This window comes from Camarhynchus parvulus, chromosome 1 (assembly GCF_901933205.1).
Source record: "Camarhynchus parvulus chromosome 1, STF_HiC, whole genome shotgun sequence".
Classification (NCBI taxonomy): Eukaryota; Metazoa; Chordata; class Aves; order Passeriformes; family Thraupidae; genus Camarhynchus; species Camarhynchus parvulus.
The window spans coordinates 112,440,991-112,585,169 of NC_044571.1; the positions used below are offsets into that span (position 1 = coordinate 112,440,991).

At 39.9% G+C, this 144,179-nt stretch overlaps 5 protein-coding genes across 9 annotated transcripts; 2 read left to right on the forward strand and 3 right to left on the reverse strand.

Moving 5' to 3' along the window:
• Nucleotides 1-48,253: 48,253 nt before the first annotated feature.
• Nucleotides 48,254-62,544, reverse strand: NSUN3 (NOP2/Sun RNA methyltransferase 3). The gene is made up of 7 exons (XM_030947798.1): nucleotides 62,461-62,544; nucleotides 61,654-61,763; nucleotides 60,761-60,811; nucleotides 59,709-60,001; nucleotides 58,274-58,428; nucleotides 57,643-57,764; nucleotides 48,254-48,876 (listed from the first exon to the last, which is right to left on the reverse strand). The coding sequence occupies exons 1-7, from the start codon at nucleotides 62,542-62,544 to the stop codon at nucleotides 48,606-48,608; spliced, it is 1,086 nt and encodes a 361-aa protein (XP_030803658.1). The 3' UTR covers nucleotides 48,254-48,605.
• Nucleotides 62,545-65,155: 2,611 nt separating this feature from the next.
• ARL13B (ADP ribosylation factor like GTPase 13B) lies at nucleotides 65,156-98,687 on the reverse strand. Of its 4 annotated transcripts, XR_004060870.1 has the most exons (12): nucleotides 98,441-98,687; nucleotides 95,913-96,085; nucleotides 94,367-94,437; nucleotides 92,283-92,532; nucleotides 76,070-76,175; nucleotides 73,598-73,800; nucleotides 72,522-72,615; nucleotides 71,192-71,408; nucleotides 70,689-70,805; nucleotides 69,410-69,453; nucleotides 67,956-67,984; nucleotides 67,168-67,214 (listed from the first exon to the last, which is right to left on the reverse strand). XR_004060870.1 is itself a non-coding variant. In XM_030951875.1 (11 exons), the coding sequence occupies exons 2-10, from the start codon at nucleotides 95,969-95,971 to the stop codon at nucleotides 69,446-69,448; spliced, it is 1,125 nt and encodes a 374-aa protein (XP_030807735.1). In that variant the 5' UTR covers nucleotides 95,972-96,085; nucleotides 98,441-98,687; the 3' UTR covers nucleotides 65,156-67,214; nucleotides 69,410-69,445. The 4 variants fall into 4 exon arrangements, 3 of the variants coding, with proteins under 3 accessions (XP_030807735.1, XP_030807717.1, XP_030807727.1); XM_030951875.1 differs by lacking the exon at nucleotides 67,956-67,984 and having other exon boundaries at nucleotides 65,156-67,214; XM_030951857.1 differs by lacking the exons at nucleotides 67,956-67,984; nucleotides 69,410-69,453 and adding an exon at nucleotides 70,171-70,239 and having other exon boundaries at nucleotides 65,156-67,214.
• On the forward strand, nucleotides 87,321-88,353 carry STX19 (syntaxin 19). The gene has a single exon (XM_030951895.1). The coding sequence runs from the start codon at nucleotides 87,394-87,396 to the stop codon at nucleotides 88,270-88,272; it is 879 nt and encodes a 292-aa protein (XP_030807755.1). The 5' UTR covers nucleotides 87,321-87,393; the 3' UTR covers nucleotides 88,273-88,353.
• Nucleotides 98,688-99,127: 440 nt separating the features above from the next.
• PROS1 (protein S) lies at nucleotides 99,128-120,781 on the forward strand. Of its 2 annotated transcripts, none has more exons than XM_030956960.1 (15): nucleotides 99,128-99,254; nucleotides 102,789-102,946; nucleotides 103,356-103,380; nucleotides 103,707-103,793; nucleotides 105,049-105,171; nucleotides 105,303-105,425; nucleotides 107,128-107,253; nucleotides 109,299-109,420; nucleotides 111,036-111,154; nucleotides 112,582-112,771; nucleotides 113,444-113,611; nucleotides 114,632-114,800; nucleotides 115,248-115,396; nucleotides 116,092-116,305; nucleotides 118,427-120,781. In XM_030956960.1, the coding sequence occupies exons 1-15, from the start codon at nucleotides 99,194-99,196 to the stop codon at nucleotides 118,570-118,572; spliced, it is 1,980 nt and encodes a 659-aa protein (XP_030812820.1). In that variant the 5' UTR covers nucleotides 99,128-99,193; the 3' UTR covers nucleotides 118,573-120,781. The 2 variants fall into 2 exon arrangements, with proteins under 2 accessions (XP_030812820.1, XP_030812828.1); XM_030956968.1 differs by lacking the exon at nucleotides 99,128-99,254 and adding an exon at nucleotides 99,339-99,737.
• A 7,003-nt stretch (nucleotides 120,782-127,784) lies between these two features.
• LOC115903366 lies at nucleotides 127,785-144,070 on the reverse strand. The gene is made up of 6 exons (XM_030947810.1): nucleotides 144,011-144,070; nucleotides 132,993-133,085; nucleotides 132,610-132,741; nucleotides 131,239-131,300; nucleotides 129,483-129,643; nucleotides 127,785-127,894 (listed from the first exon to the last, which is right to left on the reverse strand). The coding sequence occupies exons 1-6, from the start codon at nucleotides 144,068-144,070 to the stop codon at nucleotides 127,785-127,787; spliced, it is 618 nt and encodes a 205-aa protein (XP_030803670.1).
• Between the last annotated feature and the right edge of the window lie 109 nt (nucleotides 144,071-144,179).

The window sequence follows — 144,179 nt, forward strand, 5'->3', positions numbered from 1 at the left end:
AAACACATTGAATATTGGGCAGTAATGAAGAGGACAAAACGGTAAAACTCTTCAGTGAGCACAGGCACAACTTCCCTCCTGTTTTCTGCACTGCTTCAGAGTGCACACAGCTATTTGCATTCTCACCCAGCAAGCAACAGGCTAAAAATAGTGCTGAAAATCCACTCTGTGGATACTGAGCAGTGCTCCAGGAACTTTAAATTTAAGACCATTTTTTCCCTAGCAATTACAGGCAGTGTCACAGAAAAGGAACCCAGGGCTTATCACTCTTTGCAGAGGTGTTCCCGTTTGCAAGGGAAAGCATGTGCCTATAATACATATTAATGCAGCAGCATGCCTGTGCTTGCTCAATTCAGGTTCTTGGGAGCCTTCCTGCCTTGATGTCTATCCCTTTGCCACAGCTGGAAATAATAAGAAAGTGGAGCTGCCTTTGCCTTTCAGACACCCCCAGTGAAGACAGTCCCAGGCACTGCAAACTTTTAAATTTGATGCCTGGTACCACAACCCCTGCTCTGCAGGGCCCACCGTGCTAACTGTGCACTGAGAGGCCTGCTTTAGATATGCACTGAAAAACTGCAGACCTGAATGCAAGGTATAAATCACCAGAACACGAGACCAGATTGGCAAAATGCTGCTACTACTGAAAAATCTGTCAGCAAGGAAGATGACCACTAGTAAAAGCAACCAGAACAGAGGACTGCCCTGAAAATGAGCTTTTCAGAGAGCTGTTACTCATTCATAACATTTCTATTTCAATATGTAGGGTGAATGGTAGCCAGAGCACCCTGTGGCACACCAATTATTGCTGGGTTACCTGACAAAAACCAGAAATATTCCTTCATTCATGTTTCCTTTTCAGGGTGTCCCCCTGACCTCTGAAAATAAGGCTGGTCTCCCTACCAGGTTCTGAAGCAAGAGCACTTCCTAAGGAGACCAAATCCATGTCTCAAGAGGTCACTGGCACCTCCTATCACACAAAGAGAGGAACAAAACCCTGAAAATACCATCAATACATCTCTTCAGAGAGACAACTGCTTTTAAAAGCGTGGATCATGGAGAGACCTGGTTTCTTTCATCAACAGCTTTTGCTTCTAATTACTGAGAGGGAAGAAAATAAATGTTAGGAAAAACCAGTTTTTAAGGAAAGGTTCCCACTCAGTTATTCAAAAAGAAGCTGTCTTGTTGGAGGTTCTGGGGTACCCAGATTTTAATTTCCACAAAAAACATGCTCAGATCCCCAGCTATTGCTGTCTTTCCTAGAGAAAAAAGAAAAGCAGAAACTCCTCAACAAAGCAGGAGTTGTGCCAAAAAGTACACGAAAATGAAGTCTACAATACATGGGAGATGCCAACAACACATGAAATATCACTCCTTTGTTTTCTCCATGCTCCAAAGCTACACTTCCAGGATTTTTGTGACAGGCAGTCAGTTTGTTTCCTTTAATCTCCACTTGGATCTGTACCTTAGCATTTCCTCCAAAGTCTTGGCCTACTTTTAGCAGCAGCAGGGCAAAAACACACAGGGAGAATAAACAAGCTGTCTCTTGTTGAGAAGGAGTTGTGCCCCAGCTGGGATGGAGGTACACACGACTCAGAGAGGAAGGAGTTGGAGTTGAATAAAATACCATAAATAAATAGATAAAATAGAGTTAACAAAATACTATAAAAGGAAGATAAGGAGGGAGTTGAGCTCAAGAGATACAAAACCTGAAGTCAGTCTTTGTGAGATTGTGCCTATGTGCTATAGGCTGCTCCCAGAACCAGAAATCCTGATTGTGATGAAAAAACTAGGAATATCCGCAAACAGTGTGAGAGAGGGCATGGCTGTGCAAGTAAAGAGTGGCATAACTGATTTCCTCAAATGTGTGAAGTCCTGAAATATTCAGTCATAACTTACAGACTTGAGGTTCTGTAATTGTTTGTACTAAAATCACCATTCTAAGGGACCACACAGAGCACTTTTCTGAGCAGCATGTCTTATTTCATTGACTAAAACAATTAAAATCTTCATTAAGCCACAGGCACACAGCTACCCCTGCAAATCTGAGATTCTCAAAACTCTCTTTATCTTGTCTATCATAACTTGATGACCTTTAGAAAGGCAAATGTGCACCCTGCAATCATTTTGCTTTGCCTCTGTCTCACCAGAAACTGTTGCCACTCAACAATTTAACGTAAAATACAGTGCAATTTATTGTGACCTTTTATTCCTCTGTCCACATAGTTCACAAGTCACTTTTAAAGTGATCAGAAACACACTCTGCCTATGCTTTAATCAAAAAAGATACTAAGAAATGCCTTTCTTTTTTTTAAAGCAGGATAAGCATTCCCAACAGCAGTTCCTCTGAAAAATGACAAAAAGGAATGAAGAAGTGCAAACTATAAACACCCAAACTGGATGTATGACATTACTGCTTCCCTTTATCCTTTTAAAGATTTATTGTCTTTGAAGATGCTGCCTCTCTACAGCTCTCACAGCAAGGCTGCATCATGCTGACAGCCCAGCCAAGGCTCACAGGAGAAATAAATGAGAGTTCCTGAAACACAAATGGAGTTTCCTTTGACTTTGCAGTCCCTCCCTCCAAGCCCTTATTTCTCCACCAGGGAGAAGTGAGAGACTGGAACACGTTGTGGGAATTGTTATTTAAGAGCAAAATACTGCTGCAGTACCCCTCTTTTTAAAAGGATTATGTTAATTTTGATAGATATTCATGTTCCAAGCTATTAAAATTGTTGGAATTCAGATAGCTTGCAACATTGCTATAAAAATCACTTTCTGCTGAAAACACATTGGGAAGTTGGTCCCACTGGAACTGGACCAGCAGGGCATTTTTTTTCCCATTTAGGAAGTGGTATTTGCATTCCTTTTTCCAAAACATGCCAAAATCCAAACCGGACCTCCACAGGGGCTGTGGTGCATTGCTGGTGCTGCAAAATCCAGCTGACTTTGGCTTAAATAATCAATGTATCAGGGTAAGAAGTGGAAAATGAGGCAAAGAAAGACAGACATATTAAATCAGCCTCCATCCCACACATAGGACTTCCAGGCAAGATTTTTGCTCCTCCGGGGTTTTGGTTTTTTTTGCTTCATATGTTCCAGAAAAATCAGAATAGAAGAACTCCCTCTTAATAGAATAGAAATATTGGCTACAGTGTGATATCTCCCTGTTGCTTCATTGCTGCACAAAGAAAACCAGAATTGGGGATTTTGCTAGTAGTGAGGCAAGCAAAAAAATTAAAAACCAGCAAAGAATTCTCCATAAAGTGGAATAATTAAGGAGAACATTAATGAGGAGGAAAAACAATTTCCATGAATGCGACCTTGCTTACAACCACCTACGCGTGTTTTTGAAAACACTGTCCCCAGTTTAGCTTACTTTCATGTAAAAATAAGATGTTTTACACTTCCCACAAGCCAAAAATTAACACAGAATAGCTGCTGCCATTCTGGCTTACCTCTGAAGCCATCAGTTCATGTAGCCACATCCTTAAACACATTTCAGTATTACTGTCACCATCCAAGGCAGCACAGCATTGCAAAATTTCTCTGACTGTAATTAAACAGCTCATTTCCTTTTATTTAATCCTGCAAAGCAATAAGATGTTATTAGCAGGTGGAAGTTTTGATGCCAGTTTATTAGCAGCCCTGACTCGGTGCCTGCTGATAGTTACTGTGAAGGCCAAAAGGTTAACAAGGCTTGGCTGGGATGCAGCAGCTTGCCAGGTGTTTTCCTTGTGGCTGATGGAGCAAAGCCAATTGAAATTATCAGTTTTTAGCCACTAGCAACTCTTCCTTGCAATGTGGAAACTTGATTTTCCTTAACTACAAAATTTAAAAAAATAATAATAATTTTTTCCTCCTGTCTCTCAGTGCAACAACTGCCACATAATTTGTAATAATTAGATCCAGTAGCAGCCAGCTTTCTCTTTGATTTCAGCAGCTTCCTCATAAAATAGGAGTACAAAGATAGTGTAGCACTTTAAAGTAATAAGGATCTGTTCAACAAAATAAAGTTTCACAGCTTTCTGAACTGTGTAAACAATATTTAAGGCAAAGAACAGGTGTTAAAATTTTTCTGGAGGAGTTTTAATCAGCTAATTCATACCTGTAGAGTTGTAATAAAATAACAAAAATATGATTAAATGTGAGGCAAGCGGCATGCATGGATAATAAAAGAAATGCACACTGTGGTTTTGGACTGAATACACAGGTATTTGGTCCAAAATAAAGCAGATGGCAAACCAAACACATAAGCCTCCACTTCATCTTGCAGTTCCTGTGGTTCTCTGATTGCTTTTATTTATTTTGTGTATGTAAAATTAGGCAGATGAAAGACAGAGGTGAGAGATTCATGTTCCCCAAATTCATTGATAGAGGGGAAAAAAAATCAAAACAAATTATCTGATGCACAGCAGTGTCCTGAAAAACACATCCATCAAAACCAAGTAAATGATATTATTTGAGTTTACAGGTTGTTCCCTTGTACTTCTTCCTATTTAGGAATACATCCTAAGTAGAGAGTTCACCAAAGCATGATTCTGGTCTTTTAGGGTTGTCCTTTTGAACATGTTTTTGTCTCTACAAGTATTTCAGAGGGTTCCAAAGGCCAGAGTGAAGTTCTCACCACACTGATACCAAAAGCAGCCCTGGCAAAGCCAGGACTTTACAATAAAATAGCTAATTCCAAATAGAAGAATAACCACTGTGGGCAGGGAGAGCAGGGGGATTTCTGTGCAACAGAGACATTTGAAAATTATTTTCCAGATGAATTCTGCTTCCTGAGGAGTTTGTGTCTTTGGGGGCTCCAGAGTCACAGAACATTTCAGGCAATTTATTTGAAAATCGTTTTATTAAACTGTTCAGCCTCATTCCCTGCCTGTCCATTGTACTGGATCTCCTGTTCAGAGCTCTTATCATCCTCAGAGTGCTGCTAATGACAACAGAAATCTCTGTTTCCTGTAGAAATTTCAGAGAGATAAAGCTGATCCTATGAACACAGGAGGTACATTAGGACAAACCTTGAATTGTGACATGGAGACAACAACGACTCTGGGCAATTTTTTCCCAGCGTTTGTCCCTCTTCACGGTGAAAAAACACACCCAACCCTTAATAAGAAGTTTGAATTTTCAACATTCCAGCCTGTGTTTGTTGTCTCTCATCCTGTCACTGTGTCCCTCTGAAAAGAGCTCAGCTGTCCTGGCAGTTTCCATCCATTCCATATCTCACCAGCTGAGCTGCAGTCACCAGAGCACCAGAGACTGTGCCAAAAGCCAATCAGGTAAACAAAAAGCACTCATCTGATCCTAAAAGGCACCCAGGGGATGCCTTTTTTGCACTGGAGAAATCTGCACTGGCTCTTTCCACTGACCTTGCTCACGTGTATGGAGATGGAGGGTTTGCTCCATGACCTGCCCAGGGCCTGCAGTGAAGCTGAGCAGAGATAAATGCCTCCTAAATGCTCAACTCATCCTGAAATCAGGGAGGATTTTTGCAAGGTTTCCCTCTGGTTTGCAAATGTAAACAAGGCCCAGTTCATTGCCATCATAATTACCACCATCTAACAGTAATATAATATCATCTAATAGTAACAGTAATATCTATTATCGATAGATTATAGACAATTATCTTTTATCTACAGATATTATAGATATCTAGATAGATTATAGACAATAATTATCTATAGATATTATAGAAAATATATAGATATTATTATTAGATTATTATCTATAGATATTATCCTTCTTCTGGAGAAACCTCCAATATTCCTCAGTAAGCAACTTTTTGCTGTTAAATTGTTTGAAATCCAGCAGTAGCATTTTACAATGCATTTTTATTAGCACATTAGCCAGGAAATGATTCCAGAACATAACAGCTTTTCTGAAGTGGATTTAAACTATCATCAGTCATTCAGTAAACTCAAACAGAATTTCCCCTTTTTGCACATTCTGTCAAACAGCATGTTTTCCTGACTAAGGCTTATGCTGGCCAAAAGGCATCTCTGAGAAGACTAGGCTGTCAAACTTGGGCGTGGGGGATATGCTGTGTGCTTTAAAAGGCAAAATGGTTCTTGGAGTTTATGCCCCTCTGCTATTATTTCATTTTTCTTCAACACTGCAGTCTTCACAAGAATGGCATATCACCATTTTTCAAAATATATTTTGACATATCGATCAGGTAATCACAGCCACCAGTTTTAGCAATTTAGTGAAATATATATTTCTTTTTCTCAATGTTCTTCTGCTCAGTTTTTTTCCATGGTGTTTTGCTTTTCCCCTCAATGCAGTCCAGCCCTATAGCAGCCCTCTATTCATATACAAATAGTGTTTGAGCTGCCCAGAAATCCAGTTGGCTGTGCAGCAATCCTACAGGCACTTGGCAGAGACACAGCACTCTTTCCTAACTAATCCAGAAATATTTCTCACTCTGTGAAATCACCAGGGTCCAAAGCAGAGTGAAATGTGGATTGCAGCATCCTCACGGCAGGTAGATGCTAAAATGGCTGAGGCTGTACCTGTTCTGCAGCCGAGCAGTCCAAGTGTGAGGCCTCTGACAAACACCACACAGATTTAAATTAATTCCATCTGATCCTGATGAAATGTTAAGTCAGGACAAATGCAGTAATCCTGTACTCACTCCAATTATTGTGTCATTTCAGAGCAAGGTACAGCCTTGTTTCAGCCTCTTCCTGTGAAAATAAAATTAAATCATTTATCATTTGGAATCATCCACGGCCTTATCACAACTTGTAATTTACAGTATATTATATGCCTCACTTTTCCTCGGAAATTTAAATTTAGCACATGGATTTTTTTTATTAGACAATAATCACCCAATGCTTCCAGCTTAGTAAAAGCTCACAAAGTAACAGGAATTGTGTTAGATAATGTGGCACAAGTCATCTAGGCTAGAAGAATCCTTTCCAAAAAGTAATTATATATTTATATCCTTTGACTAAATGAAATCTAGCTTGTACTGTTAAGATTTATAACAGGACCTTGGTGTGTGGGATTCTGTGCCTAGGAGCCCAAATTTCCTTTTAACATATATGTTAGCACATTCATATACATGGGCATGTGTGCATAGAGCTTACCCGTGGGATTAAAAAGTATTTTTATTTAAAATATTTTATTAGGATGTGTTCCTTTGTCTCTCTCTCTTTTTTTTTCTTTTTTTTTTTTTGTAACATATCTCTAACACTGCGCAACCAGGGTGTGACTTTCAAAAACAGTCATGGGAATGTTCTATTCCTTCAGCAAGAATGGATGTGTTAAAAAATAAATAAATATATAAATATATATATTTGCAGAGCAGCCCAATTGCAAATTTGAAAATATTGCAAAGTGGGAAATGGGAGGGAATGTAACAGATTCAGCACAGTTGGATCTAAGCAAAAAATACCTGAAAATCTGACAGAGAGCTTCACAAACATTTTGCAGAGAAGAATTCACCCAAGTAAGCTTGAATATGGATGCCAAGGTACAGAAAGCCAACGAAAATTGTTTGGTCCAAAGGTAATAACAAAGTGTCACAGTGAATTTCCTGGACAGCTTCCTTTTCCCAATATTTTCCAAACTTTGCGAGGAAAAACCTGAACTTTAAGAGTTTATTTGACAGCACAGGTAAAGAAGATGAAAGTGGAAAGGATGAGCAAAGTCTAGAAACAACATGGCAGGTCAACCATGCAAGAAAATTCAGCAGCAGCCAGGTTTTGTGTGAAGATGCAACTGTCATTTATATCATTCTGCTCCTTGTCTTTTTTGTTTGTCTCCTTCCACAGGTACAGCTTGTCTTGTAGACAGCCTTGTCTCTGGAACAAGGCTTGTTATTTCACTGTGTGTTTTATTCAGTTTCCAGCAAAATCAGTCCCTGAATGGATGAGAATCCTCACGGTATTACTTCAATATAAATGTTAAACAACAATATTATTGTTATGCTATATAGCTGATTCACATCAAGGGATTTGGAGTTGATTCATTCATCATTGTCAGGCAGGCAGTTTAAATTCCATTCGAGCCTATATGCAACAGCCCAAGAATAATGTGATCACTTTTTAAGGATGTGAAAGGAAAAGGGGTCTAGGGAACAATTCAGGATGGAAGAAGCTCACTTAAAAGCTGCAGTCAAACTGGAGCTCTACAGCTTAATCTAAATTACTGTCCCACAGACTTGTCTGGAGGGCACTCCTCAGGCTGGTGTAGGAGTGAAACACTGAGAAAAGGCTGCTCTGTGCTGCCCTGGACCTTCTGCCACTGCCAAAGTCATGGTGCCATTTACTGGTTTCAGCTGAACAAGGTGAAAATTATTCCCCAAAGGGACACAGTGCTGTTGCAGTAAGGTAGAAAAACTATAAAATAAAGGCGTCATAAAATCAGGCCTGCTCTGTTAGATGAGTGGCTGATCATTTCTTCTAAGAGAAGTTAGCACTTGGCAAGTTCCCATGTCAAAACAATTCTGGTATGAACAGTTTGTTAACATAACAATCTACTCCTGGGTGAAAAACAACTAGCACCTACAGAAACATTAAATCTATCCCGTGAGAATCAGTGAAGAAAATATGTAAACAATTTAAGAATAGAGAGATCTGATGGACAAGTAAAATACCTTTCACTAACCACAGAGTAATTGGCAAGAAAGCTACTAACCAATCGGAGTCATACATGAGGTCTGTAAAACTGTACAGAAATGAGTTATGTGAATAGAGAAGAAGCTTTTTCCTGCATGAAGAAAATGGAATCTCACATGATTTATTCCAACACAATATGCCACAGCACTCAGTGACATTTTGTAGGCAGCTGGCACTAGGAGATGTCGGGCGCTGGATTTTGGGGTTCTTCCCAGCGTGGCGCTGAGACTTTCCTTGACTTGAACTCAGTAACAGCCAGCAGGGCAACCCAGCAAGAGAACTGCCTTGCTAGAGAGGACATCAGGAAACAACATCTAATCCAAGCATATTTGTCTGGGAAACAAAAATACTGAGCTCTCCAGTGGGTTCCCTTGTCCACTCAGCTATCCAGCAGATTCAGACTGAAAGGTTTCACAAGCATTTCCTAGAGACCACAGGATTTTTTTGGTGTATGGATGCTTCTTTGCACTCACATTAAAGCTTCAGTGCCTTTCTGCCCTCAGCACTCCACTTTCTCCCCTGCAAGACCATGTAGACCTAAACGTTTCTTCTGCTTGGTATCATTTCCAAATAACTTTCAGGAAGTCCTTCTGCTTTACCCAGTCACCACATTCCATCTGAAGCAGTATCCCTGCCATCAAAATCAAACTGCATTGGGCTCCAACACAACCACCAGGCCTAGAACTGAATTAAAGTTCACAGATATTCTGAAAACAAGAACACTGACCTTTATCTGGCTCCAGTTTCACTCAAGGCCTTACTTATTCTTACTTATCATGGCATGCAAGCCACACCATGCAAAGCTCAGAATATATTACCCAAAAAAACTTAATTCCTTTCCTTGACAGCAGACTTCAAAATGGGTACCAGATATAATCAATTTGGGAATTATCTTTTTTTTTTTTTGATACAAATTAGTGGAGTATCTTAGCATGGTAGTCAGGACCAAAGGCAATTTAATTGGATGAAATACAAAACCAAGGTCCTGACTCTCCATGTTCAGTGAAAAACTCAAGGGATTCTTGCAAGTTTGAGCATTCAGCCTGTGTTTTCTTTAAATGCCAAAGGAGATTAAATTCTGAATATCATGTTTCACCAGGGGAGGCTTAGATTGGGTATTAGGGAAAATTTCTTCATGGAAAGGGCTGTTAGGCACTCGAAGAAGCTGCCTGTGTGAGTCACCATCCATGGAGGTTTTAAAAAGATGTGCAGATGAGGAGTTCAGGGGTGTGATTTACTGGTGGACTTGGAAGTCTGGACTTGGTCTTAAAAGCCTTTTCCAACCTAAAAAATTTGTATTTAATTTGCACTGTACTTCTCATTTGGAAAATTCTGTATTCCAGCTAAAAAAAAAATCTGTGAAAGGCTGGTGGATTGCTTATGATTTTTTTCATGAGGAAAAGTAGGAAAAATATAGCTTAAGATATCACTAAGCATTAATAGTGACAGTGGGCTGTAGAAAATAAAATTAGGATAGGTAAATCTAAAAGCATGATTCTAAAATGAAGTGTTTTCTCTATGTAGTACAATGAATTTGATGTAGTAAAGCAGTTTTGCCCCTTTAAAAAAAAAAAAGAATTTTTCTCTCTGCAGCAACAGTTTAATTTTTTTTTTTTTTTCATTTTACCTAACAGATGTGAGGTCAAAAAAACATTCCCCACAGAAAAATATTTTCTTTTATTTCTAAATGCTGTACTTGCTCAGCACTTACCTTCACTTAGGTGAGAGCAGCAGGTGAGCACTCAGCAGTCCCTGAACTCCTGCATCTCTCCCATGGCTGCTGGGGTACCCAAGGGCAGGAAAACAACCCTCTCAAATGCCTGACTAATGCTCTCAGCTTGAAAGAGACACAGGATGTTGTCACTGGCCTCTAGAATGTTTGCCATTGATGGGGGCAGCAGGAGGAGAACAGAGAAAAGGGCAAGGAGAGGGAGGCAGAACAGGCTGTGCTGTTGCTGTGTCACGAGAAATGCAACTGTGCTGTGTTTGTTTGCTAACAGAGATGTCAAATGCTTGCTTGATGCTTGGCAATTTTCATATTCTGTTCAGGGATTTGGCTGCACTCTGTCTTACGGTTGAGGAGCTTCCTGAGGACTTCGGGGTACAGATGTTCATTTTTTCCTTTTCCTTTTTTTTTTCCCTTTAATTTTGCTGACTTGTGTCTAGAACCAGAAGTCTAGAACCCACAAAATTATTGTTAATAAAGGTACAATAATCTTTCAAAGTAGCTTGAGAGACTTCTCCTGAGAGCTACACACAACCTTTGCATGTTCTGATGGCAACAGAGAATACAAGATAGGTAGTGAGGCTGGGAATTTCATCCTTCCTCCCCATTGCAAGGAATGAACTGGAAGTGGTATCACTAAGCATTGATAGTGATAGTCGGCTATAAAAATCAAATTAGGATGGGTAAATCTAAGTGAAGTAGTTCAATCTTTCTGCTGAGGCACACATTTAGGGCACTGGATGAGGAAGGGAGGTGGACAATGCAGGATACAGGAACCACTGAGGTTTATGTACAATATATTTCGTTTATTACCACTGAAGATGTAATAAACTAAGTATAAATCTTGAAATAACTGCTGAGACTGATTTTTGTTAATCACTATTTGTAAAAATCAGTCTCCTCTCTACACATCTCACAAAGAAAATGCAGCACATGATGTTTTCAGCATTTAAAAGAGAAATAAAAAGGGTTTCCTGATTCCTGCAAGTTTACTGATCATTTGAAGGGAAACCCAAAACAAAACAGAGAAACAAAAGTTTTCTTCCGATTAGCCCTTTTTAAAGGACAACTTTTTTTTTTGCCAGATTCTTTTTGCTCCTGCTTCAGGCCTGATTTTTCTTCTAATATTTTTCTTTTCCAGTGTTTATTTTTTAAGCTTGTGTCTCAAACCCCACCCTGTCCCCCTCTGTGATCATGTCACTTGTGTATCCAAACAGCAGCGAGGAGGGATAAACCCTGAGGAGGAGCCTCAACTCCTCTCCATGCTCCCATCACAGTGATGCTCCCTTGACTGATTTGTGCCATCATGTGGCCACAGGCAGCAACGAACCAATTTTAAACAATTCTAAACGAGGTGAAAGTGGGACAGAAAGCCAGAAAGAGCAGTGGCTGCAGGAATGCAGCATTCAGCCCTCCCTCTTCAGCATGAGATCTGCAGGTGATGCTGCCCTACCTCTCCCTGTACAGAACCAGGGGTTATAACCTTTGTGCCCCTGCTAAATGTGTTGCTGCCACAAAAATCCAACCCTAATGCATCTCCAGAGAGTTCTGCATCTCTAGTAGGTGCCTTTATATCCTGGCAGATCAGAGAGGAGCTCCATCCTGCTGGCGAGGAGGTGCTGACAGAGCACCCCGCCAAATGAATCACACTGATGAGTTGTCTGCAGCAAACTGCCCGGGGCCCAGCACACTGGGGTCACCTTTACACACAGCAGCAGCAGCAGCACAGGGAAATTACCATTTCAAAGACAAGTTTTAGACTAAAACAGCAGATCCAGTCGTTTTCACAAGCAGCACTCACACAATTTCATGGCCTCGCAGCGTGGTTGAGAGGCATTTTCTGCTAGGGAGGGGGAATCAGGATGGAAGAGCTGATGCTCCAAACACCTGGGACTTGTGTGTGTGTGTGTTATAAAAAACTGATGGGCACAGGGCACTCAATCCCTGAGTGCCCACAAGCCAGGCCACAAACACAACTACAAACCACGAACGTAAACCACAAACACCAACCACAACCACAAACCACAAACACCAACCACAAGCATAAACCACGAACACAAAGACCAACCACAAACAAAAACCACAAACACAAATAAAACCATAAACCACAACCACAAACCACAAATACCAACCACAACCCACAAACACCAACACAAACCATGAACACCAACACAAAACATGAACACCAACCCCAAACACCAACCACAACCACACAATCAATCCCATGCCCAACAGCAGAGCTACCTCTCCTCCATCCCTGCACATAAATATTGGAGGGTGAACGTAAGGCTTGAGCCAGAGCACAAAATGCAATACAAACAGCCTGTTGAACTACACAAAATGAAGGAGCTGGGCTTTAATTAAATATTTGTTCATAGAGCTTAAAGGCAGACAAGCCCTTTACAATAGTGTTTCATGTCACTGTTTTCATCCTTGATAAGAGGAACCTTGCATCAGCCAGCCTGGGTGTTTACCTCTCAGAGACACTATTCAACATAATAATTAGTAATTCCCATGCATTTGCCATCTAACAGGCTAAAGATTATTAAGATATTATTTATTATTATTAACCTGCCTTCCTGAAGTAGAAAAATGCATCGTCTGGGTCCTGAGTGCAACACATGTGAGATACAAAAAAAAAAAAAAAAAAAGTTCTGGAATTTCAGAAATTCTAAGCCAATTTCACTGCTGGCTGCATGTCACAGTATTTGTCTGTATCTCTAGTCAGTATATGGATTCTAAAGATTTAGACTCTGAAGATTTTTTCCACCTGCGGGGATCTTGAGTTGTATGACCACTGGAAGATAAAGACCACACCACCACAGCAGAGAATTCCTCTCCCCTAGCACACAAGCCCCTTTTCTCACATATAAAAATTAAAATTTACACAAACTACTGACCAACAGAGATCTGAGCCATACAGCACTGGACACCAGACATAGGCTTGGTCAAAAAAAAAACAAACCTGTGAGTCAGAGAACATTAATTCCAGAACTGAAGATCTGTATCTTCCTGATTAAAATCCATGCACACCACAGCTCAGCTTAGCTGTTGAGCTTGGAAAACCACTTCTGCTCAGTGACAACCCAAGCTGTTTTGCAAAATATTGACTCTTGAATTTCTTGTAAAAGCAATTTGTAATTTGATGCTGTTGTCGGAGACAAGATGGTCCTTGGGATTAGCATTAACAAGCTGCTAAAATTTGGCAGAAAGTGCACGGCTTACATTATTTTCAAGAAATGTACTTCAACTACTTCAGGATAATAACAATTAATTCTGCAGATCAAATAGAAAAAAAAATTCAAATAAGCAACAGTCACTGAGTTATCAGGCACAATTAAAAATGAACAGCCAAACCAACAAATATGAATTTCATTAACCAGATCATGTTTCAAGAAGCAGCTGAAGAACAAAACACCTTTGAGTCACAAGCTCCTTAGTCAAGATGAGTGAAATTGCCTCACCTTTATCTTTGAACTATCTTATCCTTTCATTTGGCTGTCATTAACTTCAAACAAATCACTCACCTGTCCCCAAATTTAAACATTATTGAAATAGATTGATAAGAAGATGGCATAACTGAACTGATGGCATTGCTGTTCCAACAACCTTTACTGAAAGAAGCTCGGTCACAAAATCACAGAGACCCCTCCCAGAACCAGCTGAGCCATCAGCCATGACATAAATGCTGGATTTACATGGAGAGAACAGCATCAGCGTAAGGAAAAAAATCTGCCTAAACCATACCAAGTTTGGAAGTAGCACATAAAAATAAGAACTCACTAAGCAAGGAATATGCCTTGCCTGGGTTTCACTATAAATAACACTCCAACCATCCAGAAAGGGCTACAAAACTCAGGGACCATAATTCATTTATTGAAATGCTCCTGGAAAATGGCAGGTTACCACCAGATGAATATCCTGTGAAGGAATAAAAGGTGGCTTCACATGGGAGGGCTTGTTCTCTATGCTGTGAAGGCGCAAAATGTGCACCTTACCTGGAGATAAAAAACCCGGCAGCTAATTTGTGTCCAGCTCTGATGGTGGAGCATGTTTACAGAACTATAGAGTACAAGGGACCTTAAGAAGTGGTGACTCCATCCTGCCTCAGTCCCAACACCAGGACCATTATATCTGCTTAAGTTCAGTCCAAAATAAAAATGCTGTTGCAGCCTGGGCTTAGAGAGGCAAGCATCCAACTTCCACACAGAAGATCAAAACCAGAAATATCTCCAAAACTGGAAATATCTCCAAAACCAGAAGTATCTCCAAAATCCTCAGGGAATGAAGCATGAATGCCAGGAATATTATGTTTATTGCAGCACTGAGTCTGATTCGCCGTCACATATTTAACCAGGAAGTTGCCACTGCTCTTACCTTCCACACAAAGTCACAGAAGGTAATCTTCCAATCAGAAAAGTCTAACACATTGAAGCCTCATCCTGCACTTCATTTAATCAACTACCTGGAAACTTGTTCCAGACTGAATAAAAAAAATATTTTGCATTTCTGTTAAGCTTCAGCATAGCAGGTTACAATACTCACACATACACCCAATTCTGAGTGTGCGATTTGTCCATGAACTATCCTATATTTCTCATCTGTCACAGGTCATTTAGCTCAGACAGGATGATAATAATAGAAGGAAGATGCAGGAAAAAGAACACTTACTAGTTATCATGTTGACAGCGAAGGGCACAATGCATTTGGGTTTGTTTTATCTTTTACCATAAAATCCTTGTCCAGACTTTGTGCTTTGTGAAGTTTTGGGTATTTCAGTGCACCTTTCTTATGGATAGGGAAGATGGCACCACAGCCATTTCCACACCATATTCCTCTCAGGTTTATATCATATATAAATCTTATATAAGTATATATATAAATCATATATGCCTGACCACTGCATCTACATTAAACTTTTTAATAAAAATTATGGACAATTTTCTCCATGTTCTAATGTACTTTTAATCTTATAAAGATATACAGTTCAGATTGTTACATACAAATATTGAGTGTTTCATATGATTTATCAGGAAGCATTAGAACTTAAAGCAGTGAACTGTAAACAAAGAGTGTCCAAGAACACAACTCTGCAGCATTTGTGCTTTCTGTTTTCCTTTCCTGCAGCTATTTTTTAATCTCTAGATCCCCTTTCTGGGCAATCAATAAAAGGCTTTCACTTATGTTTTAATGTTTTATGTTGTTTCCCTCCAAACTTCATGGAGTGCAATATATTACAGTCGGCTGTTGTCTGCATTACTCTCATAACCTACTCTCTTTTAGTAAATGCAAATTATCCTTCAGTGCCTTCTGTGAAGAGTCGAAAGAACTCATCAACCACCAAGGAGCAGCCCACCTGTGGATGGGGAGGAATTTCCTACAAGTGGGAAGGAACAAGCAGCTTGTGCTGGGAGCCAAGCTACCGCAAAAGCATCTTTTGGCAGAAAATTGCTGGGATGCCCTAAAAATCCCCGGCTAGAAGGCAGCACACTCCCGCAGTCCTGAGGAGCGACAGCCTGCAGGATGTGGGCAGCCGCTCCGGCGCGGAGCCTGGCCCTGCAAGGCTGTCACCTAAGGGGTGACTCCCCACGGCCGATGGTGGGGAGCTTCACCGCCTTGACCCCCGGAAGATGGAAATCAGAGCTGGCCAAGGAGGCTGGTGAGGCGAGGGAAGCAGGCAGAGATTCTCTCATGCAAACAGTCGGAGTTTAATCCAACCTACAGAGTAACATGACCAACAGGGAGCAGGCAGTCACTGCCGAGAACTGCCGGCTGCTGCCAGCTTATAAAAGGGAAGAGAAGGGTTTAGGAGAACAGAACTCATTGGGGGACAGCCGTGAGGGGAAAAGCATGAAACAAATGAGGTTACAACGGAGGCAGGACTGCAGTGGGGCTGCAACTCCAGGCCCAATCAGTCTCCTGCCCCAAGAGAACTGTCTGGAAGCTGGGTGGAGGTAGGAGCTGACAGGCAGGCCAGGGGGAAGGCTAACTGCTTAACAGACATACAGCTTTGAACTGGGTTTGGTGGAGATCTGGGAGAAAGAATAATTGACATGAAACTAGGTTTGGGCCTGCTGGGAGGGGAAACTTGGGCAGAACCATTCACAACTTAGGGGGATGGGGCAGAACCAAACAGTATTACATAGGACTTAACTTATACAATCGAATTTGCAATTAAAACAACACACCACAACAGAAAATAACTGGGGGTCCTGCTGGACAGCACAGGGAACATGAGCCAAGCCTTCAGCAAGGAAAGCTGACAAGAAGGCTCAGGGGGAGAGCTGATACTGGAGATAAATACCTGAATCATAGAATCATTTGGGTTAGAAAATGTCTTTAAGATCTTAGAGTCCAACCCTTAACCTAACACTGCCGAGTCTGCTGCTAAACCATATCCTTTGAGCATCTCCAGAGATATCAAGTCAACCCCTTCCCTGGGCAGCCAGCTCCAGGGCTTGATGACCCTTTTGGTGAAGAAATTTTTCCTAATATCCAATCTAACCCTCCTCTGTGGCAGCTTGAGGCCATGTCCTCTCATACTTGTTGTTTCCACCAGCCTGAAGGGAGGGTGCAAAGAGGACTGAACCAGGCTCTTCTCAGCAGTGCCCAGTGCCAAATCAAGAGGAGATGGGCATGAGCTGAAACACAGGAGGTGCTGCCTGAACATCAGCAAACACTTTTTCACTGTGAGGGTGACCAAGCACTGGCACTGGTTGAGCAGAGAGGTTGCAGAGGGATTCATGGGCCTTGGAGATATATGGAAGGCATCTGGACATGGTCCTGGGCATCAGGACCATCTCCCAGTCCTATAAACCTGTGGGGAAATCTCTTCCCAAACACAGGTTATTGCAAATTGGCATGAGGGTTTAAATCCTTCATGGTCTCACCTCGCTGCCAACTGCTGCCCTTTCCATCAGGGATGAGGGCAGAATAAAGTGAATTAGCAGAGTCCCTCCATCTGGTTGTTATATTCATCTTGGAGTAGTTCTGGAAAATACAAAGATGAAGATCTTCATCAACTTTGCACATCTGGGGAAATGATTCTTTTCTGAAACAGGTGTAAGCAAAGAGAAGTAAAGCATTAGTTTACAATGTTTTACAACTGCCAGGAATCTCCTTTGTTTTGTGTACTACACACACACAACTGGGATCAACTCCCATGCATATTTCTATACATATATTTTATTACTTTTTCTCACTCAAAGATCAATAATGTTTTAAGAACTGCTTCAGTTAAGAGTGCAGCTACTTTGCCTGTTGTAAAGCCACTGAGATCTCTGGTTTGGTCAAAATTGGCCAGCTTTACAGGCTGCCTCATAGAGAGCATTTAGAGGTAAGGGTAAAAGCCACCCTCTATGAATCCCATAAGGTCTTACAGTAAGTCATATCTGACATCCCATTTGTCATCCTGAAATCCTGAGAACAGAAGACAAATAGTCCTCAAAGTTGAAGGGAATGCTTCAGACAGAACTCACTTAAAAAGTAATAAGTTAATAAAGTCATCGGGCTCATGGGCTGGGGTTTTGCTCAGACCTCTTTAAATAACCTCCTAGATAATGAAGAGAATTTAATTTTCCTCATAAAATTAGGCCAATTAATCAGACAGCACAGCAAAGGATATATTTCCCTTCTATAAGAGGACAACCAGCTATGTTATGATAAAGAATTTATTAGCAAGAAAAGTTCTCCTTTAGACTTCATTGGGAAATGAAGGGCAAGCCAATAGTAAAATATTTTAAAGTTCTTTGAGGGCTTTTGGAGCACTGGTGAAATGTGCACCATCTATCAAGATTATTAAGATGAAACTATTAACCCTCTGACAGTTTAATAACCATTCTTTATGTTATAATAACACAGGGCCCCTTTGGGATCAAAGTTCCAATTTTGGAGGCACTGTCCATCATTTGTCTGGGAAACTGAACCTTTGTGCTGGGCAAAACAGCAACAGGACCAGCCTAACCTATCTGTTGCTCCCAAAACTATAAAACCTTGCAGTTCAGATCCAGGTTCCTCTTTTTATAGACCTTTTAGGGTAAATAGTGCCACTGGGTCAGCACACTTGTTGGGAGATCACGAATCACTGGACCAAAGGAAGAAATATTAAAAAGGCATTAATGAAGTGTGGAATCACAGATCTCAGCACCTCTGCAGCTCATGGAGGTTTGGATCATTTCTAGAATTGACCTGTTGGGGTTCCAGACTAACATCCAGTCCAGCACAACCATCTTCAGAGTGACATGCCAATGCTGCCCAAAACACTGATGCCATAACAAAGATGAGAACCATTCCTGCAGACAGTGAGTAATTAGTTGACAGAATGTGAAGATTCCACTGAAATCTCTCCTACAAACTCATTAATGTCCTTACAGCTACCCCACACATAGTGTACTCCATATGTTTCGCTTTATCCTTGTGAATATTAAGGTTTACAATTCAACCAAGAACTCTGCTTCTCTAAGAAGTGGCAATACATGATCTCCCAGCAAAGGAGTCCTTTGCAGAAATGTCATTGCAGCCAGGTTAAAGTTTCAGCCAGATTGATTTCCCAGCTGTTTCTGTAGTAAAGCAAAGTGCTTTGTTGTCAGTTTGGTTTCCTTATCCAATCCATCCTCAGCTGCCACAGCTCAGCATTTGCCATAAAACCCCTTGAGGGACACTGTTCTGGTTTTGGATGGGACAAAGTTAACTTTCTTCCTAGCAGCAGGTGCAGTGCTGTGTTTTGGATTTAGGATGGAATGATATTGATAACACACTGCTTTCATTGCTGCTGAGCAGTGCTGGCTCCCCACCGTGCTGGGGACAGTGAGCAGGGAGCTCTACAGTTCTTTTTTGTCAGGGTTAAACCATGACAGCCAATGCTCAAGATTCTCCTTGGATTTGGATCTGAGCTTTACCTGAGCTCATAAGAAAGCCAGTGCTGTTTTGGAGGCTGTGCCGTACACCTTGCTTTTTCAAGAAGGAAACAGAAATAACAGCACCTATAATTTTGCTCAAAAATGATATCCCAGCATTTAGATCATAGCTTTTTTTTTTCTCTTACCTCTTCAGATTTAATTTTCTGCCTCTGTTGCATCAGGGGCTAGGTTTGTTTGTCCATTCAGTGTTCCAGAAATGTCTGTTCTTGAAACACTTCCTGGTCCATTTTGCAAACCAGCTGTGCCTGGACAGGCCATGCTTCAGGTGGTGTAAGAAAACACTGCCAGGCACTGAATCCAGTACAGCTATGGACAAAGTAAGGATACCCCTGTATTTTTTAATACAAAAGCAAACTCCAGGTGTTTTCCCAGCATAAATCACTTGCAAGATCTCAGCAAAGCCTGTGCTAGCAGTCAGGCAAAGAGCCCTGAACCCTATTCCCAGCAAATAGTGGGAATTAAAAGAAATCATACCTGCATACTTCTGAACACCAAAAATGCCAAGATGGAGAGAGAGGGAAGGAAATGGGGACACACACAGGGCAGGAAGGATGAAATTAGAAAAATTGGGCCCAAAAACAGAGGCCCAAATAAATAGAGGTGATTATACTCTCTGTCTGTAATCAACAGTCCTCAAGAGGTGCCTTTTTTCCTCCTGTAATTTCTGCTGACTTGGTTTATGTTTAAATGCAGAAATTACTCCAGCTTTCATAAACATTGTGCATACCAGCATTTCTAATGTGCACTTTTGGCCCTGTGCCTAATTTGATGTAGTTCACATCTGTAACCTTGCTACTTTTTGAGAATTCAACCCTGACCTTCATCTATTCCTTCTCCAAAGCAACTCAGTTTTCTATCCCACCCTACACTTGGCAAAGTAGCATCGTGCTCCTGACTGACAGTCCTACCAGATGTCTTTGGGCGACCCCAGTACCCTTCTGCAACTGTCAACTCTTCCCAAGTTTCTAATTGAAAACATCTCCCCCAAATCTCATCAGTGTTCTGTGTCAGCAGTCTAGGAAAAAAAAAATAGAAAATACACTCATTTACATAACCTTTCCTTTCTACAAGGATCTCAGTGCCTAATAAAACACTGAGGATCTTCCTAATGTCATCTTCTGTCCTTATGTTTAGGCAAGGTCAAGCTGGGCTGTCCCACTGAACTGGGATCATTTCAGAACAAGATGCTGATGTTTCCTCCTTTATTTTCCACCCCTGGGAATCAAATGCAGCTCCCCAAAACCCTCTCCCCCACCTCATCACACTAATTATACTCAGAGTTCCTTAGAATCCTTGCAAATGTAGGGACTTTCTTTTTGCTGTACTTACTGAAATCACCCGCAGAAAAATACTGCATCCCAAACTTGATGTCATGTGGGAAGTCACCTCCATCATCCAACTGGTTCATCAATGTGTTCAAATTTAATGTGAATATTCATTTTGTTCATCAGAGCTCTTGAGGACTGTTCTCTTTTGACCTAAATCTTTAGGCCTCAGACAAAAAATACCAACATAAAACGCATGCCATTGCATCCCCCATTGGATGATGGTGCTAAAAAATCTCCCTCTCTGTGCAGTCCACTCTCCTTGCATCAGAAGTGAAGAAATCTGCTGCAGTCAGTGCCTCTTTCTCCTCTTCCAATCCCTAAGAATGTCTGGAGTATTGCCCCTAGGATTAGAGTAAGGAAGGAGAGGAAGTTTTCTGGTATTTAAAGTTTTGATGGGTTAGTTGTTTTTGTCATTCTTTTCTCCAGCATGGTCTCCAAGAGTTTGTAATTTGTGCTACTCTAATTAACAAACTTGCTCTTAATTAAGCTGCATGAGAGCTTTGGCTGTCAGCAACACGGGCACTTATTTTAAGTTTCCTTTTTTTCCAAGCTTTTAAGAAGGTGTTTTTCAACTTCAGGCAGGCATTTAAATCACATGAAGCTCAATGGCTTTTAAGAATCTGTGTTCTTTGCTGAATACAAAAAGATTTGGAGGCATCTTTAAATTAGTCTGATGAAATTGGAGCTGGAAAGAACAGATTATGCTACTTTGTCTTATCTCTAAGTGTGTGCATTTTCCATAAGAGACACAAAAAACTGCAGAGCCCTTTTGCCCATTTGCTATCCTGGTACCTTTTAAACTCTCATGATTTATAAAGTATCCTTGGAACAGAAATCTAGATGTGGTTGTTAGAATGGGAATAAATGTTTTGCAGATTACAAAACATTAGGACACCAAGAAGCACACAGTAAAGACCTCACAGGCCAAAGACAAAAAAATTCACATCCCTTATTACCTAAATGCTGACCATGTCTATAGCTGAGCATCACAAAGTGGTAAAAAAAAAAAAAAAGAAAAGGAAAAAAAAACCCACAACAAATCAACTTAGAAATTTACTGTATATAGTTGATTAAAGCAAATAATAAAAGAGGCAAATTGGATAGAAGAGGCAGAGAACTGAAATTAGCAGTCTAAAAAGAGCACTATCAAAATTACCCTGGTTTTATAAAATAATGTTTTGCAGCAAACTCCAAAGCATTTAATTTCCTGTGAAAACTTTCAGAGAGCCTGAAGGCATTGTTTGACCAGCTGTACAATATATCAGCTAAATGTCCTCTGAGTGAATAGATTCTCCTAGCAGAGGCACCTGCAGGGTGTGTAACTTGTATTCCACAGATTCTTTCAAGGCAGCCATGCAGCTCCACTGGCTCATCATTTGCATTCACAATGGACAGCTGGCATCACCCAAATGAAACATTACATTTGTTTTTGCTGGCAAATAAAAAAAAAAAACCAAAAACACACACATCAGGAACAATAAAAACGGCAACAAAAAAAAAGGATGGGAATGTCTTGAAAGGTTCTTCTGGATTCTGAAATGTTTAACTGGACTTTCAACAAATCAAAATATGCAGCTTTTCATCTATAATGAGAACTAAGGAAACAAAAAAAACCCAAAAAACCACAAACCCGTGCAATAGCCCAGAATTCCAAATAGATGAGCTTGCCAAATCAGGAAGCTTGAAGAGGGAAGCATAATTATCTTAAGTGTCTGCTTCATTAGCAGCCCATGATGCAACAGGAAAGTTAACCATATGTTGCACTTTGCTGAGGGAGAGGAGAGAACAAAACAACAAAAAAGCCTGACACTGTCTCCTAAGCTTCTGCTGAGTTCTGCAGGGTGAGAATCCTCCCCTTGCTTGTGTGAGTGGAAACACATCTACTGATTTTTAGATGTGGTCATGGACTTGACACGACCCAAGTCCCAGTCTCCTGTCTAAGCTCACCCAACTGTGATGGTGCAGACACCACAGATCCTTGTTCTTTTTAAATCCTGTTAACCTGCAAGGCTGAGATTTGTTAGTAACACATGCACATTGCAAGTTTTTAATGTGGAGAATTAAATACAAGCAGGATGTAGGAAGCCCCACCAGTCCCAGTGTCATCATTTTCCAAGGCTCAATTTGCAATAAGCAAACTTGCAGCAGGAGAGATCTCAGCCAGCAGTTCTGACTTACCTCAAGTCCTTCTCACTCTGGCAAATGCTGCCTGAAAAATTTCAACTCCAAGCCTTCTGGACTCAGTTTGGTATTGTAGAATAGCTCTCAAATTCCTTCTTTACCTCTGTGCCAGCAAAAAGAATAAAAGTTCTCTCCAAGATCCTTTGGTGGAAGAAAGATTTATGGCTATAAAGAACAGGATTAACTGATTACACCAAGCCATGCAGCTTTCATACAGTGAAGGCATTTCCATCCTTTTGATGGAGAGAAACCATGAAACAACAAGAGATTTACAATCATGGAATGACTCAAGTGGACATCTATGCAAGAGAAAGCATCTTTAAACAGGCAGCCTGATAAAAAGCACAATTGCATCCACAGTGAACAGAAGACACAGTCCAACTACCTCTTATCCAGGTGTTTCAGTGCTTTTATTTTTCTTACCTTCCTACTGTAATACTTTAAATGCAAAAGTGTATTGATAACTTTATTTGAAGAAATATTAGTGAACATTTCTTGCATGCTCCCTTTGCCCTGCTCATTATTATTTGATAGCTCCTCACCAGGCCACCTTTTGTGATCTCATCTTGAATCCAGAACGTGGAGTTAAACACTGTTTCCTTCTCCAGCACTGATCCCTTGGACCTCATATTTACCCTTCTGACCTCAATCACATGAAAAACACTGGAGTGGGGTGATGAGGGAAACTAGATTGAAGCTAGACTGAGTCTAGCATTCAAGAATAAATGCTGCAGGCAAGCTTAGAAATGTGATGCTCTCAGAAAAATTAATATTTTTAAATTTAATTTTAAATTTTTTACTATATTTTTTAAAATAACTTTTTATTTTTTATTTTTGAATGTCTGACAAATTTACTTTTAAGCAGCACCTTTAAAATTAATGAAAAGCACATACTGGGAATATTTAACAGCCCAGTGAGAGTTATGCTTCTTTCCTCTGGATTTTCAATGGAGCATGGAAGCCAAAACCATTTTGTGCCTTGAATAAAACCTCAGTATTATTCAAAATGCTGAGATCTGTGGAAATCTTGGTGCCTTCTTCCTCTCACTTCTGATGGCCACATTTATCAGTGGGTAAAGAGACTTGTGGCTGCATGGATCCAGCAGTTCTCAGTCAGCTAATGCAGATGTAATTTCCTGATATTGTGAAGAACTGCTAATTGTTGTTATCTCTCCCTCTGGTGCTATTAAGAAAAGGTTTAAACTGCTTCAAACCTCTGGACTGGTGAATCTCTTTTAAAAGCCACTTATTTAATCCTGGAAACATCAGGGAAATGCTACCAATGATAAAGTCCTGCTGTTAAAATAAATATTGAATTCTGGTTTGCAGCTGTATTTATTTTTAATGCAAACTGCTAAGGATTTGTTCAGCAGTGGGAGTCTATTTATCTGCATAATGCATGCTCTTGTTTACACATTATCCCTTGTTAAGTGTTATGTCTGCATATAAACAGACAAAAGAAAAAGCTGGACTGAAACCACATGAATCTGACAGGGGAACACTCTCGACAGAACAGACAAGGTTATGGGTTCTTAGCACACCCTTTCATGAATTGCCAAGTGATGACAATAGCCAGAATTTTATTAAGGCTTATAAAAGGCTCTGCTGCACTCTGCTCTTAATCAATATGGTGCAAATGTTTGCATAAATAACATAAATTCCTACACAGGCTGATTCTCAGAACAAATCAGGCCAGAAGAGAGGGAGAAGAAATGGAGTTTCCACCCAGGAAGAGAGGAACCACTGCATTTGAGCAGGAATTGCTAAGCCCATGCCTAACCCTTTCTTGCCATGACATTTTTGGGATGAGATTTTCTGGCACATTTGTTATTGACATGACACTTGAAATCCATGTCTGACTTGACTGAGTCAACATTTCGCCCACATTTAAAACATAATTTTGAATTTTCCAGGAGGCCACTTATACCTGGATGCATGCCTTTCATCCATATGATACCAAATCATTCAACAGGCACCTCTCATGGCTGATTGTGACCACATCCAGTACCATGTAATTCCTCATTTCATACAAATTTTACAGGTGAAAGTATTAATTAGGATTAAAGACCTGCTCTTAGTCTCAATGGAAGAGATTTAATTGCTACTTCTGTAGCTGGAAAATAGACATTCTAATTTATACAAAATCATGACTTTTCATCATGTATTCTGCTAAGTTCTTTGCTGTTACTTTTTTATTTTGTTATTTATGGACAAACCACAAAGTATAGCACTGAATACTCTGTTAGGCTTTGCTGAGAATTCATTTTCATGCAGAGTTTTTTCCATCACCCCTACAACCCAACCCAAGTCTGAAACAAGCAGTAGTGAAATTTTCATTTGAATTACCTAACACTATTTCAAATTTTACATCAAGTACAGGCTTCTTTTCTTTTTATAGGTACCTTTTTTTAAGTCTAAAAAACAGTCTTCTGTTTACCAGGGAAAAATAAACATAATCTTGCTCCAAGGCAGAAACACATAGCCCAGTTCTGTGGAATACAATAAATAAAGCTTGAAGGAAGCATCTGAATGAATTTGTATAAATGGCCACCTCACCATGAACTGCAGTGTGACAGGGTTATGATCTCCAAATCTTGCATTTCCTTTCCTTCCAGCACTGCCAGCCTGAGCTCCTTGTCCTGGCTGAAGTGACAGAACCAGAAAACAGAATCAGTGCAATTTCTGTACCATCTATCCCATTTCATACGGAAAAAGACTCTCTTAAATGCAAAGGAAAGAAATGTGCATCAAATTTATGTCCTTCAGGTACTAGCTCAGTAAATAATTTCCAGTGGACTCTTTCTGTCTATTCAGGGAGGGCATTTACTATTTTAAGTCTGATAAACAGGAAATTTCTCACTTTTCTCTTGAAAATCATAATTTCTTTTTTGGTCACTTCTCAGGAAGCTTTATTAATAAGTAGATTTATTACTGTGTAGAAATCCTGTACTAAAAATTACATCATGTTAAGCACTTAAGTGCCTATTAAATACAACAACCAGCATCCTTTACAGCCTTCAGCTGTGTTAGTACAGAGCATTAACTGTAGAGCAGAACATTTCTGTGCAAGGCAGCAGATGGGAGCTCAGTGCTCTGTGTTTTCTGCTCTCAAAAGGAGTTTGTAAATCCACCTCCTCTCTGGGGGAAAACCACAAATCACCTGTAGGAATGCAAAGCCTGTAGCAAAATCTCAGTGCAAGAGGGGCTGATGTACCCCCCTCACCTCTGCAGCTCCCTGCAGGTGGGATGGCTCCTTCCAGTTGTCCCACATGGATGCTGGAGCCTTGGTGGGTGCTCTCCTGTCTTCTGGGAAAAAAAACAGGAGCTGAAGCCCAGACACTGCTGCCCTTCTCTCTCCTGTATTGGCTGGACTAGCTTTGGTCATCAGGGGAGAGAAATTATGGAGATCTGCTGTTTGCTACATTCCCAGACTGCCTGAGATGTTTTTACCATTTTCATTCTCTCCCCTCATAAACCAGGATAATCCTAATCTCTTTTAATGCTGGGCTGCCACAGAACAAAGGGCAGGGAAAGATCTCATAGATTCCATCTCACTTAATAACCACTTTCTCCCTAACATTAGGAACTGGTGAAACTGAGGTTGAAAAACCCAACATTCTTCTGGATTCATCCCACATTCCTGGATTCTTTGCCAGTTTTATTAATTGAACAGATTTTTATATAGATTAATTTGACAAGGTGTTTATTGTTTCTTCTGCCTCATTAGAATTTGAGAGACATTTGATGATAAAATCTTATTGTATCCATCACAGACATTGCAAAATCTGACATTTCCGGGATGATCAGATGGGAATTCACTTTGGAGTACATTGTGATAGGCAGCACGTTGTGATATCTGAAGCTGACATGCTTCACATATAGGAATCCTTTTCAAGGACAGATTTGCCCACCTCTGGTGACACCAGTGAATTTAGGCAGCCAAAATTTGGCCTTTACCTGATCCCTGGCTAAGGAGGCAAAAGGCCAAATTTTGAGCCTGGAAAGCAGAGCTCAGGCCAGCACCTCACAGCTCCCTGTGCTTTTTGTGTGCCATGGGGCACCTCCAGACCCCTGCCTTCCATGGGGCCCTGCAGGGAGAAGCCCCAGGCCCCAAGGAAGAGCCCAGCTGTGCAGAAGGCAGGGGTCTGAGCACCTTGCACAGCTGGGAATCCACACCATCCCCTCACCTTCCTGGGGAATGCATCTGTGGACATTTCAAACACTGATGCCACCTGCAACATCCTTGAACAGCCTCCCAAGCTGGAAGTGAAACCCATCTGCTTTGTGTTCCATCCTCTGCCCAAAGAATTGCCAGTGGACTTCACACCTGCCTCTTCTCTGTAAATATTTTATTCCCAGGAAAGCCAGGTTGTTTGTTTTTCTTCACTGTTTTAGAATGCTTTTGAGCAAAAATTCACAGAAAGAAAACCTGCTTTAGATGATCACAGCAACATAAATATGGTCAAGTCAGGAAAGCTGTGCAAGGAATCCTAGTGCATCACTATGCTGGATGACCCAAGTGTTTGCAGCTTTTATAATTTTCTAAGTTTATATCAGTTGTTTGTAGATTTATAATTTAAAACCACTATAGATAAGTCAGTGCAAACACATGAAAGCAGTTACAATAGCAGAGAACAATGGAAAAGCAAAAAAGCAATTACTGGGTTGTTGGTTTTGGCACGTGTTTGAGAAATGTCTAATGCCACCACATCTCAAAATTACACGTAGCTAACCCCTGCACTGAATGGAAACTCCAGAAATATCTAGCATCAGCTTCAATAACTGCTGCTGCTGCTGTGCAAACATATATATATACAGAAGCACACAAATTATTTAAGCAACATTACCTTAGAGTTTAATGTGTTTGCATTTCTTGCTGCAGGCACACCACAAGGCTGCTATCATAAAATATCCCACACCTACCAATTCCTTCCCACCAGCTGAGTAGTCCCTTGAATTCCAATTATGTAGGAAGCCTTCATGTTGAAGGTGCTACTCGTTTTTGCCTTATGATTCCATATTTCTGCTTGTGACATGAGCAGCAAAAAAATCTTCCACCATAAACTGTAGCTACTCCAGGCTGGATCAACACAGTACTTCTCTCTACTCCAGGTCAAAGTTTGCTTTGTTTTATTGTTTTGTGTGTACGCTGCTGTTAGTTTAAGGTAGTTTTAGTGCTGAAGTCATTCCTACAGTTAAAAATTATTACATGAGGACTAAAAACTAATGAAACATAAGCTACAGAATTGACTACAATGAATGCAGAAGCCAGTGGCACTTTAAAGTTATCTTGGTGAATTATCTAAATCTGTCATTGTACACACATTTGACATATTTTCATATTTTTGCCTCATTTACTATAGATCAATCATTCTGAAGTAAAAGCATCAGGAAAGACAGAGGCCCAAACATGAATGATCAACTTGAAAACTAACATGGGAAATCACACAAAATTATTATGTTTGTACAAATTTCAGTTAAAAATACATCCATGAACAAGTCAGAGTGGGCCACTATATGGTAGTCACTGTATCTATGGATCATTTAGGGGATTCTTCAAGCTTCTCATTTACCAGTGAGTAAAAAAGGAAATCTACCACATGAAATGCCAGGATGAATGTCATGATCCTTTCGTCACTCTTTTTCCAGAGCCTTAAACAGAAAACAAGGAGACCACCTCTCTTCTGTATATGGGGGGAAAAGGGGAAAAGGAACACGTGAGGAAAAGTGCTCCCAAAAGATGGAGAGTAATGGCAGCAGATTTGTTCATTTGGGGTGTGCCTGGGGATGGCACTGTAGGCTTATTTGAAATATTTGAATACATAGGTAGTGGAAAATATTGCAACTTATGAGCCTCTGATCAATGATACTTCTAAAGGACTTAAAATTCACTTTCAAGGACTTAAAGTCACAACCTTCACCAGCTAAGCTAGAGTTGCCTAGGACCCATAGTTTTCCCATGGATTGAGAAGTGTTTTCCAAATGCTGTGGACCTAAAACCAAATACCCAAAATATTCTGAAAGGTTCCCTGCTACATATAATTAAAAATGGATGTTAGATACAGCTTAAGGCCTTGCAGCTAAACACAAACCTTGGCCAAACCACTCTTTTTTTTCTCAATTTATTTAAGCAGCAAATAAGAATAAAGCCTCTCCTTCCACAACAGCTTAGCCAACAGGTTTGCAAAGTGTTTGGTGATCCCAGGGGATAAGTCAGCACATAAAAGCATAATATTCTGATTGCAAGGGGCAGATATATTTTACCACCTGCTGGATAAGTCAGAGCGCAGGGATCAGAAGAAAGGGCATCAAAGGAAAAAGTCTCTGTGTGTCTGTGAGACAGACACCTCCTCATTATTTTTTTTGTTTGTTTGTTTGTTTACCTTGAGGCAAGGAAGAACTCCCCCTCCAAGAAACAGCTAAACAACCTGGTGGTGAAAAAAGTGGAGCAAAAAAAGCTGGTAAGGATCTACACTTCAGTAGTGGTAGAAACTAGAAAGAGCAATGTAGCTTTGTGAAGCAGCTGTGAACAACAGGACAGGGATTTAGAATAACATTTTTAAATTTGCCAGAATTGAGCATGCAAAATTCACACAGTTTTCAGAATTACCCAGGAACTGAGGAGATCTGTATCCTGCTATCAGCAGCCTTTGTCCTCAGGTACACTGGAGTCCTTTCCAAGATGGGAGAAATTGTCTCTCTTCCCCCAACTCCACACAGCATCTTCAGAGACACCATAAAGGTTTGGGGCAATCTTTTTCCTTCCTCAACAAAAAATTAATTACAAAAGCTGTTGAAAGACTTTTTTAAGAAGTTGAAGCTTGATTCTGGTGACCTTGGGAAAGAATTCTAGAAATCACAGAAAGATTTGTTGGCCTGAGCAATTTTACCCGGATCCTTCTCTGGGCTTAACCTAAAGCAGCATCCAACTCTCTCACATATGGGAGCAGCAATTCATCCAGAAATAGTCATTTGTTGCTGACAGCCAAAAATACTATGCAATAAACAGGATTCTTTGAAATTCTTGAAAAAAAACCCCAGAATCTGCATTGGTTTTATACAACTCAAGTCACAAGCTCAGTGAAACAGCTTCTGATTTACAGCAGCTGGGAAGAGAACCAGGAGAAAACATCTTTACAGTAAACCCCTCAGACCACTAAGTGCAGCTAACAGAGCCATACAGGAGCAAAACAGGGATAAATCATGCTCATGTTGTGGATCTCAGTAAAAACAGTTCACTCCATGACTTCTCCCCACCAGGGGCAGACGCAGATGAATTCCACTGATAACCACTCCAATGCACTGCTCCATATGAAGGTAATGCCAATTCTCTGAGGGGTCTGGCTTTTTTTTTTTTTTTTGGCTTTCAGATCAGCTCCTTAGGCTTCCCTGTTTCTCTAAAGCAGCAGCTTAAGCAGTTCAGCCACCACTGCTAAGACAAAGTGGTTGTTGAGGAGAGCCTGAGGAAGAAATAGGTGCTTCCTGAAATGCAATCAGTTCTGGGGAATCAATACCACCAAAACAAAATAGGGACTTGTTAATAGACAGCCTTAATTCAGAATAGCACATCAAGTGATGATTACACTTTTTAGGTCCATTCTCTGGATAAGCAGACCATTTTAACTTGTGCCAGAGGTGAGTCTATACAGGCACTTACCTGCTAGAATTAGCTCAAACCAGATTGAAAACCCCTCATTATAAACAGTTGAACTCATACGTGCATTACAGTCTCCAGAAAGGAAGGAAAAGGGCTGGAAAGAGAAAACAATATCTGTTTCTGGGTACACCATGAGCTGTTGAAAACATAATAACCCTTCTCTTACACCACTGCATGCTGGAAGGATTTGGGGTTTCTATCATTCAGTCAAATTGGAATCACTCAACTCATTTTGATCAGAAACACAGTTCAGTGCTCCATTTGGTAAAAATTCAATATATAGAAAATGCAGTAAAACCACAGATGGATGAAGAGAAAGAAGCATCTCCTTCACAAGGTAAGTAAAGGGTGACAAAACAGATAAAATCTTGTGGACAGAGTAACTGGGACATACATTGGATTTATGTCAGCAAATCTTTACCAGTGTTAGTCCCACCCACCAGCTGATCATCAATTTATTTTAATTGTGAAGGGCAGAGGTGACAGATTCAGCTGTCACATTCTCAGAACAGACATCTTTCCTTAAAAATAGTTAGCAGAATCATCCACCAGTGCATATGGCCTTTCTTCAAGCAACATTTCCCTCTGTGGGTGAAACATGAGAGAAGCAACAGAATCTTTTGACTTACAGGACCCTGCAAAGAAAAAAATCCAGGGCTCTCAAATAGCAAAGATACTTTTGGAAAGCAACTATTCCACATTTTGTAAGTATTATTTTAAAAAAGGAAAAAAAGAAAGAAGGAATGCACTTAGCACCTTATCATAGGGAAATTATACATGTGCAACTTAAATGTGAGAGTGCAGAGACAGCAGAGAAAAGCATTGGGAAGTTTTCTGAAATCAGGGCAGATTTTGCAACAGAGTATAAATTCGTTAAAACAGAAACCAGAAATAGTAGGAGCCTCAGCATTATTGTCCCTACCAGTCACTTCCACAGGTGACAAAAGCCACACAACCTGCTTTTGCTGCTGAGTAAAAAGAGTCCAAGGGGTCAAAGAGCAGCCCTGCAGCTCCCAAAATATGCTCCGTGACCTCCCTGGTTGCTCCTGCAGATAAGGCCCAAGCGCTCAGTGAGAACACAGTGCCTTTTAATCTTTTTTTGCTGCTACAGTGTAAATGTCTGCACCCTCTGCTTTGCTGGTGTCCTGGAGATGAACCTGGCCAAGATAATTGACTCTCAATCTTCCTGATATAGTTACTGAAAATAACTTCATCTAATGTAATCCCTTTATTACTACTGTAAAACACTTTACTCCTCCTGCAGGTCACAGGCAGAAGGGTGAGCCCTTTGAATGCATAGCATGGTCTCAGGAACACAAAACTCCAGCAAGCACTAATAGAGCTTCATATATAATCAGCACTGCTCTCAGCTGCAAGGAAATCTGATTTACATCAGGCTACCACTGCAGCAAAGCCAAGAAAGGTCCTGCAGAGATGCAGAGCTCCAATAAATTCAGGCACCATTTCAGAAATTAAACTGAGGGTCACATTCTGCTCCTGGTAAGGCTGGAGAAATGGCCCTGCATTCAGTGGAGTTGTTCTTGATTTATGTCATACCTGGTAGCATAATCTGGCCATCAGTCTCCTGAACCAGGCTTCATTCTCTAGAGAACTTTGAAATATTTCTAAGGTTGTTATTTTTAAGCTTGCAGTAACAAACAATGGAATAAGAGCTTTTGGAAGCAAAATATTTCCTCCTCCCTAATGAGGGTGTTAAAAGCAGGTCTCCCTTGTGTGGCTCACAAACATGCAAAATCTTGCTGAAAGTAGGAAGTAAAAGCAAAATCAGCAAGAGTCCGATGGGCCATAAACCATAATTTTTCAGATGACTAGTCAACTTCCACCATTGATGTTAGGAAAAAGACCAAAAAAAACCACCCTACAAACAAAATCCCACCCACTTTCTATATCTATTTACCACCAACAGAGACACCTGGGAGTGGCTGTGAAGCATGCAGGGTCAAAGGAGTGGGAAGAGACTGAAAAGCTCGGTAGCAGAAATGCTGATCTAACCAGGAATGTTAATCCTTACACTCATTTTATGGTCTGAAGTTACAAAGGAGTAACAGCAGCAGTTGGTTGCCTTCTGTCCATTGATTACAATAGCTGGTACCTTATAAATGCATTGGTTAGATTCAGATAAACCACCAGGCAAGGCTATTTTAAAAAAACACAAAAAAAAACACAAAAAAGAAAGGAAAAATCCTTACTCTGCTGTACATCCTTGTGGAATATGAAAAGCAAGGAAGAAAAGCAGATTGCTGCCTGGAGAGCAGATATTAGAGCAGAAGTTTTTATGTCACCATCCCAGATGAGCCCTTGTTTTCCAGGAGAAGGGGGACAGGTCGGTGTCCTCTGCTGGTGCTGAGAACTGAAACAACCTCAGAGGGTCAGTCTGCAGCAAAATGAGGTCAAAGCTGCATTGGGATCAATCCAGACCATTTGGCTGTTACTCTGATAGGGCCTCATTTCCTGACCAGAGCCAAACTCAGAGCCATTAGAGTTGCTCTGGTTCCATCCATCCTTCCCTTGGAAGGCAAACTTCCTTGCCTCCAGCCACTTTCATCTGTAACACTCCACCCTCAGGACTCAGTCAGCCTTTGACACTTAGGGCTTGTGGCTGGGGCTTGGCTCTTCTAATCAGAGACAAAACAATTGGGAAGTCAAACAAACAGGCAAACAAACACCATCACCTCTTCAGAGGTCAGAGCTTATCCAGCACGCAGGGCAAAGGAAGCCACACAAAGTGCGTGACTCATTTGGTGTTTACTGTTCTAGTGCAGTGCCCATCTACAGGTGATGCTGAGCTGTATCTAATATTGATTTGTGCTGGATGTTTTGATCTTAACCCATTAGTCAGAGGGAGGAAAGCCTACATTTATATCAGACACAGCAGAGCAAGAGACCTCCACTCACTGTGTTACAAATCACAGTGCAATTAAAATGATTCATCATAAGTGATCCCCAGAAGAGGCAAAGGAAAAAATAGAAGTATTCCCACAGAGGCACTAGAAAACTGCTGTGCCAGGACACACATGCAATATGTTTTAATCAATATTTAATATTAATATTTTTATGGTATACCTGAACAGAAAGATATTAAATCCACTCAATACTACAGCAGGAGTTCAATCAGAAGGGCACAAAGCTCAAACTAAACTTTGTTCCTATCATAAGACACAGTGTAGTCTGAAATAATTGTCTGAGAAATATGATTCAGAAAAATCCTATTCTTACAATGACACTTTGGAAAGGAACAATTACACCTTAACAGAATAGTGCAAAGGCAGGGAGGGGAGCCCAAAGCATGCCTGGTCTTTAGGGTGGAAGGAGCAGGAAAAGTGATCAACCCCAGACTAATTTTAATGAGGAAACAGATATTTTTTCACATTCACAAACCAGATTTGAAAATGGGGAGAGATGGATGCTTTACCTGACCTTCAGTAAAATATGTCTTCTCAATTTTCTGAGCCCAGTTTCAAGGAAATTATCTCAAAAATAATATGGGTAAGCCTGAGCATGGCCAGGAATGCTGGCTGGTAAAAACAGAAAGATTATAGAAGCAAGATACCATGCTAGTAATTGTTCATTAACAAAACATAAAGGTGGAAAGAGGCTGCAGATGATAACAACACAAAAGAAGAAAGATCTATAAAAATCAGGAGGAAGAGAATCTCCAAAAGGAAACTTCACAGGAAAAGCTCGTTCAGGTACAAATCTTCCCTCATTTCAGCAACTGGGTTTCAAGGACCATCTGGCATCTACAAATGGCAACCTCTCCAGCCACAGAATTTCAAGGACAAAGTGCCACCATTCTGATGCCAATCCTGTCTTTTATTATCTTAATAATATCCAACATCTTAATCCATCTGAGGTAATCGGATATGAACACACAACCTTGTATTGATCCACACAAGGCTAAATTGATGTTTACTATATACCTGGCTGACAAGCAATTTTTTTCTGACCTTTTTGTTCATGGAAAAGTACAACTGTCTCTCACATTCAGTATTCCCTCATCCTGCAAATTACAGAGAGCCTACAGATAAATTGATTTAAGATGCCTAAAAGAGCTGCTGGTGGCTCTCAAACCACCACTTATAATCTTTTGCCTCCCCACTGAAAGAGTTAGGATTAAACATGGGGTGTCACTGATGCTAAATAAGTTTCTTTTTATCAGGTTGGAGGTAATAAACTGCATGGAACCCTTTCAAACCAATCTGTCAGAGTGCAATAGGCACAGGTTTTATTTCCCTCCGCCAAGTAAGTGCTTGCTGTACCTGCAGCCATCTGTCTTGCATTCCTTGCAGAAGCAATTTCCCCCTTCTACCTTTGAAAATAGCACAGAGAGCTCCTGTCAGCACTGGGATGACATTGGCCCATGGGCCTGAGACAGGCAGCTTTCCTGCAGCTCTGCTGTAAGCAGAAGGAAAAGTGAGGATGGAAAACCAGAGGATGTCAGTGGGAGGAGTTAAATAGAAGTGGTGGGGAGCAGGGGGTTTGGTAAAGGGGCAGTGAGTAATTTGGGAAGGACCAAAGGGATGTGAGGGATGTAACCACGAGCTCAGAGGAGAAGGTGAGTTTTCCACAGGCAGGATGCAGCCAGGGGAAGGAAGAGCCCCACTGGATGTGTGGGGCAGAAAGCCCACGGGAATTGCTCTATTTTGACTCCTGCCCTCGAGCATCTGTGTCAGAGGAGGGCTGCAACAAGCAGGAAGAGAGAAGGGCGATGCTGCTCCCTCCTCCCAGGCTCGGTGAGGCAATTACAGCTACTTGGAATTACAATTAGTACTAAAATGAACCCAGCTCAGTGCAGGTGAGGCTCCCACCTCTCAATCTGGATTTAGTCCAATGCTTCTAAGACAGAAGGCAGATGGTTTTTAGCTTAATTCTCTGACAAAAGCAGAACCTTTAAAAACGACGCTGTGTAAAAGCCCTGCAAGACATTTGTTTATAAGCACTTTCCTAAATAGCACTGCTTACTGTTTGGAGAAAACAGCATTTGTGAACTGTTCTCACCTTTCAAAGGCAGGGCACCTGCTGCAGTCAAGATTCTTCTTATTGTTGCTTCATTATTTCTGCAGACAGAGGACAGAACATTAAATTGTAAAAGATGAAGCAGCCTAAATAAAGATGAGCTAACACTGACAAAAAAGAGCAGCAGAATACCATTTACTCAAGCAGTAGCCACGCACAAAGTTCATTAGGGGACAAGTTTTTTTCACTCACCACTGCAAATTAGCAAAGACTTCTTGTTCTGATGAACGGCAACAAAGTCATTGATTACCAAAACAGAAAGGAACAGCTCTTCTTTCCAAAAGTGCCCAAATCCCTCACATTTACACATCAAAGTTGATGCCTAAAGTCAGTGTAGTTGTTTCCTTGATTCAGCCAGTTCTGGATCACACATGATGTGTTTGATTTTCTGAAAGGCAAAGCACATATGTTTAATCATTGATGGATATGAAGCACATACATTTGTATATTAAAAAAAAGGAAGTGAAGAGCTCCAGCTCAGATGGAAATCACATCTCAAACTGAAATCTGTATATTTGATTCTATACATTCAAAATACAGTTAATTATACAGAATAAATAGTTAGAAATAAAGATTTGGTCAGTAAGCTTCTTAAATTTGTATTGCAATTTCCTTTTTATAAGGTGGGACTTTGATTCCATATAGAAAATTTCATTCAATGTTTATGCTCCCGTGCTTTAAAAGCAGGACATGCACACTTATCTTTTTCTTAGACATACATGACTGCTTTCATTGTCTTTTGACTTCTTGACTTCAATTTACAAATTTTTGACAAGATTATTTAGTAATAAAACCCTATTCCAGTTTAGCAAATAAATTATCATTATCACACTTGAGTAGAGCAGACTGAGATCAAGAATACCTAAAGCCTGTGAGCAACTCTACCTCAAAGCAGTTCCTAATTTGATTTTACATGGTTGGTTCAGAATCCAGAAAAGAATTACATGAAAACAGATCCTGATAGGGGGAATAGCTGTGCACATCCATGCTCTCTGAAAAAAAAACCTTAACCAACCAAAAAAAAATCCCCAAACAACAAAACAAACCCCAAAAATTAATAGATGAAGGAGTAGAAGAGCCTCTCAGGCTCTGTTTGTGTCCATTCCCAAACAGGCCAGCTGTCCTTTACTGATAACCTGCCTAAGCATTGCTTTCTAGAGCAGGTGAAATAAGCTGCAAAATAAAGTGTATTTATCACACTGTTGCTAAACTTATTTGTTACCTATGTGAAATCAATTGTTCAGATCTTTAGGAGGTGTGTGTGGAGGCAAAAAAGGTTAGCTCTTTCTATGCCCTTACTTAGAAGGCTTCTGTATATTTAGAGAACAACCATTTAGCTAATTACTTACTCATCCTGAGCTTGAAGGATCAGAGACCCACAGAAACTAGTGAGGGAACAGCAAACTCAGTGAAAACTGTCAAACCTTACACAGCGGGAAAAGGACAAGGGTGTTTAATCAAAGCCAGGAATGTGCAGAACTGGGTACAGGACAATGTTCAGACTTTAAAGATAAATATTTCTTTGGCATGACAAATTGGACATCACTAGGCTGCGTTTTTCTGATTTTGGAATCATCATCTGAATTAGGTCATTCTCTCAAGATGAAAATTCTGCTTGGTCTCTGCTCTCTCAAATAGGAATTCTCATCTCATTGGATATCAGGATTTGATATGTTGGATTCTTAACTACAGCCAGAAAGTGGTTTTTTTTTCCATGCAATATGATTATTTGGGGGCATATCCAAGGAAAATTAAAAAAAAAAAGCAGCTTATTCCAGCAATGCTCACCCATTTCCGCATCAACAGGAATGTGTTTCACCAGGTGTGTATTTCCCAATAAATATTCAGATGTGGAGCTGTGGGTCAGAACCCAATAATGCCAGACCTTGTAGAAACACCAGAAAAGGAGGATAAAAGGTGGAAATTGCCCTATAAAGTCCCATACAGTGAATGGTTTGACCTCAAAATGTTGACCTTTTTTTCTGGTGTTTCTGTCCCAGCTCCAGATTTATTTGCAGCCCCTTCACTGCAAAATTCTTGGATGAAGGGAAATAAAGTAATGACTCAAAATATTCTCCCTAGCAATCTGCTATGGAAGAAATAAAACCCTGTGGATTTCCTGTAGTAAAGAGTAAGTACTAATAATGATTTTTTTATTTATTATTCATAACAGAATGCACAAGAATTTTAATAACTTTAGTGAACAGAAGTCAAAACCAGGCCCAGATGGAAGAGACTATGGAAATTCAGCACCTATAGCAATTTTGATACAACAATGAGCAGCACATCTCTGACCCTCATCTGAATCTGAAATGTTTCAGATTTCTCTAACTAATGCCATTTTGTACCAATCAATATATTTGTATTATCAGAAAAGTAGATCTGCTATAATTACAATTTAAAAATACCAAACGCCACTAAAATTAGTACATCACTGAATATCCATATGTGAGTGTAAATGCCAATTCAACCATTGCTTATTTTGTCAGTTCTGCAGGAATCTTTTTAAAGTCCCCTGTCAGTCACAGATTTGGTTTGTCCACATGAATCAGAATCACACAAAATTTCACCTGTTTGGAATATAAAAAAAAACACCAAACAAATAATGAAAATAAATTGATCTAGTAAATATACCTTAACCAACAGAAGAAATTTTTTCAATTAATAGGCACAAATAATCTTTTCAAGTAAGGAGCAATACTCAGTAAACACCATCCTTGTCAAAGTTTTTTGGTGGTTTTTTTTTTTTTGCATTTTATGCTACTGGTCATACCAGGATTTCAACAAACCACAAGAAGGAGATACTGTACTTCTTTGTGGAAGGTTTTGTGCAGCCTTAATAAAAGGGTAATTGGTAATTGGGACAATAAAATGCCATAGAAATGCCATGGATTTATGCTGAAATTATTGTGAAAAAATCTGGGGCATTTGTTAGCTAGACTCTTGCTTTAAAATTGTGTTAAAACATCCTACAGGAATGAACAGATAATATTACATATTAACATACATATATAACAGATAATATTTCTATTAAACACTACAGCATGGCTCAGTTTAAGATTGGAGCTTTTCCATTAATAAGAAGGAGTTAGCTGCAGTTGTCCTTGACCCTATGTGGGCCATATGCAATATTTCATAGGTTTTTAACCAATGTATTTCACATATATAATGTTATTTTTTATTAGTTATTCATATGTGTACTAAAAAATCTCTATATTTCTAGTTCCATATTTTGGGCTGTTTTACACCCAACAGCAACCACCAGGTGCAAACAGTTTTACATTAGAAGAAAAGAGGGAGTCAAAACTATTACCTACAGTGGCTGAAAGAGTATTTAACAATTATAAATTTTGGCTGATTCAAAGCATGCTTTAAAAAAACTAAAAAATTAAAAAAAGAGGTGGGATGAGCATCACCATCAATGGTAGACAACCAACAGCAATAGTAAAGCACTCAATTTTATCTGAAGCAATAAATCAAAACCTTCTAAATAGTAATGAACAAAAAAATACCCAAAAACCTCACAGAAATACAATACCAGAACTTAAACAAAGTAATTTATAGGAGAATATTTGTAGCATATTTCCAAAGCACTGCAGTAGGAAAATTCATGAATAATATTAGGAGCATTTATGTGATCCACTTTCCTCCTGTACAGTGTTTGTCCAACATAATGAGATCTGGATTGGCTGAATATAATACAAATTTGAGAGTGTTATACTTGAAACTGATTGTGCATGTTAGGAGGAGGGAAAAAAAGGCAAATGGAGCATTTTTAATGCATATAATGGCATGTGAGAATATTGACACTCAGCTGCACTAATATAGGTAATTGCTACTGAATTAACAATGCTCACAAATTAACAGCCAGAGAAATCCCATGGATTACACTTGCATCTTCTCTGTAAATATTTTTTTAACATTTGTTTCTATTCAGGTCAAGGCCATGACATTCTAATTTCATTGGAAAACATTCAAGTCCCATTCTCTGAGCAAGCAGTGTGGGAGAGCTATGACCCACAGAAGATGGGTTTGCTTTATTCTCCAAAATTGAAACGAAAATTGCATTTGTGTCATTATATTTTAATACAATCTCCCATGAATATACATACCAATATACATCTCCCTCTCTCTATATATTTATATTTATATATATATATATATAATTTATTACCATTCCAGGCACTAAAAGCTGAGGTTTACAGCTGCAGGAATTCAAATAGGATTAGACAGAAAACTTTTACTTGTTTGCAAGCCCTGCATAAATTTTGAAGAGCAGTTTTCACCAGGCAGAGAGCATAAAAGCCTCTTCCATTCTGAGAATAAAGCCAGAAAATATTAGGTGGGATAGGATGGGTAGGAAGGACTGCAAAATTTCATGTTTTCATGAAATCCATGCCCTTTCAGGCCTGATTGTGCTTCATTCATTATAGCAATAATCCATTAAATAATGTAAACCAGTGGCAGGAATTCCAGCAAAACTTTACTTTTGCTTTTCCCACACAAGTCTACCCAGTATTTTTATTAAAATCCCCCCACAGCAGATCAACAAGACTTTCCTCCACCAGCAGGTGTGTACCTGAGGAGCTGTCTTATGGAACTGAAACTTTGTCCATTTGGAGCATTAAGTTCAACATTTTCAAAGTGCTGAGATGATTTTGAAGGCCCAAGGAAGTGAAAAGGAAAAAAAAAAACCTTTTACAGGGTCACTTAGGCACTGTTAACCTTGCAAACAGACTAAAGGCAACATGGAAAGGGAATTCCCATTTTCCTTTTAATTCAAAAGAGGATGTGCTTTCCTGGGAAGTTTTTATATTATCCTTCTTTACTATTTCAGAAACAGCACATTTCTTGTTTTCTTTTCCTCAACAGAAAGAAAAAGAAGAAACTTTAGGTTTTAGAATTTTAAGATACTTCTCCCTAGCATAGGTTTGTTTCTTTCCAGATATTCCTCTTATTCAAAGTCTATGAAGAAAAGTCAATATTCAAACAGGTTCAATAAACCATACAAAACAAAACATACCCAAATTTTAATGGTAAAGAAGGTGCTGCTTGCATATTGTTAGAAGCTCCACAGGTACAAATTTATGCAAATCAGACCATGGAAAAGGGACAAACCCAGAAGTTCAGAGTTCTGTTCCCAATACTCTTAAGACTCTTTTTTCAAAGTTTTCTGCCACTTGAAAACACCTGGAAATAACTGAAAAATTGGTGTTCCAGCCATTACTATAATTACCTTAATTTTCTTTTTACTAGATCTGCTAGATAGCTGTTGTACTCTACAGTATTTTGGTTCCAGCATGGGAAATCTGGGCTCAAAATCCATTTTTCGTGTAATTTTCTATTTCATGGGTCAAGCATCAATAACTTTAAAAAGCAGCTTATATCTTAGACTAAAGCAAAGCTGAGTTCAGAAGCTAAAGCATTTTGTATTCTGCAAAAAATAATAATAAAAAAAAAGAGGTAGGCTTTTGTCAGAAAGCCAGGCATCTGTGCTTTGGGGTTTGTGGATTTTTTGCTTTGTGTTGGTTTTTTTTTTTTTTTTTTTGTCTAAGAAAGAACATTTTACACAATTTTTGTTTAACAACTTCCACATATTCTAATCTTTGTCATCTCTGGATGTCACAGTGTATTGCCAAGAGCCACTGTGACATCTGCTAGGGAGGGCAGAAATAATTTGCAGGTTACTGACAGCTGCTGTGGATTGCCAGACTGTCATTTGAGACTGTACATTGGAATAAAAATGTGTGGTAAAAAGCTTTCTTCATCCCCACCCTCTGCTATTAAAGTATTGTACATTCTCAGCAAAACCAGTGAATCCTCTTAGCACTAAATAGCCTTGTAACTTCGAAAATAAATTCCCAGATCAGCTGTCTTCTGAAAATTGGTGGAGTCGAGTCAGAACTTTACAAAAATGTGAATTGCAGCAGGGGAGGCTCAGGGTGGAAATCAGGAAGAATTTCTTTACTGAGAGGGTTTTCAAGCACCAGGACAGATTTTTCAGGGAGGTGGCAGAATCACCACCCCTAAAAGTGTCCAAGAAGTGACGGGATGTGACACTCAGTGCTATGGTTTAGTCAAAATTTGGAATTCATGATCTTGGAGGTCTTTTCCAGCTTCAGTGATCCTGGGATTCTGTGGAAATTAGCAAATGCTACTGGGGCAAGCCTGGTTTTGTTGGTCCAAGATCTGTATGGCTCACAGGTGTGTATAATTATCAAGAGAGATGAAAAAAAAAAAGAAATCCTGGAGTCTTTGAGGGCAAACCAGCAAATATGCTCCAATAAGTCTTAAATCTGTTTTTGGGTAAGGCAATGGGAAGATTTGATTTTTGATAGTGCTTAGGCCTACACTAATTGCTTTTAAAAATCACAGCAGAAGCAAATTACCAAAGGAAATCAATAGAAATAGAAAAAGGAGCCAGGAACTGAACTGTGACCTACCCTGAGCCTCTCCACAAAGCCTCTCTGGTGGTTTCCAGGTGCTGGAGAAGGAATGGTGCTGAGGTGCACAGCTGAGCACTTGGGATACAGCTCCACCTGAAACTGTTTCAGCACTGGAATTCAAGGTCTGCAATCTCCTGAGAACCGGGAGAGAAATATAAATCCCAGCCTGGCAGTTGTCAATTTTGTAGCTATAATTTTAAACAAACAAACAAACAATGCCTCCCAAGCAAAATAAAAACCAACAAAGCAAAATATCCTGCTACTTACATATTTTAAATAACACAACCAAACCTGAAAACATGAAGATGGTGAAAACCAGCCCACCAAAACCAGTGAATTCACAGGTGCTGGGTCAGTGCTGTTTTCCAGTAGCGCTGTAAGGGACTAGATAAAAGAGGGCTGCTTGTGCATTGAGATGAGGCTGCTCAATGGCTTTGTCACCCCCATGCAGCACAGCCACTTTACACCATCAGAAAGAAGGACTCTTCAATATCCTGGCACTGCCTGTGCTTCAGCAAAAGCTGGAAAAGCTTCTGTGTACACCCAGCCAAGGAAAGAGTTGACAAGTCTTTGCATAATCCAATTGCAGGAGCTGTGACTGCAGCCAGCACTAAGTGTAAGATGTTGTACAGCAAGGCCTGCTCAATTATGTACTCACAGCTACATCCTAAAAGTTTTAGTTACACTACAAACTTCTTGTTGGAGTCTTCTGTTAACCCTGCTCCTGCACTGAACTGGGAATGTGCTGCTCTCCAGCATCCTTTATGGTGAAGAAAGGAAGCTGAGTGAGAACATCAGCCTGGCAGCTCATCCCATTTCCACTGCGCACATGTTGAAAGCTGCTCTGAATCCAGAGCTTTCAATGCATAACCAACAAGGTTCACAGCCACTAAAATATGTCTCATGCATTGTGCATTTTCTCTAAAGAGGGTCAAGGATGATGGGTTCTGCAGGTAAAAGGCACCTTGCCTCCATTCAAAACATTTCCCAATTAGAACATGAGTTAATACACTCATCCAATTAATTATTTTGTTGTTTGTTGGTACCTTGCTGATTGAGTGAGCTGCTATCCAAACAGCTGCTTTTCAAAAGGGACCTTTCTTAGCCTCTGCTGCTGCAGACTGCTGTGTTATGTACTAACCCACTGATCCATACTGCCTTCAATTTTCTTTGATGCTTTCTAGTTTTTAAGTGCTGTAGCATAATGTTAACCTTGCAAGTGCAGCATCTATTTCTAAAACAGTTACCTCCTGCAATTTATCTGGGCAAATTTTTCAAAGGCAGTACTCTGCACACAGAGACATTCTGCATGCATCCTGTGCCCCTAACAAATTAAAAAACAGGTAGATAAACAAATGCCAACCTTTAAATCCTGTTTTGAAGGCAGATCACATTATCTCATCAGTTGCAGACTACATCAATGGTCGTGACTACACCACTTTATAAAACACTCTCTGAACCTCGGCTGAGGAGCACGTTACACACAAAAAATGGTGTGTGCAGGAAATATCCATTGTATATCTACAAAATGGGCCATATCCCAGTGCCATTAAAATTGATGGGAGTTTTGCCATTGCCTTCAATGGGATCAGCAGCAGTATATAAAGATGGATTGGCTCTGAGCGTGCACACTGGCGCTTTATGGGCGTGACAATATAAAAGCCCTGTTGAAGTAATGGTATGAATTATAACAGTGCTGGGGATGTCAATTTGCCTTCTTCTACCTTCACTTGCTGTACAAGGAACATTAAACATTTCCCTGGTTAGCTACAGAATCATAAAAATTACCAATAAAAAAGTACTATTAAGTCTACTTCCCACCAATACAAAATTACTCCTCCTTGTACCTTTCTAATCCTCTCTGCAGCCATGTTTTACACCACTCAAATGTTCTGGCATGTTTTCCTGCCTGTAAAGAATCATTCCATCAGCTACTTAATCACACATTTAGACAAGATAGATTTTTTCCTAGAGCAAATCAACAAAGCAAAATAAAAAGAAAAAAAATATATATATTGCTCTGAATTTGCTCTTCACATTTTATTCCACTTTGGGACAATTAGAAAATATTTTTTGAGAACTCTATCAGTGACATTTTTCCCTGCTTTTTAAGGCCCACCACATCCAAATGCAGGCAGGAGGAGCTGCTCATTTGTTAGTGGTGGGATGGTTCTCCATAAGGCTGAAATCATTAAAAAAGGAAGCCACCTTGCTGTTTCTACTCTCATTTGCTCCTCTCCCACCTTCTCCCTACTGCCTCATCACACTTGTGGGCTTTACCCTGATTTGTTTAGGGTAGAGAACACCCAGTGTCCTCTATTTTTTAGGGTAGGATGTTCAATAAGGACCCAGTACATTAAGGAGGAAAAAGTAGATCTAAAAGATGTGCTACTTTTTGAGGCACCCTCAGATCAAGGGACCTCGAGCAAGTTACAATAAATGTTACCATAGCACTTATTCTGAGACAGAAGTTTTGGCAAATGACATCAAAAGGTGGTTCGAAAGCCATTCCCAGGTTCTCACTGAAGATATGTGACTCTAAAGATCTCCCCAGCAGAAAGGAATTTACTGGAGACAGAGGAAGAATCAGCAGGAACTCTGTCAGGGCCCATCCCCAACACAGATGCTGGTGTACAAGAATTACCCCAGAGCAGCACAGGGGACTGAGACACAGCAGCATCAACCCAAATCTCTTGTGGATAGCTGCAAGATCTGCTCTGACACTGCATGCAAACAAGCCCGTTGTCTGTTCTGACTGCTTTATTTGATTTGCCTTGTCAGAGGTAAGGTCAGGCCAAATGCTTGTGGTCCTTAAAGATGAAAGCCTCATGTCAGGGAAGAATCATTTTGGAAAGAACAAGGCGAGAATGTCACTGACCAGCTGAAGTGCTGGCTCCATTCAAATTTGGATTGCTGTGCTGCCTCCTAGTGCCTTTATCATCTTTAAAAAAATAGTTCTGCAGCAACACTTATGGCACCTCTCACAAAAGGATTATTACCTGTTTAGGGTTTAGGGCAGCAGATCCATTTCTTTTTCCTCTGAGCCCACAAAGGGTCACATCACCATGACACCATGGTGACCATAGGGCATCTCAGAGAGAAACAGCAGAAAACATTGATGGGAAGAACCACTTTGGACACAGCTGTAGGGAGTAGAAATTCCTCAGTGAAGTACAAAAAACTGACCCAGGTTTATATTCCATCTCTTCCCCTCAAGAGCAGCTGTGACTTTTTGATCCATTTTGTTTTGATGGCACACGAAACATTTTTGAGATGGAGCTGTGGAAGGTGCATGATGCTTGACCCTGCTAAAAACTATGTATAACTAGTAAGAAAATAAAAACTTCCAAGGTCAGAAGACCTTGACCTCAAGTCATAGGATGCAGACACGAAGATCAGACAAGGAAAACATTTTCTGACAAGTCACAAACACCAATCTTTAGTCAGGAATCACGTGGTGGGGTGACATTTAAAAGCTGTGACCAGTAACTGTATGTGCCCTGTGTGCTCTGACCCAGGTTTGGCAACCAGAGAACTCCAAATTTCACCTTTCCCTGGAAGTTAAGAGACTACCAGCATGTGCTGGAACAAAGAATCTCATTTATAGCCAATGCTGCATAAAGTTACTTCAGCGTAGAAGTGAGCCAAATTCTACTACAGCCAGGCCTGAGTCTCAGATTTTTCTCCCACTCACCAAACAAACTTTTCTGATAGGAACATCTACCAATACAGCCATTTGTTTGGCAAGAAGCAGGTAGACATGTTTGATTTAAATGCTTATAGCTGGGTTAAAAACCCTGCAAATTTAAAGCAATCCCAGTGCAGTTTTTACAACTGATGTCCTCAATTCTCCTTCTAAGACAGTCAAATGAAGTGAGGGGATCCTCCCAGCCCAGTACAGGCACCTGTGGCTCTCCCACCACTCTCCCCCAGAGGAATTCTGCTCTCTCTACTCACAGAGCTTTTACTGAACAGGCTGCAGCCACTGCTGCTCTTCCATGCTAAAAGGCCACATTGTCTCTTCTCCAGTATTTCACATTTTCCACCCACTTCTGTAGTCCTGATCTTTTTATTTTGCCCCTCCTTCAACCTTCTCTTCCCACACCTTACTGAGACAGCCAAGAGTTCATTAGTCCCCTGGTCAGCTGCATCAGCCCACACACATTGTGTAATCTGTTTTTCCACTCCACTCCACAGTGGAGAATGCTTTTGACAAGCCATAATTGAACTGTGTCAGATGCCACTGAATAAAGGATAAAATTTGGAAAATACTGAAATTGCCTTTAGATAAGGCTTTCCAATTTCTTATTGTGCCAATCCCCCTGACACAGGGAAGTGACTTTTTGGATGTTGGAAAAGGGAATGGCAGAAAAGCACGGGGGCAGCTGAACTCCAGAGCTCTCTGATGCCACTGAGGTGCTGGCACTGGTGTGTGCTACACATACAACTGTGGGCAGTTTCATTAGAGATCACGAAGATTTCTCTGGGACTCCTCAGTCCAACAAAATTGGTCATTTTCCTGCCCTCAACTTGCTTGGGGCTGCAATTTCTTCAATGATAGAAAGGCTGACTTGTTTTCCACCCCATCTCCATCAGCACTGCTCAGGAAAAAAGGAGGAAGGACATGGCAAGGAATTAAATTACAATTACCTGTCTGGAAAAAAAAAGGTGTAAAAAGGAAAGATGTTGCAGCCTTGTAATGAAGGGAAGCAGAAGTCAGAAGTATCCAAGAGATACTTGAATGGACAAGAAGCCTTACAAAAAGTGCATTTGAGGGGACAGTACTTGCTACCATGTGCAAATTTTGCCCCTCACCTCTACAGGCCTGCCTCCATCCTTTCTCCTTTTCCCTTCTCACTCCACATGTGCTCACCAAATTCCTGTCACCAGCCAGAACTGATTAGAACAGAGGGAAAAAAAACAACTCCAGAGCACTTTGGAATAGAGTATAAACCAGAATTAATCAAGTACAAACAAAAATAAATATCACTTATTAATTAGCCTTGTTTTTACCTCTCTTGTCGGTGCATTCTTAGACTGGTTGGGACTGGAAAGGGACTCCAGGAGATCAGCAAAAGGTTATGCAGAACTCAGTGCAGCTTTTAGACACAGGTCTAAAACAGCTCACAGGAATTTGCCCATCTGCTGAGACTGAGTTCAGCTTTCAAGGGTCTCTTTGTTCTTCTGTGATTACCCAGTCCACGTCCTCCTGAACCATCCAATTCAAGCACATATTTCAATTCCATCCCTGAGCAAGTTACATTCTTACCTTTCCATTTCAATTTCCACAGGGCAAATGAAACTGATGGGAAGCATTCTGCCAAAGGTATGGTTATTTCACCCAGCAGCCTGACATGACTCCAAATCTGGATATTATATTTAATGTTGCTGGGACAGATGCTGTCAGGCCCCTTCACAGTGTCCTCTGCATACTCAAACTGCATCAACTTTACAGCCTCTCCGGTTTTCAGAGACATTGCTGACAATTTAACACTGCAGGGCCACCTCATTTTTCATCCCAAAGCAGGGGAAAGGATAACTGTGAAAGCTCACACAGCAAAGGGCGAGGTGTCAGAACCTCTGATGCATTTGTTTGCCTCAGCAGGTTAGTTCTGAGGGCAAACTGTGTGATATACACATGAAATATACTAAATGTTTGCAAACTGAAGCAAGGCAGATTTGGATTTGATGTTAAAAAGGAATTCTTTACAGTGAGGGCAATGAGACACTGGAAACGGCTGCCCAGAGAAGGTGTGGATGCTCCATCCCTGGAGGTGTTTAATTTAAGGTTGGATTGGACTTTGCAATCTGGTCTAGTGGAAGGTGTCCCTATCCACAGCAAGGAACTTGGAACTAGATAATCTTAAAGTCCCTGTCAACCCAAACCATTCTGTGATTCTGTGAAATTAATAAATGTACAATGCCACACACCCCCATTTCCACACGAGCAACTCTTCTACCTCTGTTCTTTAAAACAAAGTTTTTAAAAGCAGTGATTATCACCTTCCATCTGGGAAAGAACCCTTGGGGATGAAAGGGTTCCACTCTGCTCCAAGACAAGCATAGGCTGGAATATATGCACCATTACTCTTTCAATTCATATGTCTGCAAGCTCAAAATAGAAGACTATTAATAAATAAAAAAAAAAGTCGGTGTTGATCTAACTGCTGACCTTTTCATCTATAAACAAAAGACACCTTTAATTTTAAGCAAACAACTTAGCAAATATGAAACCTGTTCTGCCAGTATGCTTGAAGATGACACTGTCCATACAAATGAGTTCTTGCAGAAACAGATTTCTAGATGTGTTTAGAGAGAATGCAGGATTTCCATCACTTTAGACCACTGAAAACAATTTATTTAAAAACATACTGTATTAGAACCAAGCTAGTAAATAAAAAAACCAAAACCAGTGCAAAACTCTACCACATTAAGCCCCTATTCTAGAATACAAATCCCTTTAAAAGCATCACCTTGAAAACAATACAAATGTCCTAAGGGCTTCTCAGAAGCTCACAAGCCCATGCTGGAAGGCACAATCAGTATTTTAAGTTAAAATAAGTTAAATTTCTTGCTTCCTTTTGATGAGGAAACTGCAATGCTCTAAATTCAATTGCCTTGCATGTGTTCATATACACATAATGTATTTAAATCAATTTTATCATATACTGCTCATAACCAACAGGCATCAGCTGGAGGACACTTTCTTTAATTTAGCCACGTACATGGGACCCCACGCTCTCCCTTTCTCTGGGAGAACCAGCAGTTCATGCTGCTGCATTCCACTGAGAAGAGTGAATTCCTGGGAAACACCTCTGGCCATCCCACTTATATCCACAGGCATCACATTGCTGCAGGAGCTCAGGATGAGACTGATCACATCACTGTTTTCTGCCCTGGAGAGGGTGCACGTGGAATAGACCAAGGAGCCACCAGGACGCAGGGCTTGAACAGCAGACCTGCAGAGAACAACAGGAAAAAGGGGAAAAAATCAACATCAAAAGTGACATACTGCTAGTGGGAGAATGTGCAGACTTATAAATCCAGAGTATAAATAAATATGACAAAAATAACATTACAAAAATGTCTTAAGTTCAGGAAACCACCCACTACACAATTTTGCTTTTCATTTATTGTTGCATTCTCAGTTAGCTGAAGGTATTTTTTACACCACAGTGACAAGTACAAAGCAGCATCCATTCAGAATATACATCAAGCATTCCTCTGCTCAGCACTGCTGTGAAAATGCGGCAATTGCACATAGAATGGGTGACCCCACATCAAAATGGCCTCTTAGAGACTTGGCAAGATGCTTGTGTGAACCTGCAGTAACACCCTGAATTAATGACTGGGCTGTAATTTCAGAAACATCCCTGCTAATTCTGCAACTTATTTAGCAGGTGAGAGGATTTGGGGGTGTCACTGAGGCCTCAAAAACTTCATTTTTAGGGATCATATATTTATGTGCACTTCACTTATTAACCTGTTGACAAATTTTGACTAAACAAAGGCAAAATAGTGGCTTAAAGCCTGAAAGCTTCACAACTGCTGTTGGATGGAGGGAACAGAGGCTCTTTATCACTATACCACCAAAACAGAATTTAAATAAACTGCTTATTTCCCACTACAAGATCTGCCAAGTCCTTACTCAGACACATGAAATACAGCCTATGAGTATAGAAATGAGATATGCAAGTTGTATTCACCTACTCCAAATTAAAAGAATAAGGAGAAACTCAAAAACCTTGCACCACAGAAGTATTCTTCAAACCTAGTACCACCACATTTCTAAAAGAAGCTACACAAAGATTAATTTGCTATTAAAACACTGTCTGAATATAAACCCCATTAAATCATATGTTTTGAGCCATTTTTGGGTCAAAGACTGCATTGTAAGCTGGTATACAAACAGATACTACAGGAAAATAACACATTAAACACAACTGTTCCCTCAATAAGATTTCTTTTATTTAATACCAAGAAAACCAGAACATGTGAATGGTGTAAATGACACTGAATAATCAGAGACTTGTAGATATTACTGACAAAACCATGCTCACACAACCCCTCTACTCTAGGGGAAAAAAATATCCTGGGACAAATAAAAAGAAGAAAAGCAACAACTATTTCCTCAAACCACATGAGGTGAGCAGTCCCCAAATGCAGAGAGTCTGATTCCAAGTCTAGATAAACAAAGACAATGCCATGGAAATAGCAATTCCTCTAGAAACAAGCTGAGGACTTCCCAAGGGTGATAGCTGACCAAAAACAGTTGAGAAAAGTAAGAAGGAAGTACAAGGGGGGGAAAGATAAGCCATTTTAACAGAATTGTAACTTTTTGGGAAAATAATAAACAAAAGCTTCAGCACAAGGAGGATCAAAGCTGATCACAGCTTTCAAAGCTGCTCTGAAGGTCCTGTCCAAAATAATATGGGAACACCAGGACACTGCTTCAGACAGCGATAAGACCAGGTGAAAACTCCTGAGAGTGATACCAAACCTATTTCTCTTGGGAGCATACACATGACCTTGCTCAATTATTTTATGAGTCTTGATTATGATAACCAGTGAGCCAAGTATATATTAATAACCACAGTGCACCCACATAAATGGACTTACCTGTGACGGTGGTCACAAGGGTTTTTGGGTGAAGGAAGAGACGAGATCCTTGACTCCATGATCAGAAGGCTTGATTTATTATTTTATGATATATATATATACTACATTATAACTATACTACAAAGAAAAAGCAGGAGAGCTTTTCAGAAGCTTGCTAAGCTAAGAATAGAATAGAAAGAATGATAACAAGGCCACTCTCTCGGACTCTCTCTAAGAGACCTCAGTTCTGGATTGGCCATTATGTCTAAACATCCAAGCTGGGCCAATCCAGACAGACCTGTTGCATTCCACAGCAGCAGATAAATTATTGTTTACATTTGTTTCTGAGGCCACAGCTTCTCAGAAGGAAAAAATCCTAAAGAAAGTATTTTAGTGAAAAGGATGTCTGTGACACTTACCTGCTAAATTCAAGCAAAGCAGGGATGTGCAACTTTGCCTTCTCAGGGACACCAAACCAGCAAGAAAGCCTGATGCACTCTCTCTTGGCCTCACACCCATTTGGGGAAATTAAAAATCACTTCCCCCCAATATATTGGATTTTGCTTTTTATCTTTCACATTAGAACTCAAAGAGAACAGAGCTGAAGTCTAAATAGGCTCTCATGAAGTTGAGCTGATCTTGAGATTTTTATCAGAATCCACCCACATAACTCATTTTTGACAGACTTTCCCCTGCCAGCTACACCTTTTCCATGCACGCAGAAGTGCCAAGCCCTGAGGGCAGCCAGTGAGCTTGGGAACATTTCAATGTGACAATTGAGATGTACTTCCAGCAAACCTGAGAATTTTACTCACAGCAGATAATGGCAACAACTTTCCTTCCTCTAAGACAGCATTTAGTCAAGAGAAAAAAATCTTTTACCATGTAAAAGTGGGAAAGCTAAAAGATAAAAAAGTAGCTACAGGTTAGAAGGTTAAAATCCTGGACACTTCCCATATGGAAAGCAAGAACCATCAAGACATTTTCAAGGGCACCATGCTCCTCCATCAGAGGAAAGAGCAGCACAGGTCTCTGAAGGGAAACTTGAAAATCTCACCTCAAAACCCCTTGTGTCTAAACCTCAACTTGCGAATCTTCACTGGCCCATGACCCAAAAAGGTCAGCCTGCTCAGTGCAGCTCTCTTTATTTTGAACCTGCAGCAGGAATTAAAATATCTGAGGAGAATTACTTCAGGCAGCAAGGTTAATCAATGTATCTATCCATCTTGTCAAGTGCAGCAACAGTTGTTTCAGTGCCTGTGCTCAAAGTCAATGCCCCCAGCTCTGATTAAGCCGTGCCTGGATTCTGATAAACCTGCAGGGAGCTGCAAAATTCCAAGTGAGGAAGAGCTGGGCTCAAAGTCACACAGGGTGAGAACTGAGCTGGGCCAGCAGAGCCAGGGAGTTTGGTCCTCTCCTCATCAGCAGCACAGAGAATTCATTCAGGACAGGATCTGATCATCAGGGAATTTGTTCAAATGTATTTAATCAACTTCCTCTCTAACCACTGGAGGGAAACAAGATCATCCAAGGGCTAGGCTGGAGATGAAGCACAACTTAGTCCTACTGTAACTCCACCAGCTAGGAATTAAGATTTCTCTTTCATTGGGAATCTTAATTATCCACTCTTAGCTGAAGGAATTCAGTGCCTGTTACTTTCTGACTCCCAAAAATAGGAAGTCAAATCTAGAATGATTAAGATGCCAAAATATTTTTTCACCTTCCTCTTATTACAGTGTTTAAAAAAACCCACATTATTTAAAAGTAGTTAATCTGCACTTCTTTTTCTCTTGATGGCACACATTACATTTGTTTATTAAAGAGCTAAAACTTTCAGCTGCTATAAACATCTAGTTAATATCCTAATTCTATTTCAGGTACATATATTTCCTGTAATGAATTTTACAAGTTTACAGGCACTACTACTGCAAGGTTTCGTGCTTCACATGAAGAAACATGAGAACACACATTAAGAGCCCTGGAAACTTTTTCTGGAGCCTTTCTCTGTCCATCTCATTCCACAAGTTCTGTAAAACAAATTAACACATGTAGATTGCTCCCCTCCTCTTTCTAAATGAGACTTTACAGCACTAACAAAAAACAATTAAAGATATTACCTATTTATATTTAATATATATTATATACATAAATATTTTATATTTATATTTTTGTAGGGTGTGTCTCTGGGTACAGGTTCATATTGTACTGCGGAAGTCAGAGGTACAACAGATGCATTAATCTGTCCTAACTCCCTGTATTTACAGGTGTACCAAAAAAGACTTTTGAAAGAATATATTCTTTCAAATCTCGAGGTTTTTTTTAGTTTATTTCTCAAGATTTACTAAAACGGGGGGAAAAAAAGCATTATTGTTTTGTATCTCAGGGGGAAAAAAAAATGATCACGCTAGTGCCACACAACAAATTCAAAAAACTCTTCCATGCACCTAAATGTAGTTAGCTAGGACTTAAAAAGGATTTTTCCCACTGACAGAGAAAAGTCTTGGTGTCTCAAATATCCTTTTAAAACTGGGCAGACACAAAAATCTGTATTTCACACTATAGGTAGCACCTGCATGTCCAGCCTATCCTCTGGCACGTGGGTTTCTGCTGCCTGCCATGGAAAGGGGCAGCATTAATTATGTTAATAATTCGACCATTTTCCATATTAAAGTTTAAAGATGACACAACTTTAGGGCAATTTTAAACTAACAAAACACTTCAACAGTGCCATCTTTTGGCAACTACTATGTATTTCTGCTCAATAGGCAAGATAATGCCTCATCAGAATAAAAAATGCCAATTCTATTCTTTTTATTGACTTAAAACATCCACATTACCTTTTGCCTCTCACAAGAGTCCAGATACTTTGTGGCAATATGACCTGCATGTTAAAGGCTTTGCTTTTATTTCTTTGAACCTGGACAAAATGATAAAGGAAATCCTTCAGTGTCAAAATACCAATCTTTTTTAATACTTTGTGATGGGCAGTGACAGTAGTTCAAGCACTCCCTCTGCTCCTCTCTGAATAAAATTTGCTCCTGTGGAAAAACACTGCAGCTCAGAATAACAGAATCATGAAGATCAACTGCCTTTTTCAACATTAAATTGAATTATAAATAAAAGGAGATACAAGCATCAAACTCCCCTCACCTAAACAATGAAAACTCACAAATCCAAAAAAAACCAAGTCTGTTTTACCCTAGACAAAATTTGTTCCCAAAGTCCTGATAAGCAACATTTCTACTGCAAATAATTCTAAATTATTCTAAAGCAAAGACAAAAAAACAGCTAGAATTATTGATCTTTCTCCTTTATTGCATGGTGACTTCTGGAATATTCACCCTGTTAAAACAGGGATATGAGACAGCCCAGGAGGGAGAATGAAAAACCTTCGAAGCCCACTAAAGAGAACTTTAGTGGTTATCCTCACAGCCCATAAAACACACAGAGGAAGGACTGAAGGTGGAATTAAAGCAAAATTTGTGCCTGAATTCAAATACATGATCCCAAAAAGCTGCTGAGTAGCTTATTTGTTCAGTCATACAGTTATTTATATATTCAATAAACCTGTCTTTGCAACATATCCTAAGGGACTTGATCCATAAGTTATTCACAGTGTGCTTCCACACTTAAAATCAGAAACCAATTATTGTAAGATAAAACATGAGGGAACACCTGATGGAATACCGGGAGCCACAGCAGTGGCCACAGCATTCACTCTTGGTGAAGAAATTCCAAGCAACCATGTAAAACCTCCAACAACCCAATCAAAAGTGTTTTGGGGAATGGCACAGCACAAACAAACACAAAATATTCAGCTTTTGTAGGGTAGAAAGTGGGCTAAAGAATCCTATCATCCACACAACCCTCAGCAGATTTGCTGGTCCAATAGCTGGAATTCTCAAAAATTCCCAGTGGAGCTAATAGAGAAGATGGTTTTGGATAATAAAAGGATTAACTGGACAGCTACAGAGAAGCAGAAGGAAAAATTCCAGGGGAAAGAGCTGAAGATGTGATGAAGCAATTTCCAGCACACTTTACTCCACACAGCAGAAATGGTGCTAAATATATGATTTTATATTTATAAACACATAGTTCTGCATTCACTCTATGACCACAAAAAAGCCCAGCTTAGAGCACACAATTCCTCTCCTGTGGAAAACTCCAATTCAGTGAGAATACAGAGCTGTTTAATTACTCAGAGATGCTGTGTACAGAATAATTCCAGCAGTCTGAATGCCTTTGCTGAGTTTTCTAAATTGTATTCTGTTGGATTTCTGTTCTGCTGAGCCCTAACACAAGTTCCTTTCAGCTGCACAAACCAGTCTAAGAATAATTACAACATCCATAACAGTTTAACCACTATGTAATTGGGCATTCAAGCCTAGCCCAAAATTTACTTTCTCTCTGAGAACTGATAACATTGGTAAATTTGCTTTTGGGAACCACTGTATTTTGTGTTAGCATTTAGCATCAGGAAGTGAATATTTCTTTTTTTTTAACTTTGCAATTTGTTTTCCGCACGAACACTCCAAATACTAACAAGATTTGCAGTGTGTTCTTGGATTAGAGCACTCAGCAGGGATGCTTTGGTTTGGGTATGAACAATCATTACAATCTCAATTTCCTTCAAATCAGTGGTGCCCTCATTGCTTAGAACATTTGCTGTTCAGCATTTATATCACTTATTTACATTTCAGATTTTATGCAGGCTGCAGGAAGAAAATTGTTGCATCAGCTTCTTCCAGATCTTCATTCTCTGGAGCCTCTATGTACTTAATTAATTACATTGTATTGCAAACCCTACTTTTCCTTCCTTAACTTCCCTCTTTGATTACCCCAGCTTTCTCAGAAATAGATCCATAAAAACAAATTAGAGGTGAAGCATTTCCTTCATTAAGGAGGGAATCTCAAATTTTAGGCTGCTGCTTGACAGACATAAAAATAGAATTCCACTTTGCATTTCACTCTTCTCATTTTTATGTTACACTTCATCCTCCTGCTAAACTGAAATAATGCTTGGTCCCTCAAGCTTCACTTTCAAATCAGAGGATGGTTGGGGTTGGAAGGGACCTAATGATCATCTATTTCCAGTCCAATCCCCAAACTATCCCAAATTACTCCAAGTCCTGTCCAGCCTGGCCTTGCACACTGCCAGGGATCCAGGGGCAGCCATAGCTTCTCTGGACACCCTGTGCCAGGGCCTCAGCACTCTTGACAGTAAAGAATTTTTTTCCTGCTGTCGCATCTAAACCCACTCCCACTCAGTTTGAAGCCATTCCCCCTGTCCTGTCACTCCGTGCTCTTATAATGTATTTCTTACATTACTCTCAATAAAACTGCTGGGATTCAGCCTTACACTTGTTTTTGGTTACAGACAGAGGAACCAAGGTCAGGAACACCTGGGAGCATCAAGCACCAGGTAACCTGAATCAATGAACCAGAGAGAGCCCTGCAGGAGCTGGCTGTGTAAAAAGCAGTTAAGCTTTTCTTGTTTTGGTTTTCTTTTTTTTTTAACAGTAATATTCATGGAGGCTCAGCCCTCCTGAATATTACTGGAAATACTGGAAATACTGGAAAAGAGATTCAAACTCAACTTTTTATTTATAATTATGCACTCTAGTCATTAAACAGAGGCTTGAATAGGGAAGCATTCCAGAATTTTAGTTCTAATGCACCTGTCACAACCCATTCAGCCTTTTCTGATCTTGCATTATCATTTCATTTTTCATGTGGCATCTGAGATGTCTTAGGAACTGGGAATTTATTCTAAAGTGATCAGGTAAATAGAACAATAACCAGCTAGTAACCAATGACCAGCTATCCTTTAAATATTTTACCCAATAACCCAATCAATAACCTTTATATCCTTTAACAATAACCCTTTTATCCAATAACCCTTATAAACTCTAACTCTTGAAAGTAACCATCCTTTTACTACAATTTACATAGCAAAGGTATTTTACTAATTTATATAGCAAAGGTATTTTGTCTCTACAAATTCTGATTACTGTTGCTAAAGTAAAGAACATTTTCAACAGAAAGTTCTCTCTCTACACAGGAATAATTCAATTAAATCTGATTTGGGCTGAGAGGAATGTTTGGTTTTTTTTAAAAAAAACCAAGGTTTCTGCTGTCATGATTTCTCCAGGATTACAATGTGGAATGATTTATGCAAATTCTCAAAATTTCTCTGCATGATGTATGCTTCCTTTTGCTACGGGTTCACAAATTGGATTTTCCATGTCAGATATTGAAAAGGGAAAACTGGAACAGGTCAGTGTTTTAAATGTGATTGATTTCTTCAAAGGAAATGGATGACATGATGCATTACTGCAATAAGATCCTCATATTTCTGTTATAAATCACAGGCTTCTGCCAGGCCTTTTTCAACTGGAAGTCTTGCTAAACTATCTTGAACTGCAATGGGAGCTTTCCATAAAAATTTTCCTTTTTTTTTCTTATAATATGTTATTTTTCCCTCAATTTGCTTTGACAGATGGACTTCAGGCATGACTGTTACTCCACAAATAACATTCAAGGTTTTATTTTAGAAGGTTTTATTGAAAAGTCACTCTTTTTTTTTTCCCCATGAGAAAAACTGTGCAGTTTGAAATGTTTCACAAATACCAGCCCATAGCTGGTAGCATTAAAATGTGTAATACACAACAACCTGGCTTTGGATTACTGGGGGCATGTTCTCAAAAAAAAAAAAACCAATCCTCCCTTTCCTCCACCAAACCTCACTTTTTTTTTTTACTTTTTTACCCCGCCAGTTAGGACTGGGAGTCTTTCTGTGCTACAATCAATCAATATGGAACACATCTAAACCCATTTTAGCTGTGTACACCTAAAATATTTTGATTTTATACCAGGCTGTTGTGAGTCATCTGCAAACGGACATTGCTGTGAGTGAGTTAGGAGGACCAAGGCCTCACTACTGATATCACCCACCCAGATTTCCACATCCTCATTATCTCAGACCCACTGGTTATTCTAAACAGCATCCCAACCTATATTCCTGACATTACTGTCAGAGGGGGAATCCTGGGTTGGTTTATTTAATCTTGCTCCCATGAAATTTTTATTAATTAGAGGAAGTTCCTTTAACTTTCTGCACTTCTCACCTTAGAAGCTGGAATTGCAAGGAGGACAACTCCTTCCTTTGCATGAGCCTGAGCACAGCTTGCTGAGGGTCAGCAGAGAAGAGCCAACTTCTGTCATTTGAACAAGGAGCATCAACCAGAACCTAAACAATTAATAAAATTAAAATTGAAAAAAAATCTCAACAAAGATGGTCACTTTTTTGTGCCAAAATATATTCAATTTTCCTTTGCAAACATTAAGAAATTTTTATTTTCCATTTTGGGAGTGAAATGATCCCATTACTACTTTTAGATGATTTTATGGGGTTAGCAGGTGGGGAAATAAAAAATTAATGCTCTGAAAGTAAGATCTACCTGACCAGCTCCCTCTTGTTGTTCTCCCCTTCCTAATTACACATCATTCAAAAATAACAGCTACAAGGTATTCAGAATTCATTCCCAACATCATCTAACACAGGAATAACTGCACAGCAAGCTTCATGAAGTGTTTCCTGAGGCTCTACAAATCCTGTATATTACTTTATTCCCCTTGATAGGTCAGGTATTTTTGTGGGGGGACCAGAAAAAATTTTAAAAAAAGACAATTAGAAAGATGGCAACATAGTAAGAAGAATCAGAATGCAGAAATATAATTTGCCAATAATAATGTTACCTTGTCATAAAATTCAGGCTGAAGATCTCCAATCTGTCTACCATCCAGTTTAGAGACTGTTACCAAGTTAATGAAAGGATCTGGGATGAAGGACTCTATCGTCTGCTCCAACCATCTTGACCTCAAATCATCATATTCATTACAGTGAAAATGACCTTAGAAAATTAAGGAAAAACAAACAAGCAAAGAAAGAGAAGTAAACACCCAAAGATAAGTCTCTCTCGATATATATTTTTTTTTCCTGCAAATATGAGGAGTTAGACCCATTTTGGAAGTTCTACTGCACTGCCATGACTACTATGGAGTTTACACCTTACGTGCCTGGGTTATTTAGAATACTATTGTATTTTTATAAACCTAAATAAATTTCAACATGCTCCTACAGAGCAAACCCTAAACATTTACTAGCAAATCCTTCTGTAGCAATAGACTTCCACAGTAAAACAAACTTTAATCATGACCCACATCCAAAGAGTGAGTGCCTTCCTGGACTCCTTGAGCCACCATCTACATGAAGTGCATGCCCCATATTATTAAACTGCCTTTTAAATATATAAAGCATCAATTTTGTCTATCTTAAAGTACATCCTAGCATTCACTGAGGTATATTAAGAATCAAATTCTTCACATCTCCCATTCAGCGACAGTTTGGTCTCTTCAGAAGCAGACAGAAGGTAAAGTGTTGCGGTTTTTTCTCTAAACCTTCTGAAAGGACAATTCCTATTTAATTTACTTCATTAGCATCACCCCATTCCACTAGAAGAGGGAGGGAAACCAGCTGTTATCAGCTGCTGCAAGTGGTTATAGTAATGCTATCATCAGCAGGAGCACAAGGTGCTGTGAGCAGTTTGAAACAATTATTACCCAAGCCAGCAAATAAACTGGGAAACAGCAATCCCTGCTTACTTTAAGTCCTTGGCCCAAGCTGCTGCTTCCTGCTGCCTTCTAAACATTCTGATCATCTCAGAATCCTCCTCCAACCAATTCCTTACCATAAACCTTCTCCCTTTGCCCAGATCTTGCACATTTCAAGACTGCATCTTGCTTAACTTCTGAAGCTCTGCTTTACATCAGCACACTTAAATTTACCTGTAGTGTTTGCACAGTATTGTCAAAAGAGGCAACAGAGGAGAAGGAAAAAAAAAGTAAAAAAGGACAAGTATTCTAAGACTGCAGATTACTTACATCCCTGTGCCAGCAAATTGATATGGCTTTGAGCAACTTCTGGAGAGGTAATAGTTGAGAAAAAATCCACAGAGCTACCCCACTTTTGCCTGTCACTCTCCACTAACCTATGTTAAAGTAAGGACAGCATTTTTAATACTTAAAAGTCAAACAAAGATTTCATAAAATCCTTATGAAACAGCACAGAACTAGGTGGAACACAAACTGTTGTTTGGCTTTTTCCCCCTCCACCAGCACCTGGCTCCATTACCTGGACAGGCACACTGCAGGATAGCTACAGATTTGCCCCCTGGTGCAGCACAGAGATCCAGAACATCTTCCCCATCCTTCACCTCCAAGGCCAGCACGGGCAGCAGCGAGGCAGCATTGAGCAGGTAATATTCCTTCAGCCTGCCAGGCTGGTGCTTCTGGGCAGGGAATCTGCCAGGAGCTGCCCTGGTGTAACACCTGAAGGCTGCAGGGAGGTAGGGCAGGGCTGCTGGGAAGGCAGGATGGTATCCCTGCTCAGCCAGGCTGCTCTCCAGGCCAGGGCTCTGGCTGAACCTGTGAAAAATGACCAGATAATATTGTCTTTCACATTTATGCATTAGCTTATACACGTTATTAGTGATTAGTTAGTTATTCATATAAGTATTTAGAAATAGTATCAATTGTAACTCTTTTTAGCTGCTTTTAATATAATAGAATCTATCAGCTTAAGTACACACTATGTTGCTCGTAGAAATAGTAGTGTAATGAATATAGTATCTATGTATCACTTATGGAAACAATGGTGTGATTAATGTATTGTATTATAGACCTCAGCAAAACATAAGATGTGAAAAAGGCTTTTGTGTAACTAGAACTGCGCAAGGCCATCCACTGACCAACCTAAGTGATAAGATAACCCTGACACAAACCAGAGCACCAGAGGACAATTAGAGATACCGTGTTACATTTAAGGAGGATATACTAAATCCTTATCAGGGGATGTGAAACACCAGGATGGAGACACAAGAAGAAATAAAAGATATTGACCTGACACTCAGGATGTCATGCAGATAAGCCAGTGTGTGAAAAAGTCTAACAAAGGAGTTCCCAAAACATCAGAAAGTTAGCAAGAATGTTTGAATAATATATGAAACACATGAATATGCATGTACCTCAGTGATTTAACAGTATAAAGATAACACTGTTTGTATACACAGCAGTTTCTCTGGCTGATGGCCAGGAGCACCCCCGTGCTAGAAATATTATCTTTCTTTGTCCTATTATTATTAAACTTTAAAAAATTCTACAACCTGAATTCTGTTTTTCACAAACCTGTTCAGCAGCACGGCATACTGCCAGCACCATGGCGAGGTCAGCACGTCTCTAGGGTGAAAAAAAGGAAAAGCCATTCAATAACCCATCAAATAAAACAGCGTAGGAAACCTTTACCTACAATCTCACTATTGGATAATTCTGGTGTAATCAGGAATTCATCATTTTGAGAGTGAAATTAACCATTTTAGTTAGAAAAGTACACAGGAAAATAATTTTAATAGGAAATCAAGCCACTGTTTTTTCTAATTATTGCATTTAAAACACCAATTTCTTCTGAAACAAGACATTCTCCATTTTTTTTTATTTTATGTAAGAGATATAAATGATGAAGTATAATGGTTTTCCTGACTATAAAGTACTGCCCTGGGGACAAAGAATAACTGTAATATTAGCTGTAAACAACAAAAATAATCACACACACATTGGTTTTACAATGCTCATTCCAGCCAACACTAAAATGCCATTTTTACAAGTGTTCTTTTTTACATTTTACGTTCTGCAAACACTGCACCACTAAAACTTAAATCAACAGATATTTTTGGAAGACAGCAGTGGTATGTGATAGAACCATACTTGTTTGTATTTCAGTTTGCTCTTTCTTACATGGATTTCCCTCCTTTCTGTTTGAATTCCTACTAGCAATTTTTCATTTAATCTCAAAAAAAATATTCCTCAGGAGTATTCATTGCCTAAAGCAGAAAAACACATTGATCCAATCGAAGAGCTTTTAAGTTGACTCAATTAAACTAATGCTATGCACTGATACTTTTTGTTTTTTAATAATGAAGTGTGATCAAGACCCAAATTTAGTGACAGCCTTTGCCATATATGTCATTACTAATTCAATTCCTTATCTCTCCCTTTCCTTCCATGTCCCCAAAGCCACAGACCTGACACTGCTCCATGCATCTCCCAGCTCTGCCGTGTACTGCTTCTCGAAGTGATCCAGAACCACCTGGCAGATCTGCTTCTGGAGCTTCCCTTTTGCCTTCTTTTCCAGCTTCAGAGAAAGCAAGAAAAAAGAAAAGTAGTAAAGCCAAATTAAACCCTCTCTAGGTTCTCACTAGAATGAATAAAAACCATCTTACTTATTACATCAACTTAGTATCAGTGTTTTTGTAATGCTTAAATATCACATCTTTACGTGATGGAAGATGTAATAGACGTTTCAGAGAGCAAAGGAGTTAAGCTACAGCACACTCTTCCTCCCTGCTCGGCTGGTTAACAAACAGCCTCCATATCCACTGTGCTGATAACCCAGTGCTTCCTGGCACTCTGATGGAGTTTACCTTACCAAAGGACGGGAAAGAGCTTTTGGTTCCTAAACAAACCCCGAGGGCAAACGCTGAATTTCCCTCCCTCGGGGCACCCAGCAGCCGTCCCGTCCCGTCTCAGGGCGCTCCTTCCAGGAACAGCACCGGGACGGAGCTCGGGCACCAGGGAAAGCTGTGTCAGTGCCGGAGCAGTGGCCGGCAGCGGGTACAGAAACCCAAGGCACGGAGGAGGCTACAGAAACTCGGCACTGCGGAGGAGGGACACGGGAGCACAAACGGGACAGGCGCGCTCCTTCCCGTCCATCGCTCGCACGGCCCGCGCAGGAAGCGGCCAAGGCCCTCCCTCCGCGCTTCCGGCCGCAGCTCCGGCTCTCCCGGCCTGGCTCTGGCTCCAGCCCCAGCCCAGCCCCGGCCCCTTCTCACCTGCCCCGGGTCCTGCCCGGCCGCCCGGCCCAGCCCCAGCGCGGCCCCAGCACGGCGGGCGAGCGGCAGCGCCGGGCCCCGCATGGCCCCGGCTGCCCGGGGCGGGGCGGCCGCGGCCCGGCCCCCGCGCTCGGTGCGGCCGCTGCAGGGTGCGCGGCTGGGAATGAGAGCTCTTCACAGCGCCACGGAACGTGGAGGGGCCGGAACGGACCCCAGTGGTCAGCTGGACCTTAAAGCTCAGCTGGTTCCAACCCCTCGGCCAGGGGTGGGGACGCAACCTCCTGGAGGATGCTCAAGTCCCCATCGAGCCTGGCTTTGAACGCTGCCACGCTTGAGGCACCCTACAACTTCCCTGGGCACCTCGTTCCCGTGTCTCACTACTCTCACAGTAAAAAAAAAAAAAAAAAACCAACCAAAAAAACAAACCAAAAACCCCCAAGCTTCCTAATTTTTAGCTGCCTCTTTTTTTTTTTTTACCGTGGGAGCCTGACTTGCCCTCCCCACTCCTCTGCCTCAACAATAGCCAAACCAGGATTAGACAGCACACCTAATTAATTTACCAAACTGATCCTCATCCCAGTGCCTGCTGGAGGGTCTGATGGCATCCACACCCCCACATCCTCCCCCCAAACATCAGATCTCTGCTTGTGCCTCACCAGATCTATTTTCCTATCTGGCCCAAGGCTTTAGAAGTGCTACTCAGCTCATCTGAACCACACCGGAGATCAGCTCCAGTTTAACCCACTGCTACTGCCATGAAAAACTGCTGGAGGCTTGAGAATTAATTATTCACAGAAATTTCTGTCACACACTTTCAGATCAAACATTCTCTGGGGGCAGGAATCAGGAGGACCACTGTACCCCAGTTCAGCTGTACCTGGTTTAGCAGCACTAAAATCGGAGGCTGCTCTCCTATGATCCCTTCATCTGGACACAACTCCAGACCTGCAAACTGCTCCTCCAAGGAAGGGCATTCTGCAATCACCGTGTCCTAGCAAAACAAAACAAATCGCCACAAACACTTTTGTGCCCATTTGCCAACTCTCTTGCTAAGATCAAGCCCTGTGGAAGCAGCAAACTTGTTTAAAAGTGGTTTTAATTAAAGCTTCTGCAGGCTGAACCCAGCCTCTGAAATCCAGACTGGAAAGGGGTGCAAAGGTAAAGGCAGGAGTGCTGTTGTATGGATAAATATTTGAGTTTCAGGCACCAGCTAATGAAGACTAAGTGGTTTTGCTCACCGCATGCAGATTAGATTGAAAGCTGATTTAAAATGCTTCTGTCAGGGTTGTGACAAAGGGCCTGGAGGCAAAACAGAGACCTCTTACGTATCAAACGTGAAGGAAACCTGAAAAGCTTTTTGATAAGTGAGTTTTACTGACAGACACAGAACAAAACTGGTATAAAAAGTAGTTCTCTGTAGCTGTAATTCTGGCAAGGCCAATACCATACTAGAAAATGTACACAAGAATTGAATTTTACTGTAACAGCATAACAAAAAGGTCTGCTGAATGAATCACCTTCCCCTAAATCTATAGCTATATTCCACTATATGACAGACAGCGAGTGCCATGTGTCTGATACCAGATTTGCACCAAAGCAAAGAAAGGACTCCAGTTAATCAGCAACATCACAGCCAAACTGCAAACAGCAATAATGAATCTTGTATCACTCTCATATGCTACTGCAAATAAACTTACCTCAAATTACACTTACAACAGGCTCCATTAGTTATTCCATTTACAAATGAAATACTGGCGGGTACGTTCTATTCAAAATAGTAAAGTATTTCAAATGGAATGAATCCCAGGAGCCAAGAAGCTAACATGATAGCAAAGTTATTGGGTAGCATCCTGAAGTTACAGTACTCAACTTCCCACTAAAATACTGGAATACATTACTGAAAAAAATACTGCTTGTATCTTATTTAAAGGGGAAAAAAGAACCAATGTTGTTTACCTTGTTACGGTCCATCAATCCCTTCCAATCTCACACCAGAGACCTAATAGATACCAAATATGTCTATTTTTAATAATTTTGATTTTAAAACCTTTAAATCTATGAGTAAGGTCTTCCTCTGGATTCTAGGATGTAACTAAAAGGGAAAACAACAGAACAACCTGAAGCACTGAGTCTCTCACATTAATCCAGTTAATGAACATTACTATTCATTCTTAGAAGATACTTTTAACTTACCTTTCAAATATTTTGTGTAAATTGCATTCAAGATATTACACACAGATAACGCAAAACATTTTGCTTAAATAGTGAATTTCTGTGTTCTTACCACTCCTGTACTTAAATACAAATACTCTTAGCTGCATGCACTGATACAGCTCAAAAGTAATTATATGGATGACAAAAAGTCTGGCAAAATCTAATTGGTGCCCTCTATTTACAGCTGGACATCTTTTAGCTCTCAAATATTAAGTGCACTATCAAAGCTCTTTATAGGTATACATACATACATACTCAACTTATTGCTAATCTATCAGTATATTCTAAATGTGATCACATTTCTCCTGCAAAAATATGCAAAGATTCTGCCTATAAGGACTCTATTGCATACATTTTAGAATGTGAGACTTGCAGCCCTTAAATATTTCTAGGCTAGACTTACTTCCACAAAACTAAATACAGGAAACATGCTGATGCTTTGCATTAATTTTATTCTAGACATAAATGTCATCTTGAGCAAATAAAAAGTCATAGCAGTATAAATTACTGAAAAAAACCCCCAGCATAGTAAATAATTACAAAGCATATTAATAAAACAAAAACTTATAAAACATTTTTGAGTACATTGGTCACATACTGGTAAAATTTATTTTAAAAGCAAAAATCAAAAATGATACATGTGTCCACACACACAACACACAGTTCATATATAAGCATCAACATTTTAGTTTCTCAAATTTGTTACCACAGCAGTATTTAGCTTTATTTTTAATAAAAACTTCCATGATTTATTGTAGGAAAGAGGGAAAACAAAAGTGTAATACATTCCTAGAAATTGAAGCTGTAAAAAAGTAAGTCTGCAAAAGTAGAGCCTTTAAGCCAAAAACTTGAGTAGTAACAGAGCTAGTGTTAGTAAAGTGGAGATTGCACATAGACATTTTTGTGCAACCTCCCCTCCACTTAGTTTTGTGTTGACTGAAGGGAAAAGGACCAAATCCTGAGAATAATTCAACTGAACCATGTTCCAGTATTGGAATACAACAGAAGTATTCTCATGCTGGTAGTCACATAGAAATTGTTTCCTCCTTCCTCTAAACTAGGAAATGGAGAAATAAACCTCTCCACCTATTCCAAACTTAGTATCCTTAAGACTGATTCCACTTTACTCTTTAAAAATCTTAATTATTTCATTTTAATATGGCAGACGTTTGTGTAACGCCTTAGTGCAAGGGGTGCATGGCAAGGATTTCCAATGTCAAAGTGCTGAACACGTAACATACCACTTTGTTCCAACATCTAAACTCCTTTGGTAAAACCACATTATTGATGACAGACCATAATATAAAATTATCAAATACTGCTTCTCCAAAAAAAACCCTGAATGGGGGCTTCATCCTGTCTGTCATTAAGTGGAAGAACAATGAACCTTTACAAATACACCACTGCTTGTCTCCAATGTAACAGTAAAAACATTTAAAGATAAATACAACAAATTGTAACCCTTCTTGTTTAGGTATCACTGGTATGTGATTTTCAACACATTATATGGAAGTGTTAAAGAAATCCTTAAAAACCCAGGGTTTTTTCAGTTTGCAAGATGATATTTTAACATTTTTGAGATTAAAAACTGAGGGAGGTCATCTGCATACTGGTTGATTCAGTTTCCTATCAAAATTGATGATTTAATTAGTGCAAATTTCCCACTATGTGAATTTTCTTGTTTGTTGTAGTAGACAATACAGTATTCACTCTATTTTTTCCACAGAATTTATTACCTATGTCAAACTCAGTTAACAAAACAAATAAAACAACAGGTAAGAAAACTTCCAGATAGTTCAAATAGCATTATTTTGTATAAAATATATTTATTTTCATTTTTTTATCGTACCCTCTGCTTCAGATTGTCAGAAATATTAAATATGTAGTGTAATACCTAAGAAAAAGTATTGGTACTGTAAAAGAAATACAAGAGTCAAACACACTTTATTTTTATGCACTTAACTATCAGCTTTATAATGCTTCCTAGGTATCATTTCATTGGTAGTAGGTACACAGCTCCACTCAAACTTTCAACTTGTTTTATAAAAAGGTAGAAAAATATATTCAATATTTGTTTAACCTTTCTATATTCACCCTATCATACAGGAATCTTACAAAATGCTTTAGAATAATTTATTCCCTGAAAAAATACCAACACCTGCACAGCACCTGGAGAAAGGTCTCAGTGGGAATGTACAATTCAGTATTATGGGATCTTGAAGGTGTTTTTCTTCAGGTTTACAGCCATGTCTTTTCACAAGTAAACCAAATAAATCCTGAAGAAGAGCTGGTGATGTGAAAAGTAAATGATAACGTCTGACCATTAAGCACAACAGGATGAACTCCATGTTTAGTTGTCATATGCTGATAAAATGTCACATAAAAATTTTCCTTCAAGGGTAAAAAAAAAAAAAAGATAGGATTTTTAATTTATGTTATTTTAAAATTCTCTTTGTGCTCCAGTTAAGCAATGACATCATGGGTATCACTGTTGGGTCTTTGGCGTAAAGTCAGCGGGGGCAGAGGCTTTCCATAGAAATCTGTGGAAGAAATTCCAGAGCAGAAAAACACATGAATCTGTCACCTATCCCCTTTCTGGCTCAAAGAATGTTTACTAAATTACTTCCTTAATGAAAGCCAGGTATTCTATGAGTTTAGAGCTAATTCCTCCAAGCAAACTTTCAAACCTAGTGCTAATTAATGTCTAGAGATGGATTGGCCAAACAAGGGTTTAATTACATTTTGTTATACATGCACCGGCATTTGCAAGATCAAGCCCAAAGGGGATCTGTAAACATCCTTAAAAATAGGAAAGGAGAAATTCAAAGTGTACAATAACACTGAAAAAATGAAACACTGAACTTTGTATATTGCTGTATTCAAGACTGCACTACAATATAGTTTTAAATGACAGTAATACTGAGCAGAATCCAAAATTTTGGAACCATTTATGCATGGCATTTATCTTCTAAGCTAAAATAACTTTCTAAAAGAACTATTTCAGAATTTTTTGATAAAATTGCAGCATTTCTTTAGTCAATAAAGGAATTTAAAGTGGTAAAATTGTACAAGACAAAGTTAATAAGTACATCAGAAGAGAGTAACAAGCACTCTCAAACATTTGTAACGGATGTAAAGTAAAAAACCATGCAGACTGGAACATGCAAAGCACTTCACAAACAAAAATATATGGAAGATGGTAATAGGAAAGAGGTAGAAATCAAGACAAAAATAAAAGCAGCTTTTTGAAGCATTCAAATCTCAGTTCTGTTTATACAGACCACCTCTTCCCCAAGAAAGCCTTGATGGCCTGCCAACACAAAATTCAGCTTTAATCAATCATCATTTTCCAAGAAGAATATATTCCACTTGTCCTACAGATGCAATAACTTGTGTTAGAATTGCATTCCTGAGCAAAGACTAACAAAAGGAAAACTGGACTACACTACTTCAAGAATATGTGGAGCTGTCTGTAGGATTGAGGTTTTAATTATCTTTACATTTAGTCAGCAAAATGAGAACACTTATGTTATTGTCATAAATATTTTGATTTCAATAGCACTAATTACAGCAGCAAGAAAACTGCAACAAATGATTCAAAGGTCAATGAAAATCTGTCCACTGGATGGCTTTATTCATCCCTTTTTTTAAGGTCTGGCAGACCACTTTAGGACTGGCAAAGAATTTTGCCTCTTACCATGAAAGAGGTTTAACATTCTTGCAAATGTATCCTCTTCCACGACAATAAACAACCACTCATCACCTCATGTTGTGCCAAGATTATTAGAATGACTGGAAAAATTGCAGTCTTCAGTGAATAGAAGTGTGTAATTACAAAGTTTGAATGTCTGAAAAAGCTTTTAAACACACCTTTGAATTTTGGGCAAAGGTGGGGGAATGAAAGAACAAAAATCAACACTCATTTATTTCTCTGCTGAAGGGACAACCAAAAATGAGTTGATTTCCATAAAGATATAATTTAGGGATTATTATAAAAAAAGAATCCAAGGTAGGCTCCACTTGTCTTAGGGAAACTCTGAGTTTCCAGCGAGGAGCAGGTTCTCAGTGTGCAAAATATGTAAGAATTCATTGAAGAACACTGTTGAGTGAGAGAAAATGGGCAAGACCAGGTGGGAAATTAATTCAGTGCAAGATGGACCTGGCAGTGCTGGGTTAACAGTAGAACTCAAGGATCTTAAGGGTCCTTTCCAATCTCAATAATTCTCAGATTCTATGGATCTCAATTTGACAGAGTTAAAACTCCACAGCTGCTTTAAGCAAATGAAATAAATAAATGATGTTTTTGGAAATCAGGACCTAACTAAAGGTTTGCAAGTGCTGGGCTATGAATGTGAAGAACTTTTTTCATTTATAAATAGTGCCTTCCTAATAGCAGTTTTCTTGCTAGGATTTGCAAGTGTGAATCTTGTGAGTGGTTCAAAATTCCTGGAAATAAGAGTAAATCTCCCAAAGAGTAGGCAATGCCTTGAATTCAGCTATATATTCTGAGTGCTTCAAGTTTGCTCTTACACCTCTGGTCAAGAGATAATTTCCCTACCAACATATTAGCCATTTTCAGCTTCCAAAATTATTTAATAATTGTACTTATTTTACAAATTAACACCTAGCTTAGGCAGGTTTTTTTCCTCTTTGTCCCACCCATGCTCTTCCTACAGAATGCAACACCTCCATTAGGCACAGATAAAAATTGAGTTCCTTTTCTTCCTCTCCCTACCTCTTCATCTGGCTTTAATTTCTTGTCACCTTCTCTCTATTTGCCTTTAAAAAGAAAAGAGCAAGATGGGTTTAGGATCAACATTACAAATCACATTTTATGCACATGAATTTCCTTCCTGTGAGAAATAAATATTTTGGATTTAGAAATCTTATTTCGCCTTCTTCAGGCATCTTTTGGTTCTGTGGCAGAAAAGCTCCTTGTTCTTGTGTTCCAGATGTCTCCAAATTCACTTTTCAAAATTTGAAAAATAAAAATGTAAGAAAAAGGAAGAGGCTATCATGTCAAACTCAGGAAAAAATGTAATATCAACATAGGAAAAAGTCTTCCACAATCTTCCAAAAATAGAAAATAGTCATTATTGAAGCAAGAAATCAAGACTGCTTACTGCACCTGGATATTTCCAGTTAAAAATTTTCATTTTAAATGCAGTATGTATTTGGACTCAAGTAACTGGCCCCATTACTCTTTGCAAAGTGTCACTTTATAATTTTTAGGTGCAAATAACTTCAGATCATTAACAATTTCTGATATCCCATGCCACTTTAAACTTTATGAGGAAATTGGAGAGAACTCATTGTTTTTCCTAATAAAAAAATCAGACTTGAAAAAAATCAAAAAGATGCTTTCTACTACGCAAAAGGGAAAGCTTTTGGTCCATGAAAATTGGAATTTAGAAATGAAAAACAGACAAAGAATGAAGTGAATGGACAATGGAGAATGGTTTAAAAAGGTACAAAGCTCCAAATACTTTCAATTACCAGGATGATGTGTTTCGCCAAGAGGCTCAAGTTTTCCAAGTCTATTGAGTTTGGGAGTTCCCCATCCAACTACAGGAAAACAAAAACTGTCAGAGCATTCCATGACTGCACTGGATTATTCTGAGCTGTACAGACCCCACATGTCCTTGGGAGAAATCAAAACATTTAGAAATGCCCAAGCTATGCACTACATTGCATCCACAGTGAAGAATAATGAAATACTTCAAAAAATAAACTGATTAATCTTAAAAACATTGTTATTTTTAATTACTTCAGTGAGTAATCAAGTTTCTGGCTCTTTTTTTGGGAAACTGATGTTTTCCTCATGGAAGAGGTCAAATAAATACTGCTGGAAATTCATATCATGAAGTGGGAAACTCTATTAAAGATTTTCTAAACAGGAAGGTTTAGTAGCTCCTCTCTGTATGAAAACCAGACCCATTTCATCATTCACAAGTGAGACTTTTAAAGGATTACAAACTACAAATTGAGACATCAATTACTGTTTTTACACTTACCTGGTGGAAGGGCGGCTGGTGGTGTAGGATTCTTGGGAAGAGAGTCCTCTGCATTAACAGGTTCTACTCTGTGGCCCCTTTTTAATTTTGGTTTTTTACTTTTTTTCTTATTGTTGTCTACATCCAACAGAAAAAAAACAACATTATATATCCTACAGTTATATTCAGGTAATATCCTATATAAGATTCTAATACAATTGTTGGGGAGATACATCAGACCTTCCAAGTCCAAACTTAGACCTTCCAAGTCCAAACTTAAACATAAATTTATGGGAAATGGAAATCACACAACATTTTGCTATAGAAAATAAACTGTGGGCATAAAATATACGCTAACTCTATGAAGAAATTTCCATGAAGAAATTCAATTTATGTAACCTACTCCTGCATTCTTGCGTTCCCAATAGATGACACTGGTATGTGGTATCATGACAAATAACATGGACAGAAGGAAGAAGCATGTGAAAAATCACATGGAATGATTTAAAAGGCAGCAGTTTTACCTGAGTCAAGGCATTCTGAGGCTTGTTGGTCACTCTCTTCTGCATGCTGCAAAAGCTGGGCAGTTGTAGAGTTGCACCTTTCCAGCCTGCTGTCATTTGTGTTTTGGCTACTGCTACTTGATAAGTGGTCCTGCTCTGCTTGGGATTTCAAGACAATTGTAGCCTTCTCAGTCTCCAACTTTTGTCTCTTCTTTTCCTTTTCCAGCTGTTTTTCATTCTAACAAAAAGGACAAGAATTTTTTTAAAATGACTTCTAATGCTGTAAACTGACTAGTAAGACAGAAAGGTTATTAAAATGAAAATATTCCCCAAATATCCTAAATTTAACATAGAATTTATTTTCAAATAGATGAAGAAATGATATTTCCAATATCCTATCCAGAGAAAGGGCGAGGGAAAACAAAAGGATCTGTAGATTTATTGCCTGTTTTATTTTTGGTCCTATTAAAAAAAAACCTGAAACAACCTTCTACTTACTTTCTCCTCAATTACTTTTTTTAATGTGCGAGTTAAAAACACAGATGCACAGAGCCTAAGTCTCCAGAAAATGCTATCCCAGTTTGGATAAATACCTATTGTGGCATATAGCCTCAATAACTGGCTGCTTCACTATTCTGTGTCACTAAATCACCATCTCTGCAATATTCACAGCTGCACCTTTATTTTCTTGTTTTTGATGTTATTGCTTAATGGATTATTGTGCATGTAGCCGCCTTGACATGTTCTGTGGATATGGGTGCTTTTGTCTTGGAAAAAAGCAAATGTTTTAATTACTTAGTGGAAAAGTTTACATGTTTCTTTAGATTGTGTTATCTCTAGGCAACTGAATAAAAAAATATGAACTCAGAAATGCAGGTTAAGGAAACTTCAATATGAATGTGATTTTCATATTTAAAAATTAATAAAACATTTTCAAGAGTCTATTTTCAACTGAAAAGAGGTTATGCTCACAAATCTGAGTAACTGAAGAAGTCAGGAAGATTTGATATGACTCAACCACATCACTAAAACACCTCAGAAGAAACTAATAGACCTTGAATATTTTCCACTCCTGAATCCCAGGAGTTTAATTAGGAAATGTTTTCAGTCATGTGTTTACATTTATTTTACTGTGTCTACAAAACTTTTGTTCCCTAATCAATAATATGGGTTATCTTATCATGAAAACATTGACTCAATGCACAGAAAACAAGGCTGCCAAGATTAAAGTAAGAATTAAAGAAGTGCTGTGCAGACAGACTTAGAACAACTCTTTCCTTTTTCTCATTGCCTCTCAGACATTTGTTAGTGGTAGTTCTAAACAGTTCTAGATTTCCACATATTCTCCTACCTCAGAGATTACAGCAGATATAGGCTGGAAGGGGTTTCCACATTTCCCAGGCTCAGGGTCTTCCTCCTCAGGTGCACTTCCTTCTTCTTTTTCCCTTTGGCATTGTTGTTGGGTTTGTGTTGTTTCAGTGGTTTTGGTGTTTGGTTTTGGGGGTGTTTTTTGAGGGCAAGGGAAGGGAAAAGAGGGAGAATGAATAAATAATTATGAAGAAGTCATAAATTTTACAGAGAACAAATGTCAGCCCTCCCCACTACACCTCTCAATGTGGCATAAACCCAATATAATCCAACGTGGTGAGGAGGTTTTGTGTGTGCAGAGACATGTGGCAGATTAGGAGCAAACCAAGTTTTTAGAAATTTGTGAAATGTATATGAAGACCACGTCAAGTTGCAGCTGTTTAAAATATACTTTAGTACTTGCTTATTTAAGCCAAAACATCCAGAATATAGTCTAAGATACTTCCTAGCTACTTCTCATAGTAATTGAGACTCAAAGTTCTCTGCTTTTATAAGGCAGAGGAGAGGACAGGGGTGCTCAGCAAATATTTTAAGAATGCCCCAGTAAAATGATTCACATCAGCTCTTCACAGGCACCACAGCAGGCTGCTAAAGACCAGAAAGGGATTTGAAGGGGAGTAATAAATCAGTTATCCTGCTTTTCCTCACTGCATCAGCTTTAGTTCCTCCATGCCTCACCTGCTCGATATCCTGAAGTTTATTAAGCATAGTATTGAATAAATTTTCATATCTCACATATGGGTTAAAGAGTCTAACTTAATACTTTATTTTAGAAGGTAACTTCAGATTAAATCACAGGAATTTTTTAGGCCAGCCTTCTGTGAAATTATATTAGTAAGGTCAAATTTATCCCACAACTACCTTGCAATTCTCATTCAAAGTACAGTTCCAGCATGCAGCAAATCAAATAAAGGGGATGAAGAAGCAAAAACTTTAAGACTTTTGGGTTGTAAGCTTTAAATCCTGGATAGCCTGGTTCCCATAAAATCCACGCACAGGAATGACCCAAATATCTCAGAGAAGGGGGGAAGGGATGGAGCGGGGATCACAGGAAAACACCTCTGCTCCCGTATCCTCCTGACTCGCTCAGCTCGTTCCAGTTTCTTCTGCTCCTCGAGTGCCTTCTGCTCCGTAGTGTCTTTCTGGATGCGCTCACTTAAGGCATCAAAATCTTTTGCTATGATATGGAGAAGCCAAAATAATCCCTTTTTGATTGATTTGTCAATTTTTTTCCCACAGCCCATGATCGCTGAGCAAGGCTCCTGTAAATACATGGAAAAGGAGGGAAAAATTTGCAGTTCAGAACACATTCCTTGACTGGAAACAAGAAATTAGCTGAACAATTACTGTTGACTGTGAAGCTTGTAAAACACTGAGAATTATGGGTTATAAATAGTCCATGCTAGATTTATCAATCAAAATGGAAAAATCTGAGATGAAAGAGAATCAGCTTTGCTTCAGTTAATGAAGAAAAGTTCAACATGTTCATAAGCACCTCAGGGGTAAATAAAATCTCCTGTGAATGCGACAGAAAAGCTGTCAAACCAATTTTTCACATCAGAACAGGCACTGCAATTCAATTGGAGTAATACTTTTTGTCATTATACTCTCAGCAGCAAGTGAGAGAAACATGATCTAGGCAAATCTGTTGAAAGAGAAATGCAAACCTCATTGAGAAAACAGTTCTGAAATAGTTCTGAAAACACATCTGGTAAGAAAACATTGAAGGTCCAAGAGTGCCTTTCTTGAGATTAAAGCACTTCAGGGAGATAGGATAATAGCCTTCAAAAACATAAGATGAAACTGCAGATAGTAAAAGAATAATTTCCTCTTAATTTTTCATGTCAGGAGGACAAGTAAAATAGGCTTTAATTGGGAGAAAAGAGGCAGGGCTTGACTCAAGCTTGGAACATGGAAACAATATTCTCTCAGAATCTCCAGGGAACTGTTTTCCAGATTGTTTTGGAACACTGTATGTGTCTTTTAAAACATTATCTGAATAACAACCGAATAGATTCAGCTCTGTGTATGACTTGCAGAGATGATATTTCACACTGATCGTGTTCAGGATTTGTGTTTATGAAGATTAAAAGAGACTCTCCAATGCCGACATCTGAAAAACTCTCAGTGCTCTCTCATCTCACGTGGATTTATATGGCACCACAGTCAGATATGGAACGTCAAATTTGCAACAGAAAAAGAAAACAACTGACCAGTTATATTTAAATTAAGGTTCAAATATGAGTCCCTTTCACTATGGAACCCTGCAATACCTTCCAGCAGAACCTACTCAGGAAGGAGATGTATAGAAGATGTATACAACTTGTTTCTCTCAGAAAACTGAGATCAAACACTGGCCAGCACTGGGGCAATGCTCTTCTCAGTTTGCACCAAGATTATTGTTGCTGCAGTTTGGTTACAAAATATAAAAATTTAGAAAAATGGAATATACAGACATTAAATAAGAAAAAGAGGAAGGTCATTGTCACTGACTCTGTCCAACAGCAAGACACATTACTCCTCCATTTTGCTTTAATACTTTGTGGTGAAATGTAAAGATCTAGTGGAAAACTAACTACAAGAAGAAACAAAAGGTTTTGTGGTCATTGCCTGACTTTCCATCTTGTTTCACAACGCCTCTGTTTAAACTGACCCCAGGAGTCCTCCTACTGAAGGAATTTGGGACCAGGTTTATCTTGGAAGAGCCTGGTAAAGAAAGTGTCCATTAGAGCATGAAACAGTCTTAAGAGTGTGATCTGGTGTCTTTCTTAATTGCACACAAAATATAAATAAAGAACAAGAACAGCATGTCAGAAATTAAGCAATTCAGATGTATTGGAATACACTAGTATCCTTCAGGTAATTTTTTACTGAATGGTTTTCAAGAAAATATTTTTGGCACAGAAGCTCCTTGGGAAAAAAACCAAAGATGAACTTGCAAATTTAGCTTTTATGATTGCTATATGTGCATAGTGTAAAGTGCACTAACAGAAGAAAAACACTCAGATAATCATGACATAATAGAGCTATGCCCTGCTCTAACTCAGCTATTAGAGAAAATAATAGCAGTATGTAGTGCTCTATAAATTTTGCAAATCTCCCTAATGAATTAAAATTATTTTTTAATTTTAAAATCCAAAGCTTAAATGGTTTTGCAAAACTGCCTTCTTATCTTGGTTAATAACACCATAACCCTCATTATCTTTCAAAATGCTTTTTATTGCCATCAGGAAAAGATTGTGGAAGTAAAGCCCTATCTAAGGCACTGGGAGATTAAAACAAAGGCCTAAAGAAAAACTTCAGGGACTACTAATTTGGATATATTAGCTGAAATATTGACCAATATTAAGCAGATTTCATAAAGATTCCTGGTTTTGGCTCCTCCCACAATGACTTTCTGCTAGGTTTTTCCTTAACAGGACAACGAATACAACATCTAAATTTCAGTTTTATGCCATGTAGTCTAATTTCCTACCTTAATGAAAGCTTGACCCAGATATGAGAAAATACAGCATCTTAAAATCTACTTACAATTTGACAGAGACACTTGTGTTCATTAACCAGCCTTTCCAGAGATAAGGACTCAATCACATCTGCTTCTGACAGAGCTCCTTCTCTGTCCTGCTTATTTGCCAGCCTAGAAAGAAGATCAAAAGAAACACTCAGCATCCTGACACAAGAGAGGCTCTTACATCTCCAAAAGTGATTTGGTGACAAAACTAGGAAGAAGACTGAGAAAGAAAAGATTAAATTCCTTGTTTCAACTTTAATAATTTCTTCTACTCAATAAGCATGTTAGTCTATGCACCATTTTAATCAAATACTGTTAGATAATCACCAAGGTGTTTACTAATAAATTAATATTATTTCTAGAGAAAGTAATTATATTTACAGTTAAGAAAATGGACATAAGAGACCATACTGCTTTACGTCTTGGAGCCTCTGGAGGAAAGTTCACAGTTCTGCAACTTCCCAAACTGTGAGCATCTCCCTGTTTAAAAGTGCTTCAGGATCATCTCAGCTCTGCCTGCTACCCAGCATTTCTCTCTGATCCTTAACAATGTTTTGAACTTACTCTTCCTGAGTAAAGCTTGAAGTGTAGAGGGGAGAACTTGCATGAATGGCTCTAAAAACTATATTTTATTAAATAGAGCAAAGCAAAAGACTCCCACATAACTCACAAAGTAAGCATTCTCTAAGATGAAGATCATCGTCTTGTCACTTATATATGGTAGGAAACAGGACTAGAAGACAGACATTCATTTAGGAGTATAAAATTACAATCCAACCTTATTTTGCACTTTCTACAACATTAATAATCCAAGGTAAGTGCTGCACAGCATTAGAAAATATGAAATTTGTACTTGCTTCTCTCTAATAAAGGAATTCCACTAAAATAATGTTCCTCTGAAATTTAGCAACATTTCATGAGAACTCTGATTGAATTTTTTGGATAAGAAGACAAATATTTGGCATCCGTGAGCTCAGGGCAGAAGGTCTTGGAACCAGACATCATAGCCTTCCTCCTGAAATCTCAAGTCATTATCATTAACTCAAATGGCTTTTAGGGAACTTAGGCCAAAGCTTGTACTTTGAATTAATGTTAATTCCTTGCTGGGAAGTAACAGTGGTAAGAATTCACTCCATAGTTACCAGAACTTGTCAGCACTTTAATTTGATCAAAGACCTTACTTGTCCCTATTCTCCAGAATCCCAGTATGAGAGCTTCAATTCTTAATTATTTTACTCCCAAGAGATTTTTCAGCATCAAAAACATTAGAAGTAAAGCTATGGTGCATCTACAGCCCAAAACCCCACATTCCTTGTCACCATTACCCTCATGAGCTATGACTCATTATCTAATCTTTCATCTTCCTTTTCAAGAAGAATTTGTTTATGAAGGAGACCATAGAAAAGCAGCTTCTCAAATGTCCAGTCTCTCTCAATCTTCACCATTCTTAACTATTTGTGGTCCAAACCATTCACTTATTTATCATCATCATCATCCTGGGGATAAAAATCCCTACATCTTACTGATAATTAGAACTTTGCTGGCTTGGCCAGCAGAGCTGGTAAGAGCATAAAGCTCTTCCCTGCCCTTCCTTGATAATGAATTCCCATTTCTTAAAGAGAGAACTTCTGCGAGAACTTTGTATGATTAAGTGCCGGGATTCCCAAACTGCTGCTCAAAGCATAGACAGAACCTGTGATATTTGCAATATGTTTATAATACTCTGGCACTGCTTTTCACCAACCAACTAGAACAAGACCTGTCCTCTCAGTATTTAGCTATGAAACCAAAGCTAAACCAGAGAAAAACTGAGATGCAATGCGAAAAAGTTAATTAAAAGACTGGAAAAAAATTACCTCCACTTTTTCTCCCCCATGTAACCTATTTTGTTACAGTCTGAAAATCCTACTGTGCTGCCTCTTAGTCTCAAAAAGCATTCCTCAGCAGTGCTGTCAATTCATCTAGAGCTAATTGAAGGAAATATTTCTGAGCAGTGCTTGTTGCCACAGCCTATTTCTCTCTCACCTGAAGATTAAATAACTGCACTATTTGCACTATTTTTGCTCTGCACAGCCTACAAAGCACAGCTGAAGCAGAATGAAATGCTGGTAAGCTGCATAACTCAGTGGCAGTTTGACACTAACATCACACAGCTCACAGTAGCTGCTGATTTTTAACCTCTAACACCTTGAAAGGTGTCGTATTTGTCTTTCTGGTCAATTAGCTTCCACTTTCTCTGCAGCAATCCTGGCAAAAACATGGCTGAGGTGCTGTACCCAGAAAAGCAGCTCTCTGCCTATTCTCCCCAGGAACTGAAGTGGTTTTGCTGAGGTCCATCTACCACAGGACACCCCTGCCTGCTTCAGACTTTAGGTCAAACTTCTAATCAGACTTCAAGTATTTTCAAGATACTATAGTAAACCACATTATTCTACAGGGGCTATTTTTATCCCTATGAACAGATGCACCTGCCCTCAATAATTCCTTTTCCCTCCATGCTTTGGTGCAGAAGAAAGCAAAGGCTGCAGTTACACTTGAGCTTCCAAGGTGAGCAGTGCTCCACCACTTGCAGCTCCTAAAGGGAGCTGCTGCAAGGCACTTCCTGCTCCTGGCACTGCGAGGGATCCGCCTCCCAGCAGGGCTGGCTTTCAAACAGGCACAACCAGATTCCCCAGGCACAAAGTAATCAATTTGCCTGTCTCCTGCAGTTGCAAAAGGCAGTTTCTCTCTCACTCTACCTACCACTCCTGAGGATGATCACACTTGGACGGACGACAGAAGAATTAGAAGCAGGAGGAATGAAGGAAATACTTCATGGAATGTTATTCAAGACAAGTTGCCTAGGGAATATTCTGGAAAAATGTTTTTTGGGATTATACTGAAGCTTAACCTCAGGAGTTCCTGTATAAAGGGTAAAAGCCACCAGCACAGGATTCAGAGGTAAATACTCTTCTCTTACTTAATGTTTCTAAATTTGCAAATATCAGAAAAAGGCTTTGTAGTGGGATTTAGAATGGAAATGTGCCTAAGTGTCAAGACATAAAAATAATATATGTCTGCCTTGCAAAGAGTTAGGTATTTCTGTGGGTGAATATGGACTCACAGCTCTGCTGCTCTTGCACAGGAACACCAGCGTTTGAGGCAAGTTTTATGCAAAAAAACCCCTTCTTTAGGGAATACATCAGTTATCTTAAAAGACAGACCTTGATTTTAATTTTCCAAGTCAGCTGAACTTCATATATAGCAATTTTTCATGTTTAAAAACCTGCAGGAGGTATATATCAAAACATACTTGAAAGCACAGCAGAGTGGATGTTAGTTTATCATATTAAGTTCGCTGAGTAAGAAGCTTTCATCTATAAAATCATGCTTGGCTTATTTCAGTTTCACATAAACTATATATGAATTGTCTTATTGTAACAAATGTACCTCATGCAAGAAATAGTTGGCACCTACTGCTGTTAGATCAAGTGGGATTTTTCTAAGCAACTGGAGAGCTTTTCAACATTAAGAGTCACGGGAAACAATGTGGAAAGGGAGTGTTATGTGTGCATTGGCACAACTGATGTCTACAGCTCAGTGACAATATTTCTCTTAGAAGCCACTTCTGCTAGAGAAAAACAAAATCTGAATGCTATGGAAGTTCCTTGACCTGTCTATAACATCTCAATTACTGACCAAAGAGAGGAAAAAAACCCCAACAGAAACCAAACCAATGTTAAAAGTTTACTTTGCACTACAAGATCTGTAAAAATGTCTCAGATATGCTACTTTGGGTGTTATATTTATTTAGAATCAGTGATCACAACCCCAAAATTTTGTGTCAGAACTGCATAGTGTCCATCAAAATTAATGAAGAGCTAAGCATCCCTGAGGTCAAAATATTACAGCATCAGAACAATCTCCATGATTAAAAGCAGCTATAGGAAAATGAATCTTTATGAGAATGGTTTACCTACGATCAAGATTAGTCTTTAAGACTACTTCAAGAAGTCTTAGCTTTAAGGGATGGAATTAGCTGGGAAAACAAAGCCAGAATCTTTGAAATTAACAGCAGTCCAAACAAGGGGAAAGAACGATGCCATATTCTTCACTCTACTGTGAATCTTCTATGTAAAAAATGCTGCTCTACCATTTTTCCCTTTGGAATTTTTATCTCTCATCTATTAACCTTTATCTTGAGCAATCCTGTGGACAGCCATCACAAGGATGTTTTATTCCAAAGAAGTGAGGCCTCAGCATATGCAGCCTGAAAAACTTTCTTTATGCTTTGCGTGCATTAACATGCGTGAAAGTCAAACTCCTGACCCACACACAGGCGAAAATAAGTGTCTGCTTGTTTTTCTTGCTCCTCCTTCTTCAATTACTGGTAGTTCACGAGGTTTTTGAGGAAGTCATGGAAAATATAATTCTTCATACTTTTAACAAACAAACAGAAGAACAGACCAAGAGCTTCCAGTGGCCCACAGAAGGAACTCCTAATGAAGTTCTGAGCCTGCTCTATCAGATGATATTTTGCAGATTGCCTTCCAAATGGAAGTGTTAGCAGATCTTAAAGCACATTCTTCTTTAGCATTTCAAGCCCTTGCCCCTTCTGGGTTGCTGACAATAATGACAAACCTATCAGTAAATTTTGATGGCTAACAGGTGGCTCTTTCTCAAATTAAGGGACTTAATTTCAATTCATGCCTTCAATTCTCATGCAAAACAATACTTTGAATATTATGGTAAACTATAATGAGAAAAAGGTGAATAAAGTGCTACAAGGTTATTGGCCTGCTTTCATGCAACTTCAGGGAGCCGTAGGAGACATTTCAATAAGTCAACGTTTTCCCTAGACAGTTCCTCTAGGTCACTTTTAAATAATAGAACAGTTAAAACCAAGATTCTAAACTCCTTCTGTTTACAATATCTCTAGGCAACTTTAGTCTCATATTAGCTTTTGTATTCTGGTCATAAGAACAGCAATTATAATTAGTTTCATTTTCTTAAGTGGCCTCATTCTCACCACAGGTCTGATTCATATTCCTATTTACTGAAAACGTTTTGTGACACATTGCTCTGCTATCAGTTCAATCCCACCTCTTAGTCAAACAGGCTGCAGCCAACGACGGCTGAGCTCACCTAAAGCAAGTTATGTTCAGCTTCCAGATGTGCAATTCCAAAACAAGTAACAATAAGTGACATAATAACATATTTTTGGACAAGATTAAAAAAAATAAAAGTGAATTGGTTTCTTATACTCTGTTTCCCCTTGATATATCAAGCCATATGCAAATTCAGTATAGTCAAATTGCTTGTATGTTTTTTTAAAAAACCTGCCTTACATTTATTACAGATGAGTTCCAAGGCTGTGATAGGCAGCTCTGTGGTCTGATAGAGATGAAATGGGAATGTAAAGCAGGTGAGATGGTGCATAGCACAAATTCTGAGTCTGCACTTCTACTGTCAAGAAGACAAATTTCTCACACTTCTTAGAGCAATACAAAGCTGTTAAGTATGAGTTCAAACTATATATTCTATTAAATGGAAACAATTCCACCTGTACTCTCTCCTGCTGCAGCCCTTTCTCTTGCTCCTATTTTATTTTCAAGTACTGCTTTAAAATATATCAATATTTGGTCCTTAATTAAGCGGTCTTTAGGCAGAGGAGATCGTGACTTTATTCCTAGATTTGTGAGGATTCTTGAAGAGCACTACTGACAGCAGATCTCTGGGTAAATAGGTGAAAAAAATCACCATCAAAACATGAAGTTCTTACCAATTACAGAGAATTAGCGGCAGACTAAGTGACTTGCAGAGTGAGATCATTGTTTTGTCAGTGAGGTGCAGTGTCCATCACCCTCACTGGGAATTATGTCAGTGCAAAAGCATGAACTCCTCACCTTCTCTTGCCCAGAGCATCAGCAGGAATGTCTGCAGACATGGAAATGCTGGGAGGTGCTTTTCCTCAAGTCTACATCTACAGCCACACAATCATACCAAAGACTTCCAAACTCCAGGGAACAAGCTCAGGTTTACAGCTGATTCAGTCTTTGTATTTTTGAACCAAATACTTCAAAAATAAAAAAACACCAATGCAAGACAGATACATTTCCTACAACGTGACTGTGTTACAGATTTGTGGTTAAAGGCTCAAGAACATCTTGAGTCTTCTCCCTCTCTCCATGTCTCTTGGAAAACTCACTCCAGAGCAGCATGATTTGGCTACACTTTGCCAGCAACTTGGGCCTAATTCTTCCCCACCTTACAAATTCTTTGAATACTCAGGTCTGCTTTACTGTATTTGAATTTCTTGGTTTTACTCAATATCCACATTTCTCTACCTCCCACAATCCATTTCACACTAATTAGAGAATTCCAAAGCTACATTACTTCAAATGCAGCATTTCTATTCTTGCACATTCTGGTAATTTTGGTTTCTCTGGGGAAGTCTTGTGGCAGGTTTTACACAGTGATAGGACAAGGCAGAAGTGTTTTAAAGGCAAGAAGAAAGATTTACATCACATGTTAGGACAAAATTCTTTACTGTGAAGGTGGGGAGGCTCTGGCACAGATTGCCCAGAGAGGAGTTGTGATCATCCCCTTTGCTCAAACTGTTACTGATTTTGCACTATCATTTCATCTGTGGCATATTTTTAGGCAGAGGAAGCTCTGTGCCTTTGGTATTTTCTTGTTGAACTACTCCCATACTTTCCACAAACAGAAACTTGAACTTACAACTATTTTTAAGTATGTTTTTCCAAGGACTTATCTTACAACAGAGATGCTTAAGAGGATATTTTCATCCAACTACCTTGTGTCTTATAATCCTTGGTTTAAATATGTTTGTTTACAAGGTATTTAAGTTAAAGGAAACTTTACAAACAAAGGAGAAACTAAATGTAACTTACAGCAAGATGTCCTACTTTAGTAACCTCAGATACAACTCTGAGTAACAGGGCAAGATTTCAAAACGCCACCAAACAAGTGCCTTCTTTCCTTGTGAGAACATGAGAGAGCACAAACTGAATTTCAGCTCAAAACACCAGTTTTCCCCAAAGACTACTGTAAGGATTTTAAACTATATCCACTTAAATAGCATATATGTCTCACTAATTTTTTGTTGCTTAAGCAGTAATCAAAATCCAGAGTATGACTCCAAGATTTACTCATTGCCATTGTGCTCGGAAAAAAGTTAGATGGGTTTCTTGGCACAACATGACAGAGCTGTAATGCAATTCCATTGCAGCTTGGAAATGAATAAGAAATAATAATTTAAAAAAATGTTTAGGATTACATGTAACATGAAATTCCCTTGGGACACATTGCCTCAAAGTCTACCCAGCGCCCTCAACTGGCTCATAGCTAAGGGTCAGGAAAACAAGCCTACCCTTATTTTTGGTGCAATCATTTTAAAAAACCCAAACAAAGAAACCCTCCCAAAACCAAAAAAACACACTAACAAACAAAAATCCAGCAGTTTCAGCAGAGGTAAAGAAGGCAGCATGAGCCACAACACAGATCACAGATATCAAAGTGCTCTTAAAGAGAGGATTCTGTTCCTTGATTGCCTGCAAGTCCTCTTCTCTAGAAGATACTAAAATCAAGGTGAGGAGGCAAATTGTATCAAAGATCAAATAGAGCCTTGGCTGACAGGCATTTTAATAAAAGTGCTGAATAACTAAGAAATAGTGAACAAAAGCAGAAATTAAAATGAACAGGAGGCTTTAGTAATTTGGGGACTGGGGAAGACATAAAACAATCCAACAAAGCCAAATTAGAAGACATTAAATCCAAGTGCAACTAAAAACAAGAGAAGTCCACATTATTAACTTTCCTATTTCACATATCTAATTATGTCTTTTAACTTTATGTAGCCCAAATCTTATTTTTGGATGTAGGCTCCATGTTTCCTGGGTCTACTGTTACATTTATCAGACAGGTGGAAGAACATTCTATGTGGTTGCTTTGCAATTAATCAAGTGGACCTTTCAACTTGCCTTTTTCTTTTCAAATGGAGAAGATAACATAAAAAACTTCATTTCTGTCAAACTCATTATCTTTGAGTTCTAGACATATTTTATCATGATGACAGATTCTAATGGTGGTCCAGCTACCAGGATCTATTATTCCCCTAGTCAGTGTGCTGAGGTAATTGTCTTTATCAAGACTTCTCCAGTCACACATGGGGAAGTGTGACTTTTGGCATTTAAACTGTGAGATTCACATAACCCTGTTTCTGAGAAGCAACACAGTCAGGTTATCAGAAAGCAAAGACTCTTGCAATACCCTTAAAATATATTTGACAAGGATGTGAAAACTGCATTTCTGAACTTGCCAACTATAGATGGCTATAGATAAAGATGCTTCAAGAAGAACAAACTTAATTACCAAGGGTTTTGCATTATAACTGCATTGGGCAGTGAATGTAGGGGCCATACTAAGTCACTGGAGTGCTTTCAGTCCACATATTCCATTTACTCCACTCTAAAGAATGGGTATTTTCTCTCTTTACTGACAAAAAACTTCAAGGAAAGTGAAGTGCTTTCATCTCAATCAAAAGAAAAACAGGATGCGCCCCTATATACAAACACATAGGACAAAACAAGGACTCAGTAAATGAACAGAGCTTGTTGTGGAACACTCAAGAAACCAAGCCAACAATTTCCAAGGTTATCTCTATCATGAAGACATCCTCATTTCTTTGAAACCAGCATGTGTTCCAATTGCCAGTATAATCAAGCACAATCATTGGCAAGCCTGTTCAGTAGCAGGCTTTGAAGGCAAGCCCAACAGTAGAGAAGATACAAAACTAAGATTCAATTGCTTACGTTCCAGTCTTTTGTGAGACTAATCTTTAAACAAGAAAAAAAAATCTCCAGTATTTTCTGCTCACTTCTCTGATATTTAATAATATTTCCAGATTTGTTTTGCAGCTCTGTGAGGTTCCTCCCTCCAGCCCCAAGGAACACAGCTACTTCAAGAGCAATGCACCAATTCTCTTGGACACAAGAAATTCTTGTCACCTCACAGCATGAGCATTAATGGTGCCCTTAGAACTTGCTTGTAATCCCAGGTTTGCTCAGCCCTGCTAAACTAACATGGGTCAGCAGATGTGTGAGGCAGAACTAGAACAGATTTTCAGGTCACTTCTCTGAAGCCCTGTTTAGCAGCCCTGGGTCCTTTCACATGCCCCAGGCTGAACTTTCCCTGTTGGTGGTGCCAAGCAGCTCTGGAACATTCCTGAAGAATGTTATCTGGCAGAAACTGCCTGACTTCTGCCATGGGGACATCCACTGAAAAGTTCAGCAATGGAGAAGCATTACTGTCATGAAATGAACACATTTTGCATTTTTGTCAGATGAGAATAACGCTCCCCAGTAAATAACTTGCAAACTTGTCTGATCACAAGTCTTCTCTTGAAGTGAATCAACAAATACTAAATTCAAATATTAAGGCATTTAGGGGAAAAAAAAAAGCAGTAAGGAAAATTCACACTAGGGTAGAATATCAACATTCTTTCTTATGACTGACCTCTGAAGCATTTCAGGTTTTGTTTTTCAGCTAATCCTCCTGCAGAAAGCCAGATTTAAGTCTGTGAAGATGTGTCCACACTGCTCAACTCCATGACTTACGCAAAAATCTATTCAGAGACTTCAAATATGCATAGGGGAGCAGAGATACCACAGCAGTATCATTTGGAACTCTTCAAATACAAGAAAATCATTTGCATATTGACAGGTTACCGGATAGAAACTACCGTTTGTAGTTTCTAAAAATGCATCTTTTGGATACTATTAAGAAATCCTACATTTGCTTGCTAAGAAAAAATAAAATCTGTAGAATCAGGGTTTAATAAGAGTTGCACCTATTTAATGCTACTATTTCAGAAAACAGCCCTAAAAGCTCTGAAACAGCCAAAAGATCCCACTGTGCTGTTTAACCTTAATGCTTGAACAGCCTCTTGAAAGACACACATCTGATTGAACTAGAAGACCCCCAAGTAAAAATCCCATAATCTTCTAGTCCTGAACATGTTACTTCTTACTGAAAGCTCTCATTCTTGGTCACAGTCCAAGGAAATAATTTATGTGGAGTTTGAGAAAAATACCTTCTTCCCTATGATTAAAAATAGCTGAACTTAGTTTCCATTGGGCATGTTTTAAATATCTTGTTCTTAATTATCTCTCCAGTAAAGCTTGCACAACAGCTAGGGAGCAAAACAAAACTGTATCTGCTTTCTGTTAAACAGGTATCAGTACTGAATTATAACTCACTGTGGGTCACAATGCACATTTGCATCAATTTTATGAAGAACATAAATGACAGAGTAAGAGTGGATAACAGTAATTCAGAAAGGCTTTGAAAATCTTCATGCTGCAACATTAGTGATATAGATTCAACTCCATAAAAACTCAAACATAAAAAAAAATAATTTATTTTCATGCTAAATTATTAGAGTTCTGAAATGATGAGAGTTCTGTTCTGTTTTAGCTAACTGCTTCAGTTACCATCTAACTCCCCAGGCAAGAAAAATGGAGAAATGTTTTTGTGCGGCCAGTTAATAATCTAAATTCATGCCAGAATGCTGATTCATTACAAAGTCTGTTTCATAATCTCAAAAACTGAAAGATTTCCTACTGAGAATCCAAAAGTGGAACAGCCACACTCACTTCTATTTCCAGAAAAGATTTATAGGTTGATTAGTTTTCATCAAGGAAAGAGTAGCAATAAAATAATTGGAGTTACTTCTCTCTTCCTCCCCAAAATAAAAGTCTTCTCTGTTGTCATTTTATTGCAAAAATTACCTTGGTGATTTCTCATGGGCATCTCCTCACAGCACAGACTCCTCCTTCTTCACAACGCAGCCAACAAACCCCAACTCTCTTCTCCCAGCTAACCCACTCCTTTACAGCATTCATCCTTACTAGACGCAGCTGTGGCCTGTTAAGGCAGGCCTGTTCCTAATCTTTGGCAATTAGTACAGCTGCAACCTCTCAGGGGTGAAATTTCCTTCTGCACTATCTTTATTTTCTTACATTCTACCCTCCCACACTTCTCTGGTCTCAGTTCTGTGTGCTGCATCACAAATATACACATAAATGGCCTTGGGCTACAAATCACTACTTCTTCAGAATACCCCCATTCCAACTGATAGCTACTTTTACTTTCGTGCAGAGGGAAGTAGCTCTATTCTCCAAATCTACTTTTCATATGTACATATAATCACTAACATTGATTGTTGTTACATTTTGATTACAGTGAAATGAAACAAACCAAACAAAAAAATACTGGAATTAACTTCCTGTGTTGCAAGAGGGGAGAAAAAAAAAAGCAGGAAAGAATCCTGACCACAAAAACCATGAGAGATCGTCTGCAAGAGCTCAGACTGAGGGCTAAGGAACTACAGATGGGTGGGGAAAACAATGGTGCAACTGTACAAGAAGAGGAGCAGGAGGAGTTTGAACAGCAGGCCATTATTTATGAAAAAGAGCCCATAACTGAAAGGCACTTGCACGAAATCCAGAAGCTTCAGAATGAAATTAATAATCTGGTGGAAGAAGTCAATAAATTCAGCCAACAACAAAAAAGCCTTGTGTCTTCAATGAGAAGATTCAGCGTTCTCAAAAAGGAATCTAACATAGCCAGGGAAATCAAACTGCAAGCAGAACACGTACGCAGAGGTTTGGATGAGCTGTCCAAAACAGTGAGGAGAGCTGAGAATGAGCAGGGGCCAGCCCGAGCCACGGTGAGGATCCTGGCGGCCCAGCACGCCTTCCTGTCCCACCGCTACCTGCAGGCCATGCTCGCCTACAACGAGGCCATCACCGCCAAGCAGGACAAGTGCAGGACCTTCATCCTCCGCCAGCTCGAGGTGGCTGGCAAAGAGGTGTCTGAGGAGGAGGTCAATGACATGCTCCAGCAAGGAAAATGGGAGATTTTCAATGAAAATCTGCTCACTGAAGTCAAGATTACTAAAGCTCAGCTGTCAGAGATTGAGCAGAGACACAAAGAACTGGTCAATCTGGAGAACCAGATCAAAGATGTGAAAGAACTCTTTATCCAGATTTCACTTCTGGTGGAGGAGCAAGGGCAGATGATCAACAACATAGAAATCTACATGAACAACGCTCAAGAATATACTCAGGCGTCTAAAGAAAAGTTTGGGCTTGCAGTCAGGTATAAAAGAAGAAACCCTTGCAAAGCAATTTGCTGCTGGTGTTGTCCGTGCTGCAGATGACACCAGGAATGAACTGCTTAAAATACCAGTGGTTCCTCCACACTAAACTGATCTTGGAAAGCACTCTTGGGATCCCTTAACTGCTTCACTTCCCATTTTCCCTTCAGCAGAGCTCTCAGGAAAAACTGCATCCGTTTTTCAAGACAGAGTAAAGAATTTTATGGTTTTCACAGAAACGCATGAACTAGAGGAAAGGCTCAAAGGATAAAATTAACTTTTTTTTTTGGTTCTTGTAAACTTCTTCAAAGTTTAGAAGTTCTAAAGTTTAGTTTGGTTCTTCAAACTAAAACAGTGTGGCAACAAACTGCCTGTGCTGTTGGGAGGCATTGAAAATATTGTTAACCTCAAAGACAGGATTCATAGAAATGTTTTACTTACTTTTCATGAAATAATAATAAGTATTTTTAATTGCCTTGTGGTTTTGTTAGCATTTATATTTACTTGCTCAAATTCTAAATGTTTCTTTTCCCTGGGAATCTAAAATTCTACAAAACAAATCTCCACACATAAAGCAGACACCATTAGTAACAATCCAGAATGGGATGCCTAAAGCAAAAAATAGGTCAGAAAACTTATCAGGAATGTTTCAATACTACATCTATAGGAAAAGTTCATAAACTTTCCATAAATTGACAGGCAGAGCCCTACCAGGATAGGGAATATGATCCTTAATTACACACTCACAAGGCACATTCTTAATGCTGCCTATCCTACCTAAATACACAGTCACATTTGCATCTCGTTGCAGGAACAAAAATTAACGAAAAAATAGAATAAAAAATAGAACTCCATTCCTTACACCCCCTACTCCTACCCCATAATCTTGAACCAGAGAATGATTTAGGTTGGAAGGAACCTCCTGCAACCAACTTCTTTTGGAACTGAGTGAGTAATTGCTCTCCATGCAATTGAACAGCAATAGCAATGTAACTGAGACAAAAAAGTTATTTCCAAGAAAAAATTTTAAAAAAAATTCCACACTAAAACCAAACAGCAAACCAGAAATATATTCTTGAACTGCTCTGTGCTGTGCAAAGACACTTAATTTGGATAGTCAGAGAAGGAAGAAAAAACTGCACTGCAATTCAGCAGGACACTAAGTGAAGTGGATGTCTAGCTGCATGTAGCAGGGAAAAAATCTACTATCAAAGTCATTTTCACATTGTGGTATTTAGAAAAGTTGGATTCCTTCCATCCCAGAGTAAAACTGCAACTGAAATTAACTGCTATCAAAACACAATCAAAGGTCTGAACCATAAAGTAAAAAATACTATTTACACAGTAGCAACAAAAAATAAACTTAGATGACATCTCTGAAACTATTTCACTAAATACTCTCCCTTTAACTGCATATATTAAAAATACCTTTGTGTTCCAAGGGCAGAGTAGAAATTAGCCAATAAACAAGAGCTGTACTTCCAATAGTGGAATAAAACTCAAGATTTCAAAATTCAAGTTTTAATACTTAGGAAAACAGCTGCCTGAATAAGTCATTTCCAGATGTAAATTGGTTAGAAACAGGCAAAACAGATAAAACATACTGAAGGGGACCTGGGAAGTGAGAAAGACTTGTGAAAACTCTTCCTTGATAAGGGGGTACTATTAACTGAAAATAAGTAGTATGAAATAATAGTATGAACTACAGTTTATATTGAATTTGATTTGAATTTTGAATTGAGCATTCAAAATTATTAGCAGTAAAAATTTGCAGTAATCACTAAAGTAACTTTGCAGTGTTTTCAGTAGTTACATAAATGCAGAAAACCAAACAAATTAAAGCCCAGCTGCAAGGGTTCTATGAAGAAGAGTGAAACATTAATAACTGTAATCCCTTATCACCAAAATAACAGGTAGAAAGTAGCTTTCTCCTAACAAAATACCTGCCCAAAGATCTCCTTGGTATAAAATATCAGTCACAGCACATGGAATTGCATTTCCTCCTGCACATGCTCCATGTCAACTTAAATAAAAAAAACCCACAACCAAAACAAAGACTCCAAACAAACACAACTAATCCCAAACAAAACTAGCATTTGCCTGCATAATATGATGTCTGTGTGCTCCTTTCTGATAAAAGAAAGGACAAAAATAATCCTAAGTGAAGAAAATTTAAGCTTGTATATAAGTCTTGAGGATGCTGCCAGAAGAATTTACCCATAAACATAAATTAGGTGACAACACTGAACAGTAAAAAAACCCAAATGACAAGTTTAACATCTCTAAGTAATTTATACCAAGAGACAGTAAAAGACAATACTATCACATTTGAGGAAAACTGTCTTAAAATGATTCTCTGACACCTCCACAGGCAGCAATAAATAACAGCATGGGAGAGCAGCAATTAAAATTTGTAGAAAACATCACACTGAACATCAGATATCTTAGATAAATATGGGAATATGAGAAAAGAGTATTTAGCACCAATTTTATGTCCACATTGTGCAATTCAGCCTGTTCTGCATAAATTGAAATGCACTAATTTAAAAATGTAGCAAGGTATTGGGGAACTTCTTGCTACATGGGTAGCAAGTATCTCTTTTTAAAAAAACCAACAAAACCAAAAAGCTCACAAACAAAATCTGAACATTAAAATTAATATAATATTTTAAAAGGCTAATTTTCAGCATAAATTTGGAAATCTGAGAATACAGGAGAGAGTTCTTAACTCAAGAGGCAGGCTCACACAGGAGCATAAACCAAAGGACTATGGGGTCCCTCCACAGAACTGGGATACTCCAAAAGCAAATTCTGATCAAAGCCTTGAAGTTTAATCGAATAAAAGGTAGTAACATCAACAAACTTGGTTTATTCACCATTAGAGCAATTAATAAATACACTCTGCCTTCTGATTAGCTACTGATAAGGATCAAAAAGCAGTATCAAGATCCAGGGAAGCGAGTGAGTTCTCTGCAGCTCCAGTCAGCCACACAAATATAACTCCATTATAGGATTATAAAGATTTCTACCAAAAAAAAAAGCCAAAAAAACCAACAAAACCAAAATACAACGAACTCTCCCCATAAAGTTGTATTTAATTAAAAAACACAGCACAGCTTTCCACAGTCCCAGCTGCATTTTCATTTGAGTTAAACTAGGCTGGCTTTATTGCTTCGTCTGTGCCAGTAACATGCAGAGCAATGAAAGGTAAAATCTAATCTATTTTCAACATATACACCATTACTTTGCTGAACTACCCTCCACTTCATCAACACAATTAGCCAGGCTCAGCTTCAAACCAGCAGAGCATCACTGTTTCTTAAAAATAAGAGGTCTCTCCTCTTACCTGTACAGATTCTTTATGATAGCAAAGGGATGTTGTGCAATTTATGCATTATGGAGGTCTTATGCTCACCAGACATAAAGATACTGACTTGACAAACTGTTTTAAACTTTCAGAGTTTATTTTTTAGCTTCAAAAGCTTATTTGTTAGCAAATATTTTTGGTGTGGAATTTAAAAAAAAATGTTCTTTCCAATATTTTTACAAAAAATATATTCTTTCCTATATTTTACAAACAATTTTCTCTACTAAACAGAGAAAAAAGCAGGTGCCTAATACAACTAAAGCAAGCCTCCTTTAATGAGATTTTGTTGATCATATATCAGCGGCACCATGAATTAAGTAAATAAGACATTTATTGCTGAGAGCTCACCCTATTGCTGAGTATAATCAACCATTTACCATTTAATTAATTGATGTAGGCGTAAGTAGCAATAACATTTTTGCATCATGTTGCCATGCAAAATTTGTAAAGCCTTTTAACCTAGTATTTCAAGTAACATTAGAATTTTAAAGTGTTAAAAAATCCCACCTTTTTATTTTTCTATGGCAAATGAAAGAGGAGAGAAATAAATATCCCTGAGAAGGATAAAATAAAACATAAAACCATAAAACTAATTGCAGTATTGGTTAGTGCTAAAGTTACAGCAGTATTAGTTACAGAAATAGTTCTTTAGGTCTAAATTCACCCAATTTCAGATTATTAGGAGAACATTGATTATGCTACTTACACTAACACAGGTTTTCCTGATATCTTAGGGCTTTTTAACACTTCTGTCATGGCTTGTTTTGTTTCTTCCATTCTTTCAATGTCACTGGAATCCACCACAAATATGACACCGTAGGACTCAGCATAATAATTCCTCCAGATACTCCGGATTCGTTTTCCACCTCCTAAATCAAAGATGGTGACTTCAAAGCGTCCCTGTTTAAGATTGATTTTGGAAAACCCAACTGTTGGAGCCACATCTTCAGGAGACTCTGTCAAAGAAGAAAACCTTCAGTTTAAAGAGGATTTTATAGTGGGATTTGCATAGCAAAATTCACATTTTAAAAACACGGAGTGAAACCTCCTTGTTAAATATTGCTGACCACATTTTTGCTTACATGAAGATTTCCCCTCTCCTCGGGGAATTTCAAATTAATTAGTCTCTCAACTAGTTACTTTACATTAATTTAGATAAGAGCACTGAGGGAGTGGGAAGGGGGAAGAAAAGAGAGGGGCCCAAAAGGCAGATTTTAATATTTCACACCACAGTTCCATTGCAGTGGTGGTTACTGTACTGCATTTTCACTTCCACTCATTTCCATGGTAGTAATTCAACTTTGAGAAGGAAAACAACCAAACCAGTTAATGCACTATGACCCAGGAACCCTTGTGCTCTGCCAAATTTATATTTTATCCTTCATGGCTGCCAAAACAGCTTCAGAAGTTCAAACCAAGGGCTGAGACAAAATGACTGAAACCATCTTCTTCTGAGATGTAAATTATTTGATTCCATTTATTCAAGGTCAGGTTTTAGCCTTTGTTTGTTTGCTTATTTTTATTTGCTGCTTTTTTCTAATTTGCCATGCAATATGCTAAAAAATGACAGATTTCTGTTTAATACTTTTGCTTGCTGTCTCCCTTTCCTGAGGGCAAAGGAAGCCTGGCCTCGCCTCACACCACTAAGCTGTGCCTGCAGGGCTGAGATAATTGGATCTCTGTTTTATGCAGCTGGGGAGCACAAGGCAGGACAAACATGGAAAATTCAGCTTGTTGAGAGGAATAAAATGAATGCCTGGCTAAAAGCACTGAGCTCTGAAGAGCAGTGCAGAAACTAAGTCCCCACCAGCCTTCTGCTCCTACCCTTAAGACAGCCAAGATGGGCATTCAGGACATTTAAGCCCTGGGGAAAACTCAAGGAAATCAGAATTATCTTTTCCTTGAGTTTCCCTTTAGAAATACCCATCTTTATCTCTTTTTTTCCCCCTGAAAAATAGGAATTTTAGAGATAACTGTTACATTCAGAGGGTAAAGATAGTAAAGGTGGTTTTCAAATAGAATGGAAGGCTAAATAATGAAACACCCCTATTTTTAGGGCAAAGATGGAGATGAAGGAATAGGAGAGAATACTCATGATTTTATTTGTGCTGTAGCAAGTCTGGTAACTTACATAACACAAGTAAACAAACTCAAGGTGGAGTCTCCAAGTCTGCCAAAACACTACTAAGTAAACACTTGTTCTTGCACAAGATGAAAGTTATTTAGAAAGACAATCCCACAAGTTGAGGGAAAAAAAATACAGAATTTTTATTTTCATAAGTTTTATCTCAAATTATATCCTGCTTGCATGTGCCAGGGCAAAGTACCCTTCAAAATTGAGTGGTCTCATAGTGGCAATTTTATTTATCATCATTTTCTGATTACAAATAATGATAAAAATACGTAACACTAGAACCATCCTTAATGTTACACATACCAATTTCCTCCTTTTAGACCTTATATATACTTACTTACAACACTGATTTTTACATAAAGTTTACTGCTGTATGCACATTACTGGAATGGTCACCTGAAAGCAACTTCAGCATATGCACACAAGGAAAAATTAGGAAAAAAAATCAAGTCCACTGATTGTATTGTCCATTGTAGAGTTTTTATTAAGATGTGATGAATATGGGATTTGGATGGTACAACCACCAACATTTTCTTTCAACAAGATGGGAGGAAGAGATACATTAAGATATGAAGCAATATTTTCAGATTTAAATGACAGAAAAATTAGGAATGATACTCTCAGTGCTCCGTTTGGATGATAAAGTAATCACTTACCTCCTTGAATTCCTCGGACTGTAGCAGTTTTCCCAGCATTATCAAGACCCACCATTATTAGTGTCACCTTCCTCCATAAGGAGAAAAGAAAACAGAAAGATTTTTTTTTCCTCTAGCTACACACCATTCACTCTATTTTTTTTAAACATATGCACAGCAAATTTACCACAAAATAATAGAAGAGGTTTCAAAATACCAAGGCACTGTTCTGTGTATGGTGTTTAATATGTCCAGTGATCTGATTAGACAGAACAGCAGAAGAAGGGAGGAAATGAAAAGTCTCCTATCATGGTCTAAGTTTCATGTGAGACAATGATTCTGCTTTCAACTTGATACTTGCCTGTTGCAATTTAATTTCACAGTACTGTAAATTTTATTTGGTGTGGTCATGGTCCCTTTAGCAATTTCTGTAATTGCAGTTCCATTCCCCTGTATTTTTACCATCTCTCTGCCTCAGAGTTCTTCCTGTATTAGATAATTATTTCTGTCTCCATCAGTGTGTCTGAACAACAACACACAGTGAACAACATCTGTGTAGACAACACCAGTGCTGGAAATATGTGGGACCTGCCAAGCCTTTGTTTCTAAACTGTAAATGTGCAAACCAGTGGTGCTAGGAATGCACAATTTATTAGCAAACTGGTATACAGGTTAATATTTTCCCAGGATAGGATTTTAAAACACACAGGAAAACCATATTTATGTGTGTATAGCTTAGTTCTTCCTCCTGTTCACAAAGGCTCAGTGCTCAAGTCAATTTGCTCAATTTTATGCTCCCTTAAGTGAAGGAATTCTAAAAAAAAAGTTATTTGCAAACTTGAAACTGTAATACTATCAAACATGAAGTATAATTTATAAAAGTTCTTTCAGAAGAGCAAGAAACCTCTGAGAAAAGAAGCCAAAAATTAAATTATACTTTAGAATCTCAAAATGCAGAAGCTGGAATAGTAAGGCAAAAACCAAACAAACTTTACTTTGAACAGCTTAGAAGCTTTCTGTGATGGAGTGGCCAGAGCAGAGGACAAAGGAAGGATTACAGATATAATTTACCATGAGTTCTGTCCAAATTGGAGAGATGGATTCTGTGGGTGGACTGCTGGTAGATAAGGAACTGCTGGGACAGTCACAGCCTGAGATGGTAGTGGTGACAGCTCGGGGTCCCAGTGGACACCAGTGACCAGCAGTGCCCCTCAGAGGTCCATACTGGGACCAGTGCTATTGAACATCTCCATGAATGAGACAGAAAAGGTGCTGAGGGCATCCTCAGCAAGTTTGCAGGTGAGTGGTGAGGCTGACACACATGGAGGATGGGAAGCCATCCAGAGGGAACTGCACAAGCTCAAGAAGTGGCCCATGAGAATATCAGGAGGTTTAGTAAGACCAAGTACAAGGTACTGGGTCAGGGTATCAGCACATGGAGAAGAGCCCTGGGAAGAAAGAACTTGGGGGTGCTGCTGGGTGAGAGGCTGGACATGATCAAATAGGAAACAACGAATAAAACACAATCTGGGAACGTGAGGAATGTAAAATACTTTCCCATGTTTACCTGACAGGTTCCCTCCACCGTTTCAACCAGTTGCAGCAATTGGCCATTAGATTGAACATCCCTCTTCACCAGCCATCCAGAGCCACCAAAGCTGCAGGAATGATGTGGGCAGGCCAGAGCAACCCAAGGAGACTGGCAGAGAGACTGCAGAGCCAAGGTCTTTCTTGTCACTCCTAGAAAGAAAAAAAAAAGGGACAAAAAAATTAGTTAGGCACTCTGTAGAAAGAAGGCAGCAGCCTCCTGTTCATTGTGTTATGTTCAGTCTTGTTATCTTTCCCTTTTCCATCCTCACACACTTCATCTACCCCCCTCTTACAGATCTGGGCAGCCACCACACACTGCTTATCCCAAATAATACTGCCAGGCCACAGAACAGAAGGAAACTTTTAAGTTCGAGGAACAAGACACATCCAGCTACAAAATTTCAGTGCTTGTCTCACCAACGTGCCACAGCCCTGCTGACTGACAGAGAATAAGGATCAATTTCAAGCATGAGTAAAACTTACAAGAATATAACAGGATAAAGCATTAAAAGCAAACAAAGAACATCCCTGCTAAGTGTATTCATTTAAGTGTCAATTTCTTTTGCACAAAAAGATCCCAGAGCAAGGAAGCTGGGGCTCTCTAGTGAGTATTTTGAGGAACTGGCAGTGATATCTAGTAAATGTCACTAATTTAAATAGAAGTACCAAGTACTTCCATCATTCCACAATCTCACTTTCCACTCTTCAAGCAGAAAGAAACAGAATATTCCTCTTTTTGAGAATTACCACAACAGGTATCCCAGAGCTTGTATCTCAAACTTCCCTTCATATTTTAAATTATAGCTACCCTCAAACTTAGGTAACTTTAAATGATGGCAAAAAGTGAATAATTAAAGATCATAGCAATCCTGCTCAACTGTGATGGCTTAGATAATTTATAGAGGTAGGAACTGAACTCCTCCTGATATTCTGAAGCTCATTTCAAGGATGCCTTTGCATGGGTCTGCTGTCACTCAGTATCAGAAACAGGTCAGGTTTCATCCAAAGCAGAGACAACAGCTACTCTTTAAACATTTATATTCCATTATCCTCAAGAACCTGAGAATAGCTTCTCCATGGGAGAGCTGAGTGTATGAAGAGTAGAGAAGTTTCTAAAAAGAACAAGATGATTAAAACTGTTACAAGTATTAAAATCAAGCTCTGAAGAATACAAAATCATTAAAAAAAACCAACTTCACATGCAGTGGGCTGTGGTGCCCTCAACCCACGAGCAAGTCTGAACAAAGCTCACTTTGAGAATAGAGCCACACAAATTTCTAGAAAGCAAAATGTAACAGCTCAGTGAACAAATGTGCCATTGTAATTGTGTCAAATGACATAAATGTAACATTTTCAGTGCCTGAACACCTCCACAGAGCAATTCCCATCCCATTACATAAAGATTATCTTTGCAAATTGTCACAAAATTGCTCTTGAGCCTATATAAGGCCCAGAGCATTCAGATGGGATTCATGAGATGAACAGAACTTATTCAAGAGTGAAAAGCAGAGAGCAGCTAAGCCCTAGCACAATAATCTTGTTTAAATACAAAACCATAAAAGGGGGTGGGCAGGAATTGACAAATAAGACAAAAATTTGCAGAAACAAGACACTTTAGGGGGAAAGGACATTCAACACTGCTGAAAATGTTATGGTAGGGAGGCAAATCCCATTCTGCTATGCCAGTTTGGAGAGACTGGATCTCTGAAATATGTACAGAACATATGTCAGGTGTTTTATAGGGTGCACTAACAACATCCCAGACCTGTTCCTGATATTACATCTGTCAGCTTGCTGAGGTCAAACAAAACCAACAAGCCCAGAAACCTGTCAAACTCATCAGTGAAGCCTGCACACCATTCAGTAGAGTACATTTAGTACATCCCCTTCACTAGATGCTTTTACAATACAGAATTTATTTCAGCCACATCAAGCTTTCACGTTCTTGGAAACACAGCTAAACAAATCATTTAGAGCTGCCCCTCCTTACACAATTTAATTATTTAACTTCCTCCTGTAATGTTCCTTGTCTGAATGTCATTTATAAGGGTACTTTACTGTGTTATATTTTGAACAGCAAACAGAGTGACTGAGCAGCAAAGTAGCTGCATATTCAGGAATAATTTGTGAACACCATTCTCTCTGCTAAAATTGTAGTTGAAAGCTAAATAAGGTGCAACAACTGTGACGTCCTGAAAGTCCGAAGCACTCAAATCTTTGTGCAGAACAGCTTTAGGACCACCATATTTCCTGTAAAGAGTTGTTACTGCAAGTCCAGCAGTTCAAGAGAGCATCTGCACTTTCCGGCCGTGTTCTCACCATTCCTTTCCCGTTTCCAAGAGAGCAGCAACTCAAAAACCCCGCACGTGTCACTCGCTCCTCTCTCCCACTGTGGCAGCACTTTTTAGCTTATAAGCCCCACGCTTTCTACAAAAATCGCTCTGAGAAGGACAGAGCCAGCCCTCGGGCTGCCGAGCCCCCCGGGCCCTTCCCCGCCCCGCTCACCGCTGCCTCCGCCGAGGCCCCGCAGCTCAACGGCTGCGCTCGGCCCGGCGCGCTCCGCCACGCTCGGCCCGGCCCCGCCACGGTGGCGGCAGCCGGTGGGGACCGACGGGGACCGGCGTGAGCTCCGGGCTGCGCTGGGCCGCTCCCGCTGGGCCGCTGCTCAGGCGGGGCCGCGCCGGGAGCTCGGCGGCTGCGGGGACGCCGCACCGAGCCCGTCACCCCGGGAGACGGCCGACGGCGGCCGGCGCGGGACACACTTCATGGCGCGCACGCAGACGCCAGGAGGCGGTGCCGCCGCCGACCAATAGGAAGGGGCGGTTCGCCCGGTGCCGGCGGAGAATCGGCCAATCAGCGGCGAGGATCCGCGCCCGGACCCCCGGGTCGTCCGGGAGCGAACGCCGGAGCCGGGGGCGGCCCCGCAGCCATGGAGGGCAATGGGCAATGCCCGCCCCGTCCTGCCCCGCTCCGCTCCCTCCGGCGCGGGGCCCTGGCCGCCGTGCGCCCTCCGCTCCCGCCGGGGATGCCCGCCGAGCCCGCCGTGTGCGGCCGCCGCCTCCGCGGGGCGGGCCAGGCGCGACCCGCCCGCGGCCCCGCGGCGCTGTCCCCGGCGCCCTGGTGACGCTCCCGCAGGGCAGCGCTGCCCGGCCACGGCCCAGCCTCCCCCGCCGCGCCGCCGCCCCTCCCTCCCGCCCCCACAGCCTCGCCCGGCCCCGCAGAGCCGCAGCCGCGCAGTGCCGGCCGCCCCCGGGAGCGATGAGGCCGCGGTGCCTCCCGCTGCTGGCGCTCGCCATCGCCCTGGCCCAGGCGGCGACCTGTGAGTGAGGCGAGGCGAGGCGGGGGGGGGCGGGGGACGCGGCGGCCGGGTGCGGGGCGAGGGGCGGCCCGGGGCATCGCGGCCCCTCGGTTCTCCCGGGGGCTCTGGGCCGTGTGTGGGATGAGGGGCTCCCCGCAGCGGTTCCTGCGGGCCGGCCGAGCTGGGGCTCCAGGCTGAGCGCGGCTCCGGAGCTGTTCGCGGCTCAGCCGCCCACGGGAAGGTGTCTGCACAGGGAGCTCGGCTCCCCTGCAAGGACAGCCCTCGGGAGATCGCGGTGTGCTCGGAAAAGTGGCTTTATTGTGCAGTCCGGCAAGCGGCACTCACCCTGTTTCTAAATTCAGACCTCTCAGCCTAAGAGCTACGTGCTCTCACATACCGCTAAAAAAAGAAAAAAATAAAGTATTCCGTCTTTGACGCAAAAGTCTTTGGGCTTAATAATGGAAGAAGACAGTGTGGCTGAAAGCAGCAGAATTGCAGCTCAAAGTAAGCGTGTTTCTGACCTGTTTTACTAATGATTAAACTGGCAGAACAGAAACCGAATGTTTACTATTCTGCAAGGCGCTGGGGTATCTGGCTTGGGAAGGCAGCAGTATCAAAAGATGAAAGTTCATTTTGTAATGTTTTTAACAGGTCCTAAAAATAAACCTTCTAATAAATATTTCATAATGATCTTTTCTCCTGTTTTCGTCACGTTTTTGGTTCCATTTATCTTCTCCACTGCACACCTTGTCATTTTTCTTAACAGCAGGAAATAAGCTGTCCTGCTCATCCAAAACTTCTGCAGTCCATATTTCCAGTTTCCTATGCCTGGCTCTGAACAGTGCCCTGCCACTCCAGAAATCTGAACACTCCAGATTTCTGGAGTGGCAGGGGAGGAGAGGGGGAAGAAGAGAAAACAGCTTAAAAATGCAGCTCATACCATTCAATAATCATAAAGTTGCCTCTGCAAGCCTCAGTGCAGGTGGATTTGGTCAAACATCAGGTGAAGGACACATTTTGGAGAAGGTGCAGGTAAATATTAATGGCCAACTTTATTTTGTTGGCTGCATAATGTCACTGAGGAGCTTTTCAGGATACTTTTGTCACTGGAGTTACAGGGCTGTGCAAACAAGGTTGTGCCACTTCCTACAGTGGTGTCACTTTTTATTCAGTTTTATTGAAGTGCTTTCCTTTGCTGGGGTTTTAGGTAAGCATCTCTAAGTTATGTTTAAGTGGCCCATTTTAGGCAGGTTTGTGGTAGAATCTGCACAACAGATAGGTGTAAGAAACTGCTGAATTTCATCCTCTCCCACAATTTTTTTTTTCTTTTTGAGTAGCATCACTTTTAGATGCTTGATAAGCATTCCCTACACGGTGGCTGTGCACCACCTCTGGAAATTGTTGGGCTCTACAGTTGCACAAGGTTTCAGTGATCACCACGTGAAGCAGCCCAAGTGCATTAAGGGTTAACTTGGTTTGGCAGGGTCAGAAATGGGCTGGAGTTTCCTGTAATCAGACTGGCAGCAGCAGCAGTCAGGATTTTGTTTTTAATAATTTGTTTTAATTTGTAATTAAAACACACATGAATAAATACAGTGCTAATTCTGTGCGCGGGGATTGAAATATTTGCACTAAAAAACATGGAATTTGCTCTGAGTTATGTGTTTTATTTAAAGTCAGAAGTTACAGGAAATCAGCTTGGGAGAAGGATGAAATGCTCTGATGTAGGGAAAAAGACTTGTTCCCATTGCCCCACTGTACTGTAAACATGAAGTAGAAAGTGTTACATCTGTTTGTACACAACAGAAAATTTCTTGTCTTTTATTTACTGTAAAACTGCATGAAAATGACAGTGACGTAGCTAAAGGTCAGCATCTTTGTGGGGGGTAGAGATCTCCCATGGAAATAAACCCAGCAGCTATAATACACAGTTCTCCTATTTCTGTTGACACTCCTTTTGCCTCAGGACAGATGGGCTTTCTGCATCTTTCTTATTAATGAGAAATAACGTATTTAGTTTAGTTAATTGAACTTCTTTAATTTCTAAGCAACTTGCTTGTTTCTCTTTGAGGTAGAGGTGTGCTGTAAAACCTCGGAGGTGAGCTGTACATCCACCTTATGCTCAGGAAATCTTATTTACTGCCTTACCAGGATGATTAGTTTTACCAGAATGAAAGCAAATAGATTAGTTTGCAGTTACAAGCTCAGCCCATGTCAGATTCACTCAGGAGGCTGTAACACAAAGGTTTCTTCAGGTCATTGCCCAACGTTGCAGCACTTCAGAATGTTCCCTGTCACTTAGTAGAGACCTTTAATGTGTTTGGATGGTGTGGTTTTAGTTAAATGTTAAATCTGCCTCCTTTCAAGCCCTGGGCCTCGTTAGCTGCTCTTTCAAGTCAGCTTCTTTAATTTTTTTCTTTCCTGTTAGTGCAGAGAAGCTGGGAGCTCTTCTCTGGCACTTGGCTGCTGATGTGGCTGGTGAAGGTGCTCTGGCTTTGAGGAATTGTCACAGGCAATTCTGGATGGACTTTGTGAGCTTGAGTGGCTCTTTTCTGTGGAGCTGGGGTGAATATGTGTGGCCACCAGACCTGATGTGCACTGCAGGTGTCACAGCCCTCACACAGCTGGGCAGCTCTGACAGGTTAAGTTGAGCAGAGGCTGAGGAAAGGAAAGTGTGGTGCACTCCAGTTAACATCTATCATCTGCACTCTTTAACTCAATCAGCTGGACTTCTTCCAGCTGTGCTCATCCATTTTTCTCTTGATCACAAGCTATATCCAAAAATTAAACCAGGCAGTCTAATTTAGAGGCTGTTCCTGGAATGTTGTGTGCTCTGCAGAGAACATTGAAACAGACATCTTTCATTTTTGGTGTCACTTCTCAATGTTCACCACTTGTTAAAAGTCACTAAAATGACAATAACCAGATACATGAATACTAAGTAATTACTCATGCTGGGTCTGAAACATAAAAGCTGGCTAGGATTGTTTTACCTTGTAATATGTGGGTGTATTTATAGATGGTCTGCCTTGATATTCCCAGGATAGCATTCTCACCTTTGTTTTGTTCTTTACTGTTCTGAAAAATAAAATTACATTTATGTTAATTACATATAAGAGGTAGTCTGACTTTGTAAGACATAATTTTGGTCTCACATAAATTTAATAGGGTCAGAATATTTACTTGAAGATCACTGAAACTTGTAATCAGCTTTTTTTAATCTACTTGTTGCTTACATATCTCACTTTGTAATAACCATAATCTCAAAAAATAAATCTTGTCCTGAGTATGACATGTAAATTGTGCTTCAGGCATGGATGCTATTAGGGGTAAAGAGCACATGTTAAGGACTTTTTGATCAGAAACAGCTCCCCCACATACAGAATCCTAGAATTTCTGGCTCGCATTTTTCAAAACAATAGCAAACATCAACTCCTGACTAAGCATTTAATTCAGAATTTTGTGTTAAATTCTCATATTTGCTCAGTATTTAAAGCATTTTTAGCTGTTGCAAAAAGAGATAAATAATAACAGAGTTGCTTTGTTTCTCCCAAGTTTTATCCCAGCAGCATGCCTCTCAGTTCCTGCTGAGGAAACGCCGAGCAAACTCTTTCATGGAAGAAAGTAAGAAGGGAAATCTGGAAAGAGAATGCATTGAAGAATTATGCAATAGGGAAGAAGCCAGGGAAATCTTTGAAAATAATCCTGAAACTGTAAGTATTTAATGAGTATCTATGACATAGATAGTAGTTCTTTGCAGAGGGAAAGACAGAAGCAGATGGAATTCACAGTTCCCAATAATGACACTGGGCAAGATCCTCCCATTTAGAGAGACAATTTTCAGAGCAATTCATTTGCAGTGCCTTCATTTTGCAAGTGTCCAATTCAATGCAGTATTTTAATCTCTCCACTGAGTCTTGTGAGTATTAAATAATCTTCTGCTTTAGCCCAAATTACAGTCATATAGAAAACCAGGCCTATATTCTGTGACTCAAAGTAACTTTTTCTGCTTCTGCAGTTATAATACCAATATACTTCAGAATATAATCAGTGATGTATTTTGCTGTCATTTTATCTACCTGAAATTTTTCTTAGTGTTTATTTTTTCTTTTCTTTCTGCAGGAATATTTTTATCCCAAATATTTAAGTAAGTACAAAAAATACCCCTAAACAACTGTAGTGTATGATTCAGTGATGCTCTAATTTGGGTAATACTGGTTTAGTTTTTCTGCCCCTAGCACTGGGATGATTTCCATGCTGATTATAGTGCAGACAATGTCCTGTGTGCTGAGATCCTCACAGAGGCACTCTGAAGGTTGGGCTGTCATCAGCTGTCCTTAACATGCCCAGACCAGTTTTGCAATTCAGGCTGTGAGAACAGGCTCTTTGAAGATGCCATGCAGCAAGTGGTGTAATTTCAGTGTAAATGAGTTGTTTGGACCCTGAGCTGATTGTGTGGCTTTGCATTTGCAGGCTGCCTTGCCTCCCATCGAGCAGGGGTGTTCAGGGTGGCTGCAGCCACTCCAGACTCTCCAGCTGACCTGAGGGCTTGTGTCAAGGGTAAGTGCTGATGTTGGAACACACAGTGGCTAAAAAGCAGTTCACAGAGACACAAAAAGAGACCAAAAATGGTTTAACTCAGGCAAACTCAATAACCAAAACCAGAACTTAACCAAAAAATGTGAGGTGAGACAGAGCATTTCCAGAGAAAGCAGTTTAAGTGACTGCTTTTAACTTTATAAAGGAACACAATTGACTGCAACATGGAAGGCAGAGTTCTTCTGCAAACAGAAGTGTTCTGCACCAACTCAGCAATATTCCCTAGTGTGTCCTCTGTACTCTACCACATCTTTAACAGTTATGCCAAACCCTTTGCCTCTAGCAAGTCATGTTCTGTCAGGTAGAGTAAGAGAGTCTGTTGTTAATTGTCATTTCTGCCTACTTTTTGGCCAGTAGCTACACTACCAGCTGAAAATTTCAAAAACAAAACAAATCATCAAATTATTATCTGGAACACAGTCATTGATTCCAAACAAAAGGTCACAAAGCATGAAACTTGGGATGTTTCTCAAAAATTTGATTTTTATGCCTATGCATTCACAGGTTCAGCATGGATTATGTTCTTTCTAGTAAATTCACAGCAAGTCATTTTTACCATATTTCCTACTGTCACAGTTTAAACATCTCTCTAAACCTCCTACAGCCTGGTTATATCAAAGAAACTTTCAGTTGAATAAGAATACTTATCCTTAACCACCTGACACTGTTTTTATCATTGAAAGCAATGGAAGGCAAAAAAAAAAATCCTTAATAATTACAGTGCACATGATCATGGCTGAACATGTTTTCCAGATCAGTTTGTAATAGTGCAGTAAATTACCAGTTTCTTTGTCTGACCAATTTGAACAGAGAAACTCAACTCTCTAATCTTGAATTCTTGAAACTGATCTTTCTAGTAAAATTTGTGGTAGTATGATTGGGGCAGAGCACTGTTCTTTAAAAACTGAAATACATATTTTAAGTATAATAATATCAAGTCTGGTCACATCTTGCAGGGATTAGCTTAGCAAGTAATTTGTCTTCTAGTTGTTTTCTGCCTGAAAAAGAAAAAGTACTGGTGGCTTTGTGTGTTCTCACTCACTTAAAAATTCTTGCTGACAGAATGAGTAGCAAGATTTTGTGGGGGTGCTTCATATTATACATTAAGACCTTTCCTATTTCATGATCTGTAGGAAGAGAAGAAGAAAGACTAAAGTGATTTTTGAGGAGAAATAACCCCAAGTAACAAGGATCTGTCATGTTTTCCACCCCACAGAAATTTCAAACCAGTGCAGCCCCCTGCCATGCCATAAAGATGGATATAAGGATTGCATAGATGGACAAGCCAAGTATACCTGTGTCTGTAAAGCAGGGTGGAGAGGAGAGAACTGTGAGGAAGGTACAGTCTTCAATTTCATGGCATGCTGGTTCTCAGAAGCACAATTACATTTCTACTGTTGAAATAGTATTTGCTGCTGGTCAATTGATGCCTTCCTGTCAGCAGAGAGTTTGATTCCCTTTTCTTTATAGATATAAATGAATGTGAAGACTTCAATGGAGGTTGCAGCCAACGCTGTTCCAATTTCCCCGGGAGCTTCCGTTGCCTGTGTGAAGATGGCTACTTCATGCATTCCAACAAAAGGGATTGTGGAGGTAGGGAGACTTCAGGGGAACATCTTTCCATGCCACCACAGTGCCTGCTGACCAGAGAGAGGGAAGGGTTTAATCCAGTAGTTCCATAAATGCTCTTGCATTGCCTCTGAAAAATCCAGCCCTGGTTTAGTTTGGCTTCTCATTCCTTACACACAGCAAGCATTTGGGCAGCCAAATAATGAACCAGATCAAGAAGCAAGGAAGGAAAGAGGGAATGGCTACAGATGAGATTCTGCTTCATTACTGGAGCTCCATAAAGCTCATTTTGCTCTCACACCAGTTTCACATATCCTTTAAGCTCACTGAAATAGGAATCTTAAGTGATACAAATAGCTGATATTGTTACTGTGGAAATTCTCTCTGCTAAATTCTGATTTACACTAAATCGCTCCAAATTAGCCATTCTGCTCTTTCTGCAGTTTGAAGTTCATTGGGGAAGAAACTATTAATGAATCCAAAAAATCTCTTAATGGTTTGATTCAGCCAGCATAATTTTTTCTGTGCCTGCTTGTGTCTACTGTTGGCCACAATCTACATGCTTCATTCCATTCCAAATAAATACTGTGTATTGACATAATTAGCAGTTCTTACTGCATTTTTTAGAAAAAATTACAACTTCATTCCATTTTAATGGAACAACAGTTTTAGGTGATCTCAGATAATTTTTTTGTCCAAAGACATACCAGAATGACAGAAGACTATGGGTTTATGAAAAAGGGCAAGCAGATGCATTGTTTAGAAGTTCTGTAATTCTTGGAAAGATACTGGAAAATCTGGTAAAAAGTTATCAAAGATAAAAATAGACTAATATGCCTTAGTGCCTTGAGTGTTACTTTAATCATTTGATAAACTACATTCAAGTATTTTATTACATGTAACTACAGAGTTAAACAACCAGGAATTTGGAATACACTTATTAACTGTAGAAGAGTAGTCTGAATTCAGGGCAGCTTTGGCTTACTACAGTTCCAGGGCTCCTAGCAAGCCAGTGGCAGAGTCTCCTGTGCAGCACCATTTCCACAACTGCTACAAAACCACAGAGAAAACCAGAATGATCCCTGCATTCACGAGTGGGAGTGAAGTGCTGCCAGGGATCTGATATTTTTCTGTCTCAAAGACACTTAGTAAGATTGATACTATATCCTGAATCCCACTGTCACATCTGCATTGGGAAAATGACATTGACAAATTGAAAACAAGACAGAAGATAGACACTAAAATGGTTTGAGGGATAGAGAGAGACAGTGAGGGACTTGAACACCTCTCAGAATAGCCAATTAAAAGAAAACTGACATGAATTGATTGTAGCATGGGAGAACCTTTGGTTGGATTATCTCTTGTCTTTCTGTGTGTCTTTTTCTAAGATGGAATTTTACTATGCAGTCTGGTTTAGGTTATGGAAAATCTGTAGCCTGTTTCTCTCTCTGCCTTCCTAGACTTGCATCCCTTTCCCTGTTACCCACATGAAGGGATGGGAGAGATAGGCAGGCAGAGAATTTTTTCACTGGGGACATACAGAAGTGTCTTTTACAGCCCTCTGGAAATCTTTCTGGCTGTAGCTCTAGTCTGCTGTGACAGCATGGTAGAGCTAGCAAGAAACTTCGCTGACCTCACTCAGTTTGCACAGTGTTGGATAAGGTTGGGAAGAAAAATGGTGTGCAGGAGTGGGAGTTGTTTTTTAATAACTTGTTTGTGTTTCTAGATATAAATGAATGTGTGCTACATCCAAACATCTGTGGGACAGCCACCTGTAAAAACACCCAGGGGAGATATGAGTGTGAATGTCCAGAAGGCTACACATATAATTCAACTTCCAAGAACTGTGAAGGTGGGTCTTTGCCCCCAGCTCCCCCTTTTTCATATCTTTCATCTTCCCCTTCCCCCTTTCTTTTTTTAATCCACTGCTATACCAAACTCAGCTCCTCATCTACCAGTGCATTTCTGAATATTCACATTCTTTATTAAATTAGTTGTTGTCAGGCTGTATTACATGACAGCATGGCAGTTCTCTAAAGTTTTTTTTAATGTTTTTTTATAAAGATCTCAAATGTCAAATAAAACTATTCCTAAATACCCAGAGAAAGAACTGTGAAAAAAGGAGCTGCTCCAAAAGAATCTTTCCTGAAATGACAATCTGGAACTAAAATTGTCCAAAGTTCTGTAACAATTATAGCAAAGTTGAGAAGTATTGTTAGCTTGCAGTGAAGTAGCAAGAAGCCACTCATACAAAGACCATAACTTCTACAGTGTTGAAAGTGTTTGCATAATTGTCTTAGAACATGTTCTATTTCTCTGTGCTTGTTAAAGTTTCTGTTTACTGCACATCAGAAATTAAATTTCAGTTGTAAACAGATATGAAAGCTCTTAAGAGTTTTACAATGAAGATGAGTCTTCTACACTGTCAGTTTAAGGAAAATCTACCCGTGACTCTTTTTTTATTTTAAAAGCTGCCTTGTATTACTGCTCAGAAGGACACAAAAGCAGCTTCCTTATGGCCATGAATCTTTTGCTCCATGGCTTTTCCTGCAGGTCTTCTGTGCCAGAGCTCTGCACAATGGCAGTGTTTACATATCCAGGTGTCAGCTCTTTGTCCAGTTACTATGGGATTAAAACACTGCTGACAATTTTCTGTTCCTGCATGCACCAAAATGAGAAAATCTTCACAGTAATTAATTTTTACTCCTCTCAGGGTTTCCTTCAGATAAACCCAATTTGATGCAACCCATGTAAGTGTTGTGTTTCTACTGGGACATGGATTCAGGAGGTTGCAAGATGACGACATTCCAGCGGGGAAAGTCTTACCTCCCTAGCAGGAGGATTATGCTGCTAAGCTTTTAGACCTTGTTGTAACCACATTAAATGAGTCACCAAATCCTGTCTAAGGACAGGATTGTGCAGCCTGACAGGAATGTAGCCTTACAGAAATACTAAATGACATGAGCTTTTCATTGTCATATTGCTTGTAGGTGGCTAAACTCAATTATGCTTATTAGGAAAATTGAATTTACATACATTTATGCACAGCTATCTCTATGATGGCAGATACTATTAGACTGAAGAACAGAACAGGGTTTGCTAAATTTTTCATTACCTCTCTTCCTCCAAGCAACAGCAGAAAAAAAAAAAGTATTTTAGTCCTAAAAACCCCCAGATTTAAATAAATGCATTGGTACAAAATTTTTTCTTCCCACTAGAAGGGCTATTTGTTTCAGAATAAATGTTGCAGTTGCTTCAATCTGAAGCCCAAATCACCCTCATTGGAGTCTCTTGTCAAGGAGAGATTTTGTTTCTATATTAGAAATGTAAAATTTACACTGGCTGTTTAAACAACCTTTCATTTCTAAATTACTTATTTTACACAACCTACTACATAAAAAATGAAATTCTTTTATTGATTTAGCTTAAATGGCAGCTCAAATCAGACTGTTCTTCTCTACAAGTAGATACTATCTGAACCTTAGGCATTATGAGATAATTGTATGTTATTTTAAAATGTATTTTCCCCTGAGATTATTTGGGGTTTATATTAATCAAGCACATTTTTTCTTCACATATTTGCCCTATATACTTTTAATAATCTGACTCTCTTCATGTCTTACAAGGAAAGCAAGAGATCTGACACAGAATGGGATTTGTGCCATCAGTGGTAGTAATTTATGGGATCTCTCGCTATTCAGGCACCTTGTGCCTCAGAAATCAGACCAGATTGTCTCCAGCTCTGCACTCCAGGCCTCTATCATATTACTAAATCACCTTTTGGATTCACGTTATTCCAGAAAACCTCTCTTGTCCATTATTCCTTTAATTTGTGTTAGTTTTCAGTCTGTGCCATGAAATACAAACAAAACTTATGTCTGCTTTAATTTCCCCTAGATGTTGATGAATGTGCTGAAAATATTTGTGCTCAACTCTGTGTGAACTCACCAGGAAGTTACAGCTGCTATTGTGATGGCAAGAAAGGGTTCAAGCTCTCTAAGGACATGAAGAATTGTGAGGTAAAAGTGTGCTAAGTTTGGTATTTCTTGATGAGAGGATATCTTAGATTAAGGAAACTAGGAATCTGTTTGAGAACTGATTAAAAATTCCTGAGAAAATGCTGGGGATTCTGATCTATGGTTTGGCTCACAAAGCAGCAGGGATTTGGATGCCATTCAGTTCATGCATGCTCATTTACAGGAGTCCTGTCAAAAGCAGCTTGCTTTAGCCAGGCATCTTTATTCCCTGCTGCTTCCAAAATAAGCCCCAGCTTTCTCCTATCAAACAAATAATTCCTGCTCAGCCCACTCAGAGACAGAATGTTCCTTTTGTCCATATGTTCCCAAGTTTTCCTTAGGCTGTGCAAAAGTTTTCACTCACTGTTTCAGAATTACTCTGTTTGGATTGAAAAAAAACCCTGGATTGTTTTCCACAGTTCTCATCTGCCATAGCTTAAGGAAAAGCACTCAGTAATACTTGCCAATTGGAGAACAGAATGCAGCCAAAATGGGCTGCTCTTGATCAGTTTGAAAATTTACACTTCTTAGGAGCAGAAAGTTTGAAACTCCAGAGAACTGGGATTCAAGGATTGAAGTCCAAGGATTTTTTTTGTAAGTGGTTCTCTGTATACTTTGAAAAGTTCAGGCAGTCTGAGATGTCATGTGAAGTGAGCTCAGATAACTGCCAACAATAAAACACTTCTAACAACAATAAAACACTTCTAACAGAGTATAACAAAATTTGGCTTAAACTGCAGGAACAAGATCTGACACAAGTTACAGGATCTGTGTATTAGGGCTTGTTTGTACTTTCTGAAATTTAATGAACAGCACTTGGCAGTCATTCTATTTCATTTTGCTCATCCTTGAAATGGTGAGGTGTAATGAGGCTGGAAGATGCTCTTATTTTCAGTACTGTTGTTCAACAGCAATTAAGTCTCTATCTGGAAGTTAGTTTCATGCCTTTTAATTGGGCAAAAAAGTTCAGTCAGCTGAAAATACATTCAATCTAAAGACTAGTGACACCAGCAGCCATAAAATGAAGTAGCCATAAAATTCAAGGAGAGCGCCTGTACATTTAATGGAACTACTGCATCAAGCATAGCAAAGTCAGAGTAGAAGACAGTCACAGAATGTTTTGAGGTATTCAAATTTGATCAAAAAGGCTTTGAGGCTTCTACTTGTCCATAAGCACTGTGATTCTTTAATTTCTCTTTAACACAGCCCTGATCCATTCCCTTCTAACACCTGAGCAGGTTTAGATTCTGCAGAACTTTAATAACGTAGCTTGGTAGTTCCCTAGAAGGTGGGTGTCATATATCCCTGGTGAAAGAAAAGTGCCTGATAGAAGATTAGAATTATTCATTCAAAAACTAAGTATTTACATATTAGTTTCAATCCACCAGAACTGTGTGTCAACCTGGATTATCCTCCAGCAGTTTAAATAATGGATGTTTCAAGAAAAAGCAAAACCACACCATTTCATTTGTACATAGGTATTCAAGTTTAAAAAAACCAAAAAAACCCAGAGCTAAGCCATTACTTTAAAAATAAAAAAAGGCTAGCAGGCAACAACAGGAGTTGCTTCATAAGCCATCACAATGCATTAACAGCTTTTTTTCTCTACCATTTTCAGTCTGTTACTGAGTGTATCCCACTGAATCTTGAAAAGAATTATCAACTGCTTTACCTGGCAGAGCAATTCATAGGAATTCCTGTTCTCTACTTAAAGTTCAAACTGCCAAATGTCACAAGGTAAGCATTTGCTATTGATAAAAGTATGCATTGGAATGACAGACATTTGTTTCCATTAATTTTCTGAGGGTTTAGGAAAAGTGCATTACATGCCTAAATTATATCACCATCTCCCCCTTGGATAAGATACCTTTACATGATGAATGAATGAATAAACAGGAAGGCATTTAGAATTATCAACATAAAATTCAGAGGTTATATGAAAATAGTTACAGTATGGCTTCCGTATATGGGAATGGCTTTAGTTTGGATGTTGCTGCTGCTCCACCCCTGCTTCAGGTAGAAGCTGGGACATGTTCTGCCCATCCTGCTGAGCAACAAAATCAGGCCACTGCCCCCTGCCTCCCCCCGGGCTTCCTCTCAGACACAGAGTGTCCCAAGGACACCCACAGAGCACAGTACCTTATCTGGCACCAGCTGGATGATTTTCTTTACAGCTGTCAGAGCAATTTCACGTGGCACTGACCCCTTTATTGCTCTTGGACCTCTTTGCTGCAGCAGCAGAAATTGCAGCGTTCCCTGACTTAGTGACCAAACAACTGGAAGGTAACAGCAGCAGCAGCTGTGGAGCTGGTGATGCCCAGAGCCTCAGAACCCTACAGATGGACATAAATACTGAGCACTCTGCCCTCTGCCGCTGTTCCAAGTTGACCGGGCACTAATGCTGTCCTGGAAGAGCTTTCAGAGATGATAAAGGTTTGAAGCCTGGTGTAAATACAGAGTGGTTTTGGCTGCGTCCGGGGAGGGACAGCCCCATCTAGGGGACACAGAGCAGCACTGCGAGGGACAGCGACCCAGTTCTGAGTTACAGCTGCCTTGGCAAACCCCACCTTCCAAATGCTTTGCTTTCACCTTTAATCTGTTTTGTCTAGTCCCAGAAACTGTTTTTTGCTCTACTTCTACTCTCCTCTACTGCACATTAAATCCTAACTTTGCTACATACACACACTCAACCTAGATCTAGCCAACAAATCCTCAAATGAGAGAATGGGCAAATTTCTAGGTTATAATTCTTTCAGGACAACACTTGGCAACGCAGCTGTACTGAAGCACATCATAAGTCTTCTATTTTGTCTGCATTGCATCTCTAAAAAATGCAATAGGGATATTACATCTCTCTTCTTGCTCAGGGGACTGGGATATCCTTCCAAGTGAAGCTCAGAGTGAATTTGGGAGCTGCCCCAACGTTCTTTCAAATCCCAGGTCAAGGTGTTAACCTGGAAACTTCCCACTGGATTTGAGTAAACAAGGCTTATGTTCCATTCTGCTTTTGACTAACTGTGCAAAAAATCACAACTGCTCAGATATAGAGACACCAAAAGTTATTATCTCTGAACCTTTCTCTAACCCTACTAATGAATTATCCCAGGCTGTACAGTATTTCACCTTTCCTGTCTTCTTATTAAGATTCCTTCTTCACAACTCAGATTTACAGCAGAGTTTGATTTCCGGACGTACGACGCAGAGGGGGTGATCCTGTATGCAGAATCCCTGGACAACTCAGCGTGGATCTTGCTTGCTCTTAGGGATGGGAAGATTGAGATTCAATTCAAGAATGAGTTTGGAACAAAAGTCACTAGTGGAGGCAAGGCCATTAATGATGGACTGTGGCATATAGTAAGTTGAATTTCCTTCTCCCATTCCCTTCCTTTTACTCACTGTGGGAAGATGCTGATAAATAAAGGAGGGAGAAACTGCACTAAACTAAACTACTAAAAGGCTTGAAATGATGCACTCAAACCCCAGGTTTAAAAACCAGCCAAGAAATGCACAGGAATGCCTTATATCAGGAAATTCTGCTGCCTTTTAACAATCAAAGAGAAGATAATTACCTCTAGCTATCAACATAGCAATTATTAATTTTAAACATGAAAGGGAAAGTGGCAGGATATTCAAAACTGTGATTGCATGGTCAAGTGCACAGTTATTGGATACTTTGTGTTTAGAGTGAGTTTTACGTCCGCTAGACCTAAAATTCATCTTGCTTTTCAAGCCTTCAAGCCTGAGATGAAAAGTCTTTCTCACACAATCTGTAGAGCACACCAAATTTTTAATGTCAGATTTTGTTTGTTACCCTCCTGTCAATGTCCCTAGATATAGGCAGCTGTCCTGCATCAAGTTTAAATACAGTTTAAATAGTGACTGCACTAAAACTGTTTTACAAGGTTTAAAGAAACATTAGTCATGCTTCATAGGGCTTATGTAATTATTAAAAAACATATTTTAAAATCTTAATCTAGTCTACATTTTCATATGTGTGTATATGTAATTATTTGTATTTTATTCCAGGTATCAGTTGAAGAATTAGAACACAGCATCAGTGTAAAAATAGCTAAAGAGGCTGTGATGAGTATTAACAGCCCAGGAACTCTGTTTAAACAATCCCAGGGTTTCTTGGAAACCAAGGTGTACATTGCAGGATTGCCTCGCAGAGTGGGCGGTGCTCTTGTTAAACAGGTAATTAAATAATAAGACTAATTTTGACTGATCATGCTCTGTTCAATTCTGTACTCCTGGAAGTCACAGAAGAAGCAAGCCTGGTATGGAACACATTTAGAAAATGAAAATGTGGTTCTTAAACCAGTGTTTTGAAAATAAACACGTGTGAAGCTTTTCAGTCTGCTTTCAGTAAGGCTTCACTTGTAAAAATACAGCACTTCTGGTCTAATCTTTGAAGATTCTGTAGCCTGTTTCCTAATAGGGCTTTAAGATTCCCTAAATCACCAGCCCTGCTGCTGCTGAGAGTGCATTTCAGGGTGATTCATGTCCTGGTCCTGGCTTTTGCTAAGCTCTAAATAAGTGCAGCATTCACTGTGCAGGCAGCACAGTGAGCTTTTATTTTTACGAGATTTTACAACAGCCCAGGCTGGACAAGGCCTATGATTCTTTCAGTCTCCCAGCCTCAAGAATGGCCACAGTCAAGTTGTTGCAACTGTCTTCTTTACAGTCCAGGAGCCTTCAAACTAATTGGCAATCTCAACAGAGTGTTTAGATTAAAAAAAAATAAAAATTTAAAAATCAATTTTGCTCAAATGCAAAGCAGAGAAAAAATCATGAAACAATACAATAACATCCCTTTATCCAATAGAAGACAATTCCAGAAATTTCTTTGTACTTTGGTATAAAGATAAAGCTTTGAACAAGGAACATTGCTAGTGATCATTTTCTTTCAGCTACAGAAAATCTGCTGTCCTTTTGTCTAGGTCAGAACATGAGCTTTAAAGGTAGAAGCAATCTCATGTAGTCCAGATCCCTGGCAGCAAACTGGGAAATGCTAAACCATAAGTACCTTTTGGAGGCTGAGGTACCAAATGCCTGCCACTTGGTTTTCTCCCAGCATCACTGCTGTAACCTCTGGCATTGTTAAGATTGGTATTGCCTACATGGAAATAACCTAATATGGAAAATAATGCCTTATTAATAACTTTTTAAACCCAACTTTGGACTCAAACCCCCAATGCTGTCATTCTGCTGTAGATTAACCCTCGTCTGGATGGTTGTATCCGGGCCTGGAACTTGATGAACCAGGGACATTCAGGAGTAAATGAAGTTATTCAAGAAAAACAAAGCAAACACTGTTTAGTATCAGTGGGGAGAGGATCCTTCTACCCTGGCACTGGAATGGCAGCATTCCAGATAAACTATAGTAAGTATTTTTCTGTTCCTGTGTTTTTTGTTGGACTGAGTGATGGAACTTACGAAATTTTAAAAGAAAGAAAATAAAAAAAGGCACAAAAACTAAGCTATACAGTTCTGCATCCACCAGTGATTCCCTTAAGTTCTGTTAGGAATCTGCTTGAATGAGGATTCTGATCACAGTAGTGTCATCTGTTCAGTTTCTGGAGTGCTTTACATTCAGAAGTTTATTTGCAAAGGTTGGCCACTGTTGAAGATCCAAGATCAAAAGTTAGTTGGGTTGGTTATTTTTTTATCTGCTTGTGTTTCTTTAGAATTATAGTTCTTTCTGTAAGTTCAAAAATTTAGCACTAATTTTTCCACAGTAGGGAGGAGATTTAAATACTAATTTTTAACCCCATATTAATTTTTCATCAGCAGGTGGATTTACTAATTTCAATTATTCTCTTTAAAACAGATAATCTTGACAGTGCTGAAGATTGGCTAATAAATGTGACTCTGACTATTCGCCCATCCACAGACACTGGTGTTATGTTTGCCTTGGTTTCTAATGAAACAGTGCCTCTTGCCTTGTCCATAGTGGACTCTAACTCCTCTGACTCACAGGTGATCTTACAATTCTCCTAGCAGCTGCCAGGTGAAAAATCAAACTAAAAAAAAGCTACTCGCACACTTGCAGTGCAGCTGGTAGCCTCAGTATTTTGAAAATTAGATTGTGTCATAATGTGCAGAAAATATCTGTCTATTAATGATTGCTGCAGCAGTGACTAAGCACTAATCACTCATGCCAGGGAGATTGTTGTGTGAGCTCAGATCCATTCCACCATGTTTTCTTTAACCTTTCCTTCCAAATGCACAGAGCAGAAAGGGAACTATGAGCAGTGTGTACAGTAAGGGCATCATGTTAGTTCCAGATTATAAACTGATTTTGTTGTCCTTAAGTTTCCATTTACATCAGCCATCCCAAGCTAGAGCGTAATTATACACCATGGTTAATCCAGGTTTTTTTTCCCAAAATAAGAACCTGTACTGAACACTTGGGTACCTTCAAAACTGTAGGTGAAACAGGATTTCACCTCAGAACTGTAGCCAAAGTTGTTCCCTGTAAAACATTCTCACTTATAAATTTAAGAATGGCATTCATCATCAGAAGTGATGGTTACACATCAGTTTTTCCAGCTGAGGGTACCAGTATTTAAAATTTTCTTCTACTTGCAAATACAAAGTGCACCAGAACCCAGTGTAATGATTTATTAAAGTTGCATGTGACATCTTTGGTGATCTACCATTCTTCCATCTAGAAAATCACTGTGACCATTGGGAGCATCATTGTTGCACAGCTGGAATCAAAGAAATTATGCACCCCCAGAAGAGTGCAGGTTGGACTTCTAGTGACCAAACAGGAGCTTGAACTGGCTGTTGATTCACACACTGACAGAAGCAACTCCGAGCAACTCTCAACTCTGCATCAAGCAATGATGGCAAATGTTGTCACCTACCTGGGTGGCCTGCCAGGTGAGACCTGTTTCTTTTCATTAATTTCATTATTTCTACAAGCCTGACTGTATTCAGCCTTACCCATGCTAGGAAAAGCCTACAATTATTTAAAAAAAAAAAGGGTTTTTTTTCCCTCAAGTGCCTATTGTTTCCTCCAGTCATTTCTGCTTTGGAGGCAGCCAGCTTTTTAACAGTAACATTATTTGCACATTAAGACAGGGCTGTTTAGAGGTTTGAATTTGGAAAATATCTTGATTTTTGAGTTGGGTGAGCATTGCACGTTTCTGAAATGCCACCATCTGGCACAGCTGAGGAACTGCATCAAAAATGTAGGAAAAGCAGGCATTTGTAAATAATCCAAGTGTCAGAAGTGCAGAAGGGGAAGTCAGGCATATGGTTTCAACCATTAAACTCAGAGGAAGAGATGACTGGCAATCTTTATGAGACAGAGAACGTGTTGAAATAGCAAATATTTCATTCAAAGCAAGCTTCAAGTTAACATTATTGAGACATAATGTCAACATCATCCTTATCACAAGGATTATTTTGTCTAGGAAGTGTGCACATACTTCTGTATGAATAGTTTGACTTTAGGCTGAATCAAGAGGAAAAATAGCATTTCCCCAGGTGAGAAATAGTCAAAACCTGAATTAAAACTTGAAAATTGCTAGAGGAAAGGTGCCATGGTTACAGTGTTGCTACTTGTAAAGCTTTTCTGTATCCTGTTATTATTTATGGAGAATGAATCACAATTCCTAAGAAAATGCAGAGAATTTGACTGGCATGTCTTGAATTGACAAGGAATGAGTCAGTATTTACTTAGTACAGGTGAGTCAGCAGTTTAACACAGCCACGGGATCTAAGATTCCAGTCATTTCTTGGGCCTCTTCATCTTTGTGATGCTTAAATGATTTTTTTTTAGTACTGCCAGCCACAGAGAAATTGGCATCTTGAGAATGAAGAGCTTTGCATTATTCAGGGATCCCAAAGAGATAAGAAGCCGTACTAATTGCTTGCTGCTCGTTAATCTCAGTTTTCTGTCATCTCTGTTTTTAAGTTTTAAAAGCTATCTCAAACATGCAAATTAACACAAACAAACAACCCCCACCAAAAACAAGCCTCTGTATTCAAAAACCCCATGCATCTCATGAAGACCATAAGTCCCCTTTTTTGAGAGCCCTTTCCACAAACTAGTAATAGTGGTGGGAGTACTCCCTTGTTATTTCAGCACAACCAGTGCAGGTTAAATGAAACTTCCATGGTTCTGTGACAGCAGTGTTTTCCTCACTGGGGGAAAAAAGCAGAAGGGAACTATTCTACAGGAGTCTGTGCAATACCTCAGCTTACAGCAAAATAAAATCAGGAGAAAACATTTCTGGTTCCTAAGATAACCAAATCTATCTCCTAAGGAGGGATAGGGTGATTAACAGCTGAAAAAACAGAGGGTGCTTTTGAGATCAGCTCCTTACTCCCCCTCATTCTCATTGCTGAAGGTTCTTGCGTCCCTTAGGTCTACCTTGTAAGAAACCAGTTGTACCCTAAGACTTGAGAGCAATGCCTGCTTCATTATGAGCTTAACATAGTGTTTCCTGCAAACATATCCATGATCTGATGCTGCCCTAAGCCAAACAATACCTAAACGAGCAGCAGATAAAGTGAGTCTTTCACAGAGAATTCACTTGGAAGCAGCAGTGAGGAAGCAGGGAAATGTGTGAAGTTCCCAGGGGTGCCCCAAGTGAGAAGCTGCAGATTTGAATCTAGAGTAGCTTCCTGGCAAAAGCAGGACAGTTCTTTGTGTGACCTCTAAGCCCAGAAACAGCTGTTTGTAGCTCAGGGCAGGAACAGTGGGCTCCAGGAAACAAACTCTTGTTGTTAATACAGGAAAAGCTACTATGGAAAACATTCCTGGAGTCCGTTTTCTGGATGCATATTTAACATTTTACTGGGCTTTCTCAGCTTTGCTGACTTGATCTTGATCTTAAGGGAGAAGAACTCAAGTGTTTCCTGCCAAATTGCTCCTTTTCTCCCATGACTGAATAATGGATGGGGAGTGGAGTATTCCCCATGTTTTGACTGACCTGAAAAATCCATAGGAATTTGCATGCCTTGGCCTAATGAACTGAATGTGTTTCTGTGCAGATGTTCCTCTGGGTGCAACACCAGTGACTGCTTTTTATAATGGCTGCATGGAGGTGAAGGTCAACAACAGACAGCTGGATCTGGATGAAGCCATTTCCAAACACAACGACATCAGATCTCACTCATGCCCACTGATCATGCAGTAACTGTTCAGATCCTAATTTAACTCTTTTCTTTCAGATGTAATTTGTGTAATTAGTCTCATGCCATAATGGAGCTTGCATTATTTCATGCAAGATGTGCCAGGGAAATAAGCAGCAGTATGGTTTTCTCCCTTTCAATATAGAATGGAGGGAAAAAACCCTCTCTGTTCAGCTGGAAAGAGACAATCAAGATCAAAATTTTGTAAAACATGCTTTTATATATCAGTGGGAAATCTTAAAGCTAGATTTATCTTTCGTGTTCATGCTATGTCCTTTGACATATTTAGCTTGGACAGAAAGTTTAGGAATTTCTGTTGAGAAAGAATTTTACATCTTCTATTTCGTATATCAGCACGAAGTTACAAGTTGCAAATAATTTTAATGTATTAGAATCTAAATGAAACCAGACCTACTAAACTTTTTCAAGCATAACATGCAAAGAAAAATCTCTACATTTTGTTTTGCAATACATGCTTTTGGTAAAGGAAAAAATACCCTGGAATCTATAGCCCAAACTCTCTGTGAATATGTTTACAGGTTGTATCTATGGTGGTAAAGCAACTTCAAAATGGAAGTGTTTCTTTAAGTAGCTCAGTTTTTGAAAACAGTTTTGGTAATACTGGACCAGCTTTAATTTGTCTGTCTTTAGAACGTAGCTTTAGAGTTTGAAAAGAGTTCTGGATCAGGTCAGGTAATTTACTTTAAAAGTGGGCTAAAATACACCCCACGCAATTTTGCAAAAGCAGAGGAAATTGCTTGAATTAAGGAGCTCTGCATCACAGGACATCAATCTGGAATTTGCTGAGTAAAACCAAGGAATTGCAGCAAATACTTCTTCCATCAAACCTAGCACTGTTCAACATAAGCACAGTCTGATGATCCATCATATTCCCTTTATTTAGGGTAACCTTGCCTTCAGAGAGCTCCAGAACAGGTTTATTTGTGAGCCCTGCTGCCATTGAAAGCCTGAATTTTGCCAGTAACCTCAGAATGTAAAGCCATACTCTGCTCAGCCAACTTTAATAAACCAACGGGTAATTAGAAAAGTATTGCTTTCCTCGGGTGTGCTGATTTTGAGCATTTCCAATATTCCTTTAACATCCTTTGAGTGTTCTTTCCACTTCCAAGCTCATTTTCACAGCACCAGAAGCCTCCCTGTGCAGCTCACCTGGTGGTTTTGTTAACCCCAAACCAAATAAATTGCAAGAGAATTGCTGTGAGGTAAAAATATATCCTCTCATCCATCAAGCAGAGACATTTATCTGCCAGCATTGCTGACCCCAGCTCTGCTGTCCTCACTTCAGACACTGAAGTGGAAGTGGATGTCCAGAAGGATGGATTGTGACAATATTCATTTGGAGAACTGCCTTTCTCCAGGGATATTCTGAGTGACATCAGGGAGGTTTCTTCCAGTGTTAAATGCAAGGGTTAGCGCAGATCTGAGCCCCTCTCTCAGTGTTATTACTGCGCTTTGGCTGAACTTTTTGGTAACCTCACTTCCCACTTGGGTAGTGCAATGCAGGATTTGCTCCCAGCTTTCACCCAGTACAGCCCAGCAAGAAGCTGACACCCAGGGGCTCATTGCCATTAATACAAGGTCATTTTTCTAGGATGGCGTGGAAAACAAGCTTGGAATTCTGACTCCATGGAGGGGAAATCCTTTCCTGCAGTCACCCTTCCCTGCTCTTCCACCATACCAGCACACACCCTCTGCGTGCAGGTGTTAGTTGGAGAATAACTTGACTGAAACAAGCAGGTTTTGATGCAAGGCAGAGCTGAATTGAAACTTTTGACATCAAATGAACACATGATCACTTTATTTATGATATCTCTGTGGCATCCATTAATCTTGGAAAGCCCCTGGGTCAGATTCTGCCTCATACAACAAGTACAGAAAGTAATAGATGAGGAACACAAAAGCAAAGTGTCATCAATGTTCTTCTGGCCTGCAGGAACAGAAGAAAAAGTTTTTTTGCTGTTGTTTTCTAGAGATTTTTTTAGGTTTTGTTTGTTTAAATGTAATAAATTGTATAGAAATGAAAGGAAAAACCAATCGCTTTGTCACACAGACACTATTTCTCTTTGTTTTCATGGAATAATACTTTAAGGTTTTGTAGTTAATAATGAAACCTCTGCACTTCTTTTTTAATGTAAAAGTGCCTCCCTATTGTAAGAATTAAATAAAGCAGCATTTGCAAGTTTCTTTTCATTTGAAGTTGTATTTGCATGTTTTTGTTCATTTTTGCTGTGCAAGGCTTGTTCTGGTGGTCTAATACCTTACTCAGGAGATTGTGATCACCTTCAGCATCAAAGAAAAGAACTGGCTCCAATTAACATGCTATCCAAATAGGCATCCATACTCTCTTGATAATTATGTTAATTAATTGTTTAATAGTACCTGAGGAAATTAGACTTTGCTTAAAATTACATGTGGAAACAAAGAAGATCAGGACAAGTAACCAATTCCTATATTTTCTCCTTCATCAGATGTATTTCATTGTATTTTGAGGCATAATCATTTCAGCAAGGGCCATTCAGGGTTTATTCAGAACAGCTGGAGCTGCTCTGCATTTTCAGCTGCTGTGCACTTGTGCTACAACTCCACATGTCCCAATTTCCTTCAGAGTGAAACCCAGTCCTGAAATTGGTCCTCAATTACACTCTAGCAGTTTAGTTTACATGCTTTAATGCCTGCATGTTTTCTGGTGGATTGAGGGCTCTTGGTGCTCAAGATTGGCTCTAGATCATCTTCAAAGAAAGGGAGGCCACGCTCACTTTTGTCATTTTAGTCCTGCCTGTCACACACTGGTGATACTGGTCCTTTAATGTCATATTTACACACGGTGTTTTATTGCCTCAGAAACCTTTTTATATCAAAATTACAACCCTGATTTGGGCACAATTTTGCATTTCACCTGCCAGAAATAGAAGTTATGTACCCACCCCCCAAAAAAAGAAATATAAGGAAAACCATAACAGCTAATACCCAATGGATAAGTAATTAAGTAATGCACCACTTCCTGAGTAAGAGAACCAAGGTACTGAGATGTTCATGCTTTTAAAAAATGCTTTCAGTCCACTAAATAGCTGTAACCTCCTTATTACACTGGGCACATCCTTCTGCTCAAGGGGCAGCTGAATTTCAGTAGGAATATATAAGTAAGCTAAATTTTAAGGGAGTTGGTGTGTTGCTTACAGGCACTTGAATCAACTGAGTGGGTGCAAATTAAGACAACTCAGCACTTAATTATGTGACTTAAAACAAAAGTTTGTGTGTTTTTTTTTCTTTAATTTCTAGTATCTCAGCAGATAAGGAAAAAAGTCAGAAACTCAACCCACCATAGTGCAGTGGCTTCTGTCCACTCTAGCTGAGCACTGGGGGAGGGACACACACAAGGAACCAAAATGACCATTCAAAAATAATACTAAACTTGAAACAACCTCCCCCACAACCCAAAACACACACGAAGAAGCACCAGCAACATTACCACCCTGCATGAGGAAACTGAGCAGGTGTGAGGGCTACAGAACCGGGGAGGAATATTTTAGAATTCATCAGATTCATAATCTACAATTCATCATATTTAAATATTTTAATATTTAAAATATTAAAAGTCTTCATTAGTAGCACATAAGACACATGCTAAGCTACATGTGAATTGTTTTACATTTTGGGTAACTTACAATACCAAATAAAGACTGCTTTGCTTAAAACATGCCCCAGGAAAGAGCAGTTTATCTATAAAACAATATTTCTCACTACCACTCAGCGATAGCTTACCTTTCCAGCAATGGTTTTTTTCCCCTTTTTGATTTCCATCAACCAGAACTCAGCTCACAGAACACCTCACCAAGCCACAGCTGTCATTAAAGCAAGGCTTTACTCTTTCCTGGCCTATCACAGAGTGCCTGATCATTGCCACCAGCTGGTGACAGACTCCTGCTAACTCAGCCCCTGGAAAAGCAATCTGCTCTTCTAAACCTGGGTAAAATCCAGCCTTTTTCTTACAGGGTTTTTTTTCTGGGACAAGAGGTCATGTGGATTTAACAAATCCATTTGCCTGAAGCAGGCAAACCCCATCACCTTGTAATTCCTGACTTTATACAAGCACTATGGGCAATAGAGGCATTACCCAGGCTGTACAGATGAGCTGGAGTTTGTGTCTTGCTGGAGGTTTAAACTCTCAGAGTCTTCCAAAATTTCCTAAGTAATTCATTGGCAGCTTCACAAAACACTCCCAGTGAGGTCATTTTGCTGCATTTGCTGTTTCCCACAGATGGGAACCAAGGTGACACCAGGCTCTGCCCCAAACTGCCCTTGGATCTGCTGGGGTGGGTTCAAACCCAGGGCTTGGGGTGCCCCTCCCTGCAGGGGGAATGGAATCAGTCTGGGTCAATCCAGAGAGGGACTGGTGTCCTGTCCCCACAGGAGAAGGCTGCTCTTGCAGCCACTCAGCATTTTAGACAAAGATAAAATGAACAGCATTTCCAAGCATGCTCTGTTTCAAAAAAGTCTTCCTCTTTAAAAGCACAACCTATAAAAACAAATATTTCACAGAAGGCAAGCACACTCAAGCACACTGCCAGTCTCTTTTAAGCCTTGCACTCTTATTTCCTGGACTTTACAACAAAAGACTTTCAACAAAGAGCCTGACAAGAATTTGAAATACAGGCTGAGGGTTTTTTTTTCAGACAAGTGAACAGAATCTAATCCCAATAATTTAGGTTAAAAGGGATTGGTGAGTTCTTTACATGTCACTGAAAAGAATGATGTGAGTCACCTTTCCATATTTTGTTCCCACAGAAAATAAAATGGTTTTTAGAGCTACTGTAAAGCAGGTAACTTCAAAGGTTACTCTCTCACCTTTTTGCACTCTGTAGCAACCTTTCTTCTCAATTGGCTTTGGACTTACATCAAAAGGTGGAGATCCCAGGAGTCGTAGGTTCCTCACCACTAGCAGTATTAGCAGTGGATGCATTTAGCTGTTCCTTACTCTATTTTGGGTGTCAGTGATATCCTTAGCTGAAGCTGGTGAAGCAGAGCTGTGATCTATGATCTCAAGGGGTGAAAATGTAGTTTAGCTCATCTACAGAAATGTAAGAACAAACTTTGCCAATATTTGAAATGTTGAGTTACTACAGAAGGCTGGAGAGGTCATTGCTAATGAAAGATGAAATGACTTTAATCAGTTTTACTCTACACCTGTTACAGGTCTTGATATGAAAAGAATCCTCCATCCCTCCACCCCACCCAAAAACCCAAATAACAAACAAACAAAAAGCAACCAGTGCAACTTAAAAAGTGGACATTAATTTCTCAGAAGTTTGCACAGTGAATATTATACAGAGCCCCAAAGCTCTTTGTGCCTCTGCCCAGAACCAAATGGGTTTTCTTCCTTGTGTGCACTGATTTTTCTGCTGCTAATGCTGGGTTTAACTCCTAAATAGCAGGAACTGCTTTTCCAAGCAAGTGGCAGAACAATACATAAAGCAATGATCTCCAAGGGTACAGAGGGAATTGAGGCATCCCTTGGCTATCGAAAGTCAACCACCCAACCACCCTTCATGCAACTGGAATTCTGCCTTGTTACACTGAGGATCTCAAAGCCAAAATTTAGGTCATGTGCTGTTCTTCACCAGAACAAAGATCTGTCTGGATGCAGTTGCAGAGGTTTATGTTTGCAGTTAGAGGAGGAAGGCAATAAGTCCAAAGATTCTCTGACTTCAAACAAAAATAAAGCTTGTTTGTGGCAGTCCTACATGGGGCCACCAGCTTTAGGCTGTCCCTGCTGTGTGGTGTATACAGAGAGTGAGAAAGCAACTTTCCAGACAAGCCAGAAATCTGATGACTTCCCATGTCTGCTGTACATTTTTCTATATATAAATGCACAGCATAAAACCTTTTTAAGTGTTGAACATAAGCCATGCTGGCTTTCTGCAGCAATACCAAGTTTAATCTCCCACTAGGAACTTTCTCTCCAGGCTTTCAGTTCCTAAGGATGAAGGAAGTTGCAATGACACCAATGCCTTTTGCAAACTGCAGCTGGGTTTATTTGCCACTGCCAGCCCATTTGTGCTGCTTTGTTACAGGGAGAGAAGGCCCAGGTAGCTCTGTCCCTTGTCTCTACAGACACTGCAATCCTCATGTGATCTTCTCCAAATGTACTTACAGAAAATTCACATTACCTGCAAGGCTTTGTCTGCTCAAAGCCTTTGTGCTGCTGGCCACAAGGTTCACTTTTTCACTGAGTGCAATGCCAGTTTTGTTACCCCACCTCACAGGGCAAAAACCAATCCTGCCTCCTGACTCTCTCACTTTGCTAGAAAAGGTTTGTCCAAACACTGTCCTGAGGGAAATTCTCTCTGTTAGTCCCTTCCTTTCATGTATGAGGTGACCCCTTCATCATCTACTCCAGAGAAAGCAGATTCCTGGATGTCCTGCTGCTCTCTGAGTGCTCCCACAGAAATTCTCCTGGGTGCAAAGGAAGCATTTTGAGATCCCTGTGAGTGTCTGTGCCTGACCTGCTTAGCTCAGCAATAAAAGAGCTTTGTTTGCAGTGGAAAAGGCATGCTGGGCTCTGCCAGGCTCAGCCACATCTGTACTGCAGAGCCCACCACTGGTATTGAATTATCAATTCCCTTCCTGTTCCAAAAGCCAGGAAAGAAACTGGGCTGGTCATTTAGGACTTTACCTCTTTCACAACTTTTGTGAAATCTCATCTCTTTCACTCAGTTTTTCTCAGCTCCAAGATCTCCAAGTCTCCTCATGCTTCTGATGAGGCAGTGCCTACCTGAGCCTCCTTCCCTGATTTGCCTCACAAATCACATTTTTCACCTTCTATTGCTGGGATTCAAAGCATCTGATGACACACAACAATATCTTGGTCTTAATATTTTGGTTCAATAACTCTTCAGGTTGTACTTCAGGGAGAACAGAGTCCCTTGCTGCTCCCCTGGGCCAGTCTGTGGTCTCTCCACTGGGAATGTCCACTTCTAGGGTTGTACTGAGATGTTGTATCCCTCTGGGGTGTAGTTTTGAAGGGGAACGTGTATTTTTAGCACTGTCAGGGTGGAGACAGGGCAGCAGAACTCCTCTCTGGCCCTCTGAGGTGACCCAACCAGCTGCTGTTGAATTCAGAACCTGGGCTCACCTCAGGAGCTGAACTTCCATCCCTCCCAGTGCAAGAAGTTGATGGTGCCGTGACTTCCTGGGGACCAGGGTCTGCTTTCATGTTCTCCATCACTGTTTTTGAAACTGCTATATCTTTGTGGAGGAGTTGAGCCCTTGTTTCAGAAAAACAGGTCCTGACCCTTCCAAAACTCCACTGCCCTGGCAAAAGAGACCCAACATTGACATCAGACAGATCCTGCTCAGCTCTGCAGGGGAGAAGTGTTCTCCTGCTGCTGCCCCTCTGGAGCCTGACTCTTTATGTGCTGTTAAGTGCTGGTCTTCACCAAATACCTGGAGAAAATCAGTGCTTTGGATCTATTACTGGAAAAAAAAAAAATCTGTAGATGCTTAGCTGGTCATGCAAATTGTATTGTTGCTACACTTATGAAATATCTAATTATCTCCTTTGGAACACAAGCACCAGACCGGACCTCTGTTTCTCCTACCTGCTGAGGGCAGAGGAAGAGAATTAAACAAAATACTCTGATCCTTCCAGGAAATACGCATCTGGAGTTGATGGTCTTGCAGAGATGCTGAGCAGCTGCTTGTTTATTAATTCTCTGGAAATCTTTGTCTTGTTTCCAATAAAACACTTTCTGTCACAGTTTCACTACATTTCCCTAAGACTGGGGCACTGTTTTCCATTTGTATTCTCTGTTTCCTGGCCAAACATTGCATTACAACCAGAGAAAGCTTGCAGGAATGTAGCAGCATATTGGGGTGGAAAACAAACAGTCCAGGGATATTGCAAGTGTTTCCAAAACAAGCAATGCGCCCTCAGCAGGGTCAGAACCAAAGTTCATCCGAAAAGGAACACAAACACTCGATGTTTGAGACAGCACAAAGAAGAAATCCCACACAAAGCACTCTGAATTGTGGGGCAGGGGAGCTCCTGCTCACAGGACAAAAGGGGATGGTGTGTGTGCCATGTGTCTGCTGATATCAGCCACAGGGGCGAGGTGACCCCTCAGACACTCTACCTCTCCTCCTCGGGCAAATGTGTTTAATTAAGATACCAACGAGAAAGGGTTGCTTCTCACATGGCTGACTGCTGAAGTGGAGCCTGTGTTTGTGGAGAATCCCATATTTTAGGGACAAAACACAGCATCCCCCCCCCCACTGGAGAATTTGTACCCTGGCTGGCAAAAATCCTTTCATGTCAAACTGCATTATTTTGGATGAGCAATTGTCAGTTTCTCACTCAGTGCTTTGATAGAATGTGATACATCAGACCTTGTTATGTTTATATGAGCTGTCAAACCCAGCACAGTTACCTGGAAACACATAAACCAGGCTTATGAAAAATATTTGCTAGTAATTTTATCAGTCCAGTAACATCAGCTTGGAGTTTGGTGATCTTTCCTCATGCTCCCCAGTGATGATTTACATTTTTTTTTCCCAGCCAGCTCCAGCTGGAGGAGGGAAGGGACCAGCCCGTCAGCAGGGCGGGCAGCGGGGGAGAGAGCGCAGCTTCTGCATCCGGGAGCTGCTCAAAACTGGTGCAAAAGCCAGCTCCAACACCCCCACGAGGCTCTTCAGGCGTTCGAAAGCGTTTGTGTCCCCGCTCGCCGCGGGCTGGGAATGCCGAGCTCCCGGGGATGCTCCCGGGGATGCGCGAGCGGTGCGGGCACCGCAGGGGACGCGCGGTGGCGCTGCGGCACCGGGAGAGCGCCGCATCCTCATCCTCGTCTGCATGCTCATCCTCATCTTCATCTGCAGCCTCATCTGTGTCCTCATCCGCATCTTCATCCTCATCCACATCCTCATCTTCATCTGCATCCTTATCTTCATCCTCATCCTGTGTCCTCATCCACATCCTCATCCTCATCTGCTGCATCCTCATCCTCATCCTGTCCTCATCCGCATCTTCATCCTCATCTTCATCCTCATCCGAATCCTCATCCTCATCTGCGTCCTCATCTTCATCGGCATCCTCATCAGCATCTTTATCTTCATCCTTATCCTCATCCTCATTTTCATCTGCATCCTCATCCTTCATCCTCACCCTCACCTCCTCCTCATTCTCATCTCCTCCTCCCCACCCTCATCCACATCCTTCATCCTCACCTTCACTCTCATCCTCACTCTCCTCCTCATTCTCATCCTCTTGCTCATCCACATCCTCATCCTCCTCTCCTGCAGCCCCCAGGGCACCTACAACGCCGTGGTGTTTTAAGCAAGAAAATGACCAGTGCAAAAATGCTCGTTTCTGCTTTTTTAAGTTGTTGTTTTTTTTTTTTTTTTGGCAAAAAACGCTGCTGGGAGAAACTGACATAAAGTGATACTCGGGAATAGCTGTGGTACAAATGAACCAGGTCCTGCCATTTGCAGACTTGTGAAGCTCTGTAAACACAGACATTTATTTTATTTTATTTCAATTGATGGGAAAAGAGGATTTTCCTCCACCAATATAAAAGGTATTTAGTTTAGATGTATTAAATTTCATTAACTATTGTAGCCCATTGAAGTAAATCTGAATGCCCTCCCTTCCACAGTTGTGATAAAATTAAATTTTGTCTCAGTTTGAAAAATTACAAAATTTGTATTGCATTAATGGGAAAACCTCTAGAATAAAAATTTAGTGTGAGTGTTTTAAAGATACTAGAAAACTTTCTTTTTATTTCACAAAAAATGTCAGCAATATACTCTGAAGGCATTCTCAGGTAAGCAGGTGATCCTTTCCAGTTATGTGTTCCAGTGCCTCTGGTCTGCTCATTCCTGGAGGTTTTGCAGGGCAATTCCAGCGCCACAGCACCCAAAAAGTTTTGTGTCTGACAGTAAAGAAGACCAAAAACAGGACCTCAAAGTATAACAAATGCAACAACCACCTGGAGATGCTCATTTACAGTTACTGCCTCCATGTGCCATTCATGGCAAGAGTAAAGCCAAAACAAAACTTCAAATAAAACAACAAACAAACAAGTGAGCTGTGTTTGAGGATCAGAAGTCAGTGTATAAGATACCCTTAAGTACAGCTGGGTTCCAATTCTCCATTTTGGTAAAGCTCATCTTTATGTTCAGATAAGTTGGTCAAAATTTTCCAACTAGGAACAACCACCCTGTTTTTTGAAAGTAAAATTAAACCTTGCCCTGAACTGAAAGTAGCAAGCCCACACATCACCACCACCAACATTCTCTGTATTTAGGAAGCACTGGGATGGAATGAGCCCATCTGGTTTATATCAACAGGCATTGGGGGTTCATCTCCACACACAAAATGTCCCAGCCCTGTCCTACACAGGCAGGAAGAGTTTTACTGCACAGAAGTGGGAGCTTTGTGCTGTTACTGAGCACAGCCCTGCCACACAGACCTTACCTGCTCACAACTCCTGGGAGTGTTTGTGTACAGCCTGTTTATGGCACTGACTGTAAAAATAGAGGGCAAAAAAGGGCCAGATGAAGTAATTTTCTGTGCAGAAGCTCAGCCAGGTACAAGATGGGCAAAATGGATTTTTATCCTCAAATGTCCTTCAGTCCTCCAGGCAGATGGCAGCTTTTGTACCAAGGAATGGGAATGCTGAAGGAAAGAGATGAAGTGCAGAGCTCTAGGCTTTTCCCTTGCTTTCCAGAGCTCCAGAGGGACCAGAGGAAATTGCATATGAGCTGGCTGTTCTGGCTTATGCTGGTGATCAGGCAGGGACCAGGTGGCTCTCGTATGTCTTAACCAAAAATATCACTTAATCCTTATCTTCCCCCTGAGCACAGGAACAGAGCTGAGGCCAGCCCTTCAAAACAGCCACACTGATGCACATGGAAGTGGGAACACCAGCTTTTCTCCCATAAATATGAACCACCAAATGTCTCTCAGACACTGATTTTTGGGTGGAATTGTTTCTTCCTCTCCGCTCCAGTTGGGCAGTGCATGAATCTGAATCAGACCAAAGGAGCTGGTAGGACTTCAAGCTGGAACAGAAAGTGGACTCCTGTCAAAATCAAGCAAAGATAAAGCCCCAATATTACCTTTCAACTGGATTTAGAACAATTATTCATGCAAAAGAACTGAGGCTGGAAATTTGAGCTGTTTTGCTCTGCAATAAGTAGGGGCTTGGGTTGAGTTTTTTGTTGCTGTTTTGACTGTAACAAAGGAATATTAGATCATTTTGGAAATATGAAAGTCAGACACACATTTGTCATTGCCTAGTTGTCCTGAAGTCTTTTGGAAAAGGAGAGTCAGACACAGAGTATCATAAATCTCTTAACCAAGGCTGACTGAAGGGGTAAAGTGCCATAAGATGTGGCTGCTCCTTCATTTTCTTTAGAGATTCTGCACAAATTGCACCAGTAGAGCATGGCCCTTACCCCTTTTGCTGTGTTGATTTATTCAAATCCACTTTACTATCAAACTGCCCCAGGATCAGCAGCTCCTCAGGACAGTCCCCAGCAATCAGCTCCAACAGGGAAGCCCTCCTTAATGAGCATTCCCCCTTGTGATACTTTCCAGCTTCTCTGTTATGGACTTGTCCTTCTGGAATGGCTTTTCTATATTTCAGTAATATATTGTCCCCATCAGCTTGCTGGCAAACTTCCTGCTTTTGATGTATCCAAAAAAAAAAAAGGTTTTATTGTTAAATTTTGAGCCCTTCCTCCTCAAAATCATTTTTGGCTAGCTTTATTATTGCTTCACATTTAGCTTGCCAGAAGGCTGATTATCTTTTCTGCAATCTCCATTTGGACTCCACTTATTGAAGGGTGTCTTTTATACTTCTAATAACCTCCTTGGTTTGCTTTTAGCCATGCTGCCTTCCCTTCTTGTCCCTGGTTCTCTTAGACTTCAGGAGTGTTGGACTAAACTCCAAACACTCTCTCTGAAAAGAAAAAGTATGCAATTCCTTGAAAGAGGCCAGAATTGTTATTAATTTTTATAGTGATTTTTCAGTGAAACTGAAAATTGTTCTCACCCTGTAGCAGAAAATAAGGTTCAAAGTTTCTCCCTCTTAGACTCTCCCTTAGAGTCATCAGTTTTCCAGGATGAAAATAGAAGCATCTGCAAAGCTGAGGGAGGACACTTTTCATGTGGGGAACCCCGTGAGCCAGCAAGATTTAAGGGTGAGATGAAGTCCTTCAATATGCAAAATATCCACTGGCAGGTGTAAAATGTTTAATCAGATCTTATGAAGCCATGCAGGTTCAAAGGATTTAACATTCCTTGGAAAAAATCCTGAGCTGTTGATAGTGCAGGAAGCTCAGAAGTGAATAATTCTCAAAGCACATGCACAGAGCTGGCAAAGGCTGTGCAGACCCTTCAAACAGTGGTCAAGAGGGAATGTGTGATTTAGTAAATCAGTCAAGCAGGGAGCTTTCATCTTTGGAGTCCTGGTTTATGACTTACTTAAGGCGTTAATTATAAATGTCTTGGGTATCCATCCCTCACTTAATTAATCTCCACGCTCATGTGAAGTGTGAATCCAGATCACAACCCAAAGCTCTCCCAGCACAGAGTGTGGAGGAGAGGGGAAGCTGCTGCGGGATTGACACAGGGTGGGAAGGTGTGCAAATACCTGTGCAGCAGAGCAGAGGATTTGCCTTTTTCCTCCAGCAGTGTCTTCCAGCTCTCAAGCTCCTGATCAAAACAGGAACATCCTCAAAATGCCAGCACAGCATAAGATCCCACCAAAGCAGATCATGCAGGTTTTAGTGCCCCCCTACTGAAATCCCCATTGATGAAAGGAAAAGAAAACCGAAAACAGTAAGAAAGGTCACGTGAAAGTGAGGGAGAACAGAGATCAAGGAAGAACTGGATGCCAAGAAGAGAAATACATAAAATAGAATTAAAAAATATAGAAATAGACATAGGCACATCAGAGGGAATTAGATTTAAATGTTTCAGGACGTGGACTTTTCTCACAAAGTACATTAAGTGGGGAAACACTGGCAAACATGATTTGTTTCACTGCACTACACAGAGCACTCACTAATTAAAAATAAATAAATCAAAACTTAGATTTCTCTGCACATTCTGGTCTTGTTACCTGTGTAACTTGATTTTTAAAGATTTTTTGATGTCTTCTAAAGCCTTTTAAGTTACCATTCTATTCAACCAGCTTCAGCATGAACATTCTTCCTCTATCATTAGTCTTGCACGTGAGTTAAAGATCTAATTCCATAATGAACTCATCAGGTTATGGGAGCTTCTACATCTATCATTTATGCGATCCATTTATTACTGAAAAGGCATACACATTATTGCAAAGCATTACTAACCACTGTAACAACCTCTAAGCATTTTTTAAGAACTTTATTGTTTGGTTTTTCTGCCCACAGTCAGGCTTTAATTAAGATTGCAGTTAACTGAGGCCTCATGGGCTATGTCTGGGTCATTTTCAATTTGGAAGTTCATCTGTGTCTCTATTCTGGATTGCTACAGCACAACAATTCTCAGAAGCTAAAATTTTCTAACCAGGGATTATTACATGGAATATCTGACCTCTTTCTTCACACCTAAAGGATGGAAAAGCAATATTTCTCAGATAATGCAATATTTTCCTGCAGAGTCACTGGATTTGGCCCTGAAACTCCAGGTGAGGATCATGCTTGATGAATAATCACAGATTTAACATCCTCAGTCCAACTTTGCTTCTGCTCAATATTCACACCAGATATGGTGTAGTTAGAGATTAATTTAGGCAAAAAATATTTGTTCTGAATGAATATATGAATAGTTTTATCATGAAGAGGTTTTTTTCCTGACTGTGAATGCATAAGTTTTACTACTCAGGGTAAAGCTACGGTTCCACTATTTTTATTTTAATAGAGACTAAAACAACATTTCCACTTTCTGAGCAGAACCAAATGTGTTACAGAGGCATCTGTTTATAGCTGTCAAAGGTCTGGCTTCTCAGCAGGTGTGAAATCACCAATAACTGACATACCTGCAAATTCCAGTCACGTCTTTTATATGGAAACAGTCTGGCTGATGATGCAGAAGTGAAATGTAGACAAAAGGCAGGGGTTTTTCCACCAAAGACCTGGCTGGATTTCAACAGATAACCTAGAACAAATCTCTTTTGCAGAAATACAATTACCATCAGAGCACAGTAAAAAAATATATATATTTGCCATATCACCCTCAGGGTTGTTGCAATGCTTGGAAATGTGCTGCTTAATAGCTTAGCACTGGAATTCAAATTGAGAGCACTTCTTTTTATTTCATTAAGACTTATGATTTGGCTTTGATTTCCTAACTTTTTGTGACTATTGAGAATGGTATTTTTAGCTACTTATTTTTTTCCAGTTAAGGTTAACCAAAACTTACCTTTCTAAATCTAACAACTTCTTCTTGCTGCAAGCTCTGTGTGTGCAGACACAGATAAAGGATCGTGGCTTCATCTCTCACAGACCCAAAGTGCTGCAGAGGAACAATTTCACATGCCATTACCTTTAAGGCCTTTTTGGACACAAAAGCATAAAGCTGCAGCTGCATTGTAAAAAGCCAAAATGAGTCTCAATTTTTGTTTGACTTGGAATCCTGTGGACAATCTTTGGTTCAGAAATCAACCAGAAGAAGGATCACATAGTGACAGGACGAGGGGAATGGCTTCAAATGGAAAGAAATTTGGTTTAGTTTGGATTTTAGGAAGGAATTTTTCCCTGTGAGGGTGGTGGCACAGGGTGCTCAGAGCAGCTGTGGCTGCCCCTGGATCCCTGGCAGTGCCCAAGGCCAGGTTGGACAGGGCTTGGAGCAGCCTGGGACAGTGGAAAATGTCCCTGCCCATGGCAGGAGGTGGCACTGGATGGGCATTAAGGTCCCTTCCAACCAAAGTCATTCTATGACTTTGTGATCGTGAATTCATTGCTCTTGTCATTCTACACAACAAGAGAATACAATTTTATCACTTCATCTGAATAGCTAATGTGGCCTCTCACTCCACAGGGGGGGAAAAAAAAGAGACCCTTTAAAAAATAAAAATTTCATACAAACAAGTAGGTGCTCAAAAAATACTCCCAAAAAACACTGAGGGATTTTTTCCCCCACTCAGATTATATTGAAACATCACTCACCAAAATGCAACATTTCAAATAGTTCATACAGTCCAACCCAAACACAGGCAAAAATTCCACAGCCCCCATGAAAGTTTGCTTTTTAAAAAATCTTTTTTGAGTCTACACCTCTGCCTGTTTGGGGGCACCACGATGCAGGCAGAGGGGGGTACTGCTGCAGGGTGTTAAGGGTGACAGCTTAAATAAGAGCCAGCACTATGTAAATACTTTGACAGTCATTTCAATTGCATTTCTTTGTGATGAGGACAGACATCTGATGGCCTTATTTCCACATGAGAGAAACACATATTTTAATAAACCCAGCATTTCTCACCAGCAGGCTATGAATATTCAATTAAAAAATAAAATTTCTAAAATATTTTTTATCCTGGCCTTTCTTCCTTCCATATGAAATTAAAAATGTGGGAAAAGTCATAGTTGCTTGCTCTGCATTTCCATATTCTATCTCTTTTGCTGTATAATACTAAAATTATTCAATAATCACAAGAAATCCTGGGTGGCAACCTCCAGATCTCACAGCTTTTGTTCTCCTCTAAATGCTCATCCTTAAGGACTTAAAACAAGACCAGAAAGTGGTAGCCACCAGGCTTTATCTGTCATGTTATCCTCTCCTCTGTGGCTGTTTGACACAGAATAAAAGATGGTATAACCTGTACTAGGCTGACACCAGAAGAAGATTGAGCACAAAGTTAATCAGCAAAAAATTACTTTCATTGCTTTATCAGACTTGTAATCCTCCAGGACTGGAGAGCACAGGAATTGGGGTCCATGCTGGTGCTCAGCTCCTTAAGATTTATACCTGGGCAAGGATGACAGTTTTGTTGTTCCTCTAAAATGCCAGCTGAATAATAAATAGATTAAGGGACATCAATCTAGAATCCACCAGGAGCTACAAACATTTAGGGATTATTCTTACAGAAGTCAATGGCAGTATTATGACAATTTTAGTGAATGTTTTACAAGATTCAAGGGCAAGGAAATAAAAGGTTTTGTTCCTGTGACTGCTTTACACCTATTCTGACTTCTGCTATAATGTTGGGGTTTCTTTCCCCAAGCATTTAACAGGAACAAATATTTGTATAGGTGCTACACAATTGTGCTATGGGGAAATGTTGAATTACAAACCAAACTTCGTTCCTGAGAAATTGTAATTACTGCCCAGGAGAGTGTACAGCAAGAAGCTGCTTCCTCTCTGGTGTGGGAACCAGGAGTGTGCTGTGCACCTGATCAGAAAAAGAGAAATAAATCCCTCAAATTAAAAAGAAAAAAAGAAAAAAAAAGAAAATTCCCACAACCAGAGTACTCACACAGATTCACACCAATATGTTTGGGAATTCAGAGTTCTGCACAGATGTCAGACAGTGAATTGGGATAAGAGGGACCAGTGCCTGGTAATTATGGTTACATGAGCTGACAGAAAGGAAGTTTGAGTTTAGAAACTCTCTCCCAAACCCAGAAGCCAGCAGAACACTTCCTGTTTATCAGAATAAATCTCTTTCACTTCCACAGTATGGCTCCAGATGACAAAGGACACATGGAAAGGGCAGGATCATGTCTTGGTTTTTCTCAGTGATGGATCAGGAGTTCCAAAGATGGGCCACCATCACCTCAAAGCATTTTAAAAACCCTCAGCTATGTGTGCAGCCTCAAAATTCCTGAGACATGCTAAAAAATAAACCTAAAATCAATAAATGCTTAGGTTTTTTAATTTTCCCAACCACACTCACAGTTTATAAAATTCACTTATTTCAAAATCCATGGGGGACAAAAATTCTTTTCCAACAAAAACTCAGGTGCAAAGCAGATTTCAGCCCATATTGTACAATTCATGAAGCCACTCAGCTGGGGCAATGTGACACAAGGTGACACAATGTGTGGATGAGAGCAAGAGCTGTGTGGCCAGACAGAATTTCTTCTTAGAAGCCAGATTTCTTCACCAGCCTGCAGTGAAGCCTTCATTCTTCCCATCTTCTACATCAGGTAAGGCCAGCCCAGAAAGCTGGAAATTTTGGTTACTGATGCAGAAACCAAAGTTATTTCTCTCAAAAAGTGCTTCCATGTAGGTGCATTCTGAGCTGCAGCACTTGCAGGATCACAGCCCTTGTGTGATCCTTCATGGGGGCTGCTTTTCCCTGTGGTTGTATTGCAGGAGCAGCAGCAGCAGGGCTGTAACACAGCTGGAGACCCTTGAAAACCATTCTGATTTACTGGAGTAGCTGCTCACAGCACTGTGGAGCTGCCCCTCTGCTCCTCTGAGGGCAATCCTGTGCTTAGAAAATTCATCTTTCCTTTTCACACTGCCTGGCTTCAGAACCCCTGAAGGATTGGGGGCTTTTCAAACACACTCCTTGGAGGGTGGAGATGTGCAAAGGCAGCTCCAGGGCTCGCTGGGGGTGCTGATGCTGGGCTTTGCACCCAGCAGGACCCTTCTCTCCAGCCCAGCTCCAGCCTCATTAGGGACAAGTGCTGATTGTACCCATGCACAGTCGCTGAGGAGGAGGATGCAGACAAGAAAATTCTCCTTAAACCTTTGCCCCGATGAGAGAAAATTTGCATATTGCCTGCCTAGGTCACATTCTTTAGAGGAATTTGAACTTTTAACTAAGCAAAGTTTCTCAGAGAGCTGAAATCAAGGGAAGCATCAAGATGGAGGTACCTTAGTGATGGGGAGCAGTCTTCCTGAAACATTGGAGAAGGAAAACCTGAGTTTCCAAGCACAGAGATTCCTTATAGAGCAACCAAGCCACCTGTAAGGGCCTGTCCTCTAAATGCCACTGCAATCCATCCAATATTGGCAATGTCGTTATTCTACTTTGGCCATAATAAAAACAAGCACAACCTGGCTCATTAATTTCCTTTATCCATTTTTGATTCAGGAGCTGAGAGTTTCAAATGGACTGAGAACCTCAGGAACACACATTTGCCACCTTAGGCAGCTCCAAAATCATGGAACACATTGAATTTCTTGCTTTGCAGGAATTGGAAGAGGCCAGGTCCTCTTGCACTTGTCCTTGGCACACTCTGTGAACAAGAGAAGCTCGTTTGGCTTTGAGAGTGATAAACTGGTTTCTAACAGCTCTCAAACTGTCCAGAACAGCTTTAAAATACACTGTAGAGCAACAGGATGAAAGTAAGTCACAATACATTCTCATAGAGCTGCAGAAGCTGTGACTTCATGTTCAATCTGTAAGTCTGAATTTCTTTAGAAGAAATGGATGTGAGTTCATTTCCTGGTCATGCTAGTAAAGGAGCTCTGTGATTATAAGGCCCAGGAGAACCAGAGCTCTATAAATGTGAAGTAATAAACTTTCCTTACCTAAATAACACAGGGGCTGTGTGTTCCTCTTTGAACTACACCAGTTAAAGCAGAGTATGGTTAATTCATCCAGGGGCTGCTACTGGACAAATTATACAAAATAATGGCAAATGATGCCTCACAAAAGGCATGGACAGCGTGGACTCTCCTCAAACATGGAACTGCCTGCTTGTGGGAAATCTTTAGTTCTAATTGAATAATTTGTAATCTGATCAAATGGAAGGAAAGCAAGTTGCCTGGTGCTAATGACTATTTTCCCTTTCTTAACAGCTGACCCAGCAATTGGGCACCCTTCTGGGCTGAGTTACAAATTAATATTCCTCAACTGACTTGAAGGCATTTAAAGACTGACAAAGGCTGCATATGGGGATGCAGCTAAAAGTAGGTTAAGTAGTAAGCAATTAGCTGCAGATAAACCATGAATCAGTCTGGCTGGATGATAAACTGTAATTTCAGCTTTTGCCTCCTCTGTGTGTTTCACAAACACAATAGGCAGGCTCACGATGAAATGTGAGCAAAACATGACTCTTCTGTTGAGGGAACACATTGCTTCCTTGCTTCCTGCTCTCCAGGAACCAGGGGGAAGGTTTGGTGGGGACACTTTCTCAAGTTTGTACAATCAAGCCCTTTAAAATATCCAAGGAAATTATTCACATTACCATGTGAGTGCTCCATTGGGAAAGACATCAGCAGTGTAATGAGCAGATCAGACTCTCTGTTTTCATTGAAGCAGTTAACTGTCTGTCCACAAAGTCTGATTGATGACTACTGAAAAGATGATGTCTTGTAGCTACAATTTTTATTGAAACTAAAGCTTGTTATTTTGTGTTTCTTTGTCAAGACTGGGGCTTCTTTAGTATTAAAATATTCTAAATACTTACCTGAATTCACAGAGTTAAGTTTCTACTGATGTTTGAAAAGGACTAGAGGTAACAGAGAAGTTCAAGAAATGCCAAATGAGGAAAACATTAATCTGGGGGATGCAAGAAAAAAACAAAAGAAACACTAAAAAACTCTTCAGATTATCTTAGGATTTCTGTTACAAACTATTTAAATTGGAGTCATTTTAAGGTTCAACTCACTTGCACCCTTTGGTTTGAAAGACAGTGTCAGAGGCCTGTTCTACAGCTTCATTAGTAACAAAAAAATCTGATCAAACACCCTGGGTTACACTGGGGTCAGTGTTAAAAGGAAGTTGAATGAAAAGAAAGTATAGCCAGGGCTGTTTGAACCACTAACCACAACACCAAGCTAATCTGAGCAACAATTTTATAAGAATTCACAAATTTTCTTTTTTTTTAGTGGTGATATTTATTCTTTGGATGTAGAGACACAGGAGAAGTTCTAGGGGACCTGTTCACTGAGGCATGGTGCAGCACTGTAAATTGTGATACACACTTCCAATAATTCTGTCAGCACTTCATGTGTGAAATACATCACCAAATTGTGCATATTTATTTCCTGCTGCAAACACACACAGGAAAAGGCCCTTTCTGCACAGATGGAGTTGGGGAAACTACAAAGGGAAACTTTTTCAGAGATGCAACTTTTACCTCTACTTTTCTTTAGCCTCTCAAAATTCCATGGCTTGCTTTTCACCTCCAACTTTCTTATTGCTCCTACTCCCATACTCCATACACCTCCAAAAATAATGAAAGTTATTTATATTTATAGTGCACTGCACCAAGTCCTGACCTCTTCTCAGAGTTTTTCTCTGCATGCCAATGCATGGGCAGGGCCGTGGGATTTGCTGCAGGCTCAAGCTGAATTCCACCTTCTCTCTAGTCATGAGCCTGTATTTCCCAACATCGGCCTCTAACATCAAGTCTTCTTTGTCTAAATTGTGCTCTGGAACGCATTCTGGTAGTCAGATAGACAGAGGAGTGTTTTGGAGCTGGTGCTTCTCCTTACCACAGTTAACAACAGTGAGGATAGCAGGAAAGTTAACTAGAATTTTAGTACCTTAGTTCTGGATGACCAATGGAAAAATGATCTCACTTTGACAGCATTTTAAGGAGGCATTCAAGAACTATAATAGACAGAAGTGCTCTTTGTGTGTTTCTTTTGTAGAAAAACCTTACAAAGTGTAATAAGCATTTAATACACATATTTGTAGAAGTTACTATAGTTGAATAGAATTTACTTATTACTGCAGTAACCAAAGCACTTCTACCCTCAGCAAAGAAAGGCCAGCTAAGAGACTGTCAAATAACACAAAATGAAATAATTTCTGGTTTTAACCATCCTATAGAGTCCTATGCATGTGATGTAATTCCCAGTCCAATTGCACAGAGAAGCTATAATTTCCTTTTAGAGTCCACGGGGCTGTTTGCATTTAGGTTTCCTTTCACAGACTCCTTAGCATAGCCAGAAAATTCATTTTCTCTGTGTAAACTACATGGTGGAGCTCTTTTTCCTCTGAAGTCATGTGATATCTACCACCACAAAAAACAGCCTAACTCTTCTTTTGGAGCCTATTTCCTTTGCATATGGTTTCTGGATGGAGGCAAATATCACTGCACTATTTAACCAATGTATTGTCATACAGTGATTAATTTCTCCTTTATTTTCAGCATGAAAATCTGTGGCTCAGAACCCCATGTGGTAAAATAATAGGCTGAAAGATTAGCCACCACCACCATCTGTTACCTGTCCCTGACTTCACCCACTTTTTCAAGGGCCAGTTGCAATTTCAAAATCTGTCACTGAATGAGTCTATTTTCTTTCACCTTATTACCTAGATGATTTCAGTAATTCTGCCTAAATGGGGCCTGAAAAAGAAATGCTGGGAGCAGTGAACACAAGTAATATATTTGCATAATGCAGTGGAAGAGAGAGTGCTGTGAGAGGAAATTCTCAGGGCTGGTGTCTCCTGCCAGGGTTTACAGGAGGGTGAGTCCATTGCCTGCTCTGGAGTCACTCCAGAGAGCCATGAGAGAGAGAAAATACATTCCACTCCTTATCAAAGTAATCTATTGTGGATAAGGAGTGAGATAATAACCAAATTCTTCTTTTAGTATGTCTGTCTATCACATGCTGGTTTTGTTGGACATAGTTGAACTTATCATGTCCAAAACACAGGAAAGTAAAAGGGGTGGGGAAAGAAAGATAAGGAACCCAAGCAAAAAGAGGAAACATATATTAGGGAAATATGAGGGGGGATCAATAAGAAAAATATTCTGTGATCAATATTCCCATTCATTCACAGGACTGATTATGTTAATGTGCCCTGTAAGTGTGGAATGCAGCCCTTCAAACACATGGCAATCTGTGCAGGGGAACCTTTGCCTTTTCAGGGCAGCTGACTCTGGCTGCAGAGCTCTGGGATAATCAGGAATCATTCTCATGGATCAAGGTGAGGCAACCAAGCCTGGGAAGCAAACACACATTTAGCCTGTGGCAAATCCTAGTGGAAGCAGTAAGAATCCATACTATCATCCTCTCCTCTTTTTTGTTTTTTTGCTTTGAGAGCACTGCAAAGGCAGAAGCTGTGCCTCTGCATTTTACCAGCAGCAGCTTTGCAAACAGCACTGCTGTTTCCAAAACAGAAGCAGAAACAAATGGCATTTCTTATAGCAGCCCTTTTTTTCGTTCCCATCTGAGCAGGAGAATAACTCCCACCTTTGTGTCTTTAGACAATAAGTTGTCTAAGGTGTCCTCTTCCTTCTCTCTTTCTGTATGCAAGTTCTAGCTGGGGTCCACCCTTAAGGCTGCAAAGTTTCCCTTATTGAATCTTTGAAACTGTATGAACATCAACAAAGAATGACACTTTCCTATGATACGTGTAAAATGCTAAACATCTTTAGCAATGAAGTTTAGAAATTTTGCTATCAAATTTTTAATTTTGAGTGAGCAGTTGCTTTATTCCAAGCTCTCTAAAATAACACTTACACTACAGCACCTGCCTGTGTTAATTCTCTTATTTTTACACAGGCACAGAAAAATATTGAACTCAGCTGAATGAATGCTGATGTGTCATGACTGGCCTGCATTTGCCTCACAAGCTGATTCTCATCCCACTTGCCCAGAGCCACTGAGGTGTGAGCAGACCACAGCCACAAAATCCCACTTTACTTTAGTTTTGTGTTTCCCTGCCTGGAACATTCCCTGTCAGCTTTGCTTTCTGAGTTAGATTTGGGGCATTCAGCACCGACTTCTGCGCTTGCAGAGCACCGAGCGCATCATGGGGACACCACAAACAAAACCCCTCTGCAGGCACTTCACACCACGTGCAGGGAGCTTTGTGTTCTGCCTCCATCCCTTGGATTGCTCTCCCTGGGATGTCAGGCCAGATTCCCGGTGGGAGCAAACAGCTCAGCCTGGCTGTGCGTGACAGAGCTGCCCCCAAAATGAGCTACTCGTGTTTATGAGCAGGAACAGCCTCCATGTCACTCTCACTTCTGGCTCAGAAGACCACAACTGTTTGACATAACCCATGTATTTGTTATTTTAGGGGGCTGGTTGGAAGGAGATGGCAAAGGTTTAGGAGTCAATGATCTCCATCAGCTCTACAAACAAGGCAAGACTGCTGGGCTTTGTTTTCTTTTGGGAGCTCTCCAAGCATCAGTACTTTGCAAGTTACCCCCATAGGCAATTCAGTGTCTGTTTCAAGTTAATGTGCTTTGTTTTTCAGGCCACAAATAAAATCAGAACAAAGCAAAAGTTCACGTTTGTTTGAAAACAACCCAAACTGTGTATCATGTGAAAAGAAAGGTAAAAAGAGGGTCAAGGAAGCTGGGAGTAGAGAGGGCATGGGATAGAGAAAATCTCTCCAGAGGAGGGAAAGTGGTTTATAATACATAGAAAAAGAATACACTGAAGAGAGGAGAAAAAGATAATAGTAAGAAAGTCTGCATGAAAATAACTCTGAAATATTGTAGCTCTCTTTTTCCTAGTGAGGTTCTGGTCTCACTCATAAGAGGGTCACAGGGAATGAAACTACTCTCGTATTTCCATTGTATTAGAGACACATGAAGTAGATGACATCAATAAAACCAAGACACCAGGCCAAATCCTGCCCTTGATTACAGTCATTCAACTAATTTAAGAACCTTGTTCAATGTAACCTTTTAATTCTCTGATTCCTGAGTAAGCCAGAGCAACAATGGAGGACTTGCATTAATCAGACATCAAACACACTCATACCTTTGTTAAAACAAACTTAGCCATAGAGGGATTTAGAGGGATTTTTTTCTTTTTTTCTTGGTAACAGCAAAGATCTGTTTCCAGATCTGTGAATGTGATGCTGTGACAGCTGATTTCCCCCCTACCTTTATGCTTTCATGCCACAGCTGTTTTCTCAAGGATGGCACCAGACTTAGGCTGCTCACCTGGTGCTTGGAAGACACTATTTTTACAATTCTTGGACCAGTTTTTACAATCCTCCACCCCTTCAGAAATACTGGAAGAATCTGGAGACAGTGGTCCCCACCTGTCAGGTGAGGATTACACTTTCCACACAACAAAAATAAGGCAAAAGAAAAGGATAAGAGTATGCCTCAGTGCTGAGCTCTTTTCTGGATTGACAGGTTTTCTTTCCTGTGTTGGATTTGTGAAGTCACCCTCAGAAATTTCCATTGACTACCATGGCAACTGCACTGGGCCAGTAGTAGCCATAGTGATGCCAGATGGTGAGAAGTTATGCATATGACTGCCACAGAGGATTCCTCACTGAATGCTAAATTCAGATGAGTGCACTGGATCCAAAGTAAACAGAACTGAGCACAAATGGAGGCAGGGAACAACTTTCCCCCAGTGCAAAACCTGTTTAAAATAATACAGATATTTTATGAGAAATTAAAGCAGATAAAACCATGCTCAGTGGTACAACCACTGATATTCACTGTCAGTGGGGTACTTTCACCCTATCATTCACTGGGCAGGTTTATCTTGCCATGAAAAAGAGAGAAAAAGAGGAAAAAAAAAGGCCAGAAGAGCTGATTTGACTAAGATGACTGCTGAGCAGTGGAGTTGGCAGGCTCAATGAACTCTAAATAAGAGATGAAACCTTTGAAAACCATGTCACCACCCTAAGATGGGCTTCAAACCCGTGGTGACCCACGGGCATCACAATGCATGGATGAGATTTTGTTATCCTCCTGCCTTTATATTCCTAATTCAATTAAGATCTGTTGTTCACATCAAGCAATTAAAAACCCAAACCTGCACTCTCAGAGGGCTGAAAGACATGAAAAAAACCTAAATCTCATCTGTGACATTGAGAGCAATTGTGTCCTTGTCAGAAGCCTGAGACTAAGAAGGCCAAGACTTCCTTCCTACACAGCTCTAACAGTGAATCTCAGTGCCTGGATGTTACAAGGAGGGCAGCCAAGGAGAAATTCCATGAATGTATTGTCACCTGGGATATGAAAGGTGGCAGAACAGACAGAAAATGTTTATTGCTCCTGTAAGGTGTGGGTCTACTGTTTGCACTATTTTTGTTTGCTTATTTTTTCTCCCCAACTTAGAAAACTGCTTATGTAGAAAGCACAATAAATTTAGGGTTCAACATGCAGGGAAAAAAACCTGGAACTGTCCAGTTATCTTCTTACCCAAAAATTTTATTTCCTCTGCAAGAGAGAAAAAAACCCTTGCCTTTCAAAAGGTCCCTCAATAGAAACAACAAAGAGATGCAACTGAAAATCAAAGCAACATTTTAGATAGTTTCAAGGTTCTCTGTCAAGAAGCAGTGTCAGGCAGGGAGAAAAGCATGCAACACTCTTCTCTTTGATGATTAAAAAAATAATAAAAAAGAGCCATTTCAGTAAAGCTGCAATAAGGAAAAAAGGAAGTGTTACCTGCTGTGGATGCTGATAGAGGAGCAGCCAACATGGTGAGATTAACAACAGCTTGAAAATACTTCTCCACACACAAAATGCACACATGAGAGAATATATTTTTGTGCTGCTTTTAGGATTAGTTGTCAGATGATGTCCCCAGATGAGATGGTCGCTTACCTGATGTCTCGATAGATTAATTTCCACAAGGAGGGATGCTGATAACAACAGCAATTCCATGCAAAGCAAATCACACCAAACCATTGATATTTTAAGTTCAGCAGCTGATTTTGCATGGCTGCTAACAAATGCAGGCAAAGAGACCACAGTGATTGCAGCAGTGAGCTGC

Excerpts from the sequence above, each read along its gene's own strand:
- LOC115903366 (XM_030947810.1), bottom strand. The coding sequence starts at position 144,070 with ATGGAATTGCTGTTGTTATCAGCATCCCTCCTTGTGGAAATTAATCTA. Across the intron at positions 133,086-144,010 it reads TTAATCTATCGAGACATCAG|CACTTTGGGTCTGTGAGAGA; the intron begins GTAAGCGACCAT and ends GTTCCTCTGCAG. Across the intron at positions 132,742-132,992 it reads AAGTTGTTAGATTTAGAAAG|AGATTTGTTCTAGGTTATCT; the intron begins GTAAGTTTTGGT and ends TTTCTGCAAAAG.
- NSUN3 (XM_030947798.1), bottom strand. The coding sequence starts at position 62,544 with ATGCGGGGCCCGGCGCTGCCGCTCGCCCGCCGTGCTGGGGCCGCGCTG. Across the intron at positions 58,429-59,708 it reads CCTGCAGTGTGCCTGTCCAG|GTCATTTTCACTGTAATGAA; the intron begins GTAATGGAGCCA and ends TAATTTTCTAAG. Across the intron at positions 57,765-58,273 it reads AGCCTGAATTTTATGACAAG|GTTCTGGTTGATGCTCCTTG; the intron begins GTAACATTATTA and ends TTAATTGTTTAG.
- STX19 (XM_030951895.1), top strand. The coding sequence starts at position 87,394 with ATGAGAGATCGTCTGCAAGAGCTCAGACTGAGGGCTAAGGAACTACAG.
- PROS1 (XM_030956960.1), top strand. The coding sequence starts at position 99,194 with ATGAGGCCGCGGTGCCTCCCGCTGCTGGCGCTCGCCATCGCCCTGGCC. Across the intron at positions 99,255-102,788 it reads CCTGGCCCAGGCGGCGACCT|TTTTATCCCAGCAGCATGCC; the intron begins GTGAGTGAGGCG and ends GTTTCTCCCAAG. Across the intron at positions 116,306-118,426 it reads CTACCTGGGTGGCCTGCCAG|ATGTTCCTCTGGGTGCAACA; the intron begins GTGAGACCTGTT and ends GTTTCTGTGCAG.
- ARL13B (XM_030951857.1), bottom strand. The coding sequence starts at position 95,971 with ATGTTCAATCTAATGGCCAATTGCTGCAACTGGTTGAAACGGTGGAGG. Across the intron at positions 92,533-94,366 it reads AGTCCGAGGAATTCAAGGAG|AGTCTCCTGAAGATGTGGCT; the intron begins GTAAGTGATTAC and ends CTTCTTTGACAG. Across the intron at positions 71,409-72,521 it reads TATCTGCTGTAATCTCTGAG|AATGAAAAACAGCTGGAAAA; the intron begins GTAGGAGAATAT and ends CCTTTTTGTTAG.